The sequence below is a fragment of the Amphibalanus amphitrite genome, unplaced genomic scaffold (assembly GCF_019059575.1).
Source record: "Amphibalanus amphitrite isolate SeventyFive unplaced genomic scaffold, NRLGWU_Aamphi_draft 001240F_arrow, whole genome shotgun sequence".
Classification (NCBI taxonomy): Eukaryota; Metazoa; Arthropoda; class Thecostraca; order Balanomorpha; family Balanidae; genus Amphibalanus; species Amphibalanus amphitrite.
In genome coordinates this window covers 308-144,486 of record NW_024882733.1, presented here as the reverse complement: position 1 = coordinate 144,486, position 144,179 = coordinate 308, and the positions used below count along the sequence as shown (strand labels likewise).

The 144,179-nt window shown below is 47.6% G+C and overlaps 4 protein-coding genes across 6 annotated transcripts; 2 read left to right on the top strand and 2 right to left on the bottom strand.

The window, feature by feature from the left end:
* The first annotated feature begins 33,123 nt into the window (after nt 1-33,123).
* On the top strand, nt 33,124-40,943 carry LOC122371407 (keratin, type II cytoskeletal 1b-like). Of its 3 annotated transcripts, none has more exons than XM_043347709.1 (5): nt 33,124-33,487; nt 35,795-36,081; nt 39,259-39,331; nt 39,491-39,606; nt 40,097-40,943. In XM_043347709.1, exons 2-5 carry the CDS (start codon nt 35,804-35,806, stop codon nt 40,275-40,277), a joined length of 648 nt encoding a protein of 215 aa, XP_043203644.1. In that variant the 5' UTR covers nt 33,124-33,487; nt 35,795-35,803; the 3' UTR covers nt 40,278-40,943. The 3 variants fall into 3 exon arrangements, with proteins under 3 accessions (XP_043203644.1, XP_043203643.1, XP_043203642.1); XM_043347708.1 differs by lacking the exon at nt 35,795-36,081 and adding an exon at nt 35,062-35,357; XM_043347707.1 differs by lacking the exon at nt 35,795-36,081 and adding an exon at nt 37,326-37,701 and having other exon boundaries at nt 33,343-33,487.
* Nucleotides 40,944-50,354: 9,411 nt separating this feature from the next.
* Nucleotides 50,355-105,817, top strand: LOC122371412 (sialin-like). Its single transcript, XM_043347718.1, has 11 exons — nt 50,355-50,738; nt 64,017-64,219; nt 64,599-64,699; nt 65,587-65,716; nt 95,419-95,602; nt 95,807-95,943; nt 96,801-96,950; nt 97,226-97,358; nt 97,798-97,917; nt 105,033-105,157; nt 105,501-105,817. Exons 1-11 carry the CDS (start codon nt 50,687-50,689, stop codon nt 105,726-105,728), a joined length of 1,563 nt encoding a protein of 520 aa, XP_043203653.1. The 5' UTR covers nt 50,355-50,686; the 3' UTR covers nt 105,729-105,817.
* LOC122371411 lies at nt 79,540-81,497 on the bottom strand. The gene has a single exon (XM_043347717.1). The coding sequence runs from the start codon at nt 81,448-81,450 to the stop codon at nt 79,762-79,764; it is 1,689 nt and encodes a 562-aa protein (XP_043203652.1). The 5' UTR covers nt 81,451-81,497; the 3' UTR covers nt 79,540-79,761.
* A 6,884-nt stretch (nt 105,818-112,701) lies between the features above and the next one.
* On the bottom strand, nt 112,702-143,725 carry LOC122371406 (delta and Notch-like epidermal growth factor-related receptor; the record flags this gene model as incomplete). Its single annotated transcript, XM_043347704.1, has 9 exons — nt 112,702-113,856; nt 126,267-126,388; nt 127,081-127,181; nt 127,711-127,822; nt 131,847-131,992; nt 134,634-134,864; nt 138,358-138,496; nt 138,677-138,795; nt 143,443-143,725. Coding segments are annotated over 9 exons (1,374 nt in total), but the record flags the coding sequence as incomplete, so codon positions are not given.
* Nucleotides 143,726-144,179: the final 454 nt, after the last annotated feature.

The following is a 144,179-nucleotide window of genomic DNA, read 5'->3' as shown; positions in this document are numbered from 1 at the left end:
ACGTCCAAAAGCGCACTTGACATAACTTGACAGTTCGTAGTTTCGTACGATCTTGATTTTTCGTTTCGTTTCCTTCGTTATGTTCAGTTCAGTTCGTTCGTCCGTTTCTTATAGTTTCTTATTTAACTTAAACAAAGATAAGTCTAACTAAACCAAAACTAAACTTAAAATTCGAAAAACAGTAAAAAGACGTAGATAATATTGGTAACCCAAATTCAAATTTATATGGATGTCTCACGTGACGAGCCTTCTTTCGCACTAACCACTTGCAAATGACTGTTCGGCATTTACATTCTCCCCCATTGCAAGACCGAGAGGTCGCAATCAGGAGTCTTGAGTTGAGCGCCATTCTACGTCAACAATCTTTACCAGCTTTGTGATGGGTCGGTCCAGGACAGAACTCTTCGTCTTGACACGTACCGAGCGCACCAGACCATCACGACTCTTTCGTACCTGTTCTACTCTTCCAAGTGGCCATTGTCCCCGGGGTACGGAGTTATCGATCAATAGCACGACGTCTCCAGGAGTCAGGTTAGGTCTTGAACGCGTCAATGACCCGGGTCTTGTTTGAAGCAGTGGTATATATTCCCTTCGCCATCTAAGCCAGAACTGATCCGATAGGTACTGAGCTTGCTTCCACATTTTTCGACCGATCAATTCGTCGCCAGTGCATAAACAAATCTGGTCTGCTGATTTTCCCTGAAGAAGAAGGATATGATTTGGTGTCAGCGGCTCTAGATCACGGTGGTCAGCTGATACCGGGGTGAGAGGTCGATTATTCATGATGGCTTCAATTTCACACATAAGCGTTTGCAGTGTTTCGTCTGTCAGTGGTTGGAGGTCGATGAGTGCGTCCAGTATCTTTCTGACGCTTCTGATGAGCCGTTCCCACGCTCCCCCAAACCTAGATGCCCCTGGCGGATTCAGCTTCCATTGAATGCCCTTTTTTGACATATCATTCTCCAAGCGATTTCGATCGTTCAGCAATGCCTTTAGTTCCTTCCTCAGTTCTTCCTTGGCACCAACAAAGTTTCTACCTTGATCAGATACGATTGTTCGAATTTGCCCCCTGCGTGACATGAAACGCCGAAGAGCGCAGATGAACGAGTCTGTTGATAAGCTCTCTGTAATTTCCAAATGAACAGCTCGAATGGACATGCACGTGAAAATTACACCGTACTTCTTCAGCTGACCTCTTCCCCGTTTTACGTAAAACGGACCGAAACAATCGACTCCCGTTACCGAAAAAGGAGCCTGACGAAATTGTAGCCTCTCGTCCGGAAGATCGGCCATTTTCTGTGACTCTGGTGGGCGGAGTCGTCGCCGACATGCAATGCAATCGTTTAAGACCCTCCTCACTTCAGCATTGGCTCTCAATACCCAAAATTTCCTCCTCAAATCGGATAGAACGTGGTGACGTCCTTCGTGACCAGCGATTTCATGTGTATGTCGTATAATTAACTCAGTAGTTCTGGTCTTGCTGGGAAGGATAATTGGATGCTTGCTTTCACGGTCAATAAAGGAGCGAGTGAGTCTGCCTCCTACACGAATAAGCCCATTTTCCAGATATGGGCTCAATCGAGATAATTTACTTATCTTGTATACGTGTTCACCGAGTAAGAGACATCGCACGTCGTGTGGGAACGCAATGAGCTGGACAGCTTTATATATCGCACTCTCTGCGTTTTGGATGTCTTGCAGGGTCAGTCTCATTGACTCTGACCGTCCGCTCGATCTGGGCTCATTTACCTTCAGTGCCGCTTTAACTTTCAGAATCCAAGCGACACCTCGCACCAGTCCCGTCCATGACGAATAATGTTCCGACAGCCGACTTACTGGATCTATATCTGGCTGCCTTTGAGTCGTTAAGGCGACTGACACCTTCTTGAATTCCAGATCCGTGGGCGGTAAGCTGTCCTCTTTAGGCTGAGCAGGCCATGAGTTCGACCATAGGAAACATGGACCGCGCCTCCACATCTCATTGTCTAGGAACGCTTCTCCCTTCTGTCCACGAGTTATGACGTCCGCTGGATTGTGAGCCGACGGCACGTACTTCCACTGCTGAACTGAAGATCCATCGTGTATGATAGACAGTCGATTTGCCACGAATACCTGAAACCTTGCTGTTACATTTCGGATGTATTTAAGAACAGTAGTGCTGTCCGTCCAAAAATGTACAGCCATAATCGGGACACTCAGTGCGCGTTCCAACGTAAAGTTCGTTTTGACAGCTAGCGCGGCCGCACAGAGCTCTAAGCGAGGAATACTGATACTCTTCAGGGGTGCCACGTGGGACTTGCTCATGAGCAAGGAGCAAGACATGACATCGCCATGCCTGTCCACTTGCCTTACATAAGCTGCCACACCATAACTCTTCTCGCTAGCATCCGCAAAATAATGTAATTCCAATGCAGTGTCTTCCTTAGTTGCTTTGAAACATCGGGGTACTCGGAATTTCGTTAGTATTTCTAGCTCACACAACCATAACTTCCAAGCCTTCTGAAAGTCGTATGGAATATCGCTATCCCAATCTATCTTCAAGCGTGATAACTCCTGTAGAAGCAATCGCCCTCGCATAACGAATGGCGACGCCAGCCCGAGCGGGTCATATACCCCTGAGATCACGGATAATAGTCCCCTCCTTGTCAATGGCCTGTCTTGAAACGCGCTAACATCGACCTTGAAGCCCAGTGTGTCGGCTTCAACATCCCAATGTACGCCAAGAGCGCGCTCGGACGGGAGTTGATCGATTCCGAGCCTGATTTCCTTCACCTTTTTTGAGCGATGATCTAGGGGAATCGTCTCCAACACCGACGAACGATTGCTCACGAACTTGGTTAAAGTAAATCCGCCCAAGTCACAAAGCTGCCGAAGATCTCGTATTAGATCAATTGCTTCTTTTTCCGATTTTACAGATTTTAAACAGTCATCAACGTAAAAGTTGTCAAAAATAGTTTGCGCTGCTTCCGTTTGGAATATGTAGCCAAAATCGTCAGCCGTTCTGCGTAAAGCGTAGTTGGCGCAGCTGGGGGAAGACGTTGCGCCAAAAATGTGCACCGTCATTCTATATACTCTTGGGGGCGTGTTTTCATCACCATTGGGCCACCACAAAAATCTCAAATAATCTCTATCGGCTTCTGGGACATTAACTTGCAAAAACATTTCAGATACGTCCGCTGTGAAGGCTATCTCTTCCTGTCTGAATCGGAGCAACACGTCCATCAAAGAGTTGGTTAATTCTGGACCCTGTGCCAGAACGTCATTCAGACATATATTGGTGTACCTTGCGGCGCAGTCGAAAACGATTCTTACTTTATCTGGCTTCTGCGAGTGATAAACCCCATGATGTGGTAGATACCAGCGAGGACCTTGTTCAATTCGATAATCAGGGTTCTTATGAACTCTCTCAGCATAGCCTTTACTTATGAGTTCTCTCATTTGTCTCTTGTAGTCTTCCGCAAAAGATGCACACTTCTTAAATTTAGTCTTCAGAGTCTCGAGCCTCTTCCGTGCTACCCCGTAATTATTTGAAAGCATCGGCTTGTCGCTACTGAATGGGAGGCCGATCTCGTATCTACCTTCACGCCGCCGGCATGTTGTAGCCACCTTTTTTATCCAAAGCCCGTCCTCCACAGATGATGCCGTCCGAGAGTCTGCTAAATTATCTCCTATCTCTTGTCCATTCATTACGTTCCTCACCAGTATATTACTGACCCTCATCGATGCCCTCTGCTTCCGTGCTCCACCAACGATCCATCCATACCTAGTACGAATGGCGTAGGGCCCTCCATTTTTACTCGGTATAACTTCCAGAGGCTCCATGGCGTACCCACAATCATTGCCGAGTAGTAACCCAACTTCAGTTTTGCCATCGTACAGTGTGATGTCACTCTGCGCCAAATAGTCCCACGAACTTAAATCATTAACTTGAACGACGTCATCTTCCGACACTGGAATATGGTCCAATGTAAACAATGGGGGGAGGTCTACAGGATAACTGCGGTCTTCATTGGTCATGCGTAATCCTTGAACTACGTATCCTTCAAGTTGGCGTTCACGATCCACGGTGGTAAGATTTAAAGCGATGCGATTCCTCCTCACAACACCCAATTGTTCGAAAAGTTTCCTCGAACAGAATGAATGTGTACTTCCCGAGTCGAGAAAGGCGCTTGTCCGTAATTCCTTATTTCCAAATCTCACCAATACAGAAACGATCGGCAATTTAGCTCCCATGTGACATAACTGATCTGCCGACAAATGACATGATGTAATAGCGCTTGGCTTTACTTCTCGGGAATCCTTTTGGATGTGTAGAACCGTAGGATGCTTTCCTTGACAAATGTGACATGTTTGGCGATTGCGACAATTTTTACTAATATGCCCTTTGCCTAGACACCCAAAGCAAAGCCCTTGTTTCAATATAAAGTTCTTCCGTTCATCTGGCTCCCAGCGCAAAAACTCCGGACACTCATGAACCGGATGTCCTTGCGCACATACCTCGCATCCACCGGCTGAAACTGTGGATTTAAGGCTATCAAGAGGTCTTGTTCCGGAGTGAGAGGGTAAAGCCGACGAAGAGGATGCTGCCAACGAAGCATACATCTGACTATCAAATTGTTGACCGTAAGATGGATTCATATTGATTCGTACTTCTCGTTCTAATAATTTTACCAGGTCGGCAAAGGTCGCGATGCGGGTTTCTTCGTATTCGATTCGGTCGACCAGACGCCGCCAACGATCCTTTATCGACGGGTTCAGTTTATCTAAAATCGTTCGTATCGTTTTCGAATCGATTTCGTTAATCCCTTGTGGCATAGCCTTCAACGCATTCCAAGTGCCTCTCAGAAATATCACAAACTTGTCTAAATCATCGGTTTCGGATCTGATAGATGGCCACGAAACAATTTTTTCGATCATATAAGCCACCGTTTGAACAACATTTCCGTAGCTTTCTTGAAGGAGTCGTCGCGCTTCAGCATAGCGTTCCCCGGGCGGCATATACAAACAGGACGAAACAATGTCCTTTGGCTTCCCAATTGTGTACTGATCTAAATAATACAATTTTTCTTCTTCATCTTCAACTCTACAAGCAATTTTGGCATCAAATCCCCGTATAAAGTTGGTGTATAGAGTAGGGTCCCCGTTAAACGGCTGGAGCTGTAATGTAGGCAGTTGCATCTTTCTGACCAGCTCGATACTTGACCTCTCTATGGATGGACCTTGTCTCGCAGTGGGGTTTTCGTGTAGATTCGGTTCGGCTGGTTGGAATTCGGTTTTTATTTCAGTCGGTTTCGTCGAAAGTCCGCCTCGATCATCGTAATCGTTTCGTTCGTTCGTCATTAGATTTTCGTCATACTTCTTTCGACTGAATATTTCAAAAACCCCTTCCTTCGCCCTGGCTTGTTCTAACTGCAGCTTAAGTTCCATTTCCTCTTTTCGCTGTCTAATTTTGGTTTCGGCGTCTTCGAGAGCATGCAGTTCTTCCATAATTGCCAGCTTGGCCGCCAAGCCCGCCCTTATGGCAGCTTCACGAATGCGTTCAGAATTTGCGTACGATTGGGAGGAGACAGATAAATGGTCCACCTCCCCTTCACTGCCACAGCTACTAACACTTCGTGATCTTCCAGACATAATTTAATTACTTTAGGACCTGGTAGGTTCGAGTTTACAGTTACGTTAAAACTACTTCGAACGTCGAAACAACTTTGTTACTGTTTCAGCTCTTGTCCTAATTGTCAACACCGCAATCAAAAACAATCTGAAAATACTGTATTGCTGGTAACAAAGGTTTCGGACAGACAAGGCTGAAATTTAAGTAGGTAATACCTTATGAAACCGAACTAGGTCACGATAAATTAAGCCACGTCCAAAAGCGCACTTGACATAACTTGACAGTTCGTAGTTTCGTACGATCTTGATTTTTCGTTTCGTTTCCTTCGTTATGTTCAGTTCAGTTCGTTCGTCCGTTTCTTATAGTTTCTTATTTAACTTAAACAAAGATAAGTTTAACTAAACCAAAACTAAACTTAAAATTCGAAAAACAGTAAAAAGACGTAGATAATATTGGTAACCCAAATTCAAATTTATATGGATGTCTCACGTGACGAGCCTTCTTTCGCACTAACCACTTGCAAATGACTGTTCGGCATTTACATTACATACATACATTCGGCATTTATCAAAAATTTGCATCGTCGTGACGTTATCCCTTTGCTACGTGCCGTCGTTTTCCCCTCATCCCAAATGCACCAGACTACTCCTCCATCTTTTCGGTGTGTCATTTTACCTACACAGCCACTTTGTCATTGACTGTGGACTATAGCCTGGCGGCCATGCTCAGTGCGCTTCCATTCGAGAGTGGATTTATTGGCCCCATCACGAGACCGTGCTGTCTGGCGTCGAAAACCGCTCAGTGAACAGTTGTAGAGCTCGGGCCGACCTGGGTAGGCAGGTGCTGCCACCAAGCGACAGCAACTTGAACTAGAACGGTCCGGTGTCTTGGGCGGGGCGGCTCGAAACGGTGACCGAAAGGCGAAATGCTGATATTGCAATATACGAGCCTTCTACGCTGCCAACTGTTCCGAAACGCAGCTGTATCTCTGTCGGATGTGCATAATCCCGCATTAATTCGGTGCATAGAACAGCGATGAATCCGACTGGTAAGAATGAATGGGGAGGTATGAAGGTACCGATGCAATGCGCGAACAATATTTTACCTAGAAAGTGCAAATGCGTTGCATTAAGTGAGCTTATCTGGAACGCATTGTTTCCTCCAATCCTTTATATCTGTTGCAGTCCTCCAATCCATTTGATATCTCCTCAGGACGCCAAAATCCTTCTCCTCCACACCTCAAACCCCTTTATCAGAGATGGATGTTCACCTTTAGGTATTCAACGAATGTCAAAACCATGTAGCATGTTACCACATGCATGCAATGCCGTTCTAAGTAGCTATAAGATGACTCCGTCCTCACTTTCGAATTAAATGCATTCATATACCCTGCGACCTTCGGCATATCTAACAGGAAGATTTGTCGTAAAAATTAACAGCAAGGTGTCTTATCTTGCACTTATACTAACAATTGCCTCACAGTGTCACGTGCCTGATTCTAAATACGACGTGCCACCTTTCACGCGGCCGAGTCTGCAAACATTATCAAGCTAAAGATAGCAATGTTACAACCAGGCGATTTGCCAGTTGTGGTCAAAAGTGACAACGAAAAATGATGTAAATGAATAGTGTGCCTTGACGTATACAGAGGCTTTAATAGTTTGTGCATCGTGCATATTCCTTTACTTTACCAAACATCCTTTCTATTTTTTTTAAGGTTGTATTCACCATGTGTGGTGAATTTATATTTGTCACACACGACAAGATAATTCAAGATGGTTAGCTGCTGTCTGTTACTAGCTAGCTATTGGTCACAAATGGGAGCATGTTTTATATGTACAATTAACGTATAACGTGTATTCCAAGTGCCACTGACGAAAACAGAAACAGCAAGTTAACCCTCGCCGGACCTATTGGTTTTCTACATACGCGCCGGCCGAGGGGGGGGGGGCGGGTACGACCCCCCTCGCCGTTTCGCCCCTGGTGGAGCTAGCGCGTCGCGGAAAAAACGAGCGTGTGCGCCGTTACGAAACGCAGAGATTGGTACCCGATTTTAAGGTCCTAAGTCAACCGGTGACCTCTGAGGTCAGGTCAAGTGCCCCAGGGTACGGTTCCGTTTTTGGTGAATAACTTCGCAAAAAACGGCCGCAGAGCCGCGATTTTGGCAGCATCGTGTTCGCCTCGCTCAGGCGCGTCGAATGATATACTTTTTGTTTGGGTCAGGTCAACTTAGGGTGTTGACCTCAGGTCAAGGTCAGGTCAGCACCCCTAGGTCACGAAGTTGGTCGAAAGAGGTCATGTTGCATATCATTCGATTCGGCAGGTCTTCCTGAGTTCATTGGTGGCTTTCTCGACTCGCTAGCTCAATTTGATCGGGAGTTATTGACGAAAAACTAATATGACCTTGATGACGTCATAAATGACGTCACAGAAGGTCAACATTGCAAAAGTGACGCATCTAACCTTGCAAGGAGTGCATCAAATCACGATTCTGTGTGCTTGAGGTAGTTAGAGATCGTTCCCGGCGCCAAAATAGCAGTTTGAATTTTTCCCCATTGACTTATAATGGTGAGGTCACGAAAATGACCTGACCTCATATGACCTTTAGGAAAAATCCGAGATATACAAATTGTGAGACTCATAATGGATACTAGATCCTGCAAGTTTCATTTCCCTGTGACATCTCATCTGGCAGTGAGGGCGTTGCGAATTTGCGACATCTGAAGACCGTGCAGAGGTTCACTTATGACGTCATAGGTCAGTGACCTGACTTGACCCAAAAATGCAGTTGGTGTCAAAAGATGCGGCTTGAATCAAAGGTCAGGTATGCCAAGTTTCAGCTCTCTATCGCCAGCGTGTTCGGAGCTATCGTGAAAAAACCCTATGGGGGGGGGGGCGGCACCCGCCCCCCCCCCCTTGGCCGGCGAGGGTTAAGTCAGTGAGCTAAATACCAAAAATGATAGGCTCCGGTATTCTTCTACACATGTCTCCTTTCCAGAAAGCCTAATAATCGTTATGTTGTATGGATAATATGATTAGGGGAACCAATCGTCACTTCTATCTGGTTTGCTGAACTTGACATGAATCGTATCTTTCGCCACGACGATCGGCGTGCTTCCATGCTAGCTTCCGTGGTATTCACCTTCCGGGAATCATGATTATTTTACGCTGCGTTTAACAAAATAAGAGAAAGTGACGGGCGTTACGTGTCGCAGTTACTTTCGCTCCTTAAACGCGTATAAGGCCGAGGCAGGACGATTTGTCGTCGATAACCATAAAACGCAGGGAGCAGAGCAAACATAAATCGTAACTATAGCTATCGGAACACCAATCTCAGTCCACGAAACGTCGATCCGATATTTGAACAATGGTTCGCTTTTCTAGGAGACGATCGGTATACTTTCGCCTGAGTGAATATTGACCAAAGAAAAGAAGACTTTCGACGAATTACATGTTTATACAAAAGATGTCGCAATTCTGTCAAACTATAGTCATAAGGTAAAACATCACCAGTGAGAGCCTTGCATTGGAAATGCTGTATGTACGGCAATTTGCTCGTGATATGCTATGGACACAAGTCAGCACACTCAATGTATAGAGAAGGTAGAAACGCAGTTGTGTTGATGCTTATCCCAAAAAAAGAAGAGGTAACTCGAAGATAGGTTATCAATCATCAGCACCAACCTTAATGATGCTATCTTATGTTCAATCCTAAGCTGGATAAAAAATTTTATTAGTAACATAAAAAACTACGTGACGGGTACAGAAGCTTATCCACTACCACAAGCAACGCTACTGCGATTTCTAGTTCATTTTCTACTCTTCCAGCGTTAATTGTTTGGATAATATCCGCCTCAGAAGCGTCTTCGGTATGGTCCAGCCAACCGTTGTTCCATTTGTGGCTTGTTGTTTGTTCGGCTCGGTCCAATTTCTGTGGCGCTCCCACGGCGTCCGGACGGCCTGTCTGTCGGCTGGCGTGACGCGCCTACTTTGAGAGCTGCGGCGGCCCGCCTCGCTCCGCGGCTGGCATCCATGTCCACCGAGCCAGGCAGGACACAATGATTGAGAGAGACGCACCAGCGGACACCAGGAAGGTAATGGAGTCGCTAAAGGAGGCCGGGTACAGAGTGGCGACAACATGGAGGAAAGGAAGATATCGGAGGGTCATGGGACTGATGCTGAAGCCGATGATACACTTCCGTCCCCACTATTCCTTATCACTTTGAATTCACACACAAACTTTCGCCGATTCAGTTACCCATGATCAATGACTGAAACTGCAAAGAAGAACAGGAGTATTACATACTCATAATGGTGCGTCAACGAAATCCCATATGCAAGCAGTAAGCACGAAAAAGCTACGCCCTATACTCATCACCAACAGTGTTTTCAAGTGTGAATGGTGAAGTGCGTGCATTCATGGTAGCAAAAGGTGTGCGTCCTGGAATAACTATGCATACTTAACCGCACCCAGATGTGTACTACCAGGAAATCATAAAGCATTAACCCGGCAGTTGCTGGGGTATTTCGCCACCCACCGTTTGCTGGGGGGGGGGGGGCGTTAAACGCCCCCAGCCGATAACTCGAGAACCAATAGGCGCAGCGAAACGCACGAGGCGGCAAACGAAAGAGCGCGACGAGACGCTTTAGCTGAGTACTTTAAAGTTGAATTTTGAGGTCACAGGTCGGGTCAAGGTCAGGTCAAACACCTGAAATCGGGCTTTCAGTAGCATGGACTTCAGGACTTCGCAATGGGCGCCTCTCGCCATAAACTCTGTCAAAACGGTGCACAATCCATCTTATAAGGCCTACAAGAGTGTCAGCTCCATGTAGGGGTCAGTCAAGCATAGGTCAGGGTCAAGGTCAGGTCAACCGGGTAGGCACATATCCCCGAAAATCAAAACTGATATTCACAGCCTGTGACACATGTTTTATAGGTAATTTGGGGCGTAGAACACGATGGTGATATTCATTTTATCATATGTGTACGTGTTTGGCTCAAAAAGCTCAATTTAAGAAATTCATGTATCATGGTCGTGAAGTAGTCACGAAAAATCGCCAAGATTCAGTTCAAGATTATGGAAAATGCGGAACGATAATCAATAATCGAAGATAGCCATTTGATTAACCATGGTATTGGCAGTCTAATGGCGTTTATAGCATGTCTGTATGTCCATTCTGTGATTTTATATGATTTTTTGAACATATGCCGTTTTTGGTCGAAAACTCAGAAATCATGACGTCACTAAAACCTCGATATCTCAAAAATTTTCCGACCGATTTTTTCGAAACTTTGTCACAATAAACTTCAATTGATTCCCTACTGGTACCCAAAATTTGGCGCGCCTGCGGCGTGTCGTTTTTATGCTATGGCCCGGCGAAAAAAGTGGGGGCGTTTAACGCCCCACCCCCAGCAACTCGCGGGTTAATTGTCATTTAGATAATCGTTAGCTTTCAATACAATTTACAAATATAGGTGCTAGCTAATGAAAAGTCGATGTCCCCAGCTCACAGCGTCAGTCAGAGAAATTTTCGGTACCATACCGACCGTCAGACTCAGCCGATACTGCTCCTCACTCAGCCACAATTAAAGAGAAAATGGTTCACATGCGGTGCTGGGGCCGGCAGTTGGCGGCACCGGCATCCGGCCGCAGAGATCGGTCGCCACTCGCTAAAGCCGCTCGGTCGGTCTTTCGGACAGTCGCTCAGACAGCTCTCAGCCAGCGCTCGGGCAGTCTGTCGGTCGGCCGGTCGACTTCGTCCACTGTGACCGTTCACGGGCCCAAATGACGCGTTTCCGTCATGCGTACCGCGGTCGGCCTGGCGAGTCGTCCAGCGAGCGACCCGCTTCCTACTCCGTATTGTTGACACGATTCCTTTGGCCCGATTCCATCGGCCTGATGGCTTGTACAGTTGTAAATAGTGTGACTGTGTGCTTGACAGTTACGGTCGAACATTATAATACAGAGGGTTAATTTGATGTTTATTGTGGCAATGAGTAGGGCGACAATAACTAAGAATGTGTCGGTGGTCTATAAAGGTGTGTGCATTCCTAATGACCACAAGGATTGATTTTCTTACACTTGAATTTTTTCCGTTATTTGTTGTTGTTTTTTTGGTCTTCAGACACATCAGCAACACCTTTTTCTGACATCTCAAAAATCTTCTCGGCCCGATGTGTTCATCCCGACCTTTACCTCCCCATCTGACGGCCGCTGATTCTTCCTGACCTCCGCGTCCCCTCTGACCTCCCGCTGTACCCGGCTGTCCTGCGAAAGGCCCTCCGAGAGAGAGAGAGAGAAATGCCCCGTCGGCGGCGGCGGGCGGTTCCGGGTCGGCCGGCGCGCCCGACACCCTGCGGGTCACCCTGTCGGATGGCTCGGCCGCCGCCGTGGCCCGACTTTCTCCCGGAGCGCCTCATGGACCGACAGTTCGCTCTCTGCTCCGCGACACCGGCAATGTGCCCGGCAAAAACCCGGCCGTTCTGCCTCCGTGGCGCAGAGAGACGGACCGCGAGCGGGGCACCGGCACGGCTGAGAACTCCGTCCCTCGCCCCTGTGTCACAACATTCGGCTCGAGAGGCGTGTTATTGTTTTGGTACACTTGTTTACGGTCGCTTGGATGACTAGACGTTCGTGGGAAGTGCGCTATGAGCCGACCGAGAGCTGAGAGCACACGACGGCGCACTTCGGTCGTCTGTGACGTGACTGGACACAAATAAAGGAGCGATATACGCCGCGCCACCGGTTACGACGAGATTACGCGAGCGGCGAAACTGGCTGTCACCGTGCGTACGAGCCCGGCGCACCGCCGCGCCATTCAGCACCCACAGTCGTCGAAAATGGCGCCACGAGACGAGTGACAGGTCATCTTCAGGTTGTGTTTCACACACAAGATATATATTTTTCTGGACGTTCTTAATTTGCTATTCATTCATTGATGAATATTTGGTTACGCTGGAAATAAGTTCAAATCTGCTGAGTTTTCAATCGATGAGCTTCTCAGTATGATCAGAATGTTCAAGCTTGACCGGAATTGTTTTCAATTGTACTAAACTGCTAACATCATTTTTTGTTATCATGTTTAGGCATCATGTTTAGGCATTTAGGCATTTAGGCACCATGTTTAGTGCAAAATAATGCAGCTTGGATGTGGCATGAGTTTCTCTTCTCCTCAGAAGTTGAAAGGTGGTAATATATTACGTCTGATATTCAATGCCCGCAAAAGCTATCGCCGCTTACGGTTTCATGTATAATCACCGTTTTACGGTTGGCTTTGATGTAAGTTCTATTTTGCTAAGACCTAATTGATGTCTTAACAAAATCAGATCAAATAATCATTGCAGAATTAATCCTACCTTCAAGCATACTTACTTTACCAAATGGAAGATAAATAAAAGCTACTGGGTGCCAGACTCGGCAGCATTTTGGTGTATTTCATCAGCCGATCACCACCCCACTACATAGAGGCCCCGCGAGCCCATGGCGAACTCTGTCTGTTCGGCGGGCGCCTCAGGGAGACGCCACGGCGAATGAAAGTGAAAATAGTGCGCCATCCGCCGCGGGCCCCCAGTGAACAGTTTTCTCCTGGCTGGCTAGAGGCGTTTGCGGCGCGTCGATGGCGGCGGCCGCGGTGACGACGACGGTTCCTCTCGGCGAGCGCTCTCGCGCTCTCTCCCCTCTCCCATCGCGCGGCAGGCGGCGCCCGAGGCGGTGAGCTGTTGCGTACTGCGGAAACACGCCGCGCGCCGGCCGGGCGCTGGCCGGGGGTTGCGGCACAGGTCGGCCGGTGCACACTGGGCCGGGGGTCCGGAAAAGTGCTAGAAATTATTTGTGATTGAGTTGTTGATCTCAGTGACAAGCAAACATGCTAAAAACGAAGTGGGGCTGCTTAACCCTCGCCGGACCTATTGTCGGACCCCCCACCCCCTCGGCCGGCCGAGGGGGGGGGGAGGGTTGGTACGACCCCTTTTTGCCGTTTCGCCCCTAATGGAGCTAGAGCCTCGCGGAAAAAACAAGCGTGTGCGCCGTTTCAAGGCGGAACGATTGATACCCGATTTCAAGGCCCAAGGTCAACCGGTAACCTCTGAGGTGAAGTCAAAAAGCCCAAGGTAGAGTTTTGTTTTTGGCAAATAATTTCGCAAAAAAATGGCCGCAGAGCAGCGATTTTGGCACCATCGTGTTCGCCTGGCTCAGGTGCGTCGAATGGTATACTTTTTGTTCGGGTGAGGTCAACTTAAGGTATTGACCTCGAGTCAAGGTCAGTTCAGAGCCCATCAGGCCACGAACTTAATCGAAGGAGGTCGTATCGCATATCATTCGATTCGGGAGGTCTTCCCGAGTCCATTGGTGACTTTCCCGAGTCGCTGGCTCAATTTGATCATGAGTTATTGACGAGAAACTCCTATGACCGGTGTGACGTCATAAATGACGTCACGGAAGGTCAAAAATGCAAAAGTAAAGCATCGGATCTTGCAAGGAGTGCACGAAATCACGATTCCGTGTGCTTGAGATAGTTTGAAATCATTCCATGCGCAAAAACAACAGTTTCCTTATTTCCCCATTCACTTTTAATGGTGAGGTCACGTGACCTCGAAGAGTAGCAGGCATTAGCAAAAATTGCGAGTAGGGCATGACAGAAAGATGATTGGTGGTTTGTATGGCATGGCCATTTTTAGCGGCTCGAAATAACATTTCTCAAAAAGTCTACCTAAAGAGCAAGTTGTTGTTGATTATCACTGGCTTGTGTTTAGGGGTTAATAATGACTGAATTTTTTAGTTTGGCCCAGAAATGTTGACAGCATTGTGTGCGTTGATCAATTCTGAGCTCAGGGACATATATTTTATTTAGATTATAAGCGTTTGTTTTTCACAACTTCCAGCGTTTTAAAGAGCGCCGAGCCTTCAGTAGAGCGGCGAGGTGACAATTGCCCCTACATCATGTGGTTTACTGGCGCATATCTCGAAAAGTAGCAGGGAAAAGCAGCAAAGCACCTATATGGAACAAAAGATGAGTAATCAGAGGCTAGTATAAAAAGTTCATTTTTAGCCGCCCTAAATAACGTTTTTATAAAAGTCTAATTAAAAAATTGGATATGATTTTAAATTACGTCTTGCAGCTGCTTGCAAACAGCTAGCTTATCTTGCAGAAAAGCGATGCAATATGTCAGAATGATGTTGGCACAGTGAACAACAGTGCCCTGAACTAGTCTGACAGCAAATTTCGTTCAAAACGACGATTGGTCAACTGAAAAATTACCACTAAAGTTCATCATTAAAATCGGTAAATGTGGTGGCCTATAGAGAGCCTAAATTGTCTTGTGTTTGATGACAACTGACGACCTCAATTTTGACCTTAGGGCAAAACTAGCATCGGAATCGTATTCTTCGATCAATTCGGGATTAAATGATACCTATTTTGTTCATATTGCGGACAGTCAGTTTGGGGGAATTTCTAGCGCTTTTTCAGGCTGCCGGCCTACAGTGCGGTGCCGACTGTGTCCGGCCCTTTGTGCTGTGTTCCGGCTGCCGGACCACGAGCAAGGGCCAGAGCGAGATCTTTGTATGGTTATAGCAGGGCGGAGTCTTCCGCTGTTACGATCGCTAATGTATGGGGTGCAACTTACAAACGTGATGTTGCAAACTCTTGCTTTGAAAAGGAAACAGTTGGCAGAGCTGAAATGGACCTGAATATCGTTTGAATTCAGCAACCATTTCCGGCTCTTGGTCTACATTAATGAAGCTAGTGATGAGGCATTTCAGGCATGTGAGTATACTATAAATGCTGCTTTTCTCGTCTTTTTTAGATCGGTATAACCCATGCTTGGTCCATCAAGTGATGATACTGTTTTATGCGTTCATGCAGTCTCCATTGTGAAGTGCTATTGTTTTGTGTTGCGTTGCAGTCTCTCGTAAAAACGCATGCCTGCTGGCCGTGATTGGCTAAGTGAGGTGTGGTGAAAGAGAGCCTGCACTGGACTGGGACTGGGACTAGGACTGGACTGATCTGGACTGTGAATGGAGTGTGAGTGGGACTGGGACTGGGACTGGGTCGGGAAATGGGACCGAGACTGGGACTTGGGCTTCCGACTGGGACATGTACTGGGACTAGACTGGACTGGAATGGGAGTGGGACTGGGACTGGGAGTGGGACTGGGACTGGGACTGGGAGTGGGACTGGACTGGACTGGACTGGACTGGACTGAACTGAACTGGACTGGAGTGGACTTAACTGAACTGGACTGGGACTGGGAGTGGGAGTGGATTGGACTGGGTATGGGCCGGTGCTTCGGTCACTAACCGCGCTAGTCAGTGTTCCCTGACGGACCAATTGTGCCTTGATGGGATGGGATAGCGGTCACGGCCGATGGAGTCAGGACAGGTGACCGTTAAGCTGCTATCGAACGCGATTTACTGATAACAAGCCTGATAAAAGTTACAAAGAAAAACAGACACCTGATTAGATGGCATCGACACGCGTACTTGGGGCAGAGGGCACAGGTATATTGGATGTTTTGACTAAAATAGGAGGAAAACTCACTGTTTGACAGTTGGCTTCTCACAGTTACCCGGCAAGGTAAAAACCTTGTGTGATGATCATCAAGCTAATGATCGTCAACGAACACAACCATAGGCGGCGGAACGAGAGGGGGGGGGGGGCACCAGTGCACCGTGCCTCCTTTGGTTTTGGCATTTCAACACTAGCCCTATGGGCATTGCATGGAAAGAATGGGACCAAAAGTCGGCAGTGCCCCCGACTAATTGAAGGTGTTCCGCCGCTACTGTACTGAACACAACAGGAAGGAGCGGACAGCTGAGTAGGGCGGCGCGGCCCCGCGCTGCCGTGGCGTCTCGCTCCCCTTCCCCGCCGTGGTCAGTGCCAGTAAACAGGCCAGTGTTGGCTCTCGCTTTCCGGCGGCCACCGGCTGTTGTGCGTCTCACCCTCGCCCCTTGGCTGGCCATGTGGGGTGACACGGTTTCCCGGGGTGGCCGCCACGGTGCTTACGCACCGACCGGCCAGCCGGTAGAATCCGAGACAGCGAATGGCGCCGGCTGCGCTCCGGGGCTGTCCCGGTTACTAACTTACTATCTGGGTGCATTGTGACATAAGGGCAGAGATCGGTAGAGCTTTGAGGTGCTAAGCCTAAAATTTCTGAGTTGTTTTGATCTGTTTTGTTTTGCTAGGTATCATAGATACCAAAAATTGTGTAAACGATTTATCTACAAATACTATATCTGAATCATAGAACAATAATTTCCATTGCGTTTTACATAGCTGTCTTGTCTTGTCTATCATCTCTTGAAGTTCTGTAGTGGGAAGTTGCACTGCAGAAATACATCGATCAGAAAAGCTTATAAACATCCAATGCGCTATCACTTGACACATTTATCGAGTTAGTTTATCACCTGCATCCTCCGAGGCTGCCGCCGGATGGCACACTGGTCGGTCATGTGGCACGTGACGGCACGTGCCGGCGGCGCCGTGGCTGGCCGAGTCTCACGGGGTCGCCACGGGAGGCATTACCGGCTGATGACAATCTCCGCACAAATGACCGGGGAAAACGGCGCGAGCGAGCAGCGCGCGCGCGCCAGGAGAAAGCGCGCCCCCACAACGTTCCGATGAATGGTGCCTCCGCGCCGAATTAGAATAAGGCGCCGGCACTGCGTCACTGCTCGCCGCGGCGCGCGTACGTCGTTCCATGCGCCATACTCGTCGACACGACACTCATAATCGCGGTTGGCCGCACCGGCAGAGTTCAGAGAGCATACGTCGAGCTGCCGCGAGCCGGGGGCGCAGCCGCGCATAGCAACGGGGCTCCGCTTGCCTGCCTGCATGCCGGATGAAAGTGTCTCACCCGAGGCAGCACAATCTGCACCGGACTTGCAGCCGCTCCCCGAGCGACTCAGATAATGAGGCAACTGTGCATTCCTTGGGTCAAGAGACGCCGCTTATCAACAGACAGCATGTTGCGACACTGTCCGCATGATGTAAATAGAGCGTGATGGTTATCAAACTTCATTATGGTGCTAAGATAGGACGTTCTAACAGCGTCATTCACGCTTTCTTACTCTGTTGAGCTGTTGTCGAGTGTTATCGCACTTGTAGTGTCATACACCATCCCATTCAGCAACCTTATCTGGGGGTATCGGAATCTTCATTTGTTGTGCAAAAAGTGTTTTCGAATCTAAGTGTTTATCCCAGAGAAATAATGAACATGAATTTAAAAATTTCATTAACATTTATTGAATATGATCAATGACTACCACTTCTGCAAGCGTGATCAATTTTGGTTCTGAACCAATTTTCGGTTCAGCTGCGAATGAAAATAATATTTTCGTTGCATCCTTTTCATTGTGACTTCACTGTTATCTCATCGATATCAGGCGAAATGCGTACCAGACAGGAAGTGGAGCCAGTAGCCAAGGGTTCCATTCAATGCCTACATTTGTTTTGAATCTATTTTGATATGCGCTGATTACGAGCGAGCGAGCGCAGCGAGCGAAGCAAGTCTTTTCAATGTAACGGAAAAATCTCAGTATGAGCGGCCCGGCCCGGCCCGGCCCGGCCCGGCCTGTAACGCTTTTGAGAGACTTATATCTCAGCAACCGCTGGACCGATTGGCCTGCGGTCTTTTTTGCTGGGTAGCCCCATCCCTTCTACCCCGTAATTGACTACTTTTGATACATCTCAGTGACCGTCGTGGCACGTGCCACGTGAAAAGTCAAGGGTGCTCAAGCTGTTTTGCAATAGTAGTAATTTTGAGAGGCTCATATCTCAGCAGCCGCTTGGGCGATTGTCTTGCGGTAATTTTTGTAGGGTAGCTGCATCCCTTCTACCAAAGGTCGGATACTCTTGATCTATGTGAGTGACCCCCACTGCACGTGCAAAATGCAAAAAGAAGAGGTGCCAAATTTGTTCCCATTTCAATAACTCGGTAATTACTGGGGCGATTTCGCTGAAACTTGGCATGCAGGTAGGCACCTACCAGGCAATGCATTCCCATGTGTTGCGGTTAGGGACTAGGGTGCTACTGCACGTGCGCACGTGCAGGGGGCGCTCCCAGATCTCGAGAACGGCTGGGCCGATTGCGCTCAAATTTGGTACACGGTTGGGGACCAGTTAGTAGGGTGCCGTGCAAAAGTCAGTTTGGTCCCCGTTTGCACGTGCGCACGTGCAGAATGCCGCTTCCAGATCTCAGGAACGGCTGGGCCGATTGCGTTCAAATTTGGCACACCGCTAGCGACCGGTTAGAAGGGTGCTTTGCACAAGCCCGTTGGAAGTACCCTCTCGCCTTTCCGCACGTGCAGGGCTCACTATCTCGCTCGCTCGTTCTTCGCCCAAAAGGCGTTTTACTGGTGGCTATTTTGTAAACTGTCGTCTGAGTGTGGCCAAGAGTGGAAACAACTTTCCGATTAACCCTCGCCCGCACATGCCATTTTCCCATCCTAGAACGCACATGGGGGGGGGGTTGCCACCCCCCTCCCGCGCCATTTCGTTCCTGTTGGAGATAGAGCTTAGCAGTAAAGACCAAAAAGATTCTTTGGGAAGAGACAAATCTAATGATACCCAGTTTTACCTTCTCAGGTCAGTCATTGACCTTCCAGGTCAGGTCAAACTAAAAAATGTTGCTGTTTTGGGTCACCGTTGGATATCAAGTGCGCTGCTTATCAAATACCGATGACGATGCTGTTTTCTGGTGCCAAGCCAGCTAGAACCTCTTTGTCACACTATCCGACCAGAATTTTGCTGCTGAGGTCATTTCAGGTCAAGTTAGGTCAAGGTCAATGATATGTGTTTGTATGTCTGTGTGTGTCTGTGTGTATACTGATGTGTGCACCGATTGTTTTTGGGTCCATATCACATGAAATCATGATCTGAGAAGCTTTTACCAAAAATGCAGTCAAAAAACTTCACAAAAAGTAAATTCAGCTTGCCTAAAACGCAATTATCTTAGATGACCTAGGTTGACCTTGACCCTGACCTTGACCCCTGTACATCGTCGAAAAACATGTTCCATGATAGGTGGGAGGTAAGACTGGCAAAAAAAGGCCGAAATCAGGGTGTCAAAAGCTCAGCAAGGCCCATGGTAAACGCAAGATGTTGAGAATTGGCCATTTGGGTCATGACATGACCTGAAAAACAAGGTCATATCTCCGAAACAAAAAATCACAGAAACTTGGAATTTTCAGTGGACATCAAGAAAGGATAGACGAGCAGCTATACGAAAAATCAGCCTTCTAGCTCTAAAAATGTTGAGTGCAGAGCAGAAAGACTGCCTGGGGGGGGGGGGTGGCAACCACCCCCCCCCCCCATGTGCGGGCGAGGGTTAAGGGATAGCAGGTGACAATTAGCAGTGAAAGCGGTTCGATTTAGACCATATCGTCTTCGTCCTACCTTGATATTTTGGCTTTCTGCTTGCAGCCGCAAAACGTGTACCTACTACACGTTTATATGTCTTATAAATAACTGGCAAGCCTGTCAAGCTGTCCAATTACTGACAGACCAAGTTTAAATGTCGAGCAGGTTCAGTGCACCATTACTAATTAAACGCCTGAACACTCTTTTCCCAGCGACCATGCCCTTCAGTAGCCATAAAACCACTGGAGAGCAGAGGCTTTCAGCTGGCACTTCCGACATGACCTGTGCGAAGACATGGCGCCTCCAAGCTTTTCGGCACCTCCATGAATCGACTCGTCAAAGGATTTTTCTACCATTTTTTTTTTGCAGGCTGCAGGGGCTTGTTCTGAAAGGATATGCACTACGCAGGGCTTTTCATCCCTTGGCGTTGTGGCGGTCGTCGTTTCGACGCTCTATGACCCATCATCATTTCATGATATGGACGCTGAGCCACCATTCTACCATTCCTAGGACGGATCGCCATCCCACCATCCCAACGCTGAACCAAGCAGTTCAACCATCCCGCGGGATGGTTGAAGCTTGGTTCCCGCGATACCGGGCCATCATTCAGCCATTCCGACACGGAACCAGTGCCGGTGCCCCACAGTAGCCCGCGGTCAGAACGCCAGACGGTGTCGACACGGCACCGGGTTGCGTTATCGATAGTGGACCACGTGTTCCGTTTCCGGGCCTGGGAACGACTAAATTGATGAGAGAATCGGTTTCGAGCGGCTACTTTCGTCCAAAAGTCCATCGATTGACAACTGTAGATTACGTTTGATGGTTTTGGGTAAGGAAGGATAGCGAATGGCAGTTATTCGACGCATGCTTAAGTGTTTGCCGAAAACTAGCGATGCAAAGTGAAAGCCGGTTCAGCGACCCTGAAGTAAAAATATGAAGAGGCACATGCTCATTTGCTTTCCGTGACTGTCACGATGACGTGTGCGCTGCAACGTCGGCCGAAATTACTATCAGCGTTCTCTTCGGTCTGGCTGCTGGCGATGACACGGCACATGCGGAGCTGCCTACACACGGCTCATACGAGCACACAGAACATGTCCACTTCTCCCAAACTCTGACCATCTCCCCGAACTTCCTCTCCCTCTCTCCGACCGGCTCTGACCGGTCAAACCTCTGCGCCGTCTCGCCGGCCTGCCAGACGGGCCCGCCCGCCCCGGGGCGTCTCATGGCGACTGAAGGCCTGTGATGTAACCCGGGATCAGCCACGGATGACCGGGGGCAGCGGCGGAGCGCCAGTGAAACCGTGGCCCAGGGGCACGGGCCCGGCCCGACGCTCGGTGAAATCGCGCCGATCGGCCCGGGGACGCTGCTGCGAATACCTTCGACTGCAAGCCGAGCACGAAGAGACGGCGCGGACTTTCACACGGCGAGGCGCGCGGGGTCGGAGCACAGGGCGAGAGGGGCGGTCGCGCGCGCATGGCGCCCACCCCGGCGGCTGCTCGGTGCGCCCGAGATGAGGCCGTCACCCTGCAGCGGCGGCGACTGATCTGCTGCAGCTTCACTCGCCCCATACTAGCCGGCGCTACGCGCAGAGAAACACACAGGCGTGTACGAATTCTATCGCAATCGGCACTTGTTCATTAAGAAACCATCTTTTAAATATTACAGCATAATCATCATTTTTTTAGAAATGATTGTATCTGATAGTTCAGAAACATGCGTTAAACATCTTTATTTTATACAAGCGATACTGCCGTAACACAAACTGAAAGTTTTCGTTACTTTCGAACGCGAGCTCGTAGTGACGGAACACTGTGACGCAATAGTTATGGCTTGTATTTTTAACGTCAACTGTAGTAAAATCCGGTCCCCTGCACATGAATATACGCAAAGATGAATCCGATTAAGCTTTACATTTACTGGCTTTATAGGACATGATATTAAATCTTTGTATGTATGCCATGGTATATTCTTATTTGAAACGGCCTAACCTTCATCAGAAGAAGCTGCCAGTCAGGTATGTCAGCTAATCACGAAGCATGTTGCATCAATCAATCGATCCACACCAGAGCGTTGCGAGCGTACTAGGTCAATAGCCTCTGCCTCTGCAGGTCACTGGACCCGTCCCCGAGTACCCTATAGCAGCAGGGGTGACTCGGTGCACCTACACGCAACACGAGTGGAATGCGGCGCATTGCATCCGATATGCATTATTTATGTGGTGATTTGTATTCTGTTTCCAATCGTGCGTTGACCCGCCACGCTACAAACATCGAGATGAAGAGTTGGCGCATTGAAGCACGTGGCACATAGGCTAAATGTGACCTATAGGATTGACCTAATAAATGACCTCGCATCAATGCCTTCACCGAATAAAACTTGTCACGAAAATCTGAATGCATGCTTCGTTTCCGAGAAAAGAAATGTAATGCGCCATTCTGAAAGTCGGACAGCATATGGAAGTCCCAGCCCCAGCATATGGAACCACTTTTTTCGTAAACAATGCTGGTGGAATGCACTATGCAGCGAAATAAACGGTTTTCGACGCTGAAATTCATACCTTCAGCTGGAACAGTTCCACTCGAGACTGCTTCCTGGTTATTAGACGAAACGTGAAACAGCAACGACCATAGTCTCAATCAACCATAGTGTCAGTTCATTCTAATTTCAAACGCAAGCCAATTGAGCGGTCAGCCTCCTGCACATGAAAGCTCCTCGAAAGCTTTAGCCTCACGTTGGGGTGGGGCGGGCGCCCCTATTCAGTTCCGTGGTCACCACTCACCAGTCTAGGGGCGGTGTCCTGCGCCGGGGGCGGGCGCGGGGAGGTGGCTCGGGCGCCCCTGGTTGGCGCCGCGGTCACAGCGCCGGTCTAGGGGCGGTGTCCTGCGCCAGAGAAGGGCGCGAGGAGGTGGCTCGGGCGTCTCATCTACCGACAGTGAAAGTGAGGCCCGCCGGCGCCATGGGATGTCGTAAGGTGCGGGGCACATAACCGGATGTACGCCGCCAGACAGACGCAGCCGCCGGCGAGAAACTTTCGGCCGCACCGCTCCACCAGACAGCGCGGCGGCCCCGACGAAAAAGTGCCCTCCGACCGACCGGCCGGCCGCGGTCAAGGGTACTGCTGTGACCGCCAGTGGGCCCGGCCGGCCGGCACCGGAGGGGGCGGGGCGAGGGGGCCGGTCGCCGCCCCCGGAAGATACACGACACACGTGAGCAGCGGTACTAAGTCGCTGAGCCCTGAGGGTTGACTGGTTTTTACCCTGGTAGACGAAAACTTTGGAATAGGCTGTAAGACTATTGGGGTAAAATACTCCTGTCTCTTAAGTTATTATAGCAACAAGGCTATGCGAAAAACATACAAATATTTTATTTGCTTATGTGCTAATTTGGTGATTTGTTATATGCAATTTCTACTCAGATTAACCCGCGCCCGGCTGGGGGTCCTGGATTTCCACGCCCTGCTGGGGGGGGGGTGTTTGAACACCCCCCCTTGTAACTCGGCTCCTGGGCCACGTAGCGATACGCGGAAGGCGGCGTTCGAAAGAGCGTCAAAAAATAATGACGAAATCACTTCGGTCAATTTTTTGGTCAGGTCAAAGGTCAGGTCACCAGAGGTCATTGAAGGCAAAATTTCGCCGATTTCCAGGTCGAATGTCGAAATTTTCCAAGAAGCCAACGCATAACTCGGGAACCAATAGAGCTACAGCGCCGCGGAAAAGCGCATTTGATAGCCCTATTAACGCCCTTTCTGAATAATTTTCTCAGATTTGACCTAACGTCAACGGTTTTGCCTGCAGGGGCATAAGCGTAACTTTATATCTCTTTGTGGGTGCTCAAGCACCCCCCAATCCTGAGCTCAGCACCCCCTGCCTTCTTAAAGCACCCCCAGCCTCCTCAAAACATTCCCAGCTGACTCAAGGCCCTCAATAATCAGAATGTCCATCTCCTAGTACTGTAATGAGCCCAGTGAATCATGCAAATACTATGCTTACTCAATTCAGTGACTAAGAGAATACACATTGAATAAATCACCACAAATTAAGATGCATGATATTTGTGTTAACATTACATCTGATATTATCAGGGGCCCGGGAACGATTTTCAAGTTGGGGGGGGGGGGGGGGGCGAGCCTAAAATACCTGACATGATGCATATGAAACAGTGGCATAGCTAGGGGTCTAAGGGGACACGTACCCCCTCCCCCCCCATCGAGTTCAAAGGGGGCCTCGGGTCCGAGAGGCCCTGCGGCGCCATTTGACCGCTGATGGTTAACGATGGCTATATTTCTACTCAGAAGGGCCCCGTGGGGCTCGTTAGAGCACCTCATGGGCCCTAAATAGCCATACTAAGGTCTCCATAAGGGCCCCACGCCGACTTCTGAGGGCCTCTCGCGGCTTTTAAGGACACCTCGGTGGTCTCCAAAGGCCCGTTAAGCCTGAAACAGACTCTTTCCGCAGTCAGGAAATCGCATGCGAGAGCCTATTCAAATACATGGAAGCACGCTCGCATCAATCGCACGCACCTCCCGCGAGCGGTTGATGCGAGAGGAATTACAATGTATTTGAATAGGCTCTCGCATGCGATTTCCTGAACGCAGAAAGAGTCTGCTTCAGCCTTTACTGGCCTCTGAGAGGTCTTACCGGCCTATGAGGGGATAGTTCTAGGGGCATTTCCCACCTGTGATAGTCCCACACTTATTTTTCTGAGGGCCCCATAACGGCAACTATGGGGCCCTCGTCGGTGCCTATGAGGGCCCACACCGGTGTCTCTGAGGCATGGGTGTAGTTTTCCAAAAATCATTGGGGGTGCTCAATAGCTTTCAGAAAGGCATGCCATAGTTTTTGTAGTTTTTTTTAGCTGTTCTTTTTTACTGTAGCCACTGTGTTAATCTGTGTTACTGTGTTACTGTGTTAATCTGTGGTAGCCATCAGGCATCATGCAAGAAATGATGTTAAATCGGTTCGAGAGCTTGTTTTAATAGCGCCACTGTAAAACAATTTTGGCTCACCCAATGCATTGACCCGCGCGGGGCTGGGGTCTCCAGCCGAACGCGCGGGGCTGGGGGGGGGGGGTAAATTTTACCCCCCTGTTATCTCCCGAACAAATGGTCCGATTTGGAAAATTCAAACGCCAATCGAAAGATCTCATCACGAATAACTAAAAACATGTACTTAATTTAAAGTTTGAGGTCAAGGTCAAGGTCAGGTCAAGGGAACCAATTGCAAGTTTCTACAGTATCGGCCTTGCACCGTAGTTGCCGAAGAATGGAGTCATGGACTGTGACTGATTGCCCAAAACGTGTTTGGGCCTGACATTGGCCATAAGTTTGGCAGGCCAGATTTTGTACTGAACCATTTTGAGTCAACTTTGAGAAATACATAACGTACAACGGGGGTAAAATCGTTGCTATAGGTATAACACAGTTTACCCGCTCCGGCCCCGGGTGTGAGGGACGGGTGTGGGGCAATGAGTGCACTGACGTGGCGCCCTCGGAGGACCGGTATGGGATGAAAGCTCAGCTACACTAAGGGCTTGTGTGGTGCCTTCAGTTATCGGTGGCACCCTCAGAATCACCGGCGTAGGGCCCTCAGAGCCGCCGGTAAGGGAGGCACCGGTGTGGGGCCGCCATGCAGGTGCCGGTGTGGGCGATCAGAGGTGCTAGTGTGATTCTCTCAGAGGCGCCGATGAGGGGTCCTTACAGGCGTTGCTCCGGGCCATCATAGACGCTGGTGTAGAGCCGTTACAGACGGGTGTGGGGCCTTTAGAGCTGCTGACGCGAACTGTCTACAAGCCGGCAGGGGGTCTCAGTGACCGGCAAGGGGTCCTTTAGGCCGGCAGAAAAAGTCCTGCGGGGTCCTAAGAGACCGGCATGGTACTGTCAAACGCCGGTGGGGCCCTCAGGGTCACCGTTGTGGGGCCCTCAAGTCATCAGTGGGTGGCCTTTAGATGCGCAGGTGTTGGGTGGGTCCTCAGAGCCGCCGATATAGGGCTTTAATAGGCACTGGTTTAGGCACTCAGAGTTGGAGGCGTGAAACCCTCAGAGACACCTGTGTGGGCCCTCATAGTCGAGCATTAACGGGACGTTGAATCGTGATTAGCGGGCCGAGGTGACACGACGCGACACCGAGCCAGTGGGGTCCAGGGAAGGTGCGTAGGGGGGTTCCTTTGGGGTGTTTGGCGGTGGCTCGCACAGAGCTGGAGGCGAATATAAACCCGGGTGTTGACGGCCTTTCACAGCCAAACAGGGAGGGGAGTTGATTGGAGGACACGCTAACCACCGATGAGGGCCCCCACAGTTGCCGTTATGGGGCCCTCAGAAAAATAAGTGTGGGACCATCACAGGTGGGAAATGCCCCTAGAACTGTCCCCTAATAGGCCGGTAAGACCTCTCAGAGGCCAGTAACGGGCCTTTGGAGACCACCGAGGTGTCCTTAAAAGCCGCAAGAGGCCCTAAGAAGTCGGCGTGGGGCCCTTATGGAGACCTTAGTGTGGCTATTTAGGGCCCATGAGGTGCTCTAACGAGCCCCACGGGGCCCTTCTGAGTAGAAATATGGTCATCGTTAACCCTCAGCGGTCAAATGGCGCCGCAGGGTCTCTCGGACCCGAGGGTCCCTTTGAACCCGATGGGGGGAGGGGGTACGTGTCCCCTTAGACCCCTAGCTATGCCACTGCTTCATATGCATCAGGTCAGGTATTTTAGGCTCGCCCCCCCCCCAACTTGAAAATCGCTCCCGGGCCCCTGATAATATCAGATGTAATGTTAACACAAATATCATGCATCTTAATTTCAATTTGTGGTGATTTATTCAATGTATATTCTCTTAGTCACTGAATTGAGTAAGCATAGTATTTGCATGATTCACTGGGCTCATTACAGTACTAGGAGATGGACATTCTGATTATTGAGGGCCCTGAGTCAGCTGGGAATGTTTTGAGGAGGCTGGGGGTGCTTTAAGAAGGCAGGGGGTGCTGAGCTCAGGATTGGGGGTGCTTGAGCACCCACAAAGAGATATAAAGTTACGCTTATGCTCTGAGGGTTTCACACCCCCAACTCCGAGTGCCTACACCAGTGCCTATTAAAGCCCTATATCGGCGGCTCTGAGGACCCACCCAACACCTGCGCATCTAAAGGCCACCCACTGATGACTTGAGGGCCCCACAACGGTGACCCTTAGGGCCCCACCGGCGTCTGACAGTACCATGCCGGTCTCTTAGGACCGCGCAGGACTTCTTCTGCCGGCCTAATAAGGACCCCTTGCCGGTCACTGAGACCCCCTGCCGGCTTGTAGAGAGTTCGCGTCAGCAGCTCTAAAGGCCCCACACCCGTCTGTAACGGCTCTACACCAGCGTCTATGAGGGCCCGGAGCAACGCCTGTAAGGACCCTCATCGGCGCCTCTGAGAGAATCACACTAGCACCTCTGATCGCCCACACCGGCACCTGCATGGCGGCCCCACACCGGTGCCTCCCTTACCGGCGGCTCTGAGGGCCCTACGCCGGTGATTCTGAGGGTGCCACCGATAACTGAAGACACCACACAAGCCCTTAGTGTAGCTGAGCTTTAATCCCATACCGGCCCTCCGAGGGCGCCACGTCAGTGCACTCATTAGTCATTGCCCCACACCCCTCCCTCACACCCGGAGCGGGTAAACTGTGTTATACCTATAGCAACGATTTTACCACCGTTGTACGTTATGTATTTCTCAAAGTTGACTCAAAATGGTCCAGTACAAAATCTGGCCTGCCAAACTTATGGCCAAGGTCAGGCCCAAACACGTTTTGGGCAATCAGTCTCAGTCCATGACTCCATTCTTCGGCAACTACGGTGCAAGGCCGATACTGTAGAAACTTGCAATTTGTACCCTTGACCTGACCTTGACCTTGACCTCAAACTTTAAATTAACTGCATGTTTTTAGTTATTCGTGATGAGATCTTTCGATTGGCGTTTGAATTTTCCAAATCGGACCAATAGTTCGGGAGATAACAGGGGGGTAAAATTTATCCCCCCAGCCCCGCGCGTTCGGCTGGAGAGTGGAGACCCCAGCCCCGCGCGGGTTAATGCATTGGGTGAGCCAAAATTGTTTTACAGTGGCGCTATTAACCCTCGCCCGCACATGGGGGGGGGTGGTTGCCACCCCCCCAGGCAGTCTTTCTGCTCTGCACTCAACATTTTTAGAGCTAGATGGCTGATTTTTCGTATAGCTGCTCGTCTATCCTTTCTTGATGTCCACTGAAAATTTCAAGTTTCTGTGATTTTTGGTTTCGGAGATATGACCTTGTTTTTCAGGTCATGTCATGACCCAAATGGCCAATTCTCAACATCTTGCGTTTGCCATGGGCGTTGTGAGCTTTTGACACCCTGATTTCGGCCTTTTTTGCCAGTCTTACCTCCCACCTATCATGGAACATGTTGTTCGACGATGTACAGGGGTCAAGGTCAGGGTCAAGGTCAACCTAGGTCATCTAAGATAATTGCGTTTTAGGCAAGCTGAATTTACTTTTTGTGAAGTTTTTTGACTGAATTTTTGGTAAAAGCTTCTCAGATCATGATTTCATGTAATATGGACCCAAAAACAATCGGTGCACACATCAGTATACACACAGACACACACAGACATACAAACACATATAATTGACCTTGACCTAACTTGACCTGAAATGACCTCAGCAGCAAAAATCTGGTCGGATACTGTGACAAAGAGGTTCTAGCTGGCTTGGCACCAGAAAACAGCATCGTCATCGGTACTTGATAAGCAGCGCACTTGATATCCAACGGTGACCCAAAACAGCAACATTTTTTAGTTTGACCTGACCTGGAAGGTCAATGACTGACCTGAGAAGGTAAAACTGGGTATCATTGGATTCGTCTCTTCCCAAAGAATCTTTTTGGTCTTTACTGCTAAGCTCTATCTCCAACAGGAACGAAATGGCGCGGGGGGGTGGCAACCACCCCCCCCCCCATGTGCGTTCTAGGATGGGAAAATGGCATGTGCGGGCGAGGGTTAAAACAAGCTCTCGAACCGATTTAACATCATTTCTTGCATGATGCCTGATGGCCACAGTAAAAAAGAACAGCTAAAAAAACTACAAAAACTATGGAATGCCTTTCTGAAAGCTATTGAGCACCCCTAATGATTTTTGGAAAACTACACCCATGAGGGGGCAAAAACTGCAAAAATAGCCGATTTTTTCGGAAACAGTTTTTCTGCAATAACTTTTGACCCAAGCCCCGTACGAGCTTACTTTTACCGGCATCGTGTTCCTCTCGTCAAGACGCATCGAATGAACTATACTTTGACCTTGAAAGGTCAACTTGAAAATTTGACCTCAGGTCAAGGTCATGACCTGACCGGAAAGGGTCATGTTGCATATCAGTCGATCCGTATCGTCGAGCTGAACACATCTAAGGCGATTTCATCCCTCTAGTATGCCTCTATCGAAAGTTATTTGCGAAAAACTGTTAGATACCATTCGTGACCTAAGATGACCTCAGGGCATAAACAAGGGTCACGGACACCATTTTCATGTTCAGTGTGTCTAAACCACTTGTAATTCGGTGTTTGGGAGTGTTTATAATGTCTTTCGTCCAAAAGAGGCGCATTTCAATTTTCTCCCATTGACTTATAATGGGGAGGTTGCAAAATTGACCTGACCTTAGGTCATCGATAGCAAAATTCTGAGATATACATTTTGTACATGCTATTGCTCTTAGCAATCGCTGAAAGTTTCAAAGCGATCGGTCACTCGGTGTAGCTATGACAGACATTGAAACTTTTTATGAGGTGAGGTCACTTCAAGTGACCTGGTGACCTGACCTTGAATGACCTTGGTCTGAAATTTTCACAACATGTGTAGAATTGATGTATGATAAGGTGTACCAAAAACGGCGGCGCTCCGCGCCGCCGTTTTTGAGATATTCGCGAAAAACCACAAGGGGGGGTGTTCAAACACCCCCCCCCCCCAGCAGGGCGCGGGTTAAGACCCGCAACACGTCTCCACTCGAATAAAAGGTAAAACCAGCTAAGATCTACATGAAAGCCGCCACGGAATAAAGCCTTGCACCTTTGGCAGTTAAAGCAGCTGACTAATTGATGAATATCCTTGCACATAACTCCCGGCTGTGACAGCGGCACAGTCAGATGGCTAGCGGCAGTCGTTGAGAGCATTGTGACCGGCTTTCCCATTCAATGGCGGCAGCTGGCACGCAGAGGAATAGATGAAACTAATGCTGGTGGCATATGGCAGCCACTGTGATGAGCGGCTGCCGTGCTGGTCGCATTATGTGAGAAGAATGGAAGATTTCACAATATATGTGGGATTGAATGGATTAGACATGAACTTTTCTCCTTTTTTAACCCGTTGAGGTGGGGGATTTCCTCTGTCATTTTTATGTATGTTCTTCACGAAAAGATAACGGCTTGACCCGCCATAAACTTTTACTCTACACTTTGACCTTTCCTGACCTTTCCTTCTTGGGGAATATTGTGCAAACATCTTTAATTCCCTCATTGCGCAGGAGAGTCTCCAGGGCCAGTTTATTGGGAGGGTCTTTGCGCTAAACTTCGGCTCTCAACGACATTCGCCGCTGATAACCCGTTGGCTTTACTTCCGTCAGCGATAGGTGGTACCTAACGTCATATTTATGGTCTTGAGGTGCGTGACATCACTTCAATGTCAACTCGTCAATAGGCGGTTGTAGGTAGATGGGGTTAGAATCTCGCAAATAGTGTGGCGGTGGAAATGTCAAAATGGAACATAAAATTCGACGGATGTGACATTTCTAGCAGGTCAAGTCAAACTGTCTATAAACTATCCAAACAATAAAACGTCCTTACAGTTGGTATTCAAACACTGTCTAATCTGCCTGAACTTAGTGTTACTTCTATATGTATGTACATAAATGTCAGGTCGTTTGTTAAGCACATCGATCATTCAATTCGCAGGATCTCATACGGACAATATTCATTCTGCTAAAAAATGCATGAAGGCCTTTACTGTAACAATTTTATTTTTCAAACGACCTGCAGCAGTTATTCGAACAAATACATGCTTTCTCCTAATCTATCCAAATTTTCATTAACCCGCGCCGGGCCGGGGAGTGTTTGAACTTTGAACACCCTCCGGCGGCGCTCCACGCCGCTGTTTTTGGCACACCTGTTCGTGCATCTTTTGCGCACATGTTGTGAAAATTACAGACCCGGGTCGCTCAAGGTCAGGTCACCATGTCACGCCAAGTGACCTCACCTCAGATAAAAATTGGAATGCCCGTCATAGCTACACGGACTGAGCAATTGCCTTGAAACTTTCAGCGATTGATAAGAGTAACAGTATCTATAAACGTATATCTCGGAATTTTGATATCGGTGACCTAAGGTCAGGTCAATTTTGCGGCCTCTCCATTATTACCTAAATCAATGGGAGAAAATTGAAAAGCGTCTCTTTTGCACGAACGCCATTCTAGACACTCTCAAACATCGGGATGCAGGTAAAATTGACACACTGAACCGGAAAATGGCACCTATGACCCCCGTTATGTCCCTGAGGTCATCTCAGGTCACAAATAGTGTCTGTTTTTCGCAAATGACTTCTGATAGAGAATTGCTAGAGCGATAGAAACGCCTTAGATGTGTTCGGCTCGACGATGCAGATCGACTGATATGCAACATGACCTTTCCCGGTCAGGTCATGACCTTGACTTGAGGTCAACTTTTCCAGCTGACCTTTTAAGGTCAAAGTATAGTTCATTCAAAGCGTCTCGACGAGAGGAACACGATGCTGGCAAAAGTAATGTCGTGGCTCTTTTGATACAAAAGTTATTGCCAAAAAACAGCAATCGTAAAACGGTTATTTTTGGAGTGTTTGCCCTTTGAAGGCTAAACCGTTGATCTTAAGCCAAATTGGAGGACATGTCGGCGAAAGAGCGTTAAAAGAGCTATCGAATGCTCTTTTCCGCGGCGCTGTAGCTCTATCGGTTCCCGAGTAAGCCGTTGGCAGTTTTCAAAATGTTGAAATAGCTAACATTTTACCTTTGGTGACCTCTGGTTACCTGACCTTTGACCTGGCCCAAAACATGACCTATGTGTTTTCGTCCTTATTTTTGACGTCCTTTCGATTGCCGCTTACTGCGTGGCGCTACGTGGCCCAGGAGTCGAGTTAGAGGGGGGGGGGGGTGTTCGGACACCCACGGGCCGGCGCGGAAGTCTCGGAGCACCGGCCCGCCTAGCTGTCTCTGTCTCTTCCTCTCGCACGTTCCTTCCCCCTCTCTCTCCCCTCTTCTTCTCCTCCCTCTCCCATCTCTCAATCCCTCTCGGTCTGCTCAATCTGAGCACCGATAAGCGCCTCTCAGCCAGGACCTCAGTGTCGCCGGCGTCGTCAGGCCCCATCCAGCCTGGCCCCATCCAGGTGCGACGCACTGAGTGCTGATGTATTATTTAGCGAGCTCAAGGTTGCACGGCCGGCCAGACCGGTCCTATGTGTAAATCCGGCTCGGACACAGCGCAAATCCGGCTCATCCGGTTTTCAAAAACGATGTTGAGCATGCTGCCCAAGCTGGTTTTTGTTGAGGTAGGACTTCATGAATAGCAACAGGGGCTCCACGCAGGGAGTGTCAATGGCATGAGTCATTGAAGTTGTGGCTTCCGTAAAGAAGTATTTTCCAGGCGCACGATATATGATTTATTACGAGCATCAGCACCGTTACGATCTATGTACATTTGAAAAAAAATAGTACAACCACCAAAGATTTGGAAGAAGCACAAATGCATAAAAATGTTTTGCATGTATTTTCAATGACAATTAGAGGGTGAAAATTAGAAATTTAAATGATGAAGTAGCTAGCGAAATTAGCCCTGACAAGCACGAAGAAGTAGTTAAGTAATAACCAACATTCATAACCCTCCATTGTGCCCGAAGGGGACGAAAATTAAAAGTACTTTGCTTATCAAAGGTTACGAGACAACTGCAAATGCGTCAATCGTACACAAGAAGTTGTGATACCGTCTATAAGCCTCTTATACGGCCTTGCTATAAGCACACGCTTTTCTTAGTGTACAGAGTTTTTATACGTATAGCGACGTTTTTATATATGTATGTATGCATGGCGACAGTTTCTTCGTATAGCGACGAATATTTAACTCAAATTATCAAATTTTCCAGCGACGCAGGCTTCAAACTTCAATAGGTCTGATCGTCAGGCCTGCATCGCCGTCCGTTCTAGCATATCATCGGTCAGCTCCTGGCTGCAGCGTCCGGCAGCTGCCCAAGTGGCTCCTGTCGCGGTGGCGGCAGCTCTGCCTCTGCCACCGCCGCCGCCGAGCGGAGGGCCGGCCGTGGCGGTGAGATTGTAGGTTAGCGTGCGTCTCCGGGCCGTCGGCGCGCCGCGCCGGGGGCGGTGCCGTTGCGCCGAATCGGGCCGCTCGACAGCCTCTTATAAAACGGCCGCCACGCCACCGAGAGGCACAGTGTGACTCCAGCAGTCCAGCAGTTCACTTGCCATCTGTAGTAGGCTAGTCCGACCAGGTACGTGCCCGGTGGTGACTGTGAGAGCGACAAGTCTCGAGGAAGCGGCGGCGGCGGCGGCGGCGGCGGCGGCGCTAAGACCGGTGTGGGACCGTGGTGTGACCGGCCCGGACTGTGAGGTGACCTCAGGTGCTCGGTGTGGCACGTGCTGGCGGCGGCGGCGAAGGCGAGAGCTCAGAATGGACCGATCAGTGCTGCGCATCTTCTGCTATCTGGATATTATCATTTGCTGTTGATTTATTTCTGTTTTTCACTGCCTGCTGACAGCAGTTTGCCATTCAACCCCTAGAATTCATTCAATTTGGCTCTGGTGTCAAATTTGTACTTATCTCAGAAGCTTGCGATATCATCAATTTTCTTACAATAAAAATGTTAGAGCATTATATAATTCTGTCATTTCCTACCACTTGCTTTGGTTCAAAAAACCGTTGCAACGTAAATATTGATGCATAGAAGTTCAATGTCATTTATAACTGGTCTAGCCTGTAATACCGGTACCGGTTGAACTTGACGTTTCTCGGGAGCTGGTTAACGTACTACTCCAGTGGGCCGGTTGGGCCGGTTTTTCTGTAATCCAGCAGCAGTCATTGATCAGTCGCTCTGTACTTACGCCGGAGCCGTCGCCCTGCCTGGCGCGCCCACTGTCACCTGACCTAACCCAGTCCGGGAGGTGACCTGACCTGAGGTCACGCTCTGGCCGGCCATCGACCGCCGGACCATCAGGGACCACGGCGGGACTGTCAAGGACCGCCTGGGACCGATGGTCTGCTGCTGGTCTGGTCTGGTCTGTCTGGTCTGGCGCACGCTGCCGCCCGCCTCGCTTCGCTGCTAAATGTCTCGCTCTTTTCGATTTTTTTAGTCATTTACATTTTTACTCAATGTTCATTATAAGCTCGATATCATAAAGTCCATCTTATCTTTGATTTAAATTAACGCACTTGATTATTATTATTGGTATTCTGTTCTTTGTCATTGATTGAATTCTACAAAAGTTTACAAAGTATCGTATTTGGTTTCATTCTCAATTCAAATCACGAGCGTGACATCGCTTCACGGTGTCGCCTCCTCATTCTATAAGTGTTTATTTATTTGTGTGTACCATGACTGTGCAGAGCTGTACAAAGCTGTAAAGGCACCAAAGCACCCCGCCGGCGCGTGCTATCGGCTCCGCTCACCGATCCACCGAACCATTTCACGTCACTCAGAGCATGCGTTTCCACTTTCGGCGCGGCGGCGGCAGACGGTGACGCGTGGCGCGTGCCCGATTCGGGTCGTGTCGCGCTCGCCGCCGCCTCTGCCGCGCCGGGAACGCCTCTCGGGAGTGTGTAGAAATGAGTCAGTGGGTTGGTGGTGGCCCGGTGCTCGGCTGCGGCCCCGGCCTGCCGTCAGGCAGCGCGCTGGGGTCAGTAACCGATCACCGGCCGGCCGGCCGGCCGGCGCGCCGTCCCGTTAGCGGTGTCGGTCGCGGCGGTCGGCCGTTGGCCACGAGCGGAGCCGCTCGGCGCCGCCGGCCTCCCGCTAATCGGCCACTGTATATAGCGCCGCGCCGCTCAACATCTGTTGTGCACTTGCAGGCCGCCAGAATGAACCGCACCCTTTACGCTGTGGGAGTGTTGCTCCTGGCTGCCGCCGCTCAGGCCAGCGACGTAGCCAATGTTTACGACGAGGCTGATTCCCGCTTCTTGTTTGACGAGAACGCCACCACCTCCCTGGCCGTGTCCTTCTCCTCGCTGGCCGCTGGCCTGCTGGCCCTGCTGGTCGTTGGCCTCCTCATGGCCGTCCTCTCGTTCTTCCTGTTCGGCTCGGCTGAGGAGACGGGCTACGCCACCGCCGGCTCGTCCTACAGCTCCTACGGCTCCGCCAGGGCTGCGTACGTATACAGATCGACATGGTGGTGGCGGGAATATGGACAGGGTGCGGCGGCATCGCACCCGGCCGCCGCGCCGTGCATGCTACAGATTTTACAACATGATTACATTGACATGCAGGTAAGACGGCCCCTGCGGTCGAAAGACACGTACATACACGAAATTTCCAACAACATGGTGATGGCATACAGACTCACATTCGCAAAATATATCCATCAGTATTACGATAAGAGCTGACACGAAGATTACACGAAGATTACATGAAGATTACACGAAGATCATACGCTTCACATGGCGAGCATCGATTGACCTCGGCCATAGATCCTTTTTGCCTTGTCGGTAGAGTTCCCTAATTAATCTTAAAGTTCACTATTTGTCCTCCTGACGGCGTTAATCAGAGTAAAGAGCCCTTAAGCTCAACGCCCTGCACTATTTTCAGGAAGGCAAGATGCTGACCCACCTGCTCCTCGCTGTGCTGTGCACATCGGCGTTCGCACTCGACCCCTATGAGGTGGAGGACCCCTCAGACGCGCGGTTCCTCTTCAACACCTCCAACCTGAGTGTCAGCCTCAACTCAGTATACGCTGGCCTGCTGGCCATTCTGGGAGGCCTGGCCCTGCTGGCCGGTCTCGCCTACCTCCTTTACCTGCTGTCTGGCGACACTGACACGGGCTACAGTAGCCTCTCGTCGTACGGGTCCAGCGGTAGCAGCGGCTACAGCGCCCGGTACGTGCCCGCGCCCCAGTCCCCTCACCGCCGGCATGCCGCCCGCGCTGTTGCAGATGATGATGGCAAACAGCATGTTGGTTTGCGTGTGGCTGTGTGCGCTTGTGGCTGCTGCGCTGGCCGAGGAGACGCTGCCGACTGTGCAGTCGCGGCTGTTCTTCCTCGGCAACACATCAGGCCTGACAATCAGCCTGAACTCGCTATACGCTGCCCTGCTGGCCGGCCTGGCCGGTCTCCTGCTGCTAGCTGCGCTCGCATATCTGATTTTCCTTCTGAGTGGGGACGTCGACACAGGCTACTCGGGCTACTCGGGCTACTCGGGTGGCTACTCGGGTGGCTACTCGGGTGGCTCAGGTGGCTACTCGGCTCGTTCCGCCTCGTACGTACCGGGGCAGGCGCCCCGCGGCACACACACTCACTCTGATGGTTGTCACACGCCGGCGCCCCTCTGGCCCGGCGGCACCTGAGAAAGACGGAGGGCGGAGAGGGCGCAGCCGGAACAGGTAAGCACTCCACAGGTCAGCTCGGAGGAGAAGCGGTTACATCCTTCATTCCTCCATCAATCCCACCCGCATGCCTCAGAGCGCCTCATTGCGCTAATAAGTGTTGTCAACAAAACTAACAACTAATAAGTAAATCTATCAATGTTTTGCACCTCCAGACACTCTACCACCACGTCAGGAGTCGGTTCATTCTCCGCGCTTGTGCGCACCATAAACCTTCACTTACTAACAAGCACCTATCTTCACCCTTACAGACAAACAACACAACATGAGGGCATTATCTACCTTCCTCTCAGTTGCCTCCGGCTGTCTCTTTCACACCGCCTCGGCGACGGTCTCTTCACCTGTGGACCTCTCTCGTCACACCACTCTCAGTTCTGTCTCACCTCGTCAGTCTCTCACAGACGTCTCTCTTGACGTTCCCTCGCTGATCCTCGCGCTGCTCTCAGCGGCATTCATCCTGTTTATTATTCCTGCCGTAATCGCCTTCCTAGTCGAGTTGTTCCGACGACTCAGCAGCAATCGAGGAGCTTACGATAGGGCTGATGAGTATGAGTATGACTACGACTACATCTCAGGCAGCAGCCGAGCAAGGTGAGTGCTTCGGTGTCGGTTTAACGCTTTGCTACTCACTAACCAAGTGTGTTTGAATATGCACCCATGTACAAAGGCCTCCCCAATGTGAATACCTACCCTCCCGCACTCTCGATCACCACATCTCACGAGCCCGTTCATTTTCAGGCATCATGTACCGGCTACCGATCCTTTTCCTGCTCTGTGTCTCGGCCGCGCGGGCCTATGACGAGTACGAGCTGGCGTCCAACTCGATCGAGGACGAGCTCGATCCGCGCTTCCTCTTCTTCAACGCCACGGGCTCGCTGATCCCGTTGAGCGCCTCCTCGGTGCTAGCCTCGCTCGGACTGCTGGCCACCCTGGCACTGCTGGGCATCGGCTTCTGGCTGCTGCTCGGCTCCATCGGCAGCAAGTTCTCCGGCGGCTTCGGCGGCGGCTACGGAGGCGGCTACGGCGGCTACGGCGGCGGCTACGGCCACGGCCACGGCGGCTACGATGGCGGCTACTCGGGTGGCAGCTCCTACTCGAGCTACGGCCAGGCCAGGTACAGCGACCAGATGCTGTACATACCCGCTGGCGAGACGCGCTGTACAATACCGACCAGCTGTAAATGAAGCTGACCAGCAGAAGTAGTTCGACTTGTACAAACAAACCCCTGCAGAGCAATCTGCTGTACAAACTCCGACTTGCACATACGCTTGGTTCCAGTAGCTAGCTACTGTTTGTAAGCTAACCCCACCAACTGAGCACCTGGGAACTGCTCTGCCGGTCTGCCGTCGATCGGGGCCGCCTCGCTCGGCGCCCGACGTTGATTGTCTGCCTTCTGTTCTTAGCATGTCCCGCCAGATCGCCGTTGTACAGATGCTGCTGCTCCTGATGGCTGCAGCGGTCGGTGGATCCTCTGTACCGTTCACTGCCGGAGACGCCCTCGGCGCGGTGGCGGTGGCTCGGTCCGGTACCAGCGCCGGGGTGCCCCCGCGTCCTGATCTTCCCCAGCCTGCGGCCGATCGGCGCACCGCGTCCGCTTCAGGCTCCTTCGTCTCGCAGCCTCCCGCCGATCCAGCCACCATGTCCTCCAGCGATGTCTACTCTTCCTACCCTCCGTACAGCCCGACTCCTTACCCGTATCCGTACCCCTACCCCTACCCGCAGCTGATCTACTCCACGGCCCCGCCCTCGGCCTCTCCCGACGACACCTCCCGGCTGTTTGGGAGCATCGGCCACACGCTGAACCCGGCCCACCTCTTCACCTGTCCGTCGGGAAGCATCGGCTGCGTCATCACTAAGATCGCCGCCGCCGTGTTCGTCCTGGCCGGTATCGGGCTGGCAGTGTACTTGGTCTACGCCCTGGTGACGGGAAAGCTGGGCAACGGCATCGGCAGGTAAGCGGACGCTCGCGCCGCTCGGCTAGCTCGGCCAGCTCGGCTAGCCTAGCCAGCTCGGGCTGCCGCAGAGTCACTGACCGTCACCCGGCGGAAGATGCACCGCTAACCAGCAACCTGACGGGTTCTGAAGAGGACATCGAGCGACTCTAACCGACGCACATCGGAGACGTCGCATCTCTGTGTACCATAGAGCACTCGACAGGTCTACGAGACCTGACCTGACCTGACCCGCCTGTACCATACCCCTGCCATCCTCTGGAGACGCCTTTGTCACGGAGTGACATATTCTAACACCTTGTGTTTCAGCAGTACAGCGAGGTAACGTGAGGTACCCGGTGTGGTATCCGAAGTACCTGTAGCTAGCTCGGTGGAGGGATGCATGGCTGGTACATCACTGTACCGAAGGCGACCTGGCCAACGGCCTAGCGCTTCTGCTTTCGGCTGCTTCTAACGATAATTTGCTTTTGCTGTTTGTGTGTTGTAGCTGCTTTTGTGTCAATTCCTAGTTTTGTTTTTCGCTGTTATTGCTGACACATTCATGTCCAGCAGCTATTCAATGATGTGCGTTTCAGTTCAGCTAATCGATATAATTTGATCCTTCACATTGAATAAGCGAAGTTCAAAGTTCTTATGTTCCTAGCTGCAGTAAAGTAACGTACCGAACTCCTCCCAAAGCACGCGTGTCACCGTCTGATGATGCCCCCGTTCCACTGCAGGTCTGCCTCTGACCCGTACTCGGCCGTCTTCGACAAGCTGTCCATCCTGGACTGGATCGCCATGATGGAGGAGGTAAGACAACGTCACGCACGCGCGCTTCACTGCCAAGGTTACTATCTGCGTGTAGTCCTCATCTGACCGTGACATGACTGGCGCGCCTAAGCCCTGTTCGCGCTGTTTTCTGGCGAATTTCGCGCCGATTTGACGCCGTCACTCTCCTCTTCTGCGCAGGTCTACCGCAACTTTGACGCCACCAAGATGGAGTGCCAGCAGCGCATCGTGTGCGAGCTGCACCAGAACGAGAACACCTGGGGCACCACCGCCCGCAAGATGAACGATGCCTTCAGGTGAGCCTCAGCCCGTCGCGTGCCGCCCTCAGCGGTCCAGCCAGAGCTCCACACATGGCTGCGCTCTTTGAATGCGAGAGATCTGTAAAGTAGCGTAACTGTTGGAAGCGTGTCGCCGCTGTTGTCGCCAGCCTCATTCACAAGGAGGTCAGTTTCCCGTGCGGCGGCGCGAGTCGGGCTGATTTCGATCAGACCACCGGTCACGGCTCACGGTTGGCCTAATAGGCTCGGCCCAGTGTCCGTCTCGGTAGCCGCTGGCTAATGGCCGCGCCTGGCTCGCTTTCCCGCGCGCGCCTCTGGTCCACTTAGTGCACCTCGAACCGGGTCAACGGGCCTGTCCCTCTGGCCCACAATTGGACTACCGTTACACGGTGCATAGCGGTGCAGTCTACAGCCGCAGGCGGCAGCTGCCACACTGCCGGCGGCGACATCTGTTGGCACGATTGTGCTGCTATCTGTACTAACTCGGTGTGTGTGTTTGGTTTTACAGCTACCTGCAGTACCTGGAGCTGCTGAACCTGCCCTCGGAGATGCGCATGCTCCTGGACGAGTACATGGATGCCGCCAACAAGGGCCGGACTAGCCAGAAGACCTGCGAGGAGATGTTCAGCGGCTGCCAGTTCAGCATCAAGAACCTCATCACCAAGTACAACGGCTCGAACGCCATCTAGAGCCTGCGGAACGACGACCAACGTCTGTTGACCAGCCTGTTGTTAACTTATTGATAGTTATTTATTGACGCATGTGACAATACGACACCAGTGACAGAATGCCAAATGACACAAGACATTGTGTGTTGAGCTGTTGACAAATGACGGGACAAGTGACCGCGAGCGACAGTGTACATAAGCGACGGTGGGACGCATACGACGTGTGACTCGGGTAGTCTGACACATTCGAATTCTCATACCCATTCCGTGCGGTGTGCGGTAGGGACGTAGCAGTCGCGTCATGCAGCATTCATGCATTCGTAACAGGTAGTCCTCATTAGCTACTAGCTCTGACGGGCGGCGCGGCGGTCGGACCGGGACGCCGACGGCCGCGCGGACCGGCGCGTGGCTCTCCTCAGTGAGAGGAGCGTATCCACGCGCCACCGACTCCCACGTGACGTGCGACTGTGACCGACTAGTTGTTGACCAGTATTTGGTGGTTCTTGCTCACGTTCTGACAGGGATTGTTTGTTGTTGCCTGTTGTTACTGTTTTCTCGGACGCGTGTGACGCTAAGTGACGACTCGGATATTACTGTGTGTTATTTATTGCATCGTCTCGACCACAATTGACGTGATATCGCAATGAGACGAGAAGGATGGCAATAAATTCCTCTTCATATATACGATCATTGGCGTTTTCAACATGGAGCAAACTTCACAGATGAGCGAAGAACGCGAAAGCCAGAGGACGATCACACAATGAGGTGAACAATATTCACTGTTACAACTGCTCAGCATAATCCCAAATACGAATTTGGTATCACTAGCTAAGGATGTTACAAAGTAGACAACATATAGACAGGAAGGAATGATGAAAACGCTACAATCACTAGAATGGCTTGGAAGAACTAAACACATTGTGATACATTTGTGATCGCAAAACTGTTTGACATTTATTCCTCGGTTATGTGTTTCTGTGTTTATTTTACTACAAAAAAAAGAAAATGAATAACTTGAGCACTATACTTTCGAGCGAAGGTGTACTAGATAATCGTCAGAAATTTTAGCCGAAAAGAAATCGGTGTGCCGCCCGCCAGTTCCGCCCTTTCCATGTGGCGTCGTAACAGCGGTAGGTTTCTCTTTGCCGTCGCGTTGCGTCAGCGGCCAGACGGAGGAGACGCTTCCCTGCGGTACCCCGGCCGCCTCCCATGGCGCCTGATGGATCGCCCCACACCAGATCCGGGTTTCTCTCTCCCCTCGCCGCCTTCTCCGCCGCGCCCACCCACTTTCCCGGCCGACCCGGGCCGCCGCCCCGCCCCGCCGCGCCGGCCGCCGTGCCGGTCACACATCGTGTCACGCCCCCCTGAACACTGCAGAGCAGCGGCCCACACTCGCACTGCAGCAGGGCAGACGGTCGACGAGGAGAGAGAGCGTCTAGTGACCACACTCAACTGACTAACGGTTGACTAACTGACATGGTTGATGACTGATGTTTTATTAAAACCGAATAGATTTCAAGGAAAATAGAGACTCATACTTTGAAATGTATCCCTCAGATGACGAAACGAAAGTTATTTTTAACAAAAAAGACCACAATTTCAAAGGAGGATGAATTTATTTGACTGGTAGCTGGCCGAACACGGATAACTAAATCGAAACACATCATTACATACAAAGCTTCAGACACTCCATTTCCCACCTTTCCCTTCCCAGTCACAGTCTCCGGACCGCCGGACCACCAGCCCCGCTACCGGACTCGGCTCACGAGTCACGGGCCCCGTCACGGCACAGAGCCCTGTCCGCGGCGCCGTCACGGAGCCGAGCCCAGCCCGGTGTCGGTTTCTCCTCACACTGCCGCCTTTCCCTGCTTCCAGCGACGCGTCGCCGGCGTCGGGCTCTCAGGCAAACCGCAGTCAGGAGTCGCGTCGGCGCCGCGCGGCGGCCAATCGTCTCAGACAGCCGCTGGGCGGCCAGCTGCCCGCCGATACCACTCTCTAGTCGAGCTAATTGGCCAATACTGCCGGCGGCCAGCGCCGAGACAGTTTCTATTTTTTAGCACCGCCGTCAGAGAAACGTTCCAGCCAGGCCCGATAACTAGCCGCACAGAGAGGGCCGCACGGTGGGCCGCGCGGTATAGAAAACGCGCCTCTAGCCTGATGTCCAGCCCCGCATCCTATACGCGCGAAGAACGCTCCATTCGTGTCTTCTTTCGACACGCCCAGTTAGCTTCGGTTGGTGTTAGTGTTTTTAACTCGTTGCACTTAATTATGTCTCCATTCAGCTCGTTTCAATGTTTCAGTTCGTTTCAACTCGTGGTTTCAGTTCCTTGGAGTTCGCTTCAGTTTGATGTAGTTTGTTTCAGTTCGTATTTGTTCGTTTTAATTCATTTCAGGACGTTGAGATGGTTTTGTTTTGCTTCAGTTCATGTCAGTTCGTTTCGTCCCGCTTCAGCCTGCTCCATTCTTTCTCAATATTCGGTTTAGTTTGTTTCAGCACGCCCTACACTTTACCACACCGTCACACGTACATATGGTCGTCATTTCGGCTTTGACAAGCGTCATAGTGGAGAAAAGCCGAAACACCCTTTCTCCATCCTCTCCGTAATGCCTACAAAAAACAATGACACAAAACGACAACAAAAGTTAACCCGCGCCCTGATGGGGGGGGGGGGCATTTTGGCCCCCCCTGTGGTTTTTCTTTAATAGCGAGAAAACGGCGGCGCGCAGCGCCGCCAAATTTTGGGTACCTTACCGGGCATCAATTTGACACCTTCAAACAAAATTTCAAGTCACAGGTCACCTCAGGTCAGCAGTTATTGAGGTCAAACTGAGGTCATGTTCGAGTAAAAATGAGCAAAAAACATGACATCTTGAAACGCTCACCAATTCTACAGTTAACAAGCAATTTTAAAGTTCTTTATGTGGTTGTGTAGAGAAAAGACGGCGCTACAAAACTGCTATCTCGGATTTTCGAAATTTTGGGATTTTGACCCCCAAAAATAAAAAAAATGATTTTTTTAGAAAAACTCAAAAAAATTCCATAAAATTTTCGAATTTCGAAAAAACCGGAAAATATGTGATAGTCCCTGCGCTCTTCGATATACATACCAAATTTTAGATCGATACCTCTTTTTTTGGCCAAGTTATAGCGAAAAAACTGTTAAAAATTGATGACGTCAAATTTTTGAACTCATTTTTTAGCATTTCTAGAGCTCGTAGCGCAAAACGGAGACCACCATTGAACTCCCCGTGACGAGCTGCATCGAATCCATACCCATTTTATGCAAAAATATCAACTTTGAAATTTGACCTAATTTGACCTGACCTTGACCTGACCTTGACCTGACCTTGACCAAAACGTGACCTAAGCTGGTCCTTAAGTCTGTCTGACCCACATAATCGCAATTGTCATGTAAAATGGACCATAAAACATGTATCACACGACACTTTCATATTGTGACCCCCCCAGTGACCTGACCTCTGTGACCTGACCTGGTATCAGTGACCTCAAATAGCAAAATATGTGTTTGAAGAACATTTCCCCATCGATGATTTTCAATGAAATGCATTTTACACGATTTTACAACGCATTTCTTGAAATGCCTGTAAACGGTGAAAATTCGACCTTTGACCTGACCTGTGACGTCATCGGTTTGACCGAGGTCAATGAAATTGGGTCACAAGGTAGTTCCCCGTTGGGGCTATCCAACACCGTTTACCGCTTGTCGCTATGTTGCGTGGTTCTCGAGATCTGAGGGGGGCCAAAATGCCCCCCCCCCCATCAGACCACGTTGCTCGGCAGACCCCATCTGGGCGCGGGTTAACCCTCGCACGACCAGGCCATTTCTCATAACACGAACGACCAGGGGGGGGGGTTGTTACGACCCCCCCCCTGGCGTTTCGAAACGGAAGGTCGTAGAGCTTAGCGGAAAAAACCAACGGATTGCTCTCAACGAGATCTCGCGATTGGTGGTATATTTTTTGGTCCTAGGTCAACATTTGACCTACTTATGACCGGTCAAAGGTCAAGTTTTCCGAAAAAATCAAATTTTTTCAACTTTCCGCGGCGATTGCGGCAAAACGGTGGGAGATATCGACTTAAAACCTTCACTATCGTGTTCCTTGATCAATTCTCTATCGTTTGGTATGTATTTCGTTTCCCTAGCTCTAAAAATGGCGCGTTGGGAGCGCCGGAAGTCGGCAAGGTCACAGTCGGCGGCAGAAATTCGAAAAATCAAAATTTAAATTTTTGAAATCTGATTGTATTTTTGGATTTGGGAGGTCCATTTGCTCCCTATAGAAGCTAATATTGCTGCATATTCCCATTGAGGTGACAAGAATTAGCAAAATAGTGGTTCGGGCGCTTTTCAAAAATAGTACCGGACGCTGTTCCTCTTGTGACGTCATAGCTCCGTGACCTGACCTGACCCGGTCAATTTTCTTGCACCACACGATAGCCAATGCTTGCCCCAACATGCATGGGAAGTTTCATCATGATCCATCAAACAATGTGGGTATCACCGGCAGAAAACCTAGGGATTCGGCGCACACGTTTGGTAACTGTCGGCCGGAGGCTGTACCTCTTACTGGCTGTCACTAAACCTGGAGCATGCCTAATGCTGCACATCATTCTTTGCACGCAAAGAATAAACGGTTCAAAGGCAGGCAGACCGGCCAGACGTGATGCTACACCAACATCATTTTCTTGAACTGTACACATGGGTGGAGAACCTGCCCCGGCCACCCCGGCCGTGGCCGGGGTAACTTTCAGCCTACCCCGGCGCAGCCGGGGTAACTTTTTCACTCTTATAAATCCTAAAAGCTGTCGCCATACGAGGAAAGGAAACCGTCGTTCTTCGGATGTTGACGGCCATGGGCGTATTATTGCAAATCAGGTAGGCATTTCCTTAACTTACCATAATCTCCAACCCTAGGACCCGTGTGTGGTCGCTAATGCCAAGATTGCTCTCAAACCGTGTTCAGCTTCGAAAATTTGGCGCGCGCCTTCGGCGCACTTTATCATACCCACTGCTTGACCTCACTGCCTTCGACTGGCCTGCCACCAATCGCAACCATACCGTCACTACGGCGTAGCCGTCAGGATGCTCATAAACACCGAGCGTCCGTCACGCTTCGAGCTCGGAATTTTGTAACCGGGATACGTGGGCAGTACTGGGCATGGGCACCCATTTTAGTGTTTTGGTTCGAACGTTCAATTGTCTCTGTAAAGCTCGTACGAGGTGAGATGTCATTTTTTGTAGCTATTTTGAGACAATAAAAGCTGAAAACGCAACATTTACTCATAATGGCTTATGATATGGTTTGTCTGTGGTGCGATATTGCATAAGTCTATTGTAAAAAAATCACTTAAGAGAAAATCGCCTTTTCAGTCATCGCCAACAAAGTTATGAATGGTACTATGTCGGATACGACGCTCATCCTTGAACAAACACTACATCCATTATTCCATTCCCATGAGTCAGAATAGGGGTTTGTGATGACCGTTGACAACAACGCGAGCATATATCGTCTTTCCGACTATCGGTCGCCGGCCGGGGTAACTTTTTCAAACATTCTCCACCCATGTCTGTACACCTGTAGACCTGTGTTTGAGTGAACTGTAGACCAGTGTTTCAGCGGTTACTGGTCACCAGTGAGTGGACCACAAAAAGGCCTACAGGAAAAGAATGAACTGATCTGGACTCATAATGAGCTGCCAGATCAAATGATATGTAACATGACCCCATTCAACCAACTTCGCGACCTGAACGGCTGCGACCTGACCTTTATCTAAGTTAAACACCACAAGGTCACCTTAACCCTCGCCGGACCTATTGGTTTTCTACATACGCGCCGGCCGAGGGGGGGGGGGCTGGTACGACCCCCCTCGCCGTTTCGCCCCTGGTGGAGCTAGCGCGTCGCGGAAAAAACGAGCGTGTGCGCCGTTACGAGACGCAGAGATTGGTAGCCGATTTTAAGGTCCTAGGTCAGCCGGTGACCTCTGAGGTCAGGTCAAGTGCCCCAAGGTACGGTTCAGTTTTTGGTGAATAACTTCGCAAAAAACGGCCGCAGAGCCGCGATTTTGGCAGCATCGTGTTCGCCCCGTTGGGCTCTGCCGAGCAACGCGCCCTGTTGGGGGGGGGGCAATTTGCCCCCCCCCCAAGATCTCGAGAACCACGCAACCTAGCGACAAGCGGCAAACGGTGTTGGATAGCCTTATCAGGGAACTAACTACCTTGTGACCCAATTTTATTGACCTAGGTCAAACCGATGACGTCACAGGTTAGGTCAAAGGTCGAATTTTCACCGTTTACAGGCATTTGAAGAAATGCGTTGTAAAATCGAGTAAAATTCATTTCATTAAAAATAATCGATGGGGAAATCTTCTTCAAAGAGATATTTTGCTATTTGGGGTCACTGATACCAGGTCAGGTCACAGAGGTCAGGTCACTGAGGGCCACAATTTGAAAATATCATGTGATGCATGTATTATGGTCAATTTTATGTCAAATACGATTATGTGGGTCAGGCAGCCTTTGGGGTCAGTTCAGATTATGTTCTGGTGAAGGTCAGGTCAAGGTCAGGTCAAGGTCAGGTCAAATTAGGTCAAATTTCCAAGTTGATATGTTTGCATAAAACGGGTATCGATTCGATGCAGCTCGTCATGGTGGTCTTTGTTTTGCCGTACGTGGTCTAGAATCGCTAAAAATTGAGTTCAAAAATTTGACGTCATCATTTTTGAACAGTTTTTTCGCTATAACTTGGCCAAAAAACGAGATATCGATCTGAAATTTGTTATGTATATAGAAGAGCGCAGGGACTATCACATATACTCTTTTTTTCGAAATTCGGAATTTTGTTTGGATTTTGTTTTTAATTTTTCTAAAAAAAAATAATGTTTTTGAATATTTGGGGGTAAAAACCCATAATTTTGAAAATCCGAGAAGACAGTTTTGTAGCGCCGCTTTTTGTCTACCTACTGGACTATATAAAGAACTTTGAAATTGCTTGGTAACTGTAGATTTGGTGAGCGTTTCAAGATTGCACGTATTTTGCTCATTTTTGCTCGAACATGACCTCAGTTTGAAATCAATAACTCCTGACCTAAGGTGACCTAAGACTTGAAATTTGTTGTGAAGGTGTCAAATTGATACCTGGAAAGGTACTGAAAATTTGGCGGCGCTGCGCGCCGCCGTTTTTTGCTTTCAGGAAAAACCACAGGGGGGCCAAATTGCCCCCCCCCAACGGGGCGACGGCTATAGAGGCCAAACGGTGGTAAGATACCCCCCCCCCCAAGGCTAGGGCCACTTACAGAAAGCGATAGTTCTGGCCTGGCGAGGATTAGAAAAAGCACACTATCAACAGAAAATAATGAATTGGTTTTCATCACCGTCATAAATTTTTGTCGGTAGAAGTCTTGCAAAAGGTAAACTAATCTCTTTTACCTGCGTAAATGACGTCATCGATGTCAATAAGCATATGTGTTACCCTGGTAGTTATCGGATGATTGCCGTTTGAATTTTTAAATCAATCCAGTAATTTCCGACTTCCGAGGCAACGAGAGTCCAACCATTCACCTCCCCCCGTTCACACACATCGGTTAGGGTTTTCATTTTTTGAAATAGCATTAACCCTATTCGTGGCAGGCTCCTGGCTACCCCTATTAGTGGCAGGGGGGGGGGCTGTTTACGACCCCCCTTGATATCTCGAGATCTAACGGGCCGATTTTCAAAATTCAAACGGCATTCGATTTCGCTCAACGTGATCTACATTTCTAAAAAAATAAAAATTAAAAAATGTCAATAGGGGGTAGAGGGGGGTAAAAACCGGCAAATTGCAGATACATTTTAGACTGTTTATCACGGCCAGGTTTCTGAACCAATCTTAACGCAACTTTTGCAGATCGATAGAGAATGAACCAGGAATTCACATGGATCCTAAAAATATGCATTTTCAAAAATCATAGGGGGATACAGGTCACTGAAATTGGGGGTACACAAAAAGTATAGTAAATAAGGTTTTTGTTGGTACTGTTTCTAAAAAGGGTGGTAATGGTCTTGTTATGTTACAATTTTCTTATGAGAGAACGACTACAATTGTATTGGTCATGCATAGGCGGTGTCAGGGCACCTATGTTGGGAGGTAAAACATAACCCCCCTTTTTGGACGCCTGGATCCGCCTATTATAGCAAAAACGTGTCAAAAGAGGATGCACAATAACTTTGTATATGTTATCACATGATACCTTTCATTCACTGTTCGTAAAACTGGTGCATACAGTTATAATACATCAGCATCGTGATCTTCGCCCAAATGACTCGCTTCACGAATAGGACCCCCCAATTCCCAGTGCTCTGGAGCCGCCCCTGGTAAAGTTATGAACTTGAAATTTTCAGGGAATGTGCCCAATTTAGTTTTAAGAAAAGTCTGAAAATTTCAGCATCGTAGCTTAAGCGGTTTCGGAGATATTCCCGAAAAACATGAGGGGTGGATGAAAACAACCCCCTGCCACTAATAGGGTTAAGCACCTAATTAAGCACCTATAATATGCTATTTTATTTACCTATTTAACAACGCCTACATATAGTTTGAAAGCATGCCATGTTATGATTTCATCAAATATCGAGTCACATGGAAAGTGCTGCTGGTGAAAGCGAGAATCATGGTATGATTCTCGTGGAAAGTGATCGACAAACGACAGCCCCGGACACAGCAGCGTCATCTATCGCGGTCTACCAAAACCATGGCGCTACGTAGATGTCGTGTGGAAGTCCAGCAGCCAAGGTTCCTAGGATGCAAATAAGGATAATCACCGACCACCTATCCGATTCTCCAATCCCTCTGATCAATCCTCAGGGAAGAAGATCCTTCTCCTTCATGCATCAAACATCGTGCTACGGACTGGACGGTCACCGAAGCTTTCATCCGATGTGAGTAGCTCCTCAGGAGCAGGCTCACGTGCAGAAGGGTGACCGGTAGTTACCGAGTGGCCTGTCCATCGAGACGGGCTCAGCCTCGGCAGCGCACCAACAGGGTGGCCGCCCACTGTCTGCAGAGCAATATCGCCCCCTAATTCCCGATCTCTTCCAATTCTGACCTTGTCTTGCTGGACCGAAAGGGAGGATGTCGATGTCCAACAAACAACGAAACGAACCAGCCTAACAAAATAAATAAATAAACAAATAAAACGAACGACCAGCAAAAGCGGATCCTCATTGTTCATCGCATTGCTTCATTGTTATTTCAAAAGGGTTTCTGTGGTGCTGTGGCATATACATTCTTGCCTAGCAAAGGTTCTGTACATTATTCCTAGATAATGGGTCACTAGAGACTGAAATCCACTGCGTTTATTTTCCTGAAGCAATCAAAGCAGTGTGGCATTTCAGTGCAGGGGCTTAATGATATGTTTAATAACTAGTTAAGTGCTGTAAAGTATATGCTGTAGTTATATAGCGCCAGATATTTGGTTTCAGATTTACCTTATCATTGACGAATAGCACTGTTTTATTCATGCCAAGAGCTTGAACAGGCACATAATTGTATGCAGATTCTTGAAACCATCGACCTGAAGTGGAGTGCAAAGTGAAGACTGACCATGGGTATTGGGTACCTATGTTTATGCAGAAATGTTGTTGTATTAGCTACGCCACATAACTTTATGCTTCACAGCATGTATAGGACACTACAAATGCATGCTTCTAAAGTGATCAATGTTTTTTTTCGTATAGACTTTTATGGTCGAGGCGTTGAGGCTATTCAAAGCCGCACTTTGCTAAAGTTCACTGTCCTTGCTCATCATCCATTCCGCGCCTCATACTAACAATAAACAAACGCCGGCCGCACCGTGTCTGCTCTCGCTACAAGCAGACGATTTTCCAGATGTGACAGCGCTGCCTGAAAACACTTCCCCTATGTCACCTTGGTAAGAGCAATTATGTTATGGAAACGAACAACAGTCTCAGACTGTTGGGCGTTAATGCATCCTAGTCTAAGATTGAATCCAGTCCAGAACATGCCTTGGAGTCTGGGGACAACAGTGCTCCGGCGAGACGCACTGTGGCCCTGACCTTTGGCCCCAGTATGTGGTCGCAGTAGGCAGCGGCAGCGGGTGTCCACAGTCGCAACTGAAGCTCGTAATCGAGAGGACTTTCTGGGCAGTGGATTCATTTACAAAGGGAGTTCATTAGTGGTGTTGTGATAATTGAAAGAAGTACAGGTTTGCAGGTCATCGTTGCTGCAGGAAGAATAATGGCTTTAGTAAGTGCTGCTCGTTGAATTTCTTTGTCAAGTTGAAAGGTCGCTGAGTCCGAAGAAACAAAGGAGGGTCTGTTTGGTGCTTACAAACGACTCAAGTCTAATGATATCGATTTGTTAGAGAACGACTTGACGAGCCAGTATATTAGCCGTGCAACAAATAATTTTTATGTGGAATGGCAGCCCCACAGCAAATGAAAAAAGAAGAAGCTGGTTTTCAGCAACCATGTGAGTAATGAGTTATTAGAACTGTTGGAAACTAGCATGTTAGTTTCTGTCTAAAATGTCTGCGAATGGATATAAAATAGCCGTTTTCACGACGGGCTATCCGGCGAGTGCACCTAATTTGACCAAATCTGCACCTAATCTCTTTTACAGCAAATATATTTATTTTATGAATTTATTTCAGTGTTTTAATCGATGATAGGTACTCTGATAATATGACAAAGCAGGCATATAAGCAATTAGTGCAACCCTAGCTGATAGCTACTAAGAGACACACTGAACCTAATTTGACCAAATCTGCACCAGATGTGCACCAAATGTGTACCAGATGGCCGTCGTGAAAACGGCTTATGTATCGCACACAGCAGAGCCCTTTGAGTGTAGCTAGAATACAAGGCCTATAACCATTCGCCGTCACCCCTAGCCTAGCCTAGCCTATAGCCGTTTGACCTATGTACAGAGGTCAACAAAGGTCCTGTGACACCCAAATTTGAACAGCATATTGTGTTCTACCCGAATGAGATCTATAGAACGCTGAAAAGGGCACCAAACGACTCGCCAGGACCTGGAGCCACTTTCCAGTCATTGCTTTTACCCCAAAAGTATAAGGCCTATGGTGCGTCGATTAATTTAATTTTTATCGCTGTCCAGCTTACATGAGGTCACATATTCACTATGGGTTTCCAGGGGGGCTACTGCACAGTCTATGAGCTACCAATGATGTGCTTTCGAATTTCGATTGTAGTTATTCCTCTTCGTATATTAACCCGCGCCGGGCCGGTGCTCATAAGTGCATAAGTGCATCCGAGGCTTCCCGAATCCGGACTGAATATGGGTTGTCTTGACGGACATCGCTGGAATAATCTTAACAAAAAATATTTTAAATATAAAAGTATCATACAGATGAACAAAATAACACAGAGCTTGTGAAGAACCGTCAGAGTAAAGTAAAATGATAGCCCAGCGAAAACCGGTGGAAGATGAAAGGTCTGATAAGTATTACCTATACGTATTTTCCGTCATGTGACTGTCAACGTCGGAAGAGCTATGTAGACACTGAAAAGCTAACCGATTTGACTGTATTGTCCAAGACGCGTATACCTACTCCCTCAAACTTCTGCAGCCCTCACACGTAACGTTATACGAGCAAGAATTTCTTGTAGATTGTCATAGTCAATGACCGAAAATTGCCGTCATCCCTACAGCAGTGCGTATCGTATTGCGACTGCCGACCCTGGGTAGCTAACCTGGTGGAATCTGAAAACTTGGGCGATTTGATCAAGGCTCTTGAAATTCGGTCGCCTCAGGCACATGACAATTAGCCAGTAAAAGGCACCGATTGCATGAGAAACTTTTATCCCGCGCCCCGTAGGGGGGGGGGGGGCGAAACGCCCCCCTGTCCTTTTCCGTCGATATCTCCTAAACGACTAAAGATATCGCCACAAAACTTTCAAGACCCCTGCGGGCATCAATTTTACACATTGTGACCAAAATTTTGTCCAAAGGCTATGATAGGTTGGCCACAAATGACGTAAGCATGACGTCATGTTCTGCCATTTTCGACCGAAAAAGACCTTCGCAGGAAGAGCTCTCAGGCCTACAGCTTTGAGGATATATAAAAATGATCCAGAAATAAAAGGTGAAGAATTAACAGGTCTACAAAACTGCTATCTCAGATTTTTAATTTTTTATAGTTTTGAATCCCCAAAATCAAAAAAGCTTTTTTATATATTAGCCAAAAATCCGACAGTTTTTTGGGTTTCGAAAAAAAACGGAATATATGTGATAGTACCTACCGTCTTCTATCTCCATACCAAATTTAAGATCGATATCTCGTTTTTTTAGTAAAGTTATAGCGAAAAAACTTCAAAAATGTTGACGTCATTCAATTTTCAAATTCAATTTTTGGCAATTCTAGACCACGTAGGGCAAAACAAAGAACACCATTAGACTCCCCGTGATGAGCTGCATCGAATCGATACCCATTTCATGCAAAAACATTAACTTTGAAATTTGACCTAATTTGACCTGACCTTGACCTGAAATTCACCAAAACCTAACCCAAGGTGGCCCCAAAGTGCTGCCTGACCCACATAATCGCATTTGTCATGTAAAATGGACCATAAAACATGTATCACACGACTTTTTCATATTGTGACCCCCAGTGACCTGACCTCTGTGACCTGACCTGGTATCAGTGACCTCAGATAGCAAAGTATGTGTTTGACGAACAATGTACCATCGATGGTTTTCAATAACTTACCAATTTACTCGACTTCACAACACTTCTGTGGTTGGTGAAAATAAATGAAATAATAATAATAATAATAATTACTTGAAATGCCTGTGAACGGTGAACATCCGACCTTTGACCTGACCTGTGACGTCATCGGTTTGACCTAGGTCAATGAAATTTGATCACAAGGTAGTTCCCCGATGGAGCTATCGAACGCCGTTTGAATTTTGAAAATCGGCCAGTAAATTTCCTAGATCTTAGGGGCCGAAACGCCCCCCCCCCCCCCCTATACGGGTGGTAGGGTCCGCCGACAGCCCTACGGGGCGCGGGTTAAAGGTAGTGTGCCAGCTTTCCTGGACCGTATGGAGTTAATGGCCCAGATAAGGAGAACCGGATTTTTAGAACTTATACATACCTTCAAAACTCATGGAAACGTCTTAAATTCTTCAAATTTTGAGTACCCCAGTGCGAAATTCGCCCCGACGGGTTGTCGGTCGTACCCCAACCACATTTCACAACACTATGAACAATAAATGCACACACTGAAATCGCTATTACCGATAGGCTCATCCAATCAAGTTTCGATAAACCCGTTCATCATCATCTCCTGCGGTTTCGAACACGCCTGTTAGGTGGTGCGGTAGACCGCGCCCAAAGCCAGGGCCCCGGTAACGTGAGGTAGCCGAGTCAGGGCAGCGTGCGCTGACCCAAGCCGGGGCCGCGCGTCCTCCCGGTGTCATGTGATAGCCCGGGGCTGCCCCCGGGGATGCGGTAGACCGGGCCCAAAGCCGCGGCCCCGGCTTGGGTCAGCGCACGCTGCCCCGACTCGGCTACCTCACGTTACCGGGGCCCTGGCTTTGGGCGCGGCTTCTGCTCATACTTTGTGGTGCGGTGGTGGTGCGTCGGGCCGCGCGCTCTGACTTCAGCCAAGAAAAATGCGTCAGCTGATCATTGTCATTTCTGCCAACTTTCATGTGGTGAGATGGGGTCATAACTTTAGAGACGGCTGTTTTATATCAATTATTTTACATAAAATAATATTTCAAACCATAAATTAATGTTTGACAGCCAAATTAAACAAACAATACCAATACAGGCTTACAGTTTAAATTCGACATTGTGTTGTCTACGATTAGACAGCTGATAACTCATTCCCGTACGTCGTAACTCTATAATGACCTTTACTTGTCACATGTGCGACGCATTCGTGATTGTTGCCGACGCCTGTTTGCAGGTCAGCCCACTACAGTTGTTATACATATCGAAAAACCGATAAACTTTTAGGCGAAAAAAACACTATTTTAGGCCCATTTTTTATTTTTTGCGATATTAGGTAAAAACAGAAGCTTCTTATCCTAGGAAAAATAAAATGGGAAATCATTCGAAGGTGGCACACTACCTTTAATAGTCATGTGACTAGAAATATCCTCCGGCACCCTGTTTTCAGATTCCACCGCTGACCTTTGCCGGCCCCGGGTCAGAGGTCAGCTGGCTGACCCGACCCCGGCGAGCGGTGCCCGCGGCGACCGGTCGGTGTCGGGAGCCACGAGCATGGGTTGGCAGCCGTCCAAAATAATGTGGGTACTCGTCCGGACATGTCAATACGAATGCGAGGCAAATCACCCACGATAAAAAAATGAAACACCGCTCCAGTCAGGAACGGACTTACCGCTCAGGATCCGCAGCTCCGGTCTGTTGTAGAAAGTTCTGGGAGCGAGCAGTGGTTTTGGTCCTAGGTGCTCCTCCCCAGCGGTTGACGCTGGCCATATTTTCACCAAACCTCACTCACTCGATCATCTCACTCACAAACTCACTGATAGTTCGATAACTCGCAGCGCCGTTACTCTTAGCAACTCGCCGGTCGGATCACGTGGTCTACACAAATTGCATCATGCACTTTTTACGGCCGCTCCGATGTCCACCATAGCGCACTTCCTTGACTATCTAACTCTTCGTCAACGGAAATCACACTACACCAATACCAACTCACCAAAGCCTTCCTCACTAGCACGCATGGGTGAAACTTTGACATTACCATTGGGGTCCCAAACGTCCAAGGGGGCCTCCATTTAGTGGGGGGCCTCCAAGCAATTAGGGGCCTCCAATCGTGGAAGCGGTAATTTACGAACCACGCCAGGGCCTCCTCTAAGAAATTTTCACTGGGGGAACAGAGGCTCAGAAGCCAAACCCAGGGTACCCTCAAATCCAGTTTTCTCATCGGATTTAGGCCACTTATTTTTCGTCACAGCTCGGATGCCATGATTTAATTTTTAATATTAATAAAGAAATGATAGGTCACCTGACCCTACTGGTGGTTCCAGGCCAGCAGGGTGACATTGTATGTAAATTTCCCCCACGGCGTCCGAAATCGACGAAAATTTCTGGCTTTTTCACTTTCGACAATAAAACAAAATGCCTTTATTATAAAAAAGAATTTACCTGCACAGCATTGCGCAAGGAATCTAACCGACCCCAGAAAGTGTGAGCGTTAACCCTCGCCCGCACCTGGGGTGATGGTTGCCACCCCCAAGTTGGTTTTGTTTCTGCTCTACACTGAACATTTTAAAAGCTAGAAACCTGATTTTTAGTATAGCTGTTTTTCTATCTTTTCTCAGCGTCCATTGGAAATTTCAAGTTTCTGTGGCTTTTGGGTTTGGAGATATGACCTTGTTCTTCAGGTCATGTCATGCCCTACATGACGAATACCCAATGTCTTGCGTTGGCTATGGGCCTTGTGAGCTATTGACACCCTGATTTCGTTTTTTTTTTTTGCCAGTCTTACCTCCCACCTATCATTGAACATGTTGTTCTGCGATGTAGGTACAGATGTCGGGGTCAGGGTCAAGGTCAACCTAGGTCATCTAAAATTGTTGCGTTTTAGGCAAGCTGAATTTACTTTTCGTGAAGTTTCTTTGACTGCATGTTTGGTAAAAGCTTCTCAGTTCATGATCTCATGTAATAGGCAGGGACACACAAACCAATCTGTGCACACATCAGTAGTCAGTACATACACAGACATACACAGACATACAAACACATACCATTGACCTTGACCTAACTTAACGTGAAATGACCACAGCCAGCAAATTAGTCGGATAGTGTGACAAAGAGCTGTTCTAGCTGGCTGGGCACTAATACGGCAGCGTCATCGGTATATGATGGGTTGGCCCGCTGCTTGTGTAGGTATTTTATTCGACATCACCACAATTTTTCTTACAAGATTTTAAGCTTCGCGGTCAAGAGCAACAGATTCTTTGGGAAGAGACGAATCAAATGATTAGATGACCTAGGTTGACCTTGACCCTGACCCTGGCATCTCTACATCATCGAACAATATGTTCCATGATAGTGGGAAGGAAGACTGGCAAAAAAGGCCGAAATCAAGGTGTCAAAAGCTCACAAGACCCATAGCCAACGCAAGATATCGGGTATTTGTCATTTGGGTTATGACATCACCTGAAGAATAAGGTCACATCTCCGAAACAAAAAACCACAGAAACTTGAAATTTTCAGTGAACACTAAGAAAGGAATTAGAGAAGCAGCTATACAAAACATCCGGCTTCTAGCAATCAAAATGTTAAGAGCAGAGCAGAAAAAATACCTGGGGGGTGGGGGTGGCAATCACTGCCCCCCCCCCCCTATGTGTGGGCGAGGATTAAATAATTCGAATATCAGGAAAATAATTTATTCAAACAGGTATTCCAATAGAGTTCCGCTTTTTATACGTGACCTCCGATTTGTGTAGCATCTAAGTTGCCCAGGGGGCCTCTTATTTGTAGGCACAGTACAGAGAGCCTCCTACTTCGACTACTTGCACAGAGAGCCTCCTTTTTGTACATACAGCTAAGCTTCTACAGGTCGAGCGCCGGTCTTCTATTTATACGTACAGAGAGCAGTCCCTACTGTTACAGAGGGCCTCCAGAGGGCCTCCTCGTATTTGTCTAGGGGGGCTCCTATTGGTTAATGGCGCCTCCTATTTGTCCAAGGGGCCTCCTATTCGTCTAGGGGGACTCCTATTTGTAGATATAAAACTTTATCGGAATTCACTGGGATTGTATTGCGTATGCTAGTTCCGCAATACAATTCCAGTGAATTCCGATAAAGTTTTATATCTACAAACATAAACCTGGGAAAAATATGACTCTAAAACAGCACATATCAAGACTCCTATTTGTCCAGGAGGCCTCCTGTTTGTCCAGAAGGTCCCCTATTTATCCAGGGGGCTTCTATTTTCCAGGGGGTTTCCTCTTTATCCAGGGGGCCTCCTATTTGTCCAGGGGCCTCCGATTTATCCAGGGATCTTCTATTCGACCAGGGGTCTCATATTTGTGCAGGGGTCTCCTACTTGTCCAGGGGCCTCCTTTTTTGAAGGGCCTCCTTTTTATTAAAGGAGCCTTTTATTTGTCCAGGGGCCTGCTATTGGTACAGAGGGCTTCTAGCTCCTACTTGTCCATGGGGCCTCCTATTTGTTCAAGATGTCCCTATTTGTACAGGGGGCCTTCTATTTGTCCAAGGGGCTTGCTATTTTTCTAGGGGGCCTCCTATTTGCCCAAGAGGCCTCCTATATATCCAGCGAGCCTCCTACTTGTTCAGGGGGCCTCCTATTTGTCCAGGGGGCCTCCTATTGGTTAAAGTAGCCTCTTGTTTTCCAAGCGACCTCCTATTTATCCAGAGGGCTCCTATTCCTATTCTAGGGGGCCTCCTCTTTATCCAGGGGGCCTCCTTCTTGCTCAGGGGGCCTCCTATTTATCCAGGGGCCTCCTATTTGTCCAGGGGCCTCCTAATTGTCCAGGGGGCCTCCTTTTGTGAAAGCCGAAAGGGGCCTCCTTTTGTGAAAGTGGCCTCCTGTTTGTCCAGGGGCTCCTAATTGTCCAGGGGGCCTCCTTTTGTGAAAGTGGCCTCCTGTTTGTCTAGGTCTAGGGCCTCCTATTTCTCCAGGGGGCCTCCTATTTTTCCAGGGGGCCTCCTATTTGTACAGAGGGCCTCCTATTTGTCCATGGGGCATCCTATTTGTCTAGGGGCCTCTTATTTGTCTAGGGCCTCCTGCTTGTCCAGAGAGCCTCCTATTTCTCCAGGGGGCCTCCTGTTTTCCGGAGGGCTTCCTACTTGTTCAGGGGGCCTCCTACTTGTTCAGGGGGCCTCCTACTTGTTCAGGGGGCCTCCTACTTGTTCAGGGGGCCTCCTACTTGTTCAGGGGACCTCCTATTTGTCCAGGGGGCCTCCGATTTGTCCAGGGGGCCTCCTATTTATAGAGAAACTTCTAGAGAACCTTCTATATGAACATCGGACCTCCGTTTGTAAAGTACCTGGTGCGTCTCGGGGGCCTCCACTATTGGGGTCCCAAAATGACAATTGGGGTCCCAAATGTTCGCTTTGGGGTCCCACATGGGACCTCAAAAGTATACAAAGTTACACCCATGCTAGCACGAATGGACCGCGTAGCGCTCACGCAACAACCCTTGCACCTATACCGGGCGGTTTCTCCTGTAAATGATTAGTTTGTCATCCTGCCGCTAGGGGCAGTGCGTGGACGAGCAGTATAGCCTGTAATGATATAATTTCAAGTGTTTGACCATATGAGTTTTGAGCTTTAATTGAAGAAAGCAAATGCAATTTAATCTGTAGCTTTATTATCTACTTTTAGGTACTGGTCAATTAAACAAGCTCCGCTACTTATCCTCCGTCACCATGGAAACAGCCGAAGAGGTCGAAATGTTAGCTGGCCGGCGGGCTGCCGCGGCGGCGACTGAGGCGACACGCCGACCCCGTTGGCGATAACGCCCATTTTACACTGGCTCGGAATGCATTCGGGTTTCTAGAAAGCAGTATGAAGTGGGTAGGCATTTGATGTTTACTAAGATACGATGAATATCAACCTAGGTAACTTTACCTTCTGTTACTTTAATTGTCAAAAACACTCAAAGCCAACTTCAACGGATTGTGAAACACAGTGGCAAAGTGATACATAAGAAAATAAAACACCATTCAAACACCATGCCTACAATTCTTGAACTTAAACCCCCCTATATCTCTCTCCCTCTTTCTCGCTCTCACCATTTCTTTCGTTGGCGTTTTTCATTTCTTCGTCTCCTCTCCCGCTCTCTTTCTACGTGCATAAAGGCATGTTTCTGGCCAATATGAGGATACTTCTAAGTTACATTTACATTGATAGACCAAACGAGAAAATACTTGACGCATGTTTCTTTAAAAAAAAACTTTTCCTTAATCCATTGAGATAGATACATCGCGGAGACACAGCCACTTTTCGAGGGGATTTTTTCGGATTTTAGCGCCCCTCAACAGCGTCGGATTTTGCACCGTACTTCTAATTTATCGTGTGGATTAGATAAACTAATTTTGGCTGTGCCTGTTCAATAAAAAAAAACAACTGAAAGTTTGTAACTCAAAACGATCGATTATGTTTGCACGATGCTTAGCTGTTAGGTATAACTCAGTAGGCGGAACTATGGTCATGAGTACCCAAATATAGGAACGTTCCCATTTTTGGGAACGGAGTTCCCAAATATGGGAACGGGCGTTCCCATTTATGGGAACGGAAGGTAATTTTTCGGCCGTTCGCCCACTAAAACTCATTAGTGCATCACGTATCAAAAAAGTGCACGCTAATTTAAGTATCTACTAAGTCTCTATAAAATTATCTTTAATCTGACCGTTGCACAAGGAAATTGACCGTCGAATGATTTTTTTAATGATTTTTTGAAATGACGGAATGGTGAAAACATGGGTTATACTACATTTAACATGCAATTTAAAGGAAAATGAAGCGTTTTTCACATTTTGCGGTCAAGTATAATAATTTTCGCCTGGTTATGAAGTTTCATACTAGCGACACCAGATGCTGACATATGCAAGCGAACATGCGGACAGTCCCGAGGTAATATTGTTGACTTTTGGTGTCGGGGCGCACGACCGCGTGGAACGTCAGTGATTTTACCGAACTACTGTTGTAAACTCAGTTTCAGTGGTTTAAAATTATTCAGCTGTATTTTATCAGCCCTGAAGGACATATTTTATTTGGATGCTAGCTGTTTAGCGTTGTTTTATAAGGAGCGTCATGAGCGTGGTTTTTGTCTTCCGTGTTTCTAAGCATGATCGTTTTGGGGGAATTTCTCTTATATAGGTCGCTCTGTGCGGTTTATTTATAATTTTTATGCTGATTTCGATCATTCCTCGTGCCCATCCTACCAGGCCTTTTGCCACTTACACTCATTAAGAAAGGAAAAAACTAGATTTTCCATGGGACTAGGTGTTTTGAGGGTGTAACATATCCAGCGTTCCCATTTTTGGATACTTCCTTGTGCTCGTCAACTATCGGTGATAAACAGACAGGTGCTTGACATGTCTCCACCCTCGGCGCGGACGGTGGATATAGGCAAGATATAGGTATGGAAGACTTTGTTGAACATCGCTGAGCGTTGTGAATTACGTAATCCTGCAGAGGGAGGCGTGCCCCCAGCGAGATCGACGGGAATAAAAGCGCAGAAGACCGGGCGAAACATGCGACGGTCTTGCCGGAAAGGTCATCTGATGATTGTTGCGTTAACAATGACTTGCGGCGTTGGACGTGATGCTTGTTAATGAAAAGAGCCCCTGAAAGGCGTCGGTGAAATCGTTCCCAATTTTGGGTAAGCCGTTCCCATAATAAGGAACGCTTGCAGCGCCACTGTACGAGAGCGTTCCCAAATTTGGGCTCGCGGCCCGGATGATGGACTGCTTTAGAAATAGGGGGAGCATTCCGGTCTAGGGGTAAGATACTTGCCTCTAGATTCGGCCATCCGGGTTCGATTCCCGGGCGATGCACGTGGCATTGCCGCTACCTGACCGCTTGGAACAGCGTGAGAGTTCCGGTTAGCACCTTGGTCCACTGGATGTGGTGCTTAAAGGGACCCTCCCACCTCCAAAAAAGTTTATGAATTGGCATGAAAGTGATGTCGCTCGGTTCAGATTGAGCGAAAACAAATGTCTACCAAATTTCACCGAAAAATATTCACTGGTTTTCAAGATATTAGACTTTTACTTTTGTTTACTTTTTTGGGATCTCCGCTGTTTCTAGCGACTTTATTTTAGAAGTGCGGCGTTTGCGGCAGATGTTGCGCGCAAATAGCATATAGGGCAATTCCATGACAGATCACCTAGGCATGTTCACCATGACCTCTCCGATTTTGCTCAAATTTGGCATGCAAGTTGACCTATGGGCACTACTACGTCCCAGTGAATCTTTAGTCTCTAGGTCACAGGGGTCATGAGATATGGATCGTGCAAATTTTAAGGTTTCCGGGAATATTGAAATATAAAGTATTTTTTATCTCTGCAACGGTTCACCGGATCAAAAAAAGTTATATATGAAATAATAAGCGCACAGGCTGGTGCGTCTAGCAAAAATGTGAACGAAACCTCAGGGTCATTTTTTGACCTTGTGACCTTGTGACCTTTTCTTGACCCCGTGACCTTTCAAATTTGTCCTATTTTAAAAATTCTGATTTTTTCTATCAGAGATGTCTTATCCATGCTCTTAATAGTGGTATGTGATTTGGTTGGTATATCGGACCTGTTGACCTCAAACTGAGGTCAACAATGTGGTCATGACCTGACATGAAAATGACATCTGCCGAGAACGTCATGAATCATAGGCAATATGGGTGTCATATGAAAGCTAACTTCACGGAGAATACATTGGTGGTGTTTTTGAGTAGGTATGGGCCGGGTCAAGGTCACATTAGGTCAGTGACCTAACACAGCATTGTGTTCTTTGAAGGTGGCGTATTTTATTTGTTTGGTAAGTCCAGTGATCAGCATACAATAAAAAGGAAACAAAACGTCATAAAACGTCTTTTTTTATTCAAAAAGCAGAGATAAAATGCACACATACCCATATATACACACTCGCAAAAACACACATTCATACACCTTGTTCGAGGAAGTTCTTTCAAACAAACCCCAGTGACACACGCGCTGTGAAGAACGAGTCTCAGAAGACTCTGACAGCTTGAAGGCTGCTATGGTATTGGAGTCGAGCAGTACAAAGCGGTGAAACGTCCTGGTATCCTTCACCATGCGGGCACTTGTGAGTCGTTCTTTCATTTTTGTCTTCGTTTCTGCTATTTGCGTTGCGGGAGCTGACGCGGGAGCTGAAGCGGCATTTCAGGCAGTGGTTATTCCCCACATTTGAAATGAATGCCCAAGACTAAAAAATACAATACTTCTCTGACGGAGCAGCGTCCCAGTACAAGAACAATTACAATTTTGCAAATATAGGTATGTCATCATGCCGAGGATTTCGGTGTTCAATGTGAGTGGATTTTTTTTGCCACCTCGCATGGCAAAAGCGCATGCGATGGTATTGGTAATACTGTGGGGACCACCTTACCGATAAAATGCATTTCTTCTTCGTTTCGGCAACGCAAATAGCAGGAACGAAGACGAAAATGAAAGAGAACGGTTCATAAGTGCCCGCACGGTGAAGGGTAGGTAGTAGGTACCAGGACGTTTAACCGCTTTGTACCGCTCGACTCCCACACCATAGCAGCCTTCAAGCTCTCCTAGTCTTCTGAGACTCGTTCTTCACACCGCGTGTGTTACTGAGGTTTGTTTGAAAGATCTTCCTCGAACAAGGTGTATGTATATTGTATGTGTGTGTGTTTGTGCGAGTGTGTGTATATGGGTGAATGCATTTTATCTGTGCTTTTTGAATAAAGACAGACGGTGTTTTATGACGTTTTGTTTCCTTTTTATTGTGTGCTGATCACTGGGCTTACCCACAGTGTATATGGCTTACCAAACAAATAAAATACGCCACCTTCAAAGAACACAATGCTGTGTTAGGTCACTGACCTAATGTGACCTTGACCCGGCCCATACCTACTCAAAACACCACCAATGTATTCTCCGTGAAGTTAGCTTTCATATGACACCCATATTGCCTATGATTCTCGACGTTCTCGGCAGATGTCATTTTCATGTCAGGTCATGACCACTTTGTTGACCTCAGTTTGAGGTCAACGGGTCCGATATACCAACCAAATCACATACCAATATTAAGAGCATGGATAAGACATCTCTAATAGAAAAAATCAGAATTTTTAAAATAGGACAAATTTGAAAGGTCACGGGGTCAAGAAAAGGTCACGAGGTCAAAGGGTCAAAAAATGACCCTGGGGTTTCGTTCACATTTTTGCTAGACGCACCAGCCTTTGCGCTTCTTATTTCATATATAACTTTTTTTGATCCGGTGAACTGTTGCAGAGATAAAAAATGCTTTATATTTCAATGTTCCGGAAAACCTAAAAATTTGCATGACCCATATCTCATGACCCCTGTGACCTAGAGGCTAAAAATTTACTGGGACGAAGTAGTGCCCATGGGTCAACTTACATGCCAAATTTGAGCAAAATCGGAGAGGTCATGGTGAACAATTGGAAAAAAATTAGGTGATTTGTCGTGGAATTGCCCTATACCACCGCGTGCTACAAAACGTTTTAGTAAAACATTTAAAAATCGTTAGATATTTGCGCTGACGTCACACATTCAGAGGGGTATTCCTAAGCATTAGCCCCTCTGAATCAAAATGCTGCAATTTTGAAATTCAATATTTCCCATTTAAGGCATTTCTCGATGTTGTGAGTGCCGAAACCGGTAATTGTGAGCCAGGGACCCCATTTTGGCTATCTCAACTCAAATCTAATGTTCAGGTGGGAGGGTCCCTTTAACCCAAACCAACCAACCTTTAGAAATAGGGGAACGATTTGAAACTACGATGGGCCTTACAATATCAAACTCTTTCCCAACAATATTGAGACAAATATCAGGTGGTTCACGATCGTTTTATATTTTTTGGACGTCATTTAACGGTTCTTTTTCTTGTTTTAAATAATGCCTACATGGCGTTCCCATATTTGGGTTTATCGTTCCCAAATATGGGAACGAAAATGCGTTCCCGAAAATGGGTACGCTTAACCATAGTTCCGCCTACTGAACTGTTTTTCTTGGAGATGCTCGATAACATAGATGTCCGCTGACGTCACAGGCAGCCTTCTGACTTCCTGGAGACTGCGGATCACCTTATTCTGCACACTGGGAGGAATGGTGCTGATGATTGCACGTGCACAGACCAGTTTCGCCATCCTGTGCATGGTCCGAGACGAGCTGCCCTCCGACGGAGATGTGAAAACCTCCAACGACTCGGCTCGACAGAGCGGGCAGCTCGAAGAGACCGTGAGCTCGTATCAGGTGGGTAATGTCTGAGGGGGGCGGAGACGGGGAAGGGAGGTGCAGTGGCTGCACGGTCAAATGACGTGAAGGAACTTTACCCAACAACTCCCTGTTTAAATATTAGCTTCAGAGGAAAGGCTGGGAGTTGTCTGCTGTTCAATATTTCCTGAGTTGTGCCAGATATATTTCAATTGATATTTTACTTCCGGACTATCATAAACGTGTTCTCCTGCTAAATTCAACCAGCATTCATTCGTTTTTTTTCTTCTTATTGCCGATTGTTTTTTTTTCGCAACATAATATGCACGTGAAATCTTCTAACGTTGCTTGTATGTCTGCGATAACAAGCATAGGTAGGTATTTAATGACGCATAATGACGTTATCACATTCTTACAGGGAGAGTTCTTGTGGGACAAGCCATTCCAGGGTCTGGTGCTGTCTGCCTACTTCTATGGATACGTGGCTACACTCATTCCCGCCGGCTGGCTAACGGACAGGTCAGAAAAACAGTCGAGGCCACCAGTATTATGTGTGCAGTTTGTTTTACGTTGCCATGGTGTCCCTAACCCGGTTTACATAGCATATTTGACGAGGCTCTAGCTCGTTAATTTGGCGATAATTTCGATGCAGTGTTCTTCAAATATTTAGAGGGGATCATTTTGTAAATTGTTATACACCATTGGCATCTTTTGCAACATCACGGACGGAGATATAAGCTTGCAACAAACCCTATGTAAACCGGGTTCCTGATGGCGCAGTTGGTAGGACATTTGCCATTTGATAAGGGTTCGGGAAGACCCGGGTACGATTCCTGGCCCAATCTTACCAATGCCGTGAATAGGATTTGGCAGCACTGGCCGGAGTTTACGGCACTGATATCAAAGATATCCTTTTTATTTACATCCAGCTAATCTTGTCCAATGATTTTGACAACGTGAATGATTATTAATGTTGCCTGAACGAATGAATAAATGAATGCGGAATAGTTCTGAATGTTACCAAATGCCGTGAATGCGCATTCATGGCATTTGGTAAGATTGGCCCCTGGTGCCGCCCGGCCCCTGGACGCGTCCCTAGTTGCGCCACAGCAGCAGCGAGGTACTTTCTCGCAACAGCCGTAGCCAAAGGAGGAGAAAGAGCCCAGCCGGGAATTGGGCGATATTGCCTTTTAGAGGGAAAAATGTATGAAAAAGAATAAGTAAATACAAGTAAATAGATTGTTAATTTCACTCACGTTTTCTGTGTATCAGGCTCTGAGCGCTGCCCTAGACGATATAATTTGTTTTTCCGATGCACCGCAACAGTCAACACACTGTGCACTGTAACTGTCAGCGCCCCGTTCGGCTGGCACTGTGATAACAGGAGCGTCTGTCACGCCCCGCAGGCTCCGTAACCACCGAGTGCTGGCTGTCAGCGCGGTGGTTCAGGCCGGCCTCCTGGCCCTGATGCCCGAACTGACGCGGATGCACCGGTACAGCTTCATCGTGCTCAGGATACTGCAGGGCGCCGCGGCGGTGAGTCGGTACCAAGACATGCTGCTCTGCTGGCGAGTGAAATTGTATGGCAGACGCATGGCAATGCAGATAAAATGAGTCGTTTTGTTCTGTTGGCATAATACCATGGATAATAATTTGTTGTTACCATGATTGTAGTGCTTCACATTCAAATTAAAAACGTCTCCACGGCCGGTAGGCCGGCTTCACAACGTTCTGCTATACGACGTAAGACTTCACTCGCGCTTCGCTCGCTCGTAACCACTCTGACTGCTGTTTGCTACTAAAAAGTGACCGTTACTAAATGATAAACACTCAAGTTGCCTAAATAGGCTGCATGGGCAGTAGCCTACATTTTTATATGCGTATATTACATTTTCACAATGCGAATATTTTTTTTTTATAAATTTGGCTCGAATGTTTAAATGACGGAATCACGGAGCCAGAGTCCACGCTAAGCAGTTGGTCATTTCATTTCATTTCATTTCATTTTGACACATCATTTTGTTCTTCATTAAAAATAATTTAATCCTATCTTACGAAGTCACAGTGCTGCTTTGCTGGCTTGTATGCACCTACATACTGTTTTTCTTTGAAAAACAATGCCAAAACTGTTTATAGTCACCGTGGCCAAAACATGCCAGAAAGATATGGATTTATGTATTACCAGATAACCAAGTCATAATAAAAGCAAGCCATAAAATCAAAATACACACGCACACATGCACGTCAATACCAAACAAAAATATTTCACCTTCAATGACATTCTGAGAGGTGTGGGACAAAATGAAGGTACGAGTTTACAAATCCCAATATATCAATATCTCGTAGGTAGGTTACGAATCGCCATGCATAAGATGTATATAACTAGACATACAATGCGATTTCTCTCAATGAAAAAGTTTGGTGCTGATGAAGTAAAAACCTGACTTGTGTGAATATCATAATTAGTACTTTACGACACAATTATGACACAATTTTTCATTGTTTTGACATGAAAAATCGCTATGTAGCTATGTAGAAGTGTTTGTCATCCGAAATTCAAAAGCCAAAAAATGTTGATCTATTAGTTATTGTGCACAGCTCAATATCAAGTTCAGCACCAGCTCCGCAGTCCTCTTTCCCCGACTTGCCAGCCAATTTAGCAGATGCTTGTTCTCTCTCCCTCTTTCTCTCTACAACGTAATCTATATTTTATTTAGTACCTTTTTCTTTTTCTTTATTTCCTTCTCCCGGTGTTACCAAATCACGAATAATTGCTGCTGACTTATGGGGTATACTTGCACAGCTGTCCGTAAGTGACCATTCCCTCTTGGACGGTGTAGTCCAGCCAGAGGCCGGTGTCGCGCTCGGCCAGCACTCCCAGCTGGTTCTGTGTGTTGTCGTTGGGCTGACCTTCGCGCCAGTGGTCGAAGTTGACCGGGGTTCCATCCAGCCAGCGGAACTCCTGAGAAATGGCCGGTCCCGTGTGCTCCAGACCGATCCAGGCTCCAGCGCTCCTCAGTAGCGTCTTCACAAAGTTGTTTTCCGCCTCCGAGTGGATTGAGGCTAGTTCAGAGCCAGAGCGTAGTTGGCGGCATGCTGCCTTCGATGCGTTAAAATCCAGTCTCCCTAATAAAAAGGAAAAACAGGTCCCTTCCATGGCGTATTCTATCCAGTTTGTATCGCAGGTACTGGTCCTGTTTCCAAGCAGTTTGCAGACGCCTGTTTGAGCGATTTCGGAGCAGGCAATGGCTTCACAGCCTGGCATCAGCAAGCAACGCATGCCGCATTGGACGCAGCTGCCAGCGGCCGGGGTGGCCAGCGTGCCGCGGCCGTGGTCGCTCCAGTGTAGTACCGGTATCAGACGACCCTCTGAGCTGGCCATTCCTGACGGTGTCATCATGGATAGCACCATCATCAGCAGTGGCAGACACAGCCGAACGGGAGACATGCTGGCTTGTCTGGACGGAGCGAGTGTAAAGAGCGTCCGCAGCTGACGGCACGGCGGCTCGAACTGTTCAACTTGAAGAGCCACAGCACAGAACTGCTACCGCTCATGTTTACTTAGTGATAGTGTTTGATAATCCTTACCCTGTGATACACTTTAAAACATATTGGTTGTATATTGCGGTCGTTGGAATAAATTATTCACAATATGAATGTGAACACAATAATAATGGTGCAATAACTAAAAAGCACTCCAGTCGCTTAGCATGGAATATTGAAATAGTATTTGAAAAACAATTTGCTAAAATCCTGCTTGTACATACACGGACATTGAGCAACCATTATCAGCGCATAAGAACTGAACAGTTCTTTTGCGCTGAAGTGATACATGCAGCGGGGGGGGGGGGGGGTCGGTATTATAGTGCGCAGCGCCATTTTCTTTGGAAAATTTGCATCAGAACTTTGTTTTCGATGCTATACATATTGTTCTCTTAGGCCTTCCATTCACTTACTTCACTTTCATCATTCAGCATAGAAGACGGCCTCCAGGCGACTTCTCAACCTTCTGTATCAGCAAGGGTTGGAAAAACCTGATCAAGTTCCCATGCCTTTATTGCATTTGAATTTGTATTTTGCATCGCGTCTCGACCAGCTATGTCCCAATCTAAAACGCCCGGCAAAAATAAGTCAAAAATAATTGTCAAATGAGCTAAAAGGGCAGATGTCGTTTTATTTCCTTTTAGACAATTTGTAAGACAGGCAGGTGTTTTAGTAAATGTGACGTACTGACGTCACTCAGTTTTTGTCCAACGAGTTACATCCAAACAGCTATCCCATCTGATGCCTGATGCTTCGAGATCTCGCCGTGCGTAGGTTAAGCTGTTAACTTTCTATGTATAGTTCAGTCCTGAAGGAAACAACCATGGCGTCATGGTGTCATCATAATCGTGTTCTTCATATTAACCCGCGCCGCGTTGGGCTCTGCCGAGCAGCGCCCTGTTGGGGGGGGGGGGGCTATTTGCCCCCCTAAGATCTCGAGAAACACGCAACCTAGCGACAAGCAGCAAACGGTGTTGGATAGCCCTATCAGGGAACTACCTTGTGACCCAATTTTATTGACCTAGGTCAAACCGATGACGTCACAGGTCAGGTCAAAGGTCGAATTTTCACCGTTTACAGGCATTTCAAGAAATGCGTTGTAAAATCGAGTAAAAAAGATTTCATTGAAAAGCATCGATGGGGAAATGTTCTTCAAACACATATTTTGCTATTTGAGGTCACTGATACTAGGTCAGGTCACAGAGGTCGGGTCACTGGGGGGTCACAATATGAAAGTGTCGTGTAATACATGTTTTATGGTCCATTTTACATGACAAATGCGATTATGTGGGTCAGGCAGCCGTTGGGGCCAGCTTAGGTCACGTTTTGGTCAAGGTCAGGTCAAGGTGAGGTCAAGGTCAGGTCAAATTAGGTCAAATTTCAACGTTGATATTTTTGCATAAAATGGGTATCGATTCGATGCAGCTCGTCACGGGGAGTTCAATGGTGGTCTTTGTTTTGCCCTATGTGGTCTAGAATCGCTAAAAATGGAGTTCAAAAATTTGACGTCATCATTTTTGAACAGCTTTTTCGCTATAACTTGGCCATAAAACGAGAAATCGATCTGAAATTTGGTATGTATATAGCAGAGCGCAGGAACTATCACATATGTTCCGTTTTTTCGAAATTTGGATTTTTTTTAATTTTTAAGTTTTTCTAAAAAAATCAATTTTTTGAATTTTGGGGGTCAAAACCCCAAAATTTTGAAAACCCGAGAAAACAGTTTTGTAGCGCCGCTTTTTGTCTATTAGACCATATAAAGAACTTTGAAATTACTTGGTAACTGTAGATTTGGTGAGCGTTTCAAGATTGCATGTTTTTTGCTCATTTTCGCTCGAACATGACCTCAGTTTGACCTCAATAACTCCTGACCTAAGGTGACCTAAAACTTGAAATTTGGTTTGAAGGTGTCAAATTGATGCTTAGGAAGGTACGGAAAATTTGGCGGCGCTGCGCGCCGCCGTTTTCTTGCTATTCAGGAAAAACCACAAGGGGGGCAAATTGCCCCCCAACGGGGCGAGGGTTAATCGTTTAGCGTCATGTTCCAGATTTAGCAATACTACAGACGTTTACCTAACCCGCGCCCCACTGGGGTCTGCGTATAACACGCCCTACTGAGGGGGGGCTATTCATAGCCCCCCTCCTAACTCCAAAACTACTGGGCCGATCGTCAAAATTCAAACGGCGTCTGATAGCCCCGGAAAAACTGTCGCGCGAAACCTAATTTCATTGACCTCGAGGTCACCGATGACGTCACAGGTCAGGTCAAAGTAAAAATTATTAGCATTTTGGCTTCTTCACGTTTTGGGCTCTGGCCGCCGTCTTACAAGTCAGATCAGGCTCATTTTTGGTTCACACACTCGTGAACAGATGCTCTAGAATCTCTAGATACTCTGAGGGTACCAAACTTGTACTGTGATTTTCAGGTCAAGGTCAGGTCATCACAGGTCACGAAAATATTATATCATCCGTCGGTCACGTGACGCGTGTTTTATGGTCCATTTAGGCCAAACGTTTCGAATTTGATGTCGTCTGTGTCATTCGAGGTCATTTTGAGTCAAATTTAGCTTAGGTGAGGTCACTTTCAGGTCAAAAAAGGTCAAATTTTGAAGTTAATTTTTTTTTTTCAACAAAAAAGGTGTCTATTGGATGCAGTTTGAGCTCAGGAACACGATGGTGCTATTTATATTGGCGTACGATGTCAAATTTGTGCTGAAAAATTGATTTGAAAAATTAATAATTGTTAATTTTTTGCAATAATGCTTATAACTTGGCTATTTTTGAAGATATTTAGCTGAAACTTGCTAGAGTTAGTCATAATAATGCGTTCTATTACATGTATTCCGGTTTTTTTTCGAAAAATAAAAAAAATTGAAATAAATGTAAAAATATAAATTTTGATTTTTTTATATAAAATTTTCGAAACTTTCAAAATTTCAAAAATCCGAGATAGCAGTTTGATAGCGCAGTCTATTCTGAGTCGTCTCCTGCAAAGAAATTGGATCTAGCTTAAAAACTGAGCTCTTGGGAGCGATTGCCGTGGTTCAATGTTTTGCGTCGAAATCGGCCGAACATGACGTCACTCTGACGTCTATTCCGGCCGACCTATGGCAGGTACAAAATTCAAATTTTGACACAAGGTGTCAAATTGATGCAGCCGAAGGTACTGAAAGTTTGGCGTTGATACGTCAAGCGGTTGGTTTGGAAGTTATTGCAGAAAAACGGGAGGGGGGGCTATAAATAGCCCCCCCCCAGTGGGGCGCGGGTTAAAATACGTGGAAGTCAGAGGGTGTTTAATACATTTTCATTAACTTTTGGATAATGAAGTATCTCAGAGCCAGTAATTCTGTATCACACAAATACACAAATACCTTCATTTTGTGCAACCAAAGAAAGATATATACGACAAAAGTAAAATTTAGGTGTGCGATTATAAAACCGGAGACGGATACCGTTTGCACCCTTAATAGTCGCCATTGTTCATGTTCTTTCTTTGAACTGTTCTATCTTGAACAGACTGTACAAAAAGGCTTACAGGCTTAGGAGCATTAGTGAAAACTGAAAATGGACACGCTTGATTGAAGCACCCTAATCTTGGGCGATGATGATTGCTCCTCAATTTGCATTGTTCTGACTCGAAATATCTGTTAGGGTCTCAGTTTGCGCGTGTGCACTAGGGGTACCCATTTTTGGGTCAATTTTTCAAATTTTAGGTGGGGGTGGATTTTCCCATTATTTGGTCTATTCTGATTCCATCTGTGCCAAAAATACCGAAATCAAACCATTTCTAGGGGTCGCGAATTCAAATTGAAAATGCCAATTTTAGCGAAAAATCGGCCAAATTAATACTATTTAATTTTGGAACAAGGTTACCATGCCAACAAGTTGGGGTCAATTTTCCCATTATTTGGTCTATTCTGATTCCATCTGTGCCAAAAATAACGAAGGCAAAAGATTTTTCGGGGTCACGAATTCAAAATGAACATGTCAATTTTAGCAGAAAATCGACCAAATTACCATTATTTTATGTTGGGACAAGGTTACCATGCCAACAGGTCGGGGTCGATTCTATCATTATTTGCTCTGTTCTGGATCTATAGCAGTGACAGAAGTAACGATATTAGATCACTTTTATGGGTCGTAAGCTTGCATTGGAGTTTTAATTTTAGTGGAAAAGTGACTTCATTTGAACGACTATAAATATGCAAAGCCAACGTGTTCCAGTGGTATTAATGGCTGTTAGACACCGTGCAACATTGCTTTAGTTGTAGCCTGTAGGTATATTCGACGTGCAGCGGTAAAAGAGAGCACCAAAAATATCATTTTGGTCAATGAACAGCATATGCTCATTTACACTCACTCTGGCTTAGACCGTCATTAGCACCTACACAAGACCGCAACTCTTAGAACGAATGGCTATGTAGTCAGGGGGCTAAAATCAGCGATCGAGGCTTTCTCATTGGAACCACCTAATTTTCAATGAGTCGTCTCATTCAGCAAAGGAAATGAGCAATCCCCAGGACATGAACATTGACCTATCGATACAATTTGGGTGGAAGGGGCATTAAAAACCGTTACGGTATAACCATATAACTCGCATGCCGTATTTTAACGGAAATATGGCATGAAGTAGATAAAGAAGTTATCAATTGCTTCTGTATATCTATACCGAGATAAAAACAGCACTAAGCTATGCCGGTATGCATGAATGATGACCTTTGCCAATTTGCTAGCCGACCTCCCCGAGTCCCGGAGTTGCAGAGACGGATGAGGGAGGGGCGCAAGCTTTACACCACCGTCGGGTGGCTGCTGTATGAGTTTAGCTTTGCCCCTCCCCCACAAACACCCAAACCCGCACACAGCATGTGCGTTTGAGCATATGCAAAGGGAGCTGGCCAAGAACATCACAGGACAGTAACACCGAAACTCCATCCTCGCCCCATTATGAAAGAAATATGTTTGCAATTTTGCTTATGACGGACAGCACTGGCCTGGCCGAACGCGTGCACGACTGCTCGTGACTCCAATTCTGGGCATGTGTCACTTCTATACCAGCTGATGACTTGAGACGGGTGCAGATAGCATGTCATGGAACCAGTGCCTGGTGACGGCCGCTGCCAGCAGTATCCTTTCAAGATAACGGACCTTACACTGCACACTGCACTCTACATGCTCAGTCCAAACCCTCAGCTGATGTTGAACTGAAGTCGACGAATGCCATCCGTCTCCCTCATCCGTCAACCGTCTCTGCAACTCCGGGACTCGGGGAGGTCGGCTAGCAAATTGGCAAAGGTCATCATTCATGCATACCGGCATAGCTTAGTGCTGTTTTTATCTCGATATAGATATACAGAAGCAAAACGAAGATGAAGATGAAGATGAAGATGTCATTGCCTAAAGCTGGAAATAAGGAAGGTGCCAAAGTCTAGACGGCTCAGCCAACTCCGAGGCAGAACCGTTTACTGACTCCTGGCATTGCCTGGGGGCCGACACAGTGGGTGGGCCATTGACCTTAGGTGGCGGACCTGGTTCTCCTCGTCTTCAGTCTCTGCACGCACACTCCCTCATATGATGCGTCCTGGTACCACCATACGGCCCATGCAGGATGAAAATCTCCTGCTACATTAGTTTCTTCAAACTCAGACGCCAACTAGGTACCTGAGATCACAAGTGATCTGTGCAAGAAGCTGTGAAAGGTCTTCGTCACCTATCAACCATGCACGTATCAGCGCATGGCTAGTCGCCTGTGGTCGAATATGAACTCGTAAATGATCTGCAGCTGTATCGGAAACTATTGCACAAGAACGGTGTGTATCTGTCCCCACTGAAGAAATAGAATAGTACATGATTGGTGGGCATGGAAAGAATCGACGCTTTCAAGTTTGTTTTCGGATTAGAAGTTGATATTTTTGGGTAGAACACCCAGATTTATCCTACCCTGTCTCATAGGTGTATTACATCGTAGCCGTGAGCGATCAGGACGGAGTTTCTTGTGGAAGCATACGGTCAAAATGGTTCGATCGTTTTTTAATTACATGATTTGAAATCCATTCGAAGCCATGATCTGTGAGATGTATCCTGAGCTCATTTGCACAAACTTTAATTGTATGGACACAAAGAGCCTGTCATGAACAGAGACGTGGCAACTGAAAGGTCACATTTTAATTTGACCTCACAGGTCATCAAAGGTCACCATTACAACTCATGACCTTCAAGAGGCAGAAGATTTCAAAAATGATTACACGCTGACCAGAATGATACCAAGAACAGGGGCAAAACATCCCGGGCCGGGATGTTTTGCTCCTGTTGTTGGTCGCCGGGATTCCCGGCGCTTTTCACCAAATGTTACAATATCGACATCGTAATGATCGCTAGTAAAGCATTTAACCGGAACCACGTGATGGAGCACATCGATCTGGATGAGGAAATGAGCGCTCAATGACCCCTCTACCCGACTTTCAAAACAAAAACTTTGCCTTTAGTGCAAAGTGATTTATTATCAGCGTCAAATAGGCATATTTCTAAGTAAATACGCAAATTTCAATCTCAATTCGCGACCCCTAAACCACCTTTGATTTTAATATTTTTGGCATCATTGGAATCACAAGCCGCGAAATAATGGGAAAAACCACCCCCACCCACAAATTTCCGAAATCGGGAAAAATGGGTACCCCTAGTGTGCACGTGTGTGGGTCACTATCCCACGCACAGCCACTCTGGCACCCTTTCTGGCTTTCCCTTGCCCTTGCTTCCACCGGACGTCACATGAGCCGGTCTAACGTAAACTTTGCTCTTGATATTGCCTTGGGCCGGAATAACATAGCCGGCAATAAAGTAAAGTAAAATGGAAGATCTGGCTAATTGCCAGCTAGTAACTTCCCCCTACCCCGACCAGGGCCTCGGCCTGTCGGGAGCTAAATTTAAAAAATCAGAATCCACCACGTCAAACTTCCAGTACCTTATCATGCAACAATGTGACGACGTATCCCGTGAAAACATGAGCAGACTCTGTCGGAAAATTAAAAAAAAGCTTTGGTGACGCCAAGCCACGCCATTTACGCTTCGAAAACTTTAAACTTCAAAGGCGTCTAACGTCTTTAATTTTTAACTAAAAAGGATCTAACAGAGAGAATAAATGCGATTCTAGTGCGACTTTCAAATAGTAATCGGGTTTTGGGAAATTTTGGATTTTGATCATTTTGAGAAACTGATCTTGAAGTTGAAGTAAGTAGTCAAAAGATATAAAAATATGATTTTATCGTAGAGTAAGCTAAAAACAAATCCAAAATATATTTTCGGTGCTGGATCTTCTTCAGTGGAATGACAAACGACAATAATTTGGATTTGTTTTTAGCTTACTTTAGCCTCGCCGGCACAGGCCATTTTGAGTCCTTCGACGGCACAAGGGGGGGGGGCGGGTGGGTGGGGGTATGACCCCCTCGCGTTTGGCCCCTGATGGAGCTAGAGCTTCGCGGAAAGAACGAGCGTGTTGCCCGTTACGAGAGGAAGCCAATGAAATTAGAGGTTTTCCGTGGTGCTGATCACGAATATCGTGTTAGTTTTGATCACAGATAATGTCGTTCAGCGTTTAGACCATGTCTGGTCAGGTCAGGTCAGGTCAACTGGTAGGGATCGTGACTGGTATTCGTAGTACCTGTCATCCGCCTCTGACAGCTTCGTAACATGTAACGAAGGCATCAAAACTACTTCGTAAATGTTCAAATGGTTGCTAAATTTGAATTCTGCTAAAAAAAAAAACTAGCCTAAAAACATGTAAAACTGGAAAAAGTGAGCCGAGGTCACCAAAGGTCAATGACCTGACCTGACCTTCAGATGACCTTGACACCCACCCTAATGGATAGGAGCAACATCAAATCACATGTTTGAACGTTGAAACCACGAAAAGCTTGCAAACGCGCGGCTAATGCGAGCCGACATACGCCGAATCGTGATTCCGGCCAAAAATTGTCTCGGAAAAGAGGTCACTGGTCAAAGGTGATATGGGTCAGGGTCATAAAATTTTCAGGGTAGGTGTAAAATTGATTAACCCGGCCGGGCCCGGGGGGTAATCCCAACCACCGCAGCCCGGGGGGGGGCGTTTTTCGCCCCCCCTGTCTAGCTCCGTAAATAAGGGAGCTACGGAAACAAAAGCGATAACAAACGAAAAGTTCTTGCGAGACGATTCTAAAGCAGCTAAAATTTTTGACCTCAGGTCAATTTTCAAGGTCAGAGGTCAAGGTCAAAGGCAAAAACCAGCACATGTGTAGTGATCTCAAAATAAGCCTTCTAGAGGACGGCAGGCGGCATCAAACCGGCAAAATTGGGTGTCAAACGAAAGAAGAGAATCTGAGGATTCCGAAAATGTGTTCAAAATCAAAGATCAAGGTCAAGATCACGCTCAAAATTGACCTCAAACTTGGCACTTTTTCGCACATCTTGTGTGCTAACTTTCAAGATGTTTTGAAATGTTTTGAGGCTTATCAGTTCCCTATTTGTGGTTCCTCTTACGATACAAGGCTTCTCAAAGGTCAAGGTCACTGAAGAGTATCCCTGCTACCCAGCTAACAATTTGCCGTTGTTACAACGTCGTTTAAACGTTGTCAAATGGTTACCACAACGTTCCGATTTGTCGTTGTGACAACGTAATTTTGTAGACTCCAGACAACGGCGTGACAACGTCATCCGACCATGCATAGACATAGACATAGACATAGACATGTATTTGCGACCCTTCCACATCCATGGTGGCTATTCCGAGACGCGCGTCAATAAAATAGAAACTTGATATACATAAAACACACCTGAGGTAAAATGAACACATTTACAATGCAGCCGGGTACTCATGAAAGGCGATTGTACCACACACACAAACTGTTCAACACCCGCTCTGACATTCGCCGGCAGCACCTAACCAGTGTCACGCAGCAGCCAGTCAGTCACTCGAGTCTTAAATCTGGTGATTCCCACTTCGCGAATGTCTTGCGGAAGTTTATTGTATGCATCAATGCCGCTGAAATATAGTCTGCGAGCACCTGCGTTTGTTTTCACACTCGGCCGCTGCAGCAGACCGCGTATCCTGGTGCTGTGCTGATGGTTACTTTTGACCAGGTGTTCAACGATGCCGACCGGGGCTCCAGTGGTGCGCACCCTATGTATGAGGCACATACGATGATACAGTATCAGCTGTTCGGCATTGAGCCACCCGAGCTGCTTGTACTTCGCCGAGATGTGATCGTACTTGCGTACGCCACATACTACCCGAGCACAGAAGTTCAGCAGTTTTTGAATCCTATGTCTCTGAGCCTGTCCGTAAGTGCCGTAAATAGATATACAGTATCGTATATGAGATATGACCAGACACATCACAAGTAATTCGATGACATCGGGCGGCAGGCAGTGTTTAACATGGGACAAAGCGAGTAACATGCCAGTGCATTTTCTGACGAGCTGATCAATGTGAGAATCGAAAGTCAGATATCTGTCCATAACCAGTCCTAGATTTTTCGCTGTCCGGCACTCGGAGATAACTGACCCGCCGAAATTGAGCCGAACTTCTGGAAAGTTTCGCAGCATAGCTTTTGTTCCAAAAACCATCAACTGTGTTTTGTCAGCGTTCACTTTCATAGAATGCGTCGAGAACCATGTCGATAACGCGTACAGGGTCTGCTCCATCCTACCAATCAGCGAATGAATGTCCTGCTTGCGGCCCGAGACTAAAACCTGTGTATCGTCCGCGTATTGAAAGATGGATGCTCCGTGAGAATGCAGAGCGAGGTCATTTGAAAACACTGAGAACAGCAGTGGGCCGAGCGATGTTCCCTGATAGACTCCTGTGGTAATGGGCAGGGAAGTTGAGAATTTAACATTCCCATCACAATCCCTCGCCTTAACCTGTTGGGTGTGTCCACGCAGGTAGTTCTCAAACCACGTAGTGTCGATGTTGTAAAGTCTGAGTTTCTCTAAAAGTACTCCATGATCGATCACGTCAAAACAGCGCGTGCATTTGAATGTCATCACAACGTTTCGGTAACGTGACCGTGACGTCCCAAAACCGTTCTCACAACGTCCCGCCAACGTTATGAAATGTTTTCTGTAACGTGCCAACAGTGTTTCTGGAACGTTGTCACCACGTTTCCACAACGTGACTACAACGAGTATAGAACGCTTTGGCAACGTCTCTGCGACGTTTCTGAACGTTTTTATCACGTGCGCACCACGTTGCCGCTACTTCGTATTGCCGTCCCTGCGACCCCGAGTAAACGTCCTAAACATTTTCGCAACGTCCTCTCAACGTGTTCGCAACATACTCAGAACGTGTTTCCGGCGCTCTCTTCCTGTTCTCTAGACTTGTAAAAAGGCATGTAAGAAGTGTATATTTCAATACATCACACAGGTCAATTTACAAAAAAAAAAAACGACAGCGGCGGCATCGGTGATGGGGCATGGGGCCCAGGGGCGCCCCCATGGGTGCGTGGGACGGAATTGGGTTCTACCGGCTCTAGCGCTAGCCGCTAGCACGCCAGAACTGGTGGAAGTTCACTTCTTCACTAACCCTCGCTGGGAGGATCACTCGGCGGACCGTCAGGCACCGGCTCATTTGCGGCCTCGATGTCCCTCGGCAGCTGGCAGTGCCTGACCAGACGGTCAGCACGCCCCCCGTTCCGGTCGCAGGTTCCGGACAGCCACTTCGCTACCGCCTTGCCGACAGTAGGCCTGCCACAAGGCGCGCTGATGAGTTGCAGGACGTCTGCGGGAAGACATGAGGGAAAATCAGACATATTCAATTCATGACAAAAATCACAAAAATACCTTCACCACTTCCCGTAACAGTGCGACAGGCTAGATCAAACATGTCAACACCTTAGAGGCTAGAGCTACAATGAACTATAGCCTAGACCGCACGATATTACAAGGCACAATCTTGCAAATGCTACTCGTAAATGGTACTTTGACTTACCAGTCAGAACAACAATCACATCAAGCGCAGACAACTGGCGCTATCTTTCATCTTCCAGCTACCTCAGCCGCGCCCGCCGCTGCGCCGGTCCTCACTGCTTGCTCGGGCCGCGCAGACTGCGGCTCGGCCGGCTGGCTCTGAACGCCGGCCGGTGACACTGACGTCACGGCCCCTCCGGCGAGGTCAGGGCGGCCGCCTCCGCTCGACACTGGCTGCCGGCGTGGCTCGCTGGCAGCCGCGGATAACAGCCGCGTTTACATAGGGATAGTTGCAAGCCTCTAGCTCCGCCTGTGATGTTGCAAAACATGCCAATGACGCTTTGCAATTTACACAATGATCTCATCTAAATATACGAAAAGTACTAGGGGAGAGTGGGGCAAAGCGGCCACCTTAACGTTTCTTTTGATGCCGATGCTTAATTTTTGAACTTAGGAAGGTTCTTTCTATACCAATACGATCCCTATTCAATTGCCTTTCATTTCAACCACATTTCATATCTGAAGGCGTACACATATATAAGTTATTGGAAAAACGTTGGACCTATGCATTTTGGCCGCTTTGCCCCAACCCCGGGGCAAAGCGGCCACCGGTGACTACTTCTCTCGGATATGATAAATCTAATACTTGCCTCATGTTTCACTAGCATTATGTTACGGTATTGAGGTTTAAACGAGAATGTAAATTTATATAGCCATTTGTCAACTGTAAACAAAGATGATTGATTGGAAATCGATTGATTGGAATGAAGTAAACATTGATGGAAAAATATGAAATCTGCATACTGACAATATTGATAATTCAACGGACAATTAAACAATACTGAACTAACAACGCTGGACAATGGCTAAGACAAAACCCATGACGGTACAGCTATAGCGTGTATTATTCAATTGCTCAGCGTGGAAACAACGCATGGTTAGAAATCACACAGGCAATTGATAAACGCGTTAGTGTCGTCTTCTTCAACGTTATTGCAGGCGTCACGTCCCCAACGCTCGCACTACTTGGACTTGGATTGCGAGAAAGGCGAGTCGCAATACAGACAAACTAAATCGGCTCATCTTCGCTGTGTCGTCCGTGCTCATTTCGCACTTTTTCGAGCCTTTCTCTTCTTTTTAGGCTCCTCTCCGTCAGTCGTTCTCTTCTGTGATGTAGAACACCCAGCCAAGGATTCACTGTTCGGCCTCGGTGCCTTTCTGACAGTGTTCTTCTTGTCCCCTGCTGACTGTCGCGTCTTTGTTCTGTTTCTGATGTCTTCTTCTAGCTCATTTTTGTACGGAGAATCGGTTAGCACACATGTTTTCCCCTTCTTTCGACCTTTTTTTCTTATATTTGAATTTTGGTCCACCTGCGGCAATGGAATTATGGCTGCTGGTGGCGAGTACAGTGACTTTGGCTCCTCCACAGGTTCCGTCACAGGTTCTTCCGTCTGTTCTACTGGTTCGACTGCTTCTTGTTCCAGAGCTGCTTCGATTCCGACAGGTCGAACCTGCGACGCCTCCACAGCTTCACCCGTGTCTGAAGCCTGATCTTGATTGCAGCCCGCTGTGGTATTCTGTTCTGCGTGATCCGGGACTTGAGGTGCTGGCCGTTCTGTGGTCTGTGCTGCCATGAAGTCGTCATCTCCGAACACATGTCGACTTGTCGGGTAGATTCCTGTGACAGCGAACCCCTTGACGGCTGACGTCATCGTCGCTGCCCGTGTGTAGGCAGCTCCGATCAGCTCCCCCATCTCGTACAGGGTTATGACCTTTCCAGGATTGTTCCTCAGCCATGTCCTCTGTTGTTCTCCGAAGTACGTGCTCAGCGGCAGCATCAGAGTACGATCTAGCGGCTGCAGGCGGTGTGATGTGTGGGGAGGAATGGTGAGCATCACAACCCCTGCCTCCCGACAGAGCTCGATGGCTTCAATGCTCTTCGTGTGGCTAGTATGGCCGTCTAGAATGAGAAGAACAGGATCATCTTTGGATGGATGGGTGCATGCGATGAAGTGTTTGAGCCACTCGATGAAAAGATCCATCTGCATCCATCCAGAAGGGTGATAGAGAGCCAGGTATCCAGGAGGCAGACCTTTCTCAAGCTGCTGCCTCGATCGCCTCCGCGGGAATATTACGGCTGGGGGGACGTAGTGCCCAGCAGCGCTGAAGCACATGACGCCTGTCACCAGTGTCCCCCTCTCCGCTGAAGTCAGCTGGCCCACCTGCTTTTTTCCTTTCTGAGCCACGACCTTCCCTTGTTTGGTTGATACAGTGCAGAATGCCGTCTCGTCAACATTGTAAATTTTCGTGGGACCAAGCTTGTGCTTGTCTAAAACGGACTCTAAGTTATCAAAGAAGGCCCCAACTGTCACTCGGTTGAAACCAGCTGCCCTGGCGGCGCTCGTCGCTTCCGGGGTTCGCAAAGTGATCTGAGGGTTCCTCTCAAAAAAGCCCTGCGCCCAGGCTTGTCCGGCCAATTTTGACTGTTTGCAAAACGGGTGGTCTATATTGTTTCTTTCTGCAAACTCGAACGCAAGCTTCTGTAAATCCCTCAGCGAGAGGCCGAACATCATTGACTCGAGGTGTAGTAAGTGGTCCATGAGATCTTTTTCCTGCTCAGCGGTAAAAACAGATTTGAAACGGCCTAAGCCTTTCTTTGCTGCTTGGTCGACATCTCCGTTGGCAGCGACCTTCAGCCGTCGCCGAAGTGTCGTGCGAGGAACATTGAACATTTTTGTTGCCGAGCTAACCGTCAATTCCTTTTTCTTTACAGCTTCGATGGCCTTTCTCATGGAAACTTCATTCCACGCTTGCTGGGCGGTCTTCCGTTGATACTTTCTCACCATCTTGGATCTGCAAGGAAAATGAATTGTGAAAACAGTGAATAAGTAGGTAATATGGGAATGACAGGTTATATGTGTTCAAAAATCACGTCAAAATTACTTAAAAACAAATGCAAGCAATTTTTAATCGCATCAGAATTGCGAAATTCAGAACTGCTCATGTCTTTATCATTTCATCCAAATCAATCAGAGCAAGTAGCACGCGATACTCAAATAGGTAGTTCTTTCCAACTTGGCAATACAATGTCAGTGAGCTATCGCATTACTTCAGCTCGAAATAAACTTTTAAATTCGAAAACACTACGGTTTTCTTCATTTTTATGTGCAGTATTGTCTTACATATCATCTTTCCATTTCATTGACTTTGGCGCCTAAGTCGTGTTGCATAGCATTTGATTTGGCTGGCCTCTCTGAGTTCATTGGTGGCTTTCCCAACTCAATAACTCGATTTGATTTATAGTTATTGCCGAGAAGCTCCAATAACCGTAATGACATACCTATAATTATGACGTCGCTAAGGTCAGCAATGCAAAAGTTGAGTATCGAGCCTTGCAATGAGTGTATGAAATCACGATTTCCTGTTGTTGATTCATCGATCATTTGGCGCGAAAATAGCAGTTTCAATATTTCCCAATTGATTTATATCATGCTGAGCTGACTGACGGCGTCGCAGAGCTGCGACACTTAATGAATTTGCACAGGTTCATTTATGACGTCATATGTCGCTGACCTAACTTGACCTTAAAATGCGGTTGATGCCTCACAAGATTTGGCTTGAATCCAAAAGTTAGGTGTCAGCTTTCAGCTCTATCGCCAGCCTGGCGGATCCAGGCTTGCGTTTTGGGGGGGGCCAACTCATGCAGGAGCCAAACCTAGGGTACCCCCAAATCCTGTTTTCTCATCGGATTTAGGCCACTTATTTTTCGTCACAGCCCTGACACTATGAATATTTTTTTTACTAAAAATAAAAAATATATAAATGGTAGCCCACCCGACCCATGCCTTTATATTACTTTGTAAACACTTACCATTGCTTTTGTTGACCAGTTAACCCGCTTCGAGTCAGTGCTTGGGTCCCTTTGCGGGCCGGGAGGTGGTAAAACACCCCCTGTCTAACTCGGCTCCTGGGCCACGCACTGATTGAACTATGTTTCATTATCGTTTGGGGGAGGGGGCAAACGGGCCACTTTAGGCCTCTGGGAAGGGGGCATGACCCTCAATGCCCCCTCCCTGGATCCGCCAGTGTAAGAGACCATTGGAGCTGCAGTTGGGTACCTCAGACGTCAGGGTACGCCCTCAGATGTATAGGACTCGAGTGGAGACCTCTTATGCTCTAGTGGACTGAAAGGACCCAAAGGAGCCCGTCTAGGGCTCCCGGAGATAGACGTGGGCCCTCAGGAGCCCGCCAGAGCCCCCAATGAGGGATAAGTGAGGGATACCAAGTGCCTGCAATTGCATATTGCATAAGCCATAACGTATCAGTGGCAGATCCAAGGGGGGCCACATGAGTCATGACCCCCTTGGTGCCCGGGGGCACCACAGGCCTGTCAGGGGCACCATCGACCTAGCAGGGGCACCGGGCACCACCAGCCCGCCAGGGGCACCACAGGCCTAGCAAGGGCACCACGGGCCTGTGAGGGGCCCCACAGGCTTGTCAGGGGCACCCCAGGTCTGTCAGGGACACCAGAGACCTGCCAGGGGCACCACCGGCCTCGCAGGGGCACCATGGGTCTGTCAGGGGCACCAGAGGCCTAGCAGGGGTACCATAGGCCTTACAGGGGCACCACCGGCCTTGCAGGGGCACCTTGGGCCTGTCAGGGGCACCATAGTCCTGTCAGGGCCCAGGGGCACCAGCGGCCTAGCAGGGGTATCACAGGCCTGCCAGGGGCACCACCGGTCTAGCAGGGACACCACCAGCCTCGCAGGGGCACCATGGGCCTGTCAGAGGCCCCATCGGCCTCGCAGGGGCACCACCGGCCTCGCAGGCATCACGGCATCACGCAGGGGCACCTTGGGCCTGTCGGGGGCATCACGGGTCTGTTGGGGGCACTTTAGGCTTGTCAGGGGCACCACAGTCCTGTCAGGTCCCAGGGGCATCAGCAGCCTAGCAGGGGCACCCTAGGCCCGCCAGAGGCACCACAGGCCTGCCAGGGTCCAGGGGCACCACGGGCCTGCTGTCAGGGGCACCTCAGGCTCCCGTGCCCCCCCCCCCCCTGGATCCGCCAGTGATGCCACACCACGCGAAACACCGCCAACTACCAGCTGCCGCGCCATAAACACGTGCCAACCAGTCTTTTTTTGAAGGTGGCGACTCCGCTCGCGCGACTTTTGACTGACCCTCACTGCTACCATATTGCCTCCATATTATGCTGTGGAAAGCTTTTCTTCACCAAGTGGCTAAAAACCTCCATCAAGGTGTATTTTCTTAGCAATTTTTCTGACGTTTTGGGGGGGGCCAAACAGGCCACTTTAGGCCTTTGGGGGGGGCCATGGCCCTAAATGCCCCCCCCCCTGGATCCGCCAGTGCGCCAGCGCCGCCTGAACAATCGCAAATATAACATCCAAGGGGGAGGGGCGGCACCCGCCCCTCCCCCTTCTCAGGCGGCAAGGGTTAACATTAAGTCCACGCATAAAAGGGAACCCCTGCAAGCGGAGTAAAGTTAACATACAAAGTGTCTTTCTGTCATGCGGGTGGCCACTTTGCCCCGGCCACTTTGCCCCGCGCGCACCTTCCGAGAAAACAATATTGCAGCTCGGTTGTCAATTGGACGAACCACATTATGATTGGCAGGAAAGATGCACGATATTCACAGAACACATGAATGAAAACGTTTCAATAAATTTCCAAATAGTTATGGAATAAATGAACACTCAAAAAGTGGAAAAATAATTACTAACCTGAGGAAAAACTCTTCTTCGTGTGTCACGCGAAAATGGCGACGGACCGGAAACTGCAGTGTGGCTCATTCGAACGGCCGCGAAGGGAACTATAATTCACACCCGTCAACTAGAGATGACGCCACCTGTCAAGGGCTGACGGATGGGGTGGCCGCTTTGCCCCGGGTGGCCGCTTTGCCCCACTCTCCCCTACATTAAAATTATCGCAGAAGAAGTGAGCAACAGCCCCGACAAAAATGCTATGTAACCGGGCATATTGTTTGGGTGGCAGGGAGCCGGATTTGTGCCGGACTTGGCGGTCCGAAACCATACTAACTCCGGGGCGGTGTTTCACGGGACGCTGCTACCACGCTGCTATCAAATTGCGCGAGCTGACGTCACACTTGTGGTAGTGTTGGGGCAATGGGCCTGTTGATGTTTCCATGGAAACCCAATTTGACACGTGTAAAAGCAGCGTGCTGCTATCACCGGTGAAACAGGGCCCGGAGCGCTACGGCAAAGACTGGCTAACCGGAGTCACCATCAAATTAATAACACCGTGTTGGCGACCACCAGCTGACAACGTGAACAGTCCTAGTGTTAAAACATGTCAAATATAACGATGAAAACTGAAAATGCGCATTGGAAGTCAAAGGAAATGCATTATATGGCCATATATGTCACCATGCATTAGCAAAATATAATGTTGCAAGTGCGCGGTTGCTGCAACGTACCAATAAAACGTTGTCACAACGTTTCACCACAACTTTAGGACCAAACCATGGCTTCACAACGTTCAGAACGTTGCTAGAACGTAATTAAAACGTAATTTCGCAACTTACCGAAACACGACGTTGTGACAACGTTGTACTAACGTTTCCTGTTAGCTGGGTAGAGGCTATTTCACTAATTCAAGTTAGTAATAATACATAAGACAATTTTGCCATCCGAAAGCTCTAAATGAAGGCTTAGAGAAAAATAGATGCCAGATTCGTGATCAGCGGGTACAAATCCATCATAAACGACCTTTCATGTGTCAAGGTCAACCAGAGGTCATTCGAGGTCACATGAGGTCAACATAAAACTTGACCTTTTCCGAACAAAATATATATCATTCGACGCGGCTTGACAAGGCGAATGCGATGGTACCACTGCCGTAGCTCTAGGACCATTTTTGTCCAAGGTATTTGCGAAAAACTAAAACCACATTTCGGGGTCGTTGACCTGACCTCTGACCTTAGGTCATCAAAACTATTTTTTTCTCTAGGTCAAACGCTACACAACCGTGCTCGTAATTTGTCTTTATCTCTAAAACTCTATTTTTAGCAGCTATTTGAAGTTTGCGTCTGTGTGTGTGGGGGGGGGGGGGGAGGAGACAACGAAACTTCAATGTCACCTTGGGGGAGCCCTAATACCCCTCTAAAGAAATTATTTGCAGTTTTGTGCTTATTTCACCTTGCTGAACCATTCCCTGCTCTTAACCCGCGCCCCGTAGGGCTATCGGCGGACCCTACCACCCGTAGGGGGGGGGCGTTCCCCCCCTAACATCTCGGAAATTTACCGGCCGATTTTCAAAATTAAAACGGCGTTCGATAGCCCCACCAGGGCTATCGAACTACCTTGTGACCAAATTTCATTGACCTAGGTCAAACCGATGACGTCACAGGTTAGGTCAAATGTCGGATTTTCACCGTTCACAGGCATTTCAAGAAATGTGTTGTGAAATCGAGTAAATTGGTAAGTTATTGAAAACCATCGATGGTACATTGTTCGTCAAACACATACTTCGCTATCTGAGGTCACTGATACCAGGTCAGGTCCCAGAGGTCAGGTCACTGGGGGTCACAATATGAAAGTGTCGTGTGATACATGTTTTATGGTTCATTTTACATGACAAATGCGATTATGTGGGTCAGGCAGCCTTTGGGGCCAGCTTAGGTCACGTTTTGGTGAAGGTCAGGTCAAGTTCAGGTAAAATTAGGTCAAATTTCAAAGTTGATATTTTGCATAAAATGGGTATTGATTCGATGCAGCTCGTCACGGGGAGCCTAATGGTGGTCTTTGTTTTGCTCTACGTGGTCTAGAATAGGCGAATGCGATGGTACCACTGCCGTAGCTCTAGGACCATTTTTGTCCAAGGTATTTGCGAAAAACTAAAACCACATTTCGGGGTCGTTGACCTGACCTCTGACCTTAGGTCATCAAAACTATTTTTTTTCTCTAGGTCAATTGCTACACAACCGTGCTCGTAATTTGTCTTTATCTCTAAAACTCTATTTTTTAGCAGCTATTTGAAGTTTGCGTCTGTGACGCCGAAGTTTGCCTTGCAGGGGTCTAGAAAAATGGACCTTGTGACGTCATCAAGGGGCTAGGTCCAAACTTTTTACTTCAAAAGATATTTTTAGCAGCTATTTGAAGTTTGCGTCTGTGACGCCGAAGTTTGCCTTGCAGGGGTCTAGAAAAATGGACCTTGTGACGTCATCAAGGGGCTAGGTCCAAACTTTTACTTCAAAAGATGTCAAATTGATCGCAGAAAAGGTACTGAAAGTTTCGCTTTCCTATCCCTAAGCGTTTGGGAGCTATCGCAAATATTCGCCAGGAGGGGGGGGGGGCGAAAAACGCCCCCCCCCCGGGCCCGCGAGGGTTAATGCGAGGGTACTAGACGTTTCGTCGCGATCGGCCGCTTTTTACGCGAGTTATTCGTGAAAAAACTTTAGGGGTTGTTACATCAACCCCCCTGTGCCGGCGAGAGTTAGTTATGAGCAAAAGATTACTCTTCCATCTGATTTCCATTATAATCATAATTATGCTAGAAAAACGTTTCACACCATTCAATCTTTATCGTTGAGCCTCAGAAAATATGAAAGAGGTACGTACCGGGTGATCATTAATGAATGATACAAAAACGAACTCAGTTCACGGATAAGCGGGTGCATATATTGATGCAAATTGCACATAAAACGATTCAGCACATCTGGACATTTAATATTATGAGCACAAAGCTGCTGTCTTGTGCATAGGTGCATCACAGGAAGTGCTCGAAAAGACCGCCCTTTTGTGCCACGCTGCACGCCTCCGCGTGTGGCGGACAATTTTCCGGAGCCTTTCTGGACTCATACTTCTGACAGTGTTCTCAACAACCTCCTTTAACTGCTCGATCGTCCCTGGCTTAGCTTTGTAGACCTTACTGGAGATGCTAGACCAGATGCTGAAATCGAGGCAAGAGAGGTCAGGGCTATATGGAGGCCAAGAGTGCTCACTATTGCGGCTGATTACCCGGTCTCCGAACTTCGCGTGGAGGAAGTCCATCACCGGCTTTGTGACATGCGGACTGCGGAGGTGCTCTATCCTGTTGGAACCAGTACTGACACGCCGTTGGACGGTGTCTAATAGCTGGCCATACCTTCCCGCACGTGAGCACCAGGGTTCAAAGAACGCTTCGACCCTGTCGACTTTCTCGTTGGCTACGGGCCCTCTCCCGGTGGGGTCTGAGGCCTCAAAGAGTTTGTCTGCTTAAATCGCTCAATAAGCCTTATGAATGCCAACCGTGAAGGCACCTTTCTGGGACAGGAAGAGTAAAACTCCTTTCTAAAAGCCCTTCGGGTGCTCAGAACTGACTAAAGCCCCTCATATTTCAGAACGATCCCTTTCGCCTGATCCTGCAAAAACGGACCTGTCGATCTGAAGTGCCGAATTGGACTCAACGGCAAATTGCTCATGGGGAACGACTATTGGCACCAAACTGTGAAATGTCATTTCAGGGCAAAATGTCCAAGCACTGACCTTAAAGTAACGCACGTGCGGACTAAAAAAAAGCACTAATGTGCGCACGTGCGTTGTTTGTTTTTGTATCATTCATTAATGATCACCCGGTACTTTCGCCTAAATAACAATTTTTAGAACAATCTGTCGAAAAAATGTAGGCTTTTTTATTTATATTTAAGTGACGTCATCATGGGCGTAGGAACCTCACGAAAAGTGTGTACTGTGTGTGTGTGGGGGGGGGGGGGGGAGGAGACAACGAAACTTCAATGTCACCTTGGGGGAGCCCTAATACCCCTCTAAAGAAATTATTTGCAGTTTTGTGCTTATTTCACCTTGCTGAACCATTCCCTGCTCTTAACCCGCGCCCCGTAGGGCTATCGGCGGACCCTACCACCCGTAGGGGGGGGGCGTTTCCCCCCTAACATCTCGGAAATTTACCGGCCGATTTTCAAAATTAAAACGGCGTTCGATAGCCCCACCAGGGCTATCGAACTACCTTGTGACCAAATTTCATTGACCTAGGTCAAACCGATGACGTCACAGGTTAGGTCAAATGTCGGATTTTCACCGTTCACAGGCATTTCAAGAAAGCGTATTTGGAAATTCCGACCTCGACGAGCGTCTGTGGTAGAAAACCACCATTTTGGTAGGGGAAACTACTGCTGTCTGCTACCGTTTGCACTGCATGTCTCGCTGTAGTTGCGACCGATTGCGACATCTATGCAAGTCAGCAAGGGTACGTACCTTAGCGATATACGTACTTTATAATTTACGTACTTTTTCGATGCGTATTTTCGTCTTTGACGCACTTTTGTCCAGTACTTTGTACTGTACGTACCTACCTCTACGATACGCCTAGTCCTTGACGTACGTACCTACTTATTCCATACGTACTTTATACTCGACGTACTTTTGCGATACGTACTTTTGCCCTTGAGTGACGTACTCTTGTCCATACGTACTTTATGCTGTACGCACTTTTACGATATGTGCTTTTGTTTGTCCTTGACGTACTTTTGTCCATGCGTACTTAATAATGCACCTATACGTACTTCTTCGATACGTACTTTTGTCCTTGACGTACTTTTATCCATTCGTGCTTTATACTGTACGGACTTTTGTCATGCGTACTTTTGTCCTTGACGTAGTTTTGTCCATGCGTACTTTATTTACCTATACTGTACGAACATTTGCGATACGTACTTTTGTCCTACGTGCCAGGAGCGTCGCCACAGCTTTTCGACAGGGGGGACGGATCGGCCGACTAAAAACCCAAAATTAGGTATCGTTACCGTACTTTTTCAGTCCGATGCATTATCTGTTCAACGATACTAGGCTGAATTCCTATGCGGGACGCGTCTGAAGTATTCATTTTTACACGGTTAACCAGAGCCTCCGGTCTTCTATCAGGGTATAATTGTTGACACATGCCGTCAATCTGATAGTTAACTGTTAACCCTCGCACGACCAGGCCATTTCTCATAACACGAACGACCAGGGGGGGGGTTGTTACGACCCCCCCTGGCGTTTCGAAACGGAAGGTCGTAGAGCTTAGCGGAAAAAAACCAACGGATTGCTCTCAACGAGATCTCGCGATTGGTGGTATATGTTTTGGTCCTAGGTCAACATTTGACCTACTTTTGACCGGTCAAAGGTCAAATTTTCGGAAAAATAGACTTTTTTCAACTTTCGGCGGCGATTGCGGCAAAACGGTGGGAGATATCGACTTGAAACCTTCACTATCGTGTTCCTTGATCAATTCTCTATCGTTTGGTATGTATTTCGTTTCCCTAGCTCTAAAAATGGCGCGTTGGGAGCGCCGGAAGTCGGCAAGGTCACAGTCGGCGGCAGGAATTCGAAAAATCAAAATTTAAATTTTTGAAATCTGATTGTATTTTTGGATTTGGGAGGTCCATTTGCTCCCTATAGAAGCTAATATTGCTGCATATTCCCATTGAGGTGACAAGAATTAGCAAAATAGTGGTTCGGGCGCTTTTCAAAAATAGTACCGGACGCTGTTCCTCTTGTGACGTCATAGCTCCGTGACCTGACCTGACCCGGTCAAATTTCTTATACCATATGATAGCCAATACTTGCCCCAACATGCATGGGAAGTTTCATCACGATCCATCAACCGATGTCCGTACCACCGGCAGGAAACCTCGGGCGTTGGCACTCAGTTTGTGAAAATCCGGCCGGAGGCTGTACCTCTTATGACGTCATAACTCCGTGACCTGACATGACCCGATCAATTTTTTTTCGGCAAAAGATGCGCAAAGGTTGCCCCAGAGGGTATTGAAAATTTCAGCCCGCTACGACAAGCCGTTTAGCGTGCACTTTGAAAAAACCTCAGGGGGGGTTGATACAACCCCCCCCCCCTAGGCGTTCTAGGGTTAAGGTATACATCATACGTGGTGGTTGCTTTAGGTATTTGTCACAACTCTGAACTCATAATCTCTTTTGGTCTCCAGTATGAATGGGCGCGCGGGTCGGCGCGAAGCGCCACGAGATTTTCGTCGAGGTCGGAAATGTATATGCATAGATGTCGCTACAATAGCTTGACATGCAGCGCAAATTGTAGCAGACAACAGTAGTCTCCCCTACCAAAGTGGTGGTTTTCTACCACAGACGCTCGTCGAGGTCGGAAATTCCAAATACGCTTCAAGAAATGTGTTGTGAAATCGAGTAAATTGGTAAGTTATTGAAAACCATCGATGGTATATTGTTCGTCAAACACATACTTCGCTATCTGAGGTCACTGATACCAGGTCAGGTCCCAGAGGTCAGGTCACTGGGGGTCACAATATGAAAGTGTCGTGTGATACATGTTTTATGGTTCATTTTACATGACAAATGCGATTATGTGGGTCAGGCAGCCTTTGGGGCCAGCTTAGGTCACGTTTTGGTGAAGGTCAGGTCAAGTTCAGGTCAAATTAGGTCAAATTTCAAAGTTGATATTTTGCATAAAATGGGTATTGATTCGATGCAGCTTGTCACGGAGAGCCTAATGGTGGTCTTTGTTTTGCTCTACGTGGTCTAGAATTGCCAAAAATTGAGTTTGAGAATTTGACGTCATCATTTTTGAACAGTTTTTTTCGCTATAACTTGGCCAAAAAACAAGATATTGATCTGAAATTTGGTATGTAGATAGAAGACGGTAGGTACAACACATTTATTCCGTTTTTTTTCGAAACTCAAAAACTTTTTGGATTTTTAGCAAATATATCCAAAAAATTATTTTTCTGATTTTTGGGGGTCAAAACTCAAATATTTTAAAAATCCGAGATATCATTTTTGTAGCCCTGTCAATTCTACACCTTCTAGGTCTTGATCATTTTTCTGTGTCTTCAAAGCTGTAGGCCTGACAGCTCTTCTCGCGAAGGTCTTTTTTCGGTCGAAAATGGCAGAACATGACGTCACTCTGACGTCATTTGTGGCCAACCTATCTTAGCCTCTGGAATTTTCGTCACAATGTGTAAAATTGATACTCGGAGGGGTGCTGAAAGTTTGGTGGCGATATCTTTAGCCGTTTAGGAGATATCGACGGAAAAGGACAGGGGGGGGGGCGTTTCGCCCCCCCCCCTACGTGGCGCGGGTTAATTTTGCATTTAAAGCAAAAATAAAGATTTTACCTTAACAAATGGCTGAACAGTGGGGGCCATGCGCCCCCCCCCCCCTCCTACGGCCCCCTGTTCCTACGCCTAAAAATGGACGTAATGAAACATCAACTACTAAAAAAAAGATTTCTGAGCGCATGGCATTGTACAGGGATACAAATTACAAATAACATCGTTTGAGCTGTCGTTAAAAAGTGCATTAGATGGACGACATTTTTTTTCTTTCAAACCAGCTTCAAAATTTGACATCATCTCACTTGAGCTTGACCGGACCTTGACCTAAACTTCATACAAGTATGGTCCATGTAACAAATTGAGTAGCCCATGGAAATCTATGAGGAAAATGCCCTATAAAATATGTGTCACACATATCGCTTTCATTAGTATGTCTTCGGTGACCTGACCTGAACTTGACACATGGCACTCTATGCGCCTTGCATCTTGTCTTGGTAGCTTAATAACGCGTTTTGAGTGATCAATCTAAATCCATTTTTTGCCAACTGGTCTTCAAAGCCAATAATGTAGAAACTTGTGGTCTTTGCCCTTGGTCTTTCCTTGACCTGACATTGACCTGACCGGTGACCTAATAAGGCAACACATTTTGGGCTCCAAGATCCGTCTTGTTGAGACCTTTCGAGTGCCGTTCTCCCCGTCTTTCTACAACCATCCGTTCTGAAGTTAGAGGGCAGAGTCTGACCCCCCACCCCCACCCACACACACACCCGCTCACCCCTTGAGGCAGTTTTTTTTTGGCGAAATATCCCAGCAGGGCGCGGGCTACTGTGTTCGTAATTTTACGTCCAAAGTAAATGTTAATTGGTAGATTATTGGACTCCGCACTACATATACGAGTTAAAAAGGATAGGTATTTACTTCATACGTATGTACTTACGTACGTTCGGGAATGACATTCTTAGAGTATAAACCATACCCTGGTATAAACCAGCATGAAAACATGTGCATTGGTTTCCGATTAAGCCACGGTCCATTGCATTGGTGATTAGAGCAAGCTCGCGTCAGTACTCAGTAATGTATGTACAAGTTCTCCGGAATTCGATAAACGCACTGCAAAGTATGCATTAATTTTTGTATTTAACCAACAGCATGTGTAAGCAGGCGCAGATATACGTATCTGATTCAGATGTATAGCAACCATGTTGAACGAAATAGTAATCAAACCACACAAAAACACATACACTTCCAAATCAAACCAAAAGATCGAACAGCTTCAAGAACGCGAAGGGAGCTGTGCGTAAAACAGGCTTAGCTGCCAATCACATGAGTCTGTCGTATGGCCGACCGTCTCCTAACTCGGTGGCAGCGAGTTCGCGGCTGGGGAGCTCCACAAGGTTTGACCCGCGTTTCTATGTCTATGTTTTACGCCAGCTGGCAACTGGCCAGAGCGGGCCACAATAGACTCGGGAGGACCGTGCCGCCATCCACAAGCAGTACGTCACTTCTCGATTAAAAACACTACCGATAAACTGGGCGCGGGCAAGGTCGGGTGGTGGCTCCTCGCCGCTGTCGTTCGCAACAAGCACTGCTTAGCTAGCACCTGGGGCCACAGGCCACATAATCATCCATTCGGCCATTTCTTTAATAAAGAAAACGTTTAGATACATTTTTTATCATCCCCTTCCAGTAAACATTTGGGGATAATTGGATCGATTTACTATATCGATTTTTACTGTGCAGTGTGCAGGTAAGTCCAATGTGAGGCATTTTCATAGCATTTTTATAAGCATCCTTCCTTTATAAGTTTAAAATGTAGGCATCACCAATGACCTTTTCTTGATAATTAACGAAAAAAGACTAAATTTGTGCCAAAAATATACTGTATTGGGATGTTTCAGCCACAGGCCTTTTGCAAAAAATGTGCCGAAGGTGATCGCAGAAAGATGATCTTTCGATACAATAAATGTTTGAAACAGGCTTGCGACTGAAATATCACCATAAGCATATTTTTCGGCACATATTTAGTTTTTGTGAATTACCGAGGAAAATGTCATGATTATACATTTTCAACTTTCATTAGCCATGTTCCTCGCTCAAGTACTTTCTCCATCCTTGCTTTTCTTTAAACAGAAATAGACAAGTGACGGCAGTATAACAAAATCGGTCAACCACAGATTGATGTTACTTGACCTTGCTTTGTCATTTTGTCAGGGCTTATTCCTCTATTCTTCTTATTTTCTTGCATCCTCTTTCTCATTGGGCTTGTTTCGGCCATATACGCGGTCACCAGGCCACGGGCACGATGCTGCGGCGTTTATGGGGTGTATTTACAAATCTGTCTGTAAAGATACTTTCCAGATGTAACGGGGAAATCCAGCCAAAAGGCATCCCCAGTCTGGGCCGCCACGCAGAGGTCATTTGTCGGCTTGTCATTGGGCTGGTCATCTCGCCAGTACGTGAAGTCCAGCGAGGTGCCGTCCAGCCAGCGAAACTCCCGGGTCGCAGACGAACTTGTGTGCTCCAGACCGATGTAGGCTCCTGCTCTCGGAATTAGCGACTTGACAAGGTTATTTTCCTCCTCCGAGTGGATTGAGGCTAGCTCGGAGCCAGAGCGCAAATTACGACAGGCGGCTTTTGATGAGGTACAATCAAGTTTATCCATCAGAAGAATAAAGCATGCTCTGCCCGAATCGAATTCTATCCAGTCTGGGTCGCAAATTCTGATCTTGTCCCCAATCAACTGACAAGTGCCTGTCTCGGTGTTTTCGGAGCACGCTACAGCACGGCAGCCTGGCTGGAGCAAGCAAAGCACGCCGCACTGGGCACAGTTGGCAGCGGCCGGGGTAGCCAGCGTGCTGCTACCGTGGTCGGCCCAAGGCAGTACCGGTACCAGCCGAGCCTCTGAGCTGATCATCAGCTGTGGCACCATCAGCAGCAGGGACAGACACAGCTGCGCGGGAGACATGTCTAAGAGCGGAGCGAGCAAAAGAGCGTCAACAGCTGACGGCACGGCGGCTCGAACTGTTCAACTTGAAGAGCCACAGCACAGAACTGCTACCGCTCATGTTTACTTAGTGATAGTGTTTGATAATCCTTACCCTATGATGCGCTTTCAAACAGATTAGTTGCACGTTTGGGTCGTTGTAATACATTATTCACAATATGAATGTGAACACAAAAATAATGATGCATTAACTAAAAAGCACTCCAATCGCATCGCATGGAATATTGAAATAAACTTAGATAAAATCATTGCATAAAATCGGGATTGAAAGTTAACATTCAGCAACCAAGATCAGCGCACGAGTGAGAATGATGCAGTTCGGGGGGGGGGGGTGGCGGGGGGGCGGGGGGGGGGGGGGGGCGGGGGGCGAGAAGGAGGTCGGTAGTAGGGCATGGCATCAACTCTCTTGGGAAAGTTGGGAAGCGTTTGAAGCCTATATGCAAATAAGACATTTTAGGCGATCAATCTGATTCCATTTTTCGCCATCTGTGCTTCAAAGCCATTAACCCGTGCCCCGTGGGGATAGTGGCCAGGCGGACCCTGCCACGCTACCCGTATGGGGAGGGTGGGGGGCATTTAGGCTTAATTCCCCCCTAAAGTATCGGAAAGTTACCGAAAATCCCGTCGTGAAATATGTAGCATTTTGTCAATGCCCCTTGCGATCACATTTTGTTGACGACGTGTCTGTGTCTCGTCCAGTCCGTGTTTTTTCCTGCGTTCAACGTCGTCATCCGTAACTGGAGCGGTGCTGGCGAGTTTCCACTGCTGTTCGGCCTGGCCTGGAGCGGCACCTACCTGGGCAGTGCGGCCGCGTTCCCTCTCAGCAGCACGCTCTGCCAGCAGCACCAGCTGGGAGGCTGGACCGCCATCTACTACGGATCAGGTGACTCATCGAACTGAAGTAAAACCATTCCTATTATCAGGCTAACAATAATCTTGTTTACCTTATTTGCTTACGTTGCGCTAATATTAAGCATAATTTAATGCAAATTTATGCACATTTAATATGAGAATTTGTTCCCGCTTTAGTCTGATTTAGCTTTTGCGTATGCCAGAGACTCACAAGCAATATCTTGCTCGTCTTCAGGGCTCGGATTAGCGCTCTGGGCCATATTAGCATGCGTCATGCTAAATGAAACGCCACAACATATGCGTTTTATTTCTGGCGTCGAGAAAAGCTTCCTGGCATCGCACAACGGTGATTCTAGGTCCAACAAAGAGCAGGTGAGTTTTACGGCATGGCGTAACTATCACTTGCATGTGTGACTTCTCGCTAATGGAGACCGTTGAAACTACCCGTATCCTACCTTTATTACTTTCTCTTTTTCTTCGTTAGCTAATGGAATTAAGGGACATTGGGTTGGAACCCATGTGTGCATATCCCTTGGTGCTGATGTACCATATACTATAATAGGTACCGCGTTATCATAGTTATAATACACTAAACGCGCTGTGTAATGGTACTATAAGACCCTGTTGACTGTTCGCGTAATGAAAGGAGGAGTGCCGCCCCACTAGCTCCATATCAACTATTCCGATATTTTAAATTTATGGCCCTCAATAGTCTCATTAAAGAGCTAGCAAGTGATCCAGAGCATAGACATGAAGGTTATCACGCCGTAGAATATTACAACTCATTATCATCGGGCAACTATATACTTTGCAGCACCGCTCTTTTACCTTTCCAGTGAGAATATGCAACAGTGCCATTGCAAGGCTTCAGTGTGATTGATGTTGGTGATAACAGGTTTAGAAAATGCATCATCATTGCTCGGTGATATTTTAAGGCATTGCCAATTTTTTTGAAAACGTTGCAACTATTCATGGTCACGATCTGCGTGCTTACATTTAGCGAAATGAACGTCGCCATTGTATGATACATTCCCTACCTTGTCGTTATTTGTTCACATACTACCACACGGATTTGCCGAACGGGCAAGTTATGTTATGTATAAGGCATGCCGCCATTGTAAATAGGCGTTCCGATCGTTGAATTGGTGGTCGATAAATGGTCGGTGCCTTTGCTTTCCTTTTTCAGAACCACAAAACAACACGCTAAATACGTATCTGCTTTATTCCAGGTGCTGCCAGTATCGCTGTGTGTCCTGATGAGAAATCTCCAAGTGTGGATCATATCCCTCAGTTACTTTGTGGTTGCTTGGTTCTTCGCAGCAATGAACATCACACTACCAACATTCATGAAAGAAGGGTTCGATTTTGACATTGAAGAAGTAAGAGCGTTGCGTTGTTATTTCAGTTGTCAAGCTATGCGTAAAAAAGAAAAGAAAACTAGTTTCGGAACTTAGCACATACGCAATATACGCATATATTAATGACGAGGCTACTTTGTTCTATGAAAAGGTGTGGTTTCATTTGATCAGACACTGCGTACCATTTTTATCATTCATTTCCTCCCAATCGATTCATGATTATGAAGGTCTGATTCAATTCATTGATACTTCCTGCTATTCTGCTCCTGTCATCCTCACATGCTGTTGTTTTTCAGAACGGTTTTCTGTCTGCGCTGCCTAGCCTGTGTATGTGTTTGTTTGTCGTCCTCGGCGGTAAAATGTTTGCCTATCTACACGTCAATAGAGGCATCTCCAAAACCAACGGAAGAAAAATCATGTCAATGATTGGTAAGAACATCGCAACGCAGGAAACTGAATAGGCTACGAAAAGGAATATTATTTTTAAGTCAGGAATGAACTCTGAGCTAGGCCTGCAACCCTTTTTTTTCGGGAGAAAAGTTTTCTTTACATAATGCCCTTTCTCAAAATTGTACGTTGATATTAAATTTTTCTCTCATTATTTATACAGAAAGCTATGTAAGCATGTTTTTCTGTTACCAAATGTACGTGTTTTTGTCGGCACCCACGGTCAATATCAAATGAAATGTTAAACTTTAAACCAAACTGCGCTAGTTTGTGTGGAGCTGGGCATAAGTAAGTTCAATTGCGAACAATAAAAAAGAAGTGCACTGATTCTATCAGTATCAACTAAACTCGGCATTTAACTTGTTCTTTTGATCCCGAAATGTTTTGCATTATATACTTACTATAACATGACCAATTTCAGGTCTTCTGCTGCCCTCGTGTTGTATGGCAGTGTTGATTCTTCTGCCGGCCAGTCAGCGAATTCTTGGTGTGCTGCTTTCCTCCGTGGCAGTGGGGGCTTCTTGTCTGGTAACCAGTGCTGGTAAGAAACACCCTGCACCACGCGAGCATTATCCGGGTAGCGCCTTCCTTTGGTTGCAAAAACGAAATACGCGCGGAGGGCAATACGTGCTCGTAGCGTTCTGGGTGGGTGGTCTGCGTGCGCTGAGTGTCATGTCGTGAGTTCGAGCCTCATGGCCATGTTGTATTTAACACGAACCAAAACCTTTCTTGCTTATGCGACACTGACAAGCACGGTGATTTATTTTTTCCCATATCCTCTCAACAAAGTCGAAATCGTCTTAGGCCATATTTCTGAACCCCTTTCAACTCGTAGATTCTTCTTGACCTGATAAAAACCCACCAAAACCCGAGCGAATCAAACAATTAAATAACATTTTGCGCAACTCTAGAATAACTTAAAAATCCTAAGACAAATAGTGGCTAAAAGTGTAGCTCCTAGATTTTAGCTATCATTGTTTAATCTTTTTTTGCTGGAAATGTCAAGCGTGATGGTGAGTGTTGCCAATTGGAGCACAATCGGCCCAGCCACTCTCACAGCGAAGAAGTGACCCCAGCATGTGCAAATGTGCAGAAGCATTTCTACCAAGTATGAAAATGCACATGAAAATGCATCGCCCGGTGTCGTTCTATCTATGCGACACACACACAGAAAAATATTGACACCGTTAGCGGTGTAATTCCACAGTACATATCTGAGCACTTGAGGAAAGTTAATTTAGTCCCTTCCCCGCTTAAATTACTCGCGCTTCTAAATGAACACCAGGAAGAAGGTAATAGAACACTGTTAGGAGGGTTGGGTGTTTTACTACATGTAGCAAAACACCCAACCCTCCTAACAGTGTTCTATTACCTTCTTCCTGGTGTTCATTTAGAAGCGCGAGTAATTTAAGCGGGGAAGGGACTAAAGGCCTGTACACATTCAGCTGTTGTGCTGTTGTCAGCTGAAATAGGCTCCGCCCACCGCTTCTGGCTGACGGAACTGTAGGTATACATTTGGCTGATGAGAAATGTCAGCACTGGCTGACTGTTTACAAATATGGCGTTGTAAACAAATATTTCGTCTCATCTTCATGTTCTTTATTAATACAATACTTAAGCAGTTAGATATATTATCAAAATATTTACTGACAATGTGCGAAAGTAATAAGTATTTTTCTTGTATCGACAATTAATTATGAAACCAAATATATGTGAATAGCGCCAACATGGTGTCCAAATTTCATTTATCTGCAGTGCTCAATAAAAATCTGGCACGTGATTTGCTTTCATGCGCCACTACCAGTGTCTAAATGCGTCATTTATGGCTTTTGCTGACGGCTCGGCATCTCTGCACTTGCTTCCTCGTAGCAGCACAGCCCGACGGTCGTCAAGTTAGATGTAAGTGAATCCTAATCTATAATCTAAGATTCGGAATCAGGTGAGCCCCTACGATTTGGACCAAACTTGGTCAGTGGATAGTACGTAACGTCCTGATTACGATGCACCCAAAATCTAAGCTCGGCCCGCCATATTTACGAAGTTACGGATGTTTGAATTTCAGGGTCATTCCGGAGAGCCCCTGCGATTTCCGTCAAAATTTGTGTACGGACACTCTAGATGCTCCTCATTACGAATATCACAAAATTTAAGCTCGGCCCGCCATATTTACGAAGTTACGGAGGTTTGAATTTCAAGGTCATTTGGGTGAGCCCCTGCGATTTCCGTCAAAATTAGTATACGGACATATTACATCCTCATTACAAATATCATAAAAGTTAAGCTCGGCCCGTCATATTTTTCAAGTTACGGAGTCACAAAGTTACGGAATTTCAAGGTCATTCGGAGAGCCCCTCCGATTTTCGTCAAAATTTGTATGCGGACACACAACATGCTCCTCATTACGAATATCGTAAAAGCTAAGCTCGGCCCGCACTATTTCAAAAGTTAGAGATGTTTGAATTTCAGTGAGTTTCAAACGTCAGTAACTTTTAAAATAGTGCGGGCCGAGCTTAGCTTTTACGATATTCGTAATGAGGAGCATGTTATATGTCCGCATACAAATTTTGACGAAAATCGGAGGGGCTCTCCGAATGACCTTGAAATTCCGTAACTTTGTGACTCCGTAACTTGAAAAATATGGCGGGCCGAGCTTAACTTTTATGATATTTGTAATGAGGAGGATGTAATATGTTCGTATACCAATTTTGACGGAAATCGCAGGGGCTCACCCAAATGACCTTGAAATTCAAACCTCCGTAACTTCGTAAATATGGCGGGCCGAGCTTAAATTTTGTGATATTCGTAATGAGGAGCATCTAGAGTGTCCGTACACAAATTTTGACGGAAATCGCAGGGGCTCTCCGGAATGACCTTGAAATTCAAACATCCGTAACTTCGTAAATATGGCGGGCCGAGCTTAGATTTTGGGTGCATTGTAATCAGGACGTTACGTACTATCCACTGACCAAGTTTGGTCCAAATCGTAGGGGCTCACCTGATTCCGAATCTTAGATTATAGATTAGGATTCACTTACATCTAACTTGACGACGGTCACAGCCCGTCAGCCCATGCTGCCGGCAGCAGAGAGGTGACGTCATGTTGCATGTGCAACATAACGTCATCAATTTTTCAGCCAATAGTGTGAGTGATTCTCGGCTGACAACAGCACAGCAGCTGAATGTGTACAGGCCTTAAATTAACTTTCCTTAAGTGCTCAGATATGTACTGTGCAATTACACCGCTAACGGTGTTAATATTTTTCTGTGTGCAGGCTTCAGCGTAATTGGCCCAATAATTGCGGTGTTATTGTAAGTGGAACAAGTTTAATGCCTCCGATTTGGCACGCGTCACGTGCGGTGGAAGTTATCCATACACATAAAAAGCTTAATTAAGAAAAAGAAATCACATCAAACATACTAAAAGGATGTGGCTATTGTTTACGGCAGAATGCTGCTGCATCAAATAGATCAACCGGCCGAGCGGTTACATAAGACTGCGGAAAGTGTTACGGGCTGGGTCAGGCCGGGTCGGATGAGGTCGGACCACTCATCCGGGTAATTTCTTCTTAACCCTCACCTCGCTGGGGGGTCCAATTTACCCCCCCCCCCCTCTGTGGTTTTTCCTGAATAGCAAGAAAACGGCGGCGCGCAGCGCCGCCAAATTTTCAGTACCTTACCGAGCATCAATTGGACAGTGTGACTGTGGACACCTCCACACAACATTTCAAGTCTTAGGTCACCTTAGGTCAGGAGTTATTGAGGTCAAACTGAGGTCATGTTCGAGCAAAAATGAGCAAAAGACATGAAATCTTGAAACGCTCACAAGAGCTACAGTTACTAAGCAATTTCAGAGTTCTTTATATGGTCATGTAGAAGAAAAAGGCGCTATAAAACTGGTATCTCGGATTATCAAAAAAAAGGTTTTGACCAGGGTTGTATACGACTCAATCAATAGCAATCAATTCAATCACGACAAATTTGGGAAACCAATCAAATCAATCAAGTCAGAGCAGTTTTCGGGAATTGATTCAATCGACTCAAACGCGACAATGAAAGGAATCAATCAACTCAATCAAACGACTCAAACCAACACATACATTAGGTTTTTTGCCCCACAAACTTGGAAAAGTGTCCATAGCAGTCTGGTGTACCTACCTACCTACCTTCCTACCTACCCACAGAAGAAACATAAAAATATTGTCATTTAAAATTATAAATTGCCATGCCATTCAAAGTTTCTATGTAATAAGGATGGATACCTAGTGATGGACAGGTGGATCATGATATTGAGGTTCAATGGGGAGAATTGGAGCAGAAGTTTCATTTAATGGGTGCAAAATAACCCAGTAGTTGACTTGCCCCTTAACCCAAATCACCACCTTTCACCTAAAGGTTGTCAATTTAATTTTGGCCATATTCCAATTCCATTTACACTAAATATCAGATATTCCGGTTGAAAGTTGGCTGCTCCGATTTTGGCAGTGTTCGTGATTTGGACAATTTACCCTACACCACGTCTATTTTAATGGATAATATGCATCAATAATGTTAGGTACCTATGTGAAGAATTCAAAACATTTAATTGCAATACAATTTGAAACTGTTAGGACTGGGGGATAAGGATGAGGATTAAAAATATATTTAAAAGGAAATGGAGAGGACAGGGACTCTGGAACCACAGGATAAGATAAGGACAAAGGAAGTAGGAACGAAGAAAATTAAAACGCGAAAACGGCACGGTGCGACTGTGAATAAAAGAAAACGTTTCGCCAATAAGTATGCTAAGCTTTTATAAATCCTTATTCTACGTGTTTTGATTTTTATGTAAGATGACGTCATTGATTATCATGTACTATGGTAGATCATCATAAAATAAATCTGTTGTACAACACCAATTTCGTTTTAATTATTATTTCATTTGAAATAAAACCACTTAATAATATTCGGTAAAATATTTAAAGAAAAATGAAATGTATTAAATATGTTATGCTTAGGCTCTCAGGAGAAAAGGATCAACAAACGTTCTGCTGCAATTTTAACAATGCAGCAAATTAGCTATTAATTGGCATACGTAAACGTAATCAGCGAGACGAAAACGGCGCTTTTGTTTCAGTTATTTTTGTAGGGGTTTCAGATATTTATAGAGTTCAGTGGGTTGTTTCTGAGGAGATGTGGAGATGTGAATTATTAATTAATCACACTTTATTAGTATATAGGGCCTTGCACTTTATCACCTGGATTAAAAAAAAAAACGTTTCCTGCTGAGTGCAGAAAGGTAGGTAGGTGCATCGCCAGGTTCTATCACCAGGATTGGAGCAGTTATGAGTTATTGCAGTTGAAAGTCAAAGTTGGCTGTTCATGCTTAGGCCCTGTTCTTTATTTGGCCATCTACCCCATATTGCAGTTGTGATGACAATTGACAAGCAGTTTTCAGTGTAGTTTTGTGATCTTTGATGTCATCAGTTGGTGTGATTATTTTTCATCAACTAAATTTTATTTGAACTTTCCATTCAATCGACTCAATCATACGAGTCACTCTAATTTTCGGGAATCAAATCAGTCAACCAGTCGCTAAAGTCAAACGAGTCAGTCAACCAGTCATCTCGAAAAGTCAATCGACTCAATCCAATCAACTCAAAATATGCGTTGAAACAAATCAATCAATTCAATCGACTTGATTGGTATACAACCCTGGTTTTGACCCTCCAAAATTAAAAAAGTTCATTTTTATTAGAAAAACGCAAAAAAATCCCAAAGTTTTTTTTTTGAATTTCGACAAAACCGGAATATATGTGATAGTCCCTGCGCTCTTCTATCTACATACCAATTTTTAGATCAAAACCTATTTTTTGGGCCAAGTTATAGCGGAAAAAATGTTCAAAATTGATGACGTCAAATTTTTAACTCAATTTTGGCAATTCTAGAGCACGTAGCGCAAAACAAAGACCACCAATGAACTCCCCGTGACGAGCTGCATCGAATCGATACACATTTTATGCAAAAATATCAACTTTGAAATTTGACCTAATTTGACCTGACCTTTTTTTTATAAATTTAGTCCGAATGGTTGAATGGGTGGATTTGAGGAATCAGAGCCCGCACTAAGCATAGCTTGTTGTGCTGACCCTGACCCCTCCACCCGATCGCGCAATTCCAGAGCTGTATGGCAGAATTTTGTCCGAACGTTTAACGTGCCCTCACGACTGGACACGGCCCCCTCCGCTCACTCACGTTACCTGGCTTCTGTGCGGCCCCTGCCACAGACACGCACGCCATTACACGTCGGAGCTAAATGTAGCCGCCCGCACCGGGGCTTGAACCGGGCTCTCACTACCGGCTAAGCGTCGAGTTCCGGCGCTTTAATCCACTCGGCCACGGAGGGGACCTGACCTCCACCAAGAAATGGCTAAACCGTTTCTGAATGAATGAATGAATGAATGAATGAATGAATGAATGAATGAATGAATGAATGAATGAATGAATGAATGAATGACATCTTTTTGATTGTATGTATGACTGAATGAATGCTTAGATGACTTCAATGCTTTGCTTAACCCTCGCCCGTAAACGGCGATCTGCCACCTTCGCCCATGCAGGGGGGGGGGGGTTGGTGCGACCCCCCCCTTGGCGTTTGAAAACGGAGCGTCGTAGAGCTTAGCGGAAAAGACCAACGGATTGCTCTCGCCGAGATCTCGCGATTGGTGGTAAATTTTTTGGTCCTAGGTCAACATTTGACCTACTTTTGACCGGTCAAAGGTCAAATTTTCGGAAAAATAGACTTTTTCAAATTTTCCGCGGCGATTGCGGCAAAACGGTGGGAGATATCGACTTGAAACCTTCACTATCGTGTTCCTTGATCAATTTTCTATCGTTTGGTATGTATTTCGTTTCCTTAGCTCTAAAAATGGCGCGTTGGGAGCGCCGGAAGTCGGCAAGGTCACAGTCGGCGGCAGAAATTCGAAAAATCAAAATTTAAATTTTTGAAATCTGATTGTATTTTTGGATTTGGGATGTCCATTTGCTCCCTATAGAAGCTAATATTGCTGCATATTCCCATTGAGGTGACAAGAATTAGCAAAATAGTGGTTCGGGCGCTTTTCAAAAATAGTACCGGACGCTGTTCCTCTTGTGACGTCATAGCTCCGTGACCTGACCTGACCCGGTCAAGTTTCTTATACCATATGATAGCCAATACTTGCCCCAACATGCATGGGAAGTTTCATCACGATCCATCAACCGATGTCCGTACCACCGGCAGGAAACCTCGGGCGTTGGCACTCAGTTTGTGAAAATCCGGCCGGAGGCTGTTCCCTTTGTGACGTCATAACTCCGTGACCTGACATGACCCGGTCAAATTTTTTTTTATCAAAAGATGCGCAAGGTTTGCCCCATAAGGTACCCAAAATTTGGCGGCACTGCGCGCCGCCGTTTTTGCACTATTTCCGAAAAACCTCAGGGGGGGGTTGCACCAACCCCCCCCTACATGGGCGAGGGTTAAAATGATCATCGGAACACGGCGCATTTAACTATTACAAAACCAATACACGATGACCCACGTCAGCGTGAGACAGAAGGTACATACCAAGTGTATTCCGTACCACCTAATCATAATCAGCTCTTACAAGGCTGTCAATGTTTTGCGACCCCGTTGGGCAGGTCCGGTGACTGCGGCCGGGGACCTCGCTCCCCAGTACACGGGCATCATCTGCGGAATCGCCGCCTCGATCGGCAACACACCGGGCTTCCTGGTGCCCCTGGTCGCCGCCGCGATGACGCCCAATGTGAGTGAGCAGCGACCGGTGGGCCACGGGTTGATTTTATCATTTGAACATTGTTGAATAGTAGGTAGTTTGTGGTAGGTGAGGACCTTGGCCAATGCATCGAAACAGAGACGCATATTTATTTGATATTTTCTTATTGCAGCACTTAGGTAACGCGGTTAGGCCGTATGTTAGGTATTTGATGGTATTCTGTTGGTAGTCTCAGAGTTATAAAGTCTTTCTATTTTCGCAAAGCGTGAATTTCGTGGCAGCATACCCATAGTGCTTGTGAGCACATATCTCAACTGAATTCGCTCCGATCAGCCGTCTCCTACACGCTGTCTGCCCGTCCTGCCGCCGCCAGGGGACGCTGCAGGAGTGGCGCTGGTTCTTCAGCATCACAGTGGCGCTGATGGTGCTGTTGGCGGTGCTGATCGGCACGCTCTGGAGGTCAGAGCTGCAGCCGTTCGCCGCCGCTGTGCTGCCGCCTGCCGCCGCGCCGGGGCCGCAGCCGTTCACAGGGAGCATGGAGTTCCCTGCCGCGGCGCCGGCAACAGCATCGGGGGCCGCAACCGAGGCAGAAGCCGCCTGAGTGGCCTGTTTTGTTCGGCAATTCAAGCAAAAACCAATGTACGAGTAGCTTATTACATGTATTGTTTGCTAAAAATATGTAAAGCATACCTCACGAATGGATTTTGAAATCACAAGCAATCTTTACAATCAATGTTAAACAAATGTTTTAACCCTCGCCCGCACATGGGGGAGGGGGGGTTGCCACCCCCCCCCCCAGGTAGTCATTCTGCTCTGCACTCGACATTTTTAAAGCTAGAAAGCTGATTTTTCGTATAGCTGCTCCTCTATCCTTTCTTGATGTTCACTAGAAATTTCAAGTTTCTGTGATTTTTGGTTTCGGAGATATGACCTTGTTTTTCAGGTCATGTCATGACCCAAATGGCCAATTCTCAACATCTTGCGTTTGCTATGGGCCTTGTGAGCTTTTGACACCTTGATTTCGGCCTTTTTTGCCAGTCTTACCTCCCACCTATCATGGAACATGTTGTTCGACGATGTACAGGTGTCAAGGTCAGGGTCAAGGTCAACCTAGGTCATCTAAGATAATTGCGTTTTAGGCAAGCTGAATTTACTTTTTGTGAAGTTTTTTTGACTGCACTTTTGGTAAAAGCTTCTCAGATCATGATTTCATGTAATATGGACACATAAACAATCGGTGCACACATCAGCATACACAGACACACACAGACATACAAACACATATAACCCTCGCCGGCCGAGGGGGGGGGGCGGGTGCCGCCCCCCCCATAGGGTTTTTTTCGCGATAGCTCCGAACACGCTGGCGATAGAGAGCTGAAACTTGGCATACCTGACCTTTGATCCAAGCCGGATCTTTTGACACCAACCGCATTTTTGGGTCAGGTCAGGTCACTGACCTATGACGTCATAAGTGAACCTCTGCACGGTCTTCAGATGTCGCAACTTCGCAACGCCCTCACTGCCAGAGGAGATGTCACAGGGAAATGAAACTTGCAGGATCTAGTATCCAGTATGAGTCCCACAACTTGTATATCTCGGATTTTTCCTAAAGGTCATATGAGGTCAGGTCATTTTCGTGACCTCACCATTATAAGTCAATGGGGAAAAATTCAAACTGCTATTCTGGCGCCGGGAACGATCTCCAACTATCTCAAGCACACAGAATCGTGATTTGATGCACTCCTTGCAAGGTTAGATGCGTCACTTTTGCAATGCTGACCTTGCGTGACGTCATTTATGACGTCATCAAGGTCAAATTAGTTTTTCGTCAATAACTCTTGATCAAATTGAGCTAGCGAGTCGGGAAAGGCACCAATGGACTCAGGAAGGCCTGCCGAATCGAATGATATGCGACATGACCTCTTTCGACCAACTTCGTGACCTGGGGGTGCTGACCTGACCTTGACCTGAGGTCACCACCCCAAGTTGACCTGACCCGGACAAAAAGTATATCATTCGACGCGCCTGAGCGAGGCGAACACGATTCTGCCAAAATCGGCGCTCTGCGGCCGTTTTTTGCGAAGCTATTCACCAAAAACTGAACCGTACCCTGAGGCACTTGACCTGACCTCAGAGGTCACCGGATGACCTAGGACCTTAAAATCGGGTACCAATCTCTGCGTCTCGTAACGGCGCACACGCTCGTTTTTTCCGCGACGCGCTAGCTCCACCAGGGGCGAAACGGCGAGGGGGGGGGGGTCGTACCCGCCCCCCCCCCTCGGCCGGCGCGTATGTAGAAAACCAATAGGTCCGGCGAGGGATAATTGACCTTGACCTAGCTTGACCTGAAATGACCTCAGCAGCAAAAATCTGGTCGGGTAGTGTGACAAAGAGGTTCTAGATGGCTTGGCACCAGAAAACGGCATCGTCATCGGTAGATGATAACCCGCGCCCCGTAGGGCTACCGGCGGACCCTACCACCCGTAGGGGGGGGGGGGGCGTTCGGCCCCCCCTTGAGATCTCGGAAATTTACCGGCTGATTTTAAAAATTCAAACGGTGTTCGATATCCCCACCCGGGAACTACATTGTGACCAAATTTCATTGACCTAGGTCAAACCGATGACGTCACAAGTCAGGTCAAAGGTCAGATTTTCACCGTTCACAGGCATTTCAAGAAATGTGTTGTGAAATCGAGTAAATTGGTAAGTTATTGAAAAACATCGATGGTACATTGTTCGTCAAACACCTACTTCGCTATCTGAGGTCACCGATACCAGGTCAGGTCACAGAGGTCAGGTCACTAGGGGTCACAATATGAAAGTATCGTGTGATACATGTTTTATGGTCCATTTTACATGACAAATGCGATTATGTGGGTCAGGCAGCCTTTGGGATCAGTTTAGATTATGTTCCGGTGAGGGTCAGGTCAAGGTCAGGTCAAGGTCAGATCAAATTAGGTCAAATTTCAAAGTTGATATTTTTGCATAAAATGGGTATCCATTCGATGCAGCTCGTCACGGGGAGTCAAATGGTGGTCTTTGTTTTGGCCTACGTGGTCTAGAATTGCCAAAAATTGAGTTTAAAAATTTGACGTCATCATTTTTTCAACAGTTTTTTTCGCTATAACTTGGCCAAAAAAGGAGATATCGATCTGACATTTGGTATGTAGATAGAAAACGGTAGGTATTATCACATATATTCGTTTTTTTTCGAAACTCAAAAAACTTTTTGGATTTTTCGGCTAATATATCCAAAAAAATGCTGTTTTGATTTTAGGGGGTCAAAACTCATAAATTTCAAAAATCCGAGATAGCAGTTTTGTAGTCCTGTCAATTCTACACCTTTTAAGTCTGATCATTTTTCTGTATCTTCAAAGCTGTAGGCCTGACAGCTCTTCTCGCGAAGGTCTTTTTTCGGTCGAAAATGGCAGAACATGACGTCATTCTGACGTCATTTGTGGCCAACCTATCATAGCCTCTTAAAAAATTGTTTAGTCACAATGTGTAAAATTGATGCCCGGAGGGGTCCTGAAAGTTTGGTGGTGATATCTCCAGCTGTTTAGGAGATATCGACGGAAAAGGACAGGGGGGCCGTTTCGGCCCCCCCCCCCCTACGGGGCGCGGGGCAGCGCACTTGATATCCAACGGTGACCCAAAACAGCAACATTTTTTAGTTTGACCTGACCTGGAAGGTCAATGACTGACCTGAGAAGGTAAAACTGGGTATCATTAGAGTCGTCTCTTCCCAAAGAATCTTTTTTATCTTTACCGCTAAGCTCTATCTCCAACAGGAACGAAATGGCGCGGGGGGTGGCAACCAACCCCCCCCCCCATGTGCGTTCTAGGATGGCAAAATGGCATGTGCGGGCGAGGGTTAATCCATTGACAAAAAAGGTTTGGTCACTAGCCATACCTACATATAAAAGAGGCACCTGTGACAACACAGAACTTTGAAGAGCTGTATGGTATCTATGATTTTAGAGAACGAAAAACCAGTCATGATGGAAAGATTCCGATCATTTTACTTGCCGCCCTGAAAATGCCTGGCATCAACCAAGGCGTATCAACTATGGATATCAACTCTAATTTTTACACGATGCCTGGGCGTATACCACAAGCGCTGCGCCAAAGCGTGTAACTGCGAAAGCCCTGTATTCACTCATCCAAAGACTGGTGCAAAGTGCATTTTGCTCACATCAATATCTGCTATCGCCGGCTTAAATCAAATTTTATCCCCGAAGAAGTTATTGGCTTCGTCAGTCTGTTAAAGACGTAGGCAATGCTTTACACTTAGGGTGTGTACTTGCAAAGTCCTCCATAGTTGAACATTCCAACTTGAACGGTATAGTCCAACCAGAGTCCGGTCTCTCGCTCGGCCACCACACAGAGGTCGTTTTCTGCATTGTCGTTGGGCTGACCTTCGCGCCAGTGGGTGAAGTCGAACGGGGTACCGTCCAGCCAGCGGAAGTCCCGAGTCGCAGACGGACCTGTGTGCTCCAGACCGATGAAGGCTCCAGCTTTCGGAATTAGCGACTTGACAAGGTTATTTTCCTCCTCCGAGTGGATTGAGGCGAGCTCGGCGCCAGAGCGTAGATTACGACACGCAGCTCTCGCTGCGTTCCAATCCAGCTTATCATCTTGAAAAATGAAGCATGTCCTGCCCGATTCGAATTCTGTCCAGTCTGGGTCGCAAATTCTGATCTTGTCCCCAAGCAACTGACAAGTGCCTGTCTCGGTGTTTTCGGAGCAGGCAACGGCACGACAGCCTGGCTTGAGCAAGCAAAGCACGCCGCACTGGGCACAGTTGGCAGCGGCCGGGGTGGCCAGCGGGCCGCGTCCGTGGTCGCTCCAGTGTAGTACCGGTATCAGACGAGCCTCTGAGCTCGTCATCAGCTGTGGCACCATCAGCAGCAGGGACAGACACAGCCGCGCGGGAGACATGCTGGCTTGTCTGGACGGAGCGAGTGTAAAGAGCGTCCGCTGCTGACGACACGGCGGCTCGAACTGTCGCCCTGGAAAAAATTGCCTTCATCGATTCTCATCCTCTTGCGGCTGGCACTTACGTAATTAAAGGCAGCTGGTTTATAAGTGATGCACGTGCTACGCCTATGATACAACTAGTTCAAATGTATTTTTTAGTAACTCCAGCATGTTATTGCAAGGGCAGACGGTGCGATACCGAAACGGCACGCTAACCGTATCGATGCTGGGTGGAAGATGGCCTTGGGTGGAAGCGTTAAAACATTAAACACGATGATGTACGCAGTTGATTTCAAGTAGGAAGTTATCAGGCCTGCAGCGATGTAAAGCAAAGTGTGTAAGGTCGCATTCTTTTCCTTTTTAAATTGATCTCTTGTTTTCAGTTCCCAACTTTACCGATTATATATTTTTTATATCCTAGTAATTAGCGACTTAGCTGGACGGGTCCAGGGTAATGCCGCTCACCACAGCCCGAGGAAAGAGTTTTTCGCCCCTCCCCCGTATAACTTGCTACCTAAATATAGAAGCTACAAAAACAAAAGCGGCACCAAACGAAAGGTCTAAATGAGACGATTCCAAAGCGTCTTGTTTGCTTATCACAGATCAACCCTTGGTGACCTGACCTGTGACCTGACCTGGTATTATCACTTATCAGTGACCTCTTATAGCAACATATGTACTAGGCAACTGACACCCTATCGCTGGTTTTCGATAAAATGTGTTTTCCTCGATGTTATAGCGCATTCCCTAGAAGACCCGTAAACGGCAAATCATTTTATCTTTGACCTGACCTGTGACGTCATCGGTGACCCTGAGGTCAATGAAACTGGATGACCCTCAACAAATTTGACAGGGTTTTTGAATGCCGTTCTAATTTTGTGGATCCGTCCATTAGTTTCGGAGATACGAGGAGGGGCAAAAATAGCCCCCCACCAGGTCGCGTTATAAACAGACCCCACCGGTCGTGGGTTAAGCATGTCTCTCAAATCAGTGATAACAACAGTTCAGACTAATGGAGTACTTTCGTCATGATTTTTGACGCTCCTTCGAATGCGGCTTACCGCGCATTGCTAAGTGGGCCAGGAACTAGGTCAGGGCCTCGGCTAACATGTTAACTACTGGGGCAAATGCCCCAGTAGAGTCGAGGAATGCCCCAGTAGTGGTCAGGCCTTGCCCAACCTCCACAAAATGAGAATATATCAACATTAACGTACATTCTTTCATTCGGGAGCGGTTGAAGACGTTTGTGGCAAGAAATCAGGGGCGGCGGAAGAGGGAGTGCACGGTGTGCAGCTGCACCCTCAATTTCAATCCAAAAACATAAGTGTGCATTGGCAAACATATCTTTTTGCACCCCATAATCCATCTACGTTCGAAAGAGCGTCAAAAATAATGACGAAATTACCTCGGCCGCTTTTTTGGTCAGGTCAAAGGTCAGGTCATGGTGAAGGCCAAATTTCGCCTATTTTCAGGTCGAATATCGACAGTTTACAAGATGCCGACGCATAACTCGGGAATCAATTACAGCTACAGCACCGCGGAAAAGCGCATTTGATAGCCATATTAGCATGCTTTCTGGTTATTTCTCTTAGATTTGACCTAACGTCAACGGTTTTGCCTGCAAGGGGCAAAAACTACCAAAATAGACGATTTTGGGGGAACAGTTTTTCTGCAATAACTTTTGACTCGTGCCTTGCACCAGCTTTCTTTTACCGACATCGTGTTCCTCTCGTCAAGACTCATCAAATTAGCTACAATTTGACCTTGAAGGTCAACTTAAAAATTCGACCTCATGTCAAGGTCATGATCTGACCGGAAATTGTCATGTTGCATATCAGTCGATCTGATCGTCGAGCCAAACACAACTAAGGTATTTTCATCGCTCTAGCATGCATCTTTCAAAAGTTATTCGCGAAAAACTGTTAGATACCATTCGTGAACTGAGCCTCAGGGGCGTAAGTAAGGGTCACGGGTGCTATTTTCATGTTCAGTGTGTCAAAGTCACGTACGGTGTTTTATAGTCTTTAGAATGACTTTCGTCCAAAAGAGGTGGTTTTGAATTTTCTTCCATTGACTTCTAATAGAGGTCGCAAAATTGAGCTGACCTTAGGTCACCGATATGAAAATTCCGAGATATAAATTTTGTACATGCTGTTGCCTTTATCAATCGCTGAAAGTTTCAAAGCGATCGGTCACTCGGTGTAGCTACGGCATACATACATTGAAACATTTTATGAAGTGAGGTCACTTGAAGTGACCTGGTGACCTGATCCTGAATGACCTTGGTCTGAAATTTTCACAGCACGTGTAGAATTGTTGGATGATGGAGCGCCGCCGTTTTTGAGATATCCGCGAAAAACACAGGAAAACCGCAGGTGTTCAAACACCCCCCCCCCCCCAGCAGGGCGCCAACACACGTTAACGATTTGCCCCAGTAGTCAAACTTCCTTAGCCGAGGCCCTGAACTAGGTGTAAGGCAGGCGTTGTTCAAACACACCCCACCCCTCACCCGGTGCTAAGCGTGGCTGGCGCCGAGCACGGGTTAAAACCAACCCCCATTACACCCTACTTGCAAGCACATCATGTCACATAAATTAGAACACGAAGTTTTTATTGGTTAAGATGAGGTCACGGTTCTTTGCCACTCAAGACATGTCACGCTGCATTGTCAGGAGAGCATTTTCAACCAACATATTTATACATGATACATCAGCACAGTCCCTAAAAAGCTAAAAGACAAGCACCAGGTCGTGAACTTATAACTACGTTCTCTAACTAAATTCATTTTCTCCCTCAGGCCTCAGACCTTTGTCATTTGGACATAAATTTAGTCAGGGACGTTAATACATTTTTGCTCTTTTCACGACAGCACATTGGGCACCTAGTTATTTGATCTGTTTGATGGGTTTTGTATCTGGAAAATTTTAGTCGCTGTCAACTAGAAGTGTTTGCACCTCTCGAATAAAATACTGATTATTCTGTTTCTTAGCGTTCAAATTCATTGAAATAGTGTCCAATGTTTTGTCGTGAAAGGCACTAATATTGACCCTCAAAATAAACTCTAAAACTACATCTTTGAACCTGAACACACATAGGAACGTCTCAAAAAGCGCGCCGCACCCATCTAACAAGTTCCCTCTTGTGTGCAGGTTAATACTGAACGGATAGCAGGCGCCTTCGGATCTCACTCGCTTCATCGGTGGCCGCTCCGATCACATTTCTCGTCCGAGCAGCGAACGCTCCATCAGCCACGGCCGGGCGCACCAGAAAGGCATTCGGTCTGTCAATGCCCTTTCATCCGGCACCCGCCGCCGCTCTAAGCAGCTCGTTTAGCAGCTACCACTGAGGCATTCGTCGCCGCCTTATCGCTTTCCGCCGGCGCCGTATAGCATTCTGAGGCACTTGTCAACTAATACAGCATTTCTGGACATCGAACGCCCCAGGCTAGCACGCGAACGGCAGGTCTGATGAGCCGCTGGGGTCGATAGCCAGCCCACTGGAGCGAAAACGGCATAAACATGAACAGCGACACACTCGAACCGGCGCTGGCAAACACGGCGACGCTGCTGCACTCTGGCGACAGAGCACGTAACTGGTAGTTCTGTCATAGATGACACGCGCAGCGAGATCACGTTATCAACGGCATTTCGGCAGCCTCTGAGCAGTCGACGTCGGCGAAGATGGGCTCCACAATGGGCTGGTGGGAGTGGGAGTAGCCCATCTCCAGCAGGTTCTTCCGCTGGTCTTCACTGCAACGTGAGGAGGGCTGGTCAGCTTTGCTTGCTTGGTTTGTGAAGGTCAGTGTGAAAGTGGATAAGGGGAGGCATCGGGCTGATTCACTGGCGGATCCAGGGGGGGCCACCGGGGCCATGGCCCCCCCCCCAAAAGCCTGAAAGGGGGGGCCAACATATCTTTTGGCCCCCCCCCCAAAACGCTTGGAGAAAAATTAATGTGAGAAGGTTGCGTAGTAGATACCTACTAGAATCAGCAGCGTGTTCAATAGCGTAGAGAAAGTCAGGGGCGCGGGAACTACTTTCAGACTGGGGGAGCACACCATAATAGAGATCAACCTAGGGTCCCCCCAAATCTAGTTTTCTCACCGGTTTTAGGCCACTTATTTTTCATCCCTTGGCTTTTTCAACAAAAAAAGGAAACAGTTGCAAAAAAGGACGGTATTCCGTCTGAAAGTTGTGGGGGCACCGCCCCCACTGGCGGATCCAGGGGGGCCACCGGGGCCATGGCCCCCCAAAAGCCTGAAAGAGGGGGCCAACATATCTTTTGGCCCCCCAAAACGCTTGAAGAAAAATTAATGTGAGAAGGTTGCGTAGTAGATACCATAATCAGCAGCGTGATTCAATAGCGTAGAGAAAGTCAGGGGCGCGGGAACTACTTTCAGACTGGGGGAGCACACCATAATAGAGATCAACCTAGGGTCCCCCCAAATCTAGTTTTCTCACCGGTTTTAGGCCACTTATTTTTCATCCCTTGGCTTTTTCAACAACAAAAAAAGAAAACAATTGCAAAAAAGGACGGTATTCCGTTTGAAAGTTGTGGGGGCACCGCCCCCACTGGCGGATTCAAGGGGGCCACCGGGGCCATGGGCCCAAAAAGCCTGAAAGAGGGGGCCAACAATCTTTTGGCCCCCCAAAACGCTCGAAGAAAAATTAATGTGAGAAGGTTGTGTAGTAGATACTTACTAGAATCAGCAGCGTGATTCAATAGCGTAGAGAAACCCAGGGGCGCGGGAACTACTTTTAGACGGGGGGGGGGGGAGGTCACACCATGATAGAGACCAACCTAGGATCCCCCAAATATAGTTTTGTCGCCGGTTTTAGGCCACTTATTTTTCATCCCTTGGCTTTTTCAACAAAAAAAAAAGAAAACATTTGCAAAAAGGAGCGGTATTCTGTCTGAAAGTTGTGGGGGCACCGCCCGCACGGCCCCAGAGTTGGGGGGGGGGCAAGCTGCCACCACTGCCCCCTCCCCCCGGTTCCCGCGCCTATGGAGAAACTACCGGGTTTACTAGCTTCCTTCATAAAGTGTCGTCATGTCTTATCGTCACCCGAGAAGGTCTTATTGCATAAATATCGATTGAGCTGTCAAGTTAACAAACTTGCTGTGGCAGCCTGACCTGACATGACCCGGCAACTTTTCATTCACGGAATATGCGCAATAAATTTTTTAGGAAAACTCCCCGAGTTTTCGTTGAAAAAAAACTTGTTTGTTTTGTTTCGTAATTGTACAAGAAGCATATGAGGGACCTTTTTGTCCCTTCCTGCGAAACGGTAAAAGACTTATTTCGGTCACAGCTCAGGCCAATCTCTAAGGGTCAGTCGGGTCACTTATTTCTTAAAAGGGTCCTTACGGCATCCAAGGACCAATTCCGGCTTTTGAGTGCGCCACATCAGCATTTGATGCTACGACAGATGTCGAAATCTGAATATATGTTACAGGCCGTATGAAAATTCGGTCCGTTTGCAAACGGCCTGGCCCAGTCAGGCCATATGAAACTACCTGAAAACACCGGCCGTTTGCAAACTATGACCTGAAATATCCGACCGTTTGAAAACGACCTAGTTAGTTTCGGCCTAGCGGATCCAGGGGGGCCACGGGGTCATGCCCCCAAGCCTGAAAGGGGAACAACATATATTTTTTGTCCCCAAAAACACTTAAGAAAAATGAATGTGAGAAGGGCGTAGTAGGTAGAGAGAAAATACCGTATCATTAAAAATCTGTGAGCTTGATAAAAGTGTTGGTCTTGTCTTCACCCAAGAAGTTCTTATTGCACACTTTAACCATGGATGAAAGAACCTTCATCCCCTGGTTCTCCTTCATCCATGCTTTAACTCTCGATCGACGTGTGAAGTTATCGTGTAAGGTATCATGAAGCCGATCGCGACGAAACTTTAGTACCCTCATGGTGACAAAGTCTGAAAATTTCATGACCCTGACCCAAGTGAACTTTGACTTGTGGCCTATTTCTCGAGACTATCCGTGCGTTCGGAGAGCATGGAATATTCACCGTCCCCGGGAATATTCCCCGTGCCGCGTTCGGAGGCGTATCTCTCTGAACGGCTAATCTCCGGAAATATTCCGCGCGCATGGAATATTCAACGGATTCCACGTGGAATGTGTCTCTCCGAACGCACCATATGTTTGGCCATGTTGGAGGCCATGTTTGGCCGGAATAGCGATTCGGCGTATGTCGGCTCACATTATCCGCGCTTTCATAGTCTTTTCGTGGTTTAAAACGCTCAAACATGTGATATGATGTTGCTCCCACGCATTAGGGCGGATGCCAATGTCACCTTACGGTCAAGTCAGGTCATTGACCTTTGATGACCTCGGTGCACTTTTCCGAGTTTAACATGTTTCTAGGATAGTTTCGTTTAGCTGATTTTGAATTTAGCATTTTGCAGCCATTTGAACATTTACGAAGTAGTTTTGATGCCTTCGTATCATGTTACGTAGCTGCCAGTGGTAGTGGACACCTGCTATACGGACGCCCATAAGTACCCCTACTGGTTGATCTGACCTGACCTGCCCCGACATGGTCTAAACGCATGAAGACATTATCTATGATCCAAACTAACATGAAATTTGTGATCAGCACAAAAAAAACGTATTACAGCCTTACTTTAGGAGGTTCTGACAGGTCCTGATTTTTCCGTCTTTTGGGTCTGTGACCTGACCTGGGCGGTGTTTCACGGCACGCTGCCAGCCGCTGCCAGCGCTGATGGCACTTTTGGTTTCAATGGAGACATCAACAAGCCTATACCCACAACACTACCGAAGGCTGACCTTAGCTCGCGGAATGCGCTGTCAGCGGCTGTCAGCACGACCGTGAAACACCGCCCTGGAAGGTCAACCAATGACCAAGGACCTTAAAATCGGGTATCATCGGCTTCGTCTCGTCACTCACGGGCAACACGCCTGTTTTTTTTCCGCGAGCTCTAGCTTAATCAGGGGCCGAACGGCAGGGGGTCCAACCGACACCTCCCAGCCCGCGAAGGCTGCGCCACGCACCGACCCGGAGCGGGCTAATTGGTCGACAAAAGCAATTTGAAGTGTTTTCAAAGTAATATTTAGGCTCGGGTTGGGTGGGCTACCATTTCTATATTTTTTTTATTTTTAGTTTAAAAAAATATCGTTTCAGGGCTGTGACGAAAAAATAAGTGGCCTAAATCCGATGAGAAAACAGGATTTGGGGGTACCCTAGGTTTGGTCACTTGCAGGAGTTGGCCCCCCCCCCCCAAAACGCAAGTCTGGATCCGCCAGTGGGCTGATTCAACCGCCGGATGGTGCGTCACGAAATGACAAACTTTCTCGGGGCCTGGGTGGATTGACAATCATTCCGAAACAAGGATGTTGATGAAGGATGGTGCCTTATGGCCTGGAGAGAGAGAGAGAGAGAGAGAGAGAGAGAGAGAGAGAGAGAGAGAGAGAGAGAGAGAGAGAGGGAGAGAGAGAGAGAGAGAGAGAGAGAGAGAGAGAGAGAGAGAGAGAGAGAGAGAGAGAGAGAGAGAGAGAGAGAGAGAGAGAGAGAGAGAGAGAGAGAGAGAGAGAGAGAGAGAGAGAGAGAGAGAGAGAGAGAGAGAGAGAGAGAGAGAGAGAGAGAGAGAGAGAGAGAGAGAGAGAGAGAGAGAGAGAGAGAGAGAGAGAGAGAGAGAGAGAGAGAGAGAGAGAGAGAGAGAGAGAGAGAGAGAGAGAGAGAGAGAGAGAGAGAGAGAGAGAGAGAGAGAGAGAGAGAGAGAGAGAGAGAGAGAGAGAGAGAGAGAGAGAGAGAGAGAGAGAGAGAGAGAGAGAGAGAGAGAGAGAGAGAGAGAGAGAGAGAGAGAGAGAGAGAGAGATGAGAGAGAGAGAGAGAGAGAGAGAGAGAGAGAGAGAGAGAGAGAGAGAGAGAGAGAGAGAGAGAGAGAGAGAGAGAGAGAGAGAGAGAGAGAGAGAGAGAGAGAGAGAGAGAGAGAGAGAGAGAGGAGAGAGAGAGAGAGAGAGAGAGAGAGAGAGAGAGAGAGAGAGAGAGAGAGAGAGAGAGAGAGAGAGAGAGAGAGAGAGAGAGAGAGAGAGAGAGAGAGAGAGAGAGAGAGAGAGAGAGAGAGAGAGAGAGAGAGGAGAGAGAGAGAGAGAGAGAGAGAGAGAGAGAGAGAGAGAGAGAGAGAGAGAGAGTTACTTAGTGTTCACAGTTCACATATTGTTGAAAAGATTGACCTCATGTCTACTTCACAGGTAAGTAAGCAAGAGGCAACTTTGGTCGATTAGCTGACATCGTCTTCAGTGAGACTGCACTTAGTGATAAGCTTTGCTGTTTTAGATGCCCATATTGGAAACAGGAATGGGCACCTATCATTTGGGGTACTGGGTACACGCAACATAATTCATACATACTGGCATTTATGTAGGTAAATACAATATTTTTGGCTTTCAAACATGTCTTGGTTGCGTAAAATTAGCGAGGGTTGAGGATCGCTCTTTTAGTTTAAGGCGTGAAATATGACACTGACATGCGTGTTTTTCGGAGAATAAATGAAGCATTGGCTAACTTCAATCATGTGTTTCACAGTTCACTCAGCCACAAATCTGATTTTTTTAATGGAGAAATCTATCTTACTAATCGGAAAATCACTGAACCGACCATTGAGTGACACACGAAAAATAAGCAATGGGCTGAATTTGATGGATGGCACAATAAAACGCTGATTCTGATATCCTTGCCACGGGCGTCGCAGCGTCACCATCTCGCTCTCTGCACTCTTCCAGCTTCCCTAGACCGACTCTTTTGCCCCGGCGCCACCACTTTTTATACACCATCTGCATTCGTTGCGTTATTCTCGTCAGAATGCAGTCGATATCTGCTCAGGAACGCTGCTGCCATACCAACCAGGGTGCAGGCACCGACAGTCCTCAGCAGGCGAGCGTGCTGCGCTTCTCTCTGCACATCCCCACACTTATACACTCCCCGCGGGACGAGTGGGTCCACCGGCGGGCGGGTGTGGAGTCTCACTCTTTGCCGTGGAGCGGAGTCTCTCCTTGCCTAATCAGTGTACCCTTATACCCCTTATACCCCGCTAATGTCAGTCAGCTGTCTCCTACTAATGACATCCCGACCCCTCTCCCTCCCCGCACACACACCGACACCTCTCCCTTACCCCTCCCCGCACACACACAGATACCCCTCCCTATCTACGTCATGGTCAGGGAGTGCGCTAATCAAACAAAAACATGTGCCACGGGCGCTTCCCAGAACGGTGGCAGACCACCAATCAGACCGTCTGTGCTCCTCGTGAGCGCAACTCTCGGAAACTCATGCGAGCAAAGGTAAAAGACAGGACAACTAAGGCAATAGGACTGCAGGACTATTCAAACTATTTGCAATAAAAGGAGGGTGTGGTAAAACATCTGATAAACAAGTTGGGAAGATCCAGAATGATAAGCCTGTTAGGAAATAGGTGATCTATGTTGGTTAGTGGCCCTGGAAAACAACGAATTACCGTTGGGTATTGTCGCATTGAAGATAACTAAGCAACCATTCTTTCTGCTCACGGTTCTAGAACTGCCCTAACAAATCACTTGATAAGACACCTCACCCATGGCTCTTTGATATCGAGATTCGTCACCCGTTTCATTCGTCCACAGGACTGATTTATCTAGAATCCTCTTCACTTGGCATACTTCCCTGTTCCAAGCTGCCATGCGGTCATCCCACCATACCGGAGCGGCAGTTAATATTGGGCTGGATCACCTAGTACCTACTCATCCAGGGAGCCCGTGCGAGGCCGGGTGACCTGTCCCACCCGGTCGACCTGTCCCACCCGGACGCTCTGTCCCACCCGGTCGACCTGTCCCACCCGGTCGACCTGTCCCACCCGGTCGACCTGTCCCACCCGGTCGACCTGTCCCACCCGGACGTCCTGTCCCACCCGGTCGACCTGTCCCACGGGGCACGGCAGGCCTAACGGAAAGGGCTGAGTCGCTTTGGTGCCCCAGCCAGTTGTCTGATTAGTCCGATGTCTTCAGTCTTATCCTCTCTTTCCAAGACCGAGAAATGGTCTAAATAAATAGACCGGAAGCGCAGCTCAACAGAGACAAAAAAATACAAGCAGTACGTGGGTGAATGAAAAGTTTTGAGCCTAACACAGTTAGAGGTGACGCAGGTTAATGAAAATTTGGTCACACATTTTGCAGCTATTTTTAGGTGTGTACACCAAGTTTTGAAGTACTAGTCCTTTTCGTTTCGTTTTTAGAGCCCGTTAAAGTGAAGAAGATTACGCGTTCGGTGAAAAGGGAGAAAATCGAGAATTGAACTTTTATAAAGTATTGCGATTTCAAAGCCATGCCTTCATCTGAAATTAAAAAGGACCTGAAATTAAACTTATTGGTTGTGGCCCATCATATGTCACTGTTAAGGTTTGAGCTGCTAATTTCAAGCAGGACAGGAACAGCGTCCAAAATGAACAAATATCAAAAACGCCGTAGAATGTGACAAAATCCGAAAACATTGACCCTGCTCTAGGGGTGTGGATGCTGGATCCAAGACTGTGAGCTCATCAGATAGCGGTAAGAATGGACATCTCCCAGGAGCAAGCTGGCGACATTCTTAGCAATGGGCATGACATGAGAAAGGTCTCTGCTCATTGGGCCTCTCGGCTTTTTGCTGCAGAGCACGACGAGAGATGTGTAATGACATTTGGAGCTAGTTGAAGCAGATTCTGAGAATTCAAAGTCACTTTTCGCTACCGATGATTAACTGTGGGTGTTTCACTTCAATCCAGCACTGGAAGAACAGTGGAGTCAGTGAAAGAACGTCTCTACTCTAATCTGAAAAATTAAATGTCAGAGTCACAACAAGGAGGAAAGTGTTCCGTAATTCGGAAAATAAATGAGATGTCTTGCAAGTGTACTTTTTCAAAGGGTCTTACTGTAATTGGGCATTACTAGGATGAACCACTGATACACCTTTGTTAGAAAATCAGGAAGATCAGAAGGGCAATCCTGACAAAATTGGTCGTGTTTCACCAGGACAATAACTCAGGGTATTTTTCACTGGTTGCAATATAAACAATGAATTACTGAGCCTTCCAAAGTATCCCAAATTTAATGTTTTAAACAGCATTGGCATCCTTAGGGTGTCTATTTCTGTCTAAGCTTAAAGAAAAAAACTGACTGGATGACGCTTCACAAAAAATGACGTCATTGACACCGCGAGCACTTACCCAAAATAGCATGATTCAAGGCGCTATAAAAGTGAGGAAAAAAGTGCTAGGACTTCACAATTTTGTGTCCATTCATATCAATAGTGGCAAAATGTGTGACCAAAGTTTCATTAATCTGCGTCACCTGTAACTATGTTAGGCTCAAAACTTTTCATTCACCCTACGTATACCACGGTTCGGCTGTATCATGCGATGCAAGTCACCCTGGCATAACACCTCTCAGTGAGCATAGCCACGAGTCAAGGGGATCATCGGAATTGGCCGTCAAGTGTAAAGACCGAGTGGCTGTTTTCTGCAGTTCCGAGCCCGGCGATTTTCAGACGACTGTTTACCAGCCGGCAAAATGGGCGCCCCGCCAGAGAGATGTCGGCTCGTCTCATTCCAGCCGGCACAATATCGCGCTGCAAACAATTTGAATAAATTTCATTAGTCGACCAACTTCAGTCGCAATTTTCGGAAACGGTCGACATCTCCAGCACTGTTTCCCGGTAAAACTGATTCGCAGAAGGCTCATTTCACTCACCGCGAGCACAACTTCAGCCCATTCTCAGAACAGTGCTATAGTGATATATAAAAAAATATATACTATATATACAAACATATATACTATATATACTATACGGACATAGAATATATATACAAACAGTGCAGACGATATTCGAAGATTGACTGTTGAATCATATGCATCCCTCACAAATGCCATGAAATGCACAACATTCAGCGCTCGTATAAGGCTTGTTTCATTGCATTTCTGACTAATGTACCTATTCTGCACTTCCCAAGCTAATAGCACTATTTCTACCACTAGCACATCCCATGTGCATCTCCAAATATATCAGCCAGCCCACTCCAACTCCAACTTCCGGCCGAGTTCATAAACCTGGTAGTACACACCCTCTTTAGAGCTAGGCGGTTTTATTAGGATCCGAGGGCGTAATGTGCGTAATATGCGCCAGTTGTAAACTTCTGTTTGTTTTGAATTATATTCTACTATATTCACTACATAAATCATAGTCAATAACATATTAGCCGTTTTCACAACGGGCTATCCGGCGAATGCAGATTTGACCAAATCTGCACCTAATTTCTTTTACAGCAAATATCTTCATTTTATGAATTTATTTCGGTGTTTTAATCGATGATGCTCTCTGATAATATGACAAAGGAGGCATATAAGCACTTAGTGCAACCCTAGCTGATAGCTGCTAAGAGGCACACTGAACCTGATTTGACCAAATCTGCACCTAATCTGTACCAGATGTGCACCAAATGTGTAAGTACATGGCCGTCGTGAAAATGGCTATTATGGTTCTACTCCGCAATCCCTTTATGAAACGTTCGGGCGTAAACTGCAGCAGATTAGATGAAAAACTGCGTCAGTCGCATCTTAGCCCTTCTGTGAAATGGGCCGTAGTATACGTAATACTTCGCCTTCAATGTCAATAGCTGTACCTTCCTGCCTCATACTTCTGTTCACCTTTTCTACTAATAATTATACCTCATTCTTATCCAGTCGTCTATGAAACACATTCTTCTTCGCATCACGGTGCATACTTATTTGTCCACATTGTGTGACAATAAAATGAATATTTACGGTGAAATAAAGAAATAATACAAAACTAAACACAATTAAACAACACAATTGATTCAAACGGGCTCGGTGATAGTTCGGTGTCTCCTTGCTATCTTGTCGCTTTGTACCACGGTCTAGCGACATAGTTGCCGTCATGTCGGAAGGAGAGGATTAATTATGACGTTTATTGATCCATGGTCAAATCCTCTTAAATAACCAACCAATGTCAAATGCCTTACTGCAGTCCGTCTTGTACTAATAACATAGCCGCCAAGAATGTCTTCTATGTGGCGCATGTATAAAATAGTTGACGATCTAACAGCGCACTGTCTAGGAGTGTCATGAATTAAGAGAATATTGTACCGATTAGACGCTAAATGTACCGAAATTGGGGGTTGCGAAGCTATGCATATACATTCGCAGCATCAATGCCAACTTGAAAATGCCGACTAAATAAACGCCCTTTTCCGTGAACCTGTTTCAGTATGTACAAGGAAGCAAGTAGATGACAGCATTAGGACAGCATTATAAAGTATAAACTCACACGGTACGAGCGAAATACCACAAAAACAACAGAAGCGGGCGTAGATGACCACGCATGAACTCGCTCTTAGTTCACTCAACGACGAGTGGTAAGTGCCGTTCAAAATGTCTTTTTAAAGATCGTGGTGGAAGCATTTAATTTTGTTTTAGGTCAGGTCAAAGGACTGGGCACCAGAAGTTATCAAGGTCAACATTTACCGATTTGGGCTTTAACCCTCGCCGGACGAGGGGGGGGGGGGCGGGTGCCGCCCCCCCCCCCCATAGGGTTTTTTCGCGATAACTCCGAACACGCTGGCGATAGAGAGCTGAAACTTGGCATACCTGACCTTTGATTCAAGCCGCATCTTCTGACACCAACCGCATTTTTGGGTCAGGTCAGGTCACTGACCTGTGACGTCATAAGTAAACCTCTGCACGGTCTTCAGATGTCGCAACTTCGCAACGCCCTCACTGCCAGAGGAGATGTCACAGGGAAATGAAACTGGCAGGAGCTAGTATCCATTACAAGTCTCACAACTTGTATATCTCGGATTTTTCCTAAAGGTCATATGAGGTCAGGTCATTTTCGTGACCTCACCATTATAAGTCAATGGGGAAAAATGAAAACTGCTATTCTGGCGCCGGGAACGATCTCCAACTATCTCAAGCACACAGAATCGTGATTTGATGCACTCCTTGCAAGTTTAGATGCGTCACTTTTGCAATGTTGACCTTGCGTGACGTCATTTATGACGTCATCAAGGTCATATTAGTTTTTCGTCAATAACTCCCGATCAAATTGAGCTAGCGAGTCGGGAAAGCCACCAATGGACTCAGGAAGACCTGCCGAATCGAATGATATGCGACATGACCTCTTTTGACCAACTTCGTGACCTGGGGATGCTGACCTGACCTTGACCTGAGGTCAACACCCTAAGTTGACCTGACCCGAACAAAAAGTATATCATTCGACGCGCCTGAGTGAGGCGAACACGTTGCTGCCAAAATCGCGGCTCTGCGGCCGTTTTTTTGCGAAGTTATTCACCAAAAACTGAACCGTACCTTGGGGCACTTGACCTGACCTCAAAGGTCACCGGTTGACCTAGGACCTTAAAATCGGATACCAATCTCTGCGTCTCGTAACGGCGCACACGCTCGTTTTTTCCGCGACGCGCTAGCTCCACCAGGGGCGAAACGGCGAGGGGGGTCGTACCCGCCCCCCCCCCCTCCGCCGGCGCGTATGTAGAAAACCAATAGGTCCGGCGAGGGTTAAACATTCAACAGTTCATAGCTCATTAACTCTTAAAGAAACCACGTAGTCCATTGAAGCTACTACGGCGCACCACCGTCCCCAGAACGTTTTAGCTTCCGTACAGTGGGTCACCTCTTGCATTACAAATGCACGACAACACACCGCAATATTGTCACCGTCGTTCAGGCACCCCGAAACATCCCGCTATTATACAACCCGGCCGACGTCTTCACATTTCCCGTTTACTACCCACTAAACTCACACGGAACTTCAACTTAATGACGGGAACAGACTGAGGTGCTCCGCATGAAATTGCAGTTCCAACGAAGTATCTAACCCAGTCAGAGAATCATAGGGGAGACCCGGGAGGTATGGGCCCCCTGGAGGTATGGGCCATCGCAGTTTTGAAGAAGTGTTGCGTGTTTTTACACATTTGACGGCGTTAACTGGTAGCAGCCATTCCATTATACAACCCACGTGATTTTCAAAATCTTCCTCAATCTTCTTTGGCAATGAGCGGTGATAAACCGTTTTTGCCCTCTTCGAGTTAAATACGGTACATACAGAAAATTCATGATAAATTTGAACCAGGCTCGTTTTATGATGTCAGACCATCGCTAACATAAAGTTTAAAGTATGGAAATTATGACTGGATAGACAATTTGAAGCTTTCTAGCAAGATTATGAGCTGAGATGCTACGCACATTCTGGCGTCCTAACCGGGAGGTTCGGGCCACCCACCCCGTTGATCCTAAATAAATAAAAACATGCTTTCATTGAATGTCCCAGTCAATAGGTTTTAGTTTTGTCGCGCAAGGTCGAAAATTTAGTTTCAAATTTCATTCGAACAGAAAAAATATTATTGATCTTATTTCATGGTGCATGATTGAGTTAACCAAAATACATATGTGCCCAAGTGACCTTCATGAAGTAAGCTGTTGGCCGCTTATGCGGTCCCTGGGCTCTAAGAGAGATCAAGGTAGATAACAGCAACGAGTATTGTTCTCATTATCGAGAAAAGAATATGAAACATGGCGCCGGCCCATACCTCCCGAGCCATGGCCCATACCTCCCGGTGTATTTTGATGGATCGAAAAAGCACATGATGTATTGAAAGTTATTTCGAGACAAAATAGTTGATCCCCGATGCCTAATATCAGGCACACGTTGCAAGCGAAAGGCAATGTCACGTACACAGAGTGAAAAACCGGGTCTAGCCACTGCCCACCGGAAGAAAATTGCCTTTTCACAAAACCGGCCCATACCTCCCGGGTCTCCCCTACGTGTTTCACTTCACCAAATGTCAGCTCTTTCGCGGCTCACCTTATTGTGTTCTGGCACCTTCATGTTCAGCTCGAACAACTACATTGTGTTCCTGCATTACCATTCGCCACGATTGAGAACTCGCTTCTATGTTCTTCTTAATGCCTTACTGCATGATTCTCGGCCAGTATCAGCAGCTCCAAACACTATTATGATTCAACTTACCCTCTCGTCATGTTTAAGCGCCTTTGTCACCACGTTTGAGCGGCTCTGTCACCACGTTTGAGCGTCTTTGTCACCACGTTTGAGCGGCTCTGTCACCACGTTTGAGCGGCTCACCTGAACTGTTTGTACGTTCGGCGGGGACAGCAGCGGGCTGCCGAGCGGCACTTGCTCACGGGTCGGCAGAGGCGACTCAGTGACTGTCGGCCGCCCACCGAGCGGCAGTAGCAGCAGCCGACCTGAGGCCACAGGTCACCGGTCAGAGGTCAAAGGTCGCAGGTCAAAGGTCGCAGGTCACAGGTCACAGGTCACAGGTCACAAGTCACAGGTCACAGGTCACAGGTCACAGGTCACCGGCCACAGCTCAGTCGGTCACAGGTCACAGGTCACAGGTCACATCTCAGCCGGATCATAGCTAGGCTAGAACATTTAACACTAACAGTGGCCGGTGCATTGCCATATGCAAGGTGTAATCCATTACCGATTTAATCATGCAGGGGTAAGGTTGATTACCAAATCGGAGTAAAGCTGGTGTAAATTACGGCTCGCAATCCGAGCCACGAATATCGTGTTAGTGTGGGGCGGCAGGGGCTTGATTCATTGATCAAGTTCGCTGAGATGTCAACAAAAGTTAGCGACATAGTTAACAGCTGAGCCAGGTGAAATGTCGCACGCGCTGATCAAAGTTAGCCAGGTGGAGGTGACTAACTGATAGCAAGTTCCTCCTTCCATACTCTAAAATCTCCCCTGCCCATACTCTTCCCTCTCCTTCCGTTCCTTTCTCAGTTCTAAATCCTCCCTCCATATCTTGTCTCTCCCTATCCTATTTTTCTCACCCTCGCTCTCCTCTCCCTTCCCTCCCCATCTGCCTATCCCTCTTCCCGTTCCTCCCGCCCTATCTCCTCCCCTTCTGCCCGTGTGTTCATCTCACCACAGCTATGACGAGGAAGAGTCCGATGGAGAGCGACGCCATGATCGGCACACCGGAACGCATGTGGTGGATGTCAAAGTGGCCGATCAAACCCGGAGGCACTGAGACACACAACAGAGGAAAATATATCAAGAGACGCCGCCGGCGACCCACCATTCTTCGAGCGTGAAATCTCACAATTGGCTGGGAGAGGCGCGGCGGCCAAGTTAGTCTGCATAAACAGCGACTCCGAAACGCGGGACGAAAGTTTTTGATCGTGTGAATATCAACAGTTGGGGAAATACTACATTATGTAGCGTTTCAGAAGTTTGGGTGAATAACAAGTCTATCACAACTCACGCAAGCAGAGAGCTCCTATCTATCTCCATATGCATGGCTTATATAATCATGTTTGCCGCGCGGCGTAGACGGTATAGCATCAACATTATACGTTCTTATTCTACATGAAGTTAGGTCAAAGCACTGACATGACACGAATGCGGTCTAAGTATTGGCGCGCTGACACTCAATATCATCTACTCGCCATTCAGTCCCTTATCAAACAACCATATCCTTTTAGCAACGCCTTTCAGTCCTTTCAGCCTCTTTTACCGCACGCCCAGCCCGTGGAATCAGCCGATGGTCACCTACCTTCACAGTGTTTTCCTGAGAAGCCGTGCTGGCACGTGCAGTAGTACGTGGCGCCCTCGTCCCAGCACGTGCCGCCGTTGGAGCACGGGTGCACTGTGCAGAGGGGGAGCACCTGCACAAAACAGGACACAAATACGTGACTGAGAGTCGAACACACAATGCAGCAGGCATTATTCCTATATACGAGTATAGCTAATCCTATGCTTCACATAATCAGTAGACGCGACCAACCAATGGCGCCTCAGGTGGCTGTCTTGCTCTTATGATACCTTACTCCGAAAATACAAGCAAACCCCACCGGAAAGACGTAGTATCTACAATACTACATAGCATCGAGCGCCACATACTCTCTGATCATCTGCCGTAGCTTTACACTCAAAGAGCGCATTTATCGCCCACGTTGCCAGGAAGACTGACAATAGCACGGACAATAGGCCGCGGACTCGCTATGTGGGGGCGGCATAAGCACGCAGTCGCACTCGGCGATGCGCGTCTACTGCGAGGATACTGACCGGTCGACCGTGTCCGGCCCGGAAACGGGTCGGCGTCCACTCACTCTCACACTCCCACTCCCACTCCCACTCCCGTCCCACACGCCCTCCCGACTCTAATGAGAGCCACCGGTCGGCCGCGAGTAGGTACGGTTTACGGAGAGATGGACACACGGGATGGCCCAGGTCGTTATACATTCACGGGCTCCGTGCTACTATGGTATGGTTTTGGTGGTGAGTTGGCACTTGGTATTCATCCTTGCGCCGCACTCAATAACGTCGTTAGTGAAGTTGGAGTGGAGAGAGAGAGAGAGAGAGAGAGAGAGAGAGAGAGAGAGAGAGAGAGAGAGAGAGAGAGAGAGAGAGAGAGAGAGACGAGAGCAATAAATAGAGGGAGAGGAAAACAAGATGAAGAGGAGTAAGATAGACCAAGCACAAAAGAAAAATAATCGGAAACATGAAGTTAATGCCTTTATTCTTCATGAAAATGCAATTTTGCTTGAGTGCAAACAGTGGACATCCTCTCAACATTTTACTGCATTAGGTCGTCTGATATGGCTATACCGATCCAGTTGTTCAATAAGTTGGACTTCCTTTGAAGGGATGCAATCAATGCGCGGGAAGACAATAAAAGTCCCAAATTGTGCCGGCGTCGTGCCGCCGGAGGCAGTCAGTATTCGGTCTGGACCGATCGGGATGGTCCCGCGGTCCCTGGACCGAGACAAAACAGCGCACCACAATGGCCTCTGTGCGCCACCTTTGTCCCAGAGTCGGCAGTCACGGCGGCCAACAACAGGCCCCGGATGTTGTTCACAATGCTCGACTGCCCGGCGCCGAGAATTCCCAAATGAAAAACCGCCGCCTGTTTGGCTATCCCGAAAACGAAACGCATACCGGCGCCGGAGCTGAATTCAGCCGCGGTCTGTCAAACGACTCCCCAGGGGGTGCTTAGTTATCGGTGAATAACTTCCTTTCTCCTGGGCTAGTGGAATATTTCCAGGAATTCTACATCACCGCTGCAATTATCTTCTGATAAGCCAAACGATGTTGGTAATGCCATAATGTAATACCGAGCTGACCGCCATGGGGTATAACCCGATTACCTGCCGTTTGCCGGGCACAGGTCAGTCTTCGTTTGGTCTAATCCGCCAGCCGATGTCCCGCGGTGCCGCTAATTGCCCGGTCATTTGTCCAGCTCTCGACTGATACATGCATTAGCCGTCCGCCGGAGGTCAGAGACGATATTCGTCTCTGTTACGTCTGGTGATGGTTTTTAGAGCCGTCTTGATGACAGGTTTGATTCGCTAGTGTAGTTGCCTCCCAGTTATATTAGCTGAAGTCATTTTTGAGTCTTTTTTGAAAACGTGAAAGGTAAATTCAGTCACCACTTCATAATATGCTCACAAAAGTACAAATGCGTTTAGGAGAGCTCGTTACGCGTTGTAAATGCAAAAGTAAGTCCTATTTACAGTTTAATCTCACTAAATGGAATTTACCGCGAAACTCCTGACCGACAGCGCTGTTCCGAGGCAAACCTTCGTCTCCATGGCAGATGTGTATTATTACAGCACAGAAGGCATACTCCAGTTAAATAACGGAAGCAGTGGGCCCTATCTCATGTGCATGCAACCAACAAATCAGCACTGTACCTGCCTGTATCAAGGACATGGGTACCTAATCGCCTGCCGTTGCAGAGAGAACCGACCCTTCCCTAAGACAACTAGCCCGTTCTACACACAACTGGCCCGTCCTGCAGACAACTTTGCATGACAACTGCTCCACCCTAGCGACGGCTAACCATTCCTACAGTCAGGCAGCCCACTGCTGCAGACATACAACTCGCCCTACGGACAGCCCCGCGCAGAGCGAACCGCCTACCGCGCTGGTAAAACCGCCCAGCACGCTGGTAAAACCGCCCACCGCGCTGGTAAAACCACCGATCGCGTCCCTCTGACCCGCGTCCATCCGCTCCCCCTGAGACGGCACCGGTGCGGCAGTGTCGCCAGCGACGACCGTCGGTGACAGATACCTTGCGCCGTTCGGACCGGCCCACCGGCCGACGACGGCCCGAGACGGCGACAGAGACGGACGGCCGCCGCCGCCGCCGCCGCCGCCCCCGCCCCCGCCCCCGCCCGGTCAGCGTAGCCAATGTAGTGCCTCTTCCGGACCGAGTAGCGCCGTCCGACAGAACTGCAAACGGTGGCCGATTATGTCCGAAACGATCCCAGACCACTGCCAGAGAATTAGCGATGAAATTCAGTGGCGGAGTTGCGGAGGCAATTGGGCGGCCCTCGAAACGAGCAGCATCCATGCGAAGACAAAGTTCCCATCGCTGGTTCAAATAACGACCCAGAGAAATATGAGTATGGCGGTACTCAACAATGGGGTAAATGAACCATGGCTACGAGAAAAATAGCCTTCAACGCTGAGCCTTTGGGCGGCTCAACAGCGCGCGTCGAGGGCGGCTCGGCTGAGGGCGTTTCGTTTCACTCCCCATCGCGCTGCGGTTGCTCGGGGTCTGATGGCCGACTCGGTGTCGGGCTGGGACGGACGGAGGAGGCGCGTCGCGCTGCGGTTGCTCGGGGTCTGATGGCCGGCTCGGTGTCGGGCTGAGACGGATGGAGGAAGCGCGTCGCTCTGCGGTTGCTCGGGGTCTGATGGCCGGCTCGGTGTCGGGCTGGGACGGACGGAGGAGGCGCGTCGCGCTGCGGTTGCTCGGGGTCTGATGGCCGGCTCGGTGTCGGGCTGGGAGTGGGACAGACGGAGGAGGCGCGTCGCGCCGCGGCTGCTCGGGGTCTGCTGGCCGGCTCGGTGTCGGGCTGGGACGGATGGAGGAAGCGCGTCGCGCTGCGGTTGCTCGGGGTCTGATGGCCGGCTCGGTGTCGGGCTGGGACGGACGGAGGAGGCGCGGTTCATCAGAGCACGGGTCAGCGGGTCGAGCGGAGTCGCCGGCGACGATGGACGCGTCGCTCACCATGTCAAGTCCGGCAACTCATCAGAGCAGAGTGGACTGACGGCGGGCCACTCCCATCAAGGTGGATCGCGACAGCTGCGGATGCAGACCGGACTGTCGGTCATCTTCATGAAGGAGCATTTTTAGGGCGATGGATGTTGTGCATATTTAATGAAGATGACAATTGATAAAAGTGGGCAGCCGGTATTTTGGGAAGATTTTTCGATGTTTAGATAAAAAGTTATGATGTTGCCAATGACAGTAAATCTGAAATGAAAAGTGTCGCAAAGTGAATGCACTCTGCACTGGCGAACTGTGCAGTGTCCACTTAATGAACTGTCCCTGAACTGATCAATATCTCCCAGTGAGTTGATCCTATACTGACATACTTTGCTCAGAGAACTGGCCCTGAACAGCCCGACTGTGCTCTGTGAACTGACCCTGAACTGGCAGACTGCTATGTGAACTGACCCTGAACTGGCAGACTGCTGTGTGAACTGACCCTGAACTGGCAGACTGCTATGTGAACTGGCCCTGAACAGCCCGACTGTGCTCTGTGAACTGACCCTGAACTGGCAGACTGCTGTGTGAACTGACCCTGAACTGGCAGACTGCTGTGTGAACTGACCCTGAACTGGCAGACTGCTGTGTGAACTGACCCTGAACTGCAGCTGACTGCAGTGTGAACTGACCCTGAACTGGCAGACGGAGCCGCGGAAGCCGGTGGCGCAGCTGCAGTTGAAGCCGGTGCCGTCACCCAGCGGGTGGCACGTGCCGCCGTACCGACACGGCGCCGAACTGCACACGTCGTGCGTCTCACAAAACTGGCCCCGGTAACCTGGCGAGAAGAAGGCACGGATCGTTATAGGTGCTGCTGCTTCGGTAACGCGATATGACAGGAGAAGCCTATGCTAGACATTGGACAATTTATTTACAAACACTTAGTTATAATAGGTAAGGAAGCACTTCGAGCACCAATTTGTAAAAAAAAAAAACACATTAATGTTTTTCTTTTTTACAAACTTTAAAGAGAATAGAGAGAGAGGGGGGATTCAAGGAAAAGTAAGAGATTGAAACACGCTGTGCAACTGAATAACGAAATGGCTAAGGCTGCTCTACATAGAGATCACATTAAATAGTCATCAGTGCCTTGCCCTGAGATCCTGTTCCATATCTAAAATTCAGGAGCGGATTTCGAAGCTTCACAAGGGCGTCAGCCAGCCATAGCGTCCGGCGGCACTTTAGCAGTCTGGTTTCTTTCGCCGGCTGGTGACAGCCTGGCTACCGCACGCGGCTGGGGACCGCGCCCTCCGTCTGGTTCAGCTCAGCCGTCAGAGGCAGTCGCTCTGGTTGGCCGGACGCATCCCTCTGACGCCCACCGGTTTCGCCAGTGTGCGAGAGTCGTGTCTCTGAACCGTGTCGCCTCCGCGAGCTCAAAGATAGAGCAGGGTTGTATACTCCGACGCTCTCAACAGTCAACTACACTGCGCAGCGTTTTTTTTTTTTTTTTTTACAATACCACCGCGCTCTGATCGATCAGAACCTTGCTAGTTGCTGATATGAATTTCGTAATATAATATCGGAATACCAATATGTGCTGGCTTTCTTTGAACAAAACATCTCACAGTTCATGGTTAACCTGAATCATGATAGGTAGCCTCCACCACAAGTGGACAAAGGACATGTGTGATGTTTATTAGATTTCAACACCGCCATTTCTGAGCTGTTTGCGAAACCTTTTATCATACCCTGAGGCATGATTTAATGACACATTTAAGACCGATGCCTCACCTGAGACAATACTAATAACTGCAGCCTCAAATCAAGCTAGGAAACAAATGTTCATAAATTTATTACATTAATAACACAAATAAGGAACATAAACAGAACCACGGTCTTTCTGCCATCCAGGTTATATGTATGGAAGGCTCCACATGCAAATGGCAGTGGGCTGCTGCAGCCATTGACTGTCGCTGTTCTGCATCTGGTATCGAACTGCCAAGGACAGCTCGCCTGAAATCCGTAAAACAATTGGCTCTCCGTGTGTCAGGGCGCCTTGATTTCGCCGCGCCGTCTCGCGGAACTCTGGACCGGCTGTCAACTGATGTGAAAGCGGGCTGTCAACTGATGTGACAGCGGGGTGAACTGATGTGACAGCTGGGGCGGAGTGATGTGGCACCAGCGACAGTCTGAGAGACGTCACCGGACGTCGACGTCGCGTGGCTGTCGAAGCTGTGACGTGATCGGTCGAACGGATCAGAGAGCTGAGCTTGGAACAGCCTATAGCCTCCTCTGTAATCCCCTCCACCGACCTCCCCACCCCCCACCCCCGGAACGTCGAACGACAGCCAGGCACGTGCCGGCGCGACGGCCCACCGCAGGCAAATGACAGCCGGTGATCGGAGGCCGTAGCCCTGGCTGAGTGCATCAGAGGACCGAAATGGAGCAGAGCTCCTCTATAACCCAAAGAGCACGCGTCAGTTCGTTCGTGACCGCAACATTGCCGGTCTCAATTAGATTTTTGCAACCTACCTAAGAGTGGCCCATAAAAGATGTAACCAATAATGGAAACGGTATTTTGGCCTGCTTTATTAGGTCTGCGTCACCAGGCATGATTAAAGACGCCACTTGATTCAAATCGACCTCAATGATAATGAAGCTAGATAGACCATCCGCCTGAGCGAGCAGGTTCAAAAACTTTTTTCTTTCTTTCCAAGTGCTCATTATAATACCTCGCCCTATAAGCCAAAGCCGCACAACATTAGATGTGAGCAAACAAGCAAACATGTTTGATCGATTTTGCGTGGTACAGCTTAAAGGCTATGTCCAGTAATGATAAAAGTTTGGGGCCTCCAGTCCCTCGCTGGGCTCATCTCGAGGATTCGGCTATTATATGACAGGATTCAGTCTTGGAGTGGGCTTATGCAGCACAATGGGCTCATGCAAGATCGCCCCATCACGAAAGTGGAACGATATCACGATCGCCTAGATACCTAGCTGATATTGAAATGAAAATATTGAACCAAGAATCATGACATATTATATAAAAATAAAAGTACCAAATCACCAATTGTTTCTTTGAAATGTGTTATACTAACGTTATGAAATGTGTTATGTGTTATATGTTATGCATATAATTGACTAAAAGAACATGAACATGAGCAATGAAACATGAACATGAACAAGCATCATAATAAATTGAAAAATTTAAACAATGCCTGCAAGCCGAGTTAAGTATTTAATCACAGTACAGTCATTTTAATTAATAAAAATGCATCCTGCATTCCATATCCCCAAAATATCCCCAACCGAACCCAATTCTGAGGTGGTCTGGCGGCACGCCACACCCCCATTCCATTCAGTTTCCCTCAGGTCCTTTCAGTTCCGTTCAGATCAGTTCCGTTCAGCACCGTTCATTTCCGTTCAGTTTCGCTCAGTTTCGCTCAGTTCCGTTCAGTTCCGTTCAGATCCGGTCTCACCTGACGGGCAGACGCAGACGGCAGCGTCTCCCTCCACTTGACACTCCCCTCGGAGACAGGGCGACGGGTCGCACGGGGTCGTCTCCCCCGCCGCGGCCGTCTCCTCGCAGCCGTCTCCCGAGTATCCGCGCGGACAGAGACACGTGACACCACCGTCCGGCGCGCACGTACCGCCGTTCAGGCACGTGCCGCACGAGTCCGACGGACGTGAGCAGTTGGAGCCCGTGGTGCCTGTGGGTACCGGGTATTGGTGTTTGCTGGGGAAGTCCCTAAGAGATGAAAGTGCCGTAAAAATGACGGGACAAAATAGTGGCATACTCACGCCTAAATGGAATATAAATAGAAATAGGCAGAAATGCGCTCAGAGAATGCAGGCACCGTATAATACTCCTATGTTGAGGTCGCACTTTCCAAGATGTTCGATAAGTGGGAAGTATTTAGTGCGACAAAACATTCAACAGTTTATGTTTCATGATCATTTAATGGTGATTCTGTTCAGAAATGCCTCAGGACCCGCTCACTTTACAATTAGAGTGGCGGTATAGGAGGTCCATGAAAGTAAGTCTGTTATCAACAGCACACAAGAATCGCTGTAACTGCTTTTTCTTTTTTGCAGATGGACAATTTTCACCCACATTAAAAATATCAGTGTCAGATTCGACTGAAGACAAAGCTGCGAAATTCGCTGATAATGGGCCATTTACATGACCATCCATCTAGGACGAAAACCTGTCGCCTCGTAACTTTGCGCCATAAATGTCGATGAGCTACGCTAGCGCGTCACTTTGGCAGATTTATCAGCCGACTAGTGCGGGCCAGCAGAGGCGTTTTGCCGATAACGCCTATTGGGCTGAGAGGAGCATTGGACCGCAATTGGAAACAAATGGCTGCGCAGCGCTGACGCACGGAAGGGCAGCATTCTGGGAGATGCACTTCGAAAGGTCCAACCGCTGGCGTAGGAAATGGGGTCGGCTTCGGAGATGAAATGAAATAGAAGCGGGATCATGGAATGATAGGGAGAATAATTCATCAGAGCAGTGCATGAACTGCATGACATTTCAGACACAGTACGTCAAACTGCTTCTATCCTCAGTCTTGAGACATCGTAATTCGTAAATGCCAAGGCTAAATAAAATTTAATAAAACGATTTCATTGGAAGCGGGAGATGAATTATCGCTATCAAATATCCTGACAACGCAGATGCCACTATATTCTTAAAATGAAAACTATATAAGCTAAAAGTTCGCTTCAACTTTAGACTTGTTCCAATAGTCAAAACGACATGTAATAGCCATTACTCCTACTATATCATATCATCGATCAACATTGTATCATAGAATCAGTCTGCATAGCGACTATTGCAACTACTTTCACTGTCTAAGTTTCAAAACATTGCATCATCGATCTACAGTATGAGAACTGGATCGTTGACTCAAACGATGGAGCTCCTGCAGCTGCCAGCGCTGTGACGCTCAACCTTTGCTGACGGCGAGCGGCCGTCTATCGTGAGCAGTGATTGCGATATACCGACCAGATTACGTCAGTGAACGGTGAACAAATACAGTTTCTGGGCACGAGAACACATTGCATGTAATTGTTTGTCTACTATTCTCAACATTTCTTTTTCGGGTAGTTGGTCTCAAGAGCTCGCAGAATAAGCTTCAAGTTATCATCGCCTTTGGGTGATATATGGCTCTGAGATACAGGCTTTAATACAAATTTGCACTAAACATGACACCTCTTTCAAATTTCATCTTCAGCTGTTAGCAAATCATAATGATCAGAGCAAAATTATAAGTAAACAAAAAGAGGTTAGAAAAACTAGTTTCAAACTTTTACGAACAGAATGTTCCTTTTGAAAGATCAAAATGAAAGATCGCCACACCGTCACCGTCCTCTAAGGGTGTTCTTAAAGCTATGGCAAAGTGGAGCCCGGACGACGCCTAAGGAAGAAGAGAGGTTTGTATCCACGATAATCCGCGGATTCCCGCCGTCCCGGTTTCGTCCTCGGCCGACAGAGGCAGATTAGTTATGCATTATGTGCCGTGACGGTCGGTCAGGGATTACATCCGCGATATACGAGCATGTGGTCTCTCTGTGCTCCAGGTCGCTGAAGACGGGCACTGCCTCTCTGGCAGGCCCAGCACAGTCGGTCGGTCGGTCAATAGCACACTCGACGACCTCCTCGCGCTTCAACATGCCCCGTGTAAAACTTTACAGAACGGTGACACAAAGTCTGATAAACGGTCCTAATCGGACTGACTGGGTCAGAAGTGTTAGTTAGCATACGGTAGGACTCAGATGATGCCAGTCTACAGTAGGGAAATTTAGCGCATATGAAGATTTCATGAAGTTTGTAAGTTGTCGCGCAGTCATACAGCGGTATGCGACTTGGTAATTAGGGGAACTTGTGGCTTTTGTGACTTGCGTGCAGTTTATTGTTCATAACAAGTCATTTGCGGGAAAATGCAGGACACGTGAACTAAAAAGGAATTGAACTTTAATCATCTCTCTCGGATGCCAAGACAGCTTTGCAGGACAAGGATTTATACACGGTTAAACGTTTCAACCTTCGTTATAAAGTCTACGTGCACCCGTTGCGATGAGATCACATCATCGGCAGTACGAGAGTGCCGCTCGGAGCTCATAAGTTACAAAAATCAGAATTTACAAGCATACGAATCGGATATTTATGTAAGGCTCATCTCACATTTTTTATATGAAGACTTTTCAGCCTGAAGATTTATGCTTACGGCTGACTGTTTTTTCCCTTCTTTTTTTTGTATATCTATGGCATATTGATTTCTATATATCAATATTGTAAGCAGTGGCTGAATAATGTTCAGCTATTGTTTATGGCAGGAATTGCGTCCAACTTTCAGCGAAACCCCTTGTTTTGCAGTGTTTTAAGCTAAGGTCGGTTATAATGACGCTGCGAATTGTGAACTTGTTCAAAGTTTTATATCGTCAGCAAAAGTTTGATAATGGGACCCTCAGCCGGAAGAGGGAGCATCTAAAAACGTTTAGAAATTGCTGCGTATTGGCCTTCAAGGAAAACAAAGAAGACGCATTGCTTGTTTATCCACCTTAGGCATATATTCAGATATTTTTACTATTCTTACGTAGCATATGAGACCAATATAGCAAAGAAAAATTAAATACTGCCTCTCCATTTCATCTGTTAGAATAGTTATCAGATCAAACATCAGGGTTCAATATTGAACTGTAACTTGCCTCATGATTTGCTCCGCTTTTTTTTTACCTACAATATCTAAAAATGTAAACAGATGCATTAGGTCCTTGAACCGGCGTCTAAAAACTTCGGTTGTTGAAGCAGGAAGAATGGGCAAAAATTGTCTTCTAATGAACTTTTTTGTTTGTTGAAACTTTGCTTTTCATCAAAATGGTGCAATTCTACAGATCATGGACGGTGGAAGGCTCTTCACGAAAGGTTTCGCGGGGTTGCGACGAACTATGATACACACAAAGGCTAAAACAAAAACCAAAGATTAGACGAAATAAATTCAGAGGAGAGTGATGCCGCGGGCACTCAGCCCATCACACTGTATGACGTCAAATAGACCTACTCGGTTCACCAAACTTGAAAACGCCTTTTTGCGCCTCCCTTTTCCGAACAATGCGAGCATAAGACAAAGTGCTGACTATGGACCAGTGTGTGACGCCTGACGCCGACCTGAAGCCAAACTATTTTAATATGTTTACCTTCAGCGCAGAAGCACTTGTAGTCGCTGCCGTCTGAGACGCACGTAGCTCCTTCCGCGCAAGGTCGCCTTGAGCAGGGGTCACTGACCCTACAGTAGGGACCGGACCATTCGGAACAGCAGGAGCATGTAAATGTTTCCTGCCAAAAGACGAATCATTGCACTCACCAACGTCATGCGGGGACAGGCAAAAACAATGCTCATTCCAACAAGCCAATTAGTAAAACTATTTATAGTCACAGCCAAACTCTTGATATATATATTAGCACCTGTTCGAGTCACCTGCATTGTTTTCCTGTACAGGTAACTTCTGTGTTTACCTGGTCAGGTCGAGCCACGCAGTAGCCCCTGCCTCCGCAGAGCTGCTGGTCTCCGCAGTCGGCAGCTCGAACCGTCACCACCAATCGAAAGCACTCCTCTGAGGCCAGGCTGATCCGACCTGGCGGAGAATCGTCAGAAGTGTAAATAGCATGACCACGGTTGTACTTACCTATTTCAGCTGGTTGCGTGCATTGCTATCCAATTGTTCACGTTTTTGAATAAAGTGAATCGGATGAGTGATTCGTGGATATAGAGTTAGAATGTCTGGTGCATAAAGATTAATTTTGATTTAATTTGTCAAATATCCTGGCTTGATTATCTATCTCATGAACATTTTAAATTCAAGGCGCTTCGACAAATTTCCGTTCCTCAAGAATCACATGTATGTACATGTCTGAACATTCCTAGTCTGCATGTAGTAATGGCATCGCATGTTTCATGTCTTCAATGCTATCGCCATTTTGGAGAAGCCATTTGAGTCATTGCCCGCGCGCTGGTAGCCAATTAGACCCAACCGTATTGAACTTCTTTCATCAAAACATGCTATCTCCAACGATACATATGCATCCAAGTACCACAAATTTCCCAGATGAATAGACGACAGGAGAAAACGCATTTCGTTCGAAAATAAGAGTTCTTGTGGGTACGTCGAAACCCCATTCGGGGAACGGCTTTCAATTCCACCGGACTGAATGCACCGAGACCGTTCACTCGACTCCCTCATCACCAGTCGGCCAAAATAGAAGCCCAACGCATCTTCGACGTGCTGGTAAAAGTGAAAGCTCGAATATGATGAGTTACCTCCATTCCCAGTATTTCTTGTCTATCAGCATCCTTTTCAGACACATTTAGCGGATCGTAGCTACGGCAATTGATCGATTCAAGCGGCTTATAAATGCATTTTGACAGATCTGACTTCATTAGGTCGATTCACGCAATGGGTGACTGTTGTTGGCTGCCGGCTCGGACGAGTGTGGGGCCGGGACGTCGCTGAAGTCTCTGCTAAGATTCTCATTTTGGGTGCGCCGGCCGATGCCCCGCCTGTGCATGATAGCGCCATTGGGGTGAAGTTCAGGACGATCGTATCTGCGGGGAATATTGACGAGAGCGGAGTGAAGCCTGCCTGATAGTGGAGCATGATTGAATTGAAATGGAACGACAATATAAGAACGGGACAGAAAAATGCTGACAGGTCTACTAACTTTTTAGGTTGGCAACCTTACGATTCGATCTCTGTGTTTATAATAAGATATAAGAGTTGGCGAATTAACTTTGCTGGGTATGCTAACCGTGGCCTTTACGGGTAATTGCATATCCGCGAATGCGCGAAATGGCGCTTGCTTGTTACCTGAACTCTTGAAAATACGACTACGAAAAAATAAAATATCACAACGTATCTTACGTCGGACTTTGACCTAGCCCGTCTCTGCATGGGTCCGGTTCAATCCGGAGCTATCAGCCAATGCCCCATCCTTCCAGTGAGAAGCGCCGGAAGCAGGACAAATGACAGCGGCGGACCAGCGGTCGGCGCCCCGTCCGCAGCCGGCGGCGGGGGCGGGGGCGTGGCGCCGCCGCTGATCCCAGCCGGCGGCGGCGGCGTCTCGGCGGCGCCGGCCGCCCCCGCCCCCGCCCCGGCTGCAGTCGGCTGTCGGCCCGAGCTGCCCCGTTGCATATGATCTGAGGTTGTCGATTGACACGCAATATGGCCACTGCGCGGTCACGGCAATTCCAGTCTCAGGCGCCCACACGAGCTCGCGCAGGTCGAAGGGACTGTGCGTCAGACCGGTGACGAGCGCTAGGTGTCTGGACAGTGGACATACACAGATGAACGATCCACCCAGTGGACCAGCTGCTTGCTAAACCGTCGTCAAGTGAAGCTCAAAGTGCATTTGTTGGTAGGTTGCAGTGCATCTGTAGGCATTTATCGAGAGCAGAGACTGAACCGTGGTAACAAAGGAAGCCCAGCGAGCCATGACATTGTTTAGTCCGAAGGCAATTTGCGAGTTTTTTGTACCACAAGTGATGCGCTCAGCTTATCATTCGCTGATCAATGCTCATGTATGGAAAAGATGCTGGTGGGGACGATGGCTTTGAAATAAACTAATGGGATGATGAAAAACTTCCGATGCTAAGCTCTATACCTACTGCCTTTGATTTTATTGACCTGATTGATATCAGCAATGCTATCGGAATTAATTCAATCACGCCTTCTTTGTGATGCTTTTTCATTTTTCGGTCATCACATTCATTTTTAATTCCATAATAACGTCATTAGACAAAAATAGATTCATATTTGAAAGACGAGAAAGTGAAAAGCATTTCCCATCGTGTTCAGACAGGCGCAGCTAGAAACCAGCCTCATTGACCCGGGCATTCGGTGTTAGCATGTACATCTGCTAAAACAGTCTGAAAAGTGCATTTGCAGACGACGTATATCCTCTTAGCGATATTGCGCGGCTATTTAGGACTGGCGGCAGAGAGCAAAAGCCCCATCCCAAGTAATGGCATTTGCGCTACCGCTGAAATATGGGATTAGGGTTGAATGTTGTCGTCTTCAGTTTTAAAGTTCTGTATCCGTTTTTAGCTCACTCTTCGTAGAGCCTTTTTCCTGCTATTTCCGTCGTTTGGGGTATACCATTTCCTGTACATCCGAAATTTCGGAGCCGATTTTCCCAATTAAAACTTCCATCAATAGCCCGTCAAATATCCCGCGCGGGGCTGGGGGGGTAAATTTTACCTCCCCTCGCGAATTTTTGCGATATCTCAAAAACGGCGGCGCGCAGCGCCGCCAAACTTTCAGTACCTTTTCTTACATCAATTTGACACGTTCCCTGAAAATTTGAGCGAAATCCTTTTGAAAATTTTTGAGAAATTGACGTTTTAGTGACGTCATGTTCGCCATTTTCGCCTCAAAAACGGCAAAAGTTCAAACGCCGCTAACATATTCATTTTTAAAGGAATCAAGACGTAACAAAAAAGGTTATACGTAATTTTACTTTGTCTATCAAATGGCTATCTCGTTTTTTTGAAAATTTTGGATTTTGGCCTAAATTTTTTTCAAAAAACTGACTTTTTTGGGAAAATCATTATAAAATCCAAAATTTTGAGTCTATCAAAAAAAACCGGAATATATGTCAGAGAAGTGGTCTATGTGCACCTACATACCAAATTTTAGAAGAATCGGTTCAAAAATGGGGGAGTTATTCAAAATTTTATGACGTCACGACACACAAAATTTTTGAAAAATGACTTTTTTGGAAGTTCTAGACCTCGTACGGCAACAAAAATAGCACCATTCGATTCGCCGTGAACAACTGCATCAGATAGACACCTTTTTAGGCCTTAACAACCAACTTCAAAATTTGACCTCACTTGACCTGACCTTGACCTGACCTCGACCTGAAATTCATCCAGAGGTGGTCCATATCACTTATTGAGTGTGCCTATTGAATTCTATGAGTAAAATGACCCATAAAACATGTGTCGCACATGCCCTTTTCTATATTTTGTTTTTGGTGACCTGACCTGACCTGACCTGACCTTGACCTTGACCTCTGAATGATATTGTATGCAACGAATATTGTCTTGGTAGCCTAAGAACACGTTTTGGGCGATCAGTCTCAGTCCATGACTCCATTCTTCGGCAACTACGGTGCAAGGCCGATACTGTAGAAACTTGCAATTTGTACCCTTGACCTGGCCTTGACCTTGACCTCAAACTTTAAATTAAGTACATGTTGTTAGTAGTTCGTGATGAGAGCTTTCGATTGGCGTTTGAATTTTCCAAATCGGACCATTAGTTCGGGAGATAACAGGGGGGGGGGGTAAAATTTACCCCCCAGCCCCGCGCGTTCGGCTGGAGACCCCAGCCCCGCGCGGGATATCTAGCATGCAACCCAATTTAACTCGGCGAATAGCCATCGTCCGCTGGGCTCGCAGGGTGACTTCCATGCAGAAGATCACCCATTGCCCCAGCTTCACACCAGCCGACATCAGTTTGCGGGCAGCGGCGCGCTACATCACTCAAACGCACACCAAGAACCCACTTTGGGCCCGACTGAGCTCGCGACGTCAGACCCACAGCCTGCGGTCGAATTAAGCGAACAAACAGCCCGAAGGCATAGCAAGTGGTCGGAACACAGCGCGGTCTGATTTGCAGTTCCTAACAGACGCGTCGAGAGTCGAAATAGGGGGCGGCACGACATCACGGTCCAATTTAAATACATCATAACCCGATTACTCCACTGAGGACGACATTCAGGCCCAGGGCGGTGGCGGTCGGTAATGAGAGAGAGAGAGAGAGGGGGGAGGGAGAGAGAGAGAGAGAGAGAGAGAGAGAGAGAGAGAGAGAGAGAGAGAGAGAGAGAGAGAGAGAGAGAGAGAGAGAGAGAGGCCAGCAGCTGGGGAATGGGCTAGTTTGGTCGGCGCAGCAAAGGCAGCAAAAGGTCAGGAGAGGGCGTGGGACTAGAAATCGACAGGGTCACGGAAGTGAACGCGTTGGAAATGGGATAAGATGGTCAAAGATAAATACGAGCTATGCCTTGGGTGGAAGCATTTGGGCGTTCTGATGCAGCAGAAGGTATTCCATGACGGTGCTGCCGCACTTATTTTGCTTATGCGGAATGTGCACTAAAAAATGCAATGTTATCACTGATTCGGTGAGCACCTATCTATACCTACTTTATCCCTGTCTCGTCAGAGCTATGATAGAACCTTTTCTCACCAATCTGTGACAAACAATATCCATACTCTCTATCCAACATACCTAAGAACGTGTTGACTCCGGGACGCAACAGGTCACTGTCCAGTCGCCGCCTCTGATTGGCCGAGACCAGCAGCGCCGGTGGCGACGCGCCGTGGTCGATCGGGCAATCTGTAGTTCCGGGGTCGGCGCGGCGCAGCGCCAGTGAGGCGGCCGCCGGAGGGGCGCCGCCTCTAGCCGACACCTCGAACCGCACCGTGACCGTGTCGCTGGTCTGCACGGTGACCCTCTGGTCGAGTACGGTGGTCACTGAGCACTGCTGCGCCGGGGTGCACTCCCCGGGTATCTGAAATAGCGAGCGGGGAGGCGTCAGTAAGAGTTATCGCGCACTGAGGTGGACGGCTCACGGCACCCATGGGCCGACTAAGCACCTGCAGTTAGAGGAGTGGAGAACTTTCCTGTCAGAAGATTTTCCTAGCGTCCAGGAAAGGAAAGAGAGACGTACACGATCTCTATTTGCATGAGATGCACATTAATAGGCACATTAAATAGTAAAGACGTTGATTTTAAATTAGAAAAGGTTGCTGAGTCTTGATAGCCAGGATATGGCATGCACAACGCATAAAATACCAATTGTACGATGATTACGAGGGTCATGGTTTACTCTGTTTGGAGCAAGCCAAAGTCCAGAATTTTATTTAAAAGAAATTGTTTGTAAGCAACCACATCTCAACCCAGTACCTATGTGCCGGAGAAATAAACGCTCATCATCTTTCACTGTTCCCCTAGCAGAGCGTAAG

Bases quoted from the DNA above. Each gene is read 5' to 3' on its own strand.
- LOC122371412 (XM_043347718.1), top strand. From the start codon at position 50,687: ATGGCAGCCCCACAGCAAATGAAAAAAGAAGAAGCTGGTTTTCAGCAA. The intron at 50,739-64,016 runs GTGAGTAATGAG...CTGACGTCACAG, and splicing joins AGCTGGTTTTCAGCAACCAT to GCAGCCTTCTGACTTCCTGG. The intron at 64,700-65,586 runs GTCAGAAAAACA...CACGCCCCGCAG, and splicing joins GCCGGCTGGCTAACGGACAG to GCTCCGTAACCACCGAGTGC.
- LOC122371411 (XM_043347717.1), bottom strand. From the start codon at position 81,450: ATGAGAAAGGCCATCGAAGCTGTAAAGAAAAAGGAATTGACGGTTAGC.
- LOC122371407 (XM_043347707.1), top strand. From the start codon at position 37,331: ATGTACCGGCTACCGATCCTTTTCCTGCTCTGTGTCTCGGCCGCGCGG. The intron at 37,702-39,258 runs GTACAGCGACCA...GTTCCACTGCAG, and splicing joins TCGAGCTACGGCCAGGCCAG to GTCTGCCTCTGACCCGTACT. The intron at 39,332-39,490 runs GTAAGACAACGT...TCTTCTGCGCAG, and splicing joins GGATCGCCATGATGGAGGAG to GTCTACCGCAACTTTGACGC.